Source organism: Gopherus flavomarginatus, chromosome 7, assembly GCF_025201925.1.
Source record: "Gopherus flavomarginatus isolate rGopFla2 chromosome 7, rGopFla2.mat.asm, whole genome shotgun sequence".
NCBI classification, from domain to species: Eukaryota; Metazoa; Chordata; order Testudines; family Testudinidae; genus Gopherus; species Gopherus flavomarginatus.
In genome coordinates this window covers 72,512,907-72,657,085 of record NC_066623.1, presented here as the reverse complement: position 1 = coordinate 72,657,085, position 144,179 = coordinate 72,512,907, and the positions used below count along the sequence as shown (strand labels likewise).

The 144,179-nt window shown below is 39.9% G+C and overlaps 1 protein-coding gene across 6 annotated transcripts; it reads right to left on the bottom strand.

Annotated features, from left to right (window-relative positions):
- Positions 1-28,714: 28,714 nt before the first annotated feature.
- Positions 28,715-139,204, bottom strand: PTPRC (protein tyrosine phosphatase receptor type C). 6 transcript variants are annotated; one of them, XM_050961366.1, is made up of 32 exons: positions 139,098-139,204; positions 138,896-139,013; positions 96,091-96,180; positions 93,780-93,806; positions 89,797-89,934; positions 88,904-89,029; positions 85,607-85,645; positions 84,245-84,472; positions 81,569-81,679; positions 79,334-79,477; positions 65,321-65,449; positions 60,376-60,534; positions 55,791-55,984; positions 50,624-50,684; positions 47,286-47,394; positions 46,075-46,109; positions 44,019-44,128; positions 43,120-43,210; positions 42,924-43,000; positions 42,615-42,651; positions 42,038-42,135; positions 40,514-40,639; positions 37,765-37,922; positions 37,195-37,330; positions 36,337-36,486; positions 35,057-35,147; positions 34,580-34,713; positions 33,270-33,404; positions 32,815-32,937; positions 32,074-32,252; positions 30,874-31,009; positions 28,715-30,033 (listed from the first exon to the last, which is right to left on the bottom strand). In XM_050961366.1, the coding sequence occupies exons 2-32, from the start codon at positions 138,966-138,968 to the stop codon at positions 29,752-29,754; spliced, it is 3,726 nt and encodes a 1,241-aa protein (XP_050817323.1). In that variant the 5' UTR covers positions 138,969-139,013; positions 139,098-139,204; the 3' UTR covers positions 28,715-29,751. The 6 variants fall into 6 exon arrangements, with proteins under 6 accessions (XP_050817323.1, XP_050817325.1, XP_050817324.1 ...); XM_050961368.1 differs by lacking the exon at positions 89,797-89,934 and having other exon boundaries at positions 139,098-139,203; XM_050961367.1 differs by lacking the exon at positions 96,091-96,180 and having other exon boundaries at positions 139,098-139,203.
- Positions 139,205-144,179: the final 4,975 nt, after the last annotated feature.

The following is a 144,179-nucleotide window of genomic DNA, read 5'->3' as shown; positions in this document are numbered from 1 at the left end:
AGCATAAACCATCCTATATGTATGGAATATATGAACACAGCACACATATACTCACAAAAGTATTCAGAGTGATATGTTTAATGTGATATAGTAAAATGCTGCATATAGGCATTGTTTTGTGTCAAATATATAGGATACATATCACTAACTACAACAAATTACAAAGAACAAAGCTGTTGGCTAATAGAGATATATTATCTCCTCAGTATTCATAAACTCTTGCTTATGGATGAACTTATCCCTTAATCTAAAAAAAATTGCTGATGCTCGACAAGGGCCAAATTCAGCTCTCAGCTTCATTGGTATAAATCTGGAGTAGCCCCAATGAAGTCAGAGTCATTCCAGATTTACACTTGCGAGAGTGAAAACAGAATTTGGACCTATGTGATTGCTCCTTATTCTTAAGAAAATGTCATTTTCTTTGAGATAGCAGCATTGCAACTCTGTCACTTGCCTTTCATAAGAACATAAGATGGAAGGAAAAGGATATTTGTAATGGAGCTACTGCCATAATCTGTTAGACAAGGGGTTAAGAGCCGATCAGTGGACCTCTGATTGCATCCTAGTTTGAGTTGGAGCTAGTTAAGAGTCATTAGGCACTTGGGCCTTAGAAGGAACCTGAGGGAAGAGGATGCTTCTGTGGAGGGAATCCTAAAGAGACCAGATCAGCTTAAGAGGGATGGAAAAATGGTTGTCTCAGCAGAGAAAGGAGAGTATAGGAGGAACCAGATGCTTGAGAGCTGGAGGGAGGCTAAGCTAAGCACAAGCTGTAGGGAAGGAACTCAGAGAAATAGCAGCACGCCTGATGAAGCTGACCCAACTGCTTAATACAGGGTCCCTGGGCTGGTACCCAGTTAGAAGTTGGGCCTGGGTTTCCCCAACCAGTCCTGAGGAAGAAGCATGCCAGCCTACTGGAAGGAATATGACCCCATGGTGGGGCTGAAGAATGACCCTAAAAGATGGTCTAAGGAATAGTTCAAGAAGAGGTGTGAAAGACAGAAGCAGCTTCAGCCTCTTCCCAGTGTGGAGGCTGAGCTATGAATCTTGTGGGCACATATACTTACTTTGACAATACCCTCTTAAGTGTGTTTTATCTATGTTACCTTCAGAGGGAGAATAGAGAGAGAGAGAGATCAGGTTTAAACGTCATCTATGGCAGCTCACTGGAGGCACATTTATTCACAGAAAATCCATAGAAAACAAGCTAAGCCAATAAATGAACAAGCTAATCATAACAAACAAATGCAAACTTCTGGGGGGAAATTACTTTATGTACTGAATTGTATTTTAAAATATGCCATCTGCATACAGCAAAGTAGGATATTTGGAGACTTGGAGCCATACTACAACTACTCACACTGTGGTTAATCCAGAGCAGGGATCATCGATGCTAGAGAGGGTTGACTGAGAACAGGGGCTGGAGGAGGCCTTTCCCAGAAACCTTCTGCTCTGTCCTCCATCTTTAGCAGCAGCTGGAGGAGGCAGCAGGTGAGAAGGGTGATGGATGCTGGGTCTATGCAGCTCCTGAGCCCTAGCCAGATTGCAAACCTAAGCATCCTCAGCCTGGCCCGGAGCATGTGCAGCAGCTCACTGGGAATGCAAACCAGGTGGGAAGGAAGCAGGAGTGTTATTTCAGGTTGGGTTGTTTTTTTGGGGGGGTGAGGGTGGGGAGCAGTACAGAAGAAGACTTTAACCATGATAACAGGGGCTACTTAAGCACCTGAAAACTCTAGAGTTTTTTGCAGATAATAACTTAGATACAATGTTCCTGTCAGCTAATTTATAATTCCTATAAAGAAAAAATATACAGACACCAACTAAAGCAATATTTTATATGCAATTTTTAAAATATTTTATATGTACTTTTTAATATATTTTACATGTAAATTTAGAACAAGCAACAAACCTAGTGGTATCAGTTTTGGAGCCTTAACACAGATATCAGAAACACCAGTCTGATACTTTATATGCTATCTTCAGAAGAGTTAAATACATAAATAAAATAAAATAAATAAAAATCTGCCTGCTTTCTCTAACAGACACACTCTGTGTTACTGCCGTTACTACTCTATTTTAGTCAATTGTTCTTCAAGCATATTTACTTAATTTTAAATTCATATGTTAACTATTTTCCTCTTTTATTAAGAATAGCAATTTAATTTTCTAATTATTTTGGCATTTACGTTTACCAATCACAATCATGTATGTGACTCGCTAACATTTGACTACATCATTACTATTAGTTTCAGACTTGGAACCACATTTATTTTCATACACATTTTAAGTTATTTTACAGATATAATTAAAAATACAATTTGAGAATAAGTGACCCTCATTTACACACTGTCTAAAGTTATGCGTTTAGCTAATGTTTTTGTTTTTTAAACTGGCACTGCTAAGGTGAGTACAAGCTAAATTTGCATTCTAGAAGGATACTATTATTTGATTGTACCACTTTAAGTAATGAATGACAAAGCACAATATGATGATAAAAGTAATAATGATAATTACTCCAGCCAGGACAGATTAGGCATTTTAGAACTCATTACTCAAAAAATTAAACTTAAGCATAAGAGAAATAAAATTATGAAATACACAGACCAGTGAAAAAGTAATAACAGTACTGTAATCCTCAATGAACTTTGAAAGAATAAAATTACAGAGAATATATGTGTATTGCGCATTTTGACAGGAAGTACCAAGTAGCAGTAACAATACAAGTGTGTGAGAGTGTGTGTGTGTGTATTGGGGGGCGTGTGAAACAGACTGTGTGCATGCCGGAGTGTGTCTGTGTGCTGTCTCTTTAAGCTGAGCACTCAGGAGACTAAATGCTTGTTTAGTACAGCAGCAGCCGCAGTTCCCACTTCTGAGCCAGGCGCACTGGTACAGACAGGCTCCCTGTCCCCCCACATCAGCTCAGCAGAGACTCACTTGGGCACAGCCACTTCTAACATCAGGCAAGCTCCCTCAGCCCCCTACCAGCCATGGATCAGTTCTCAAAGAAGGAGAGACTGTGGTAGTGGGAGCTGGATGGCCAGAGAGCAGTGGCTGCTAGCTGGGTACACAGCTCTGGGAGGAGTGGCTACAGCAAATTTGCTGGGACTATAGGCCCCACAAGCCCCGTTCCCAGTGCCATTCCTGCTGAAAGCTCTCCTGTATTAATATGTTTTGTGAACTTTAAAATTGTACCACCTTTGTTACCCTGGAAGGGATCTGTACTTTCCGATATGGCTGGAGGCCTGAGTCACAGACCTAGTGAGAGTCAGATGGCCTGCAGGAGGTATTGGAAATGAGGACCCCTTACAGCATTGCACCCTGCCAGAACAGGTTGCTGTGGTTGTGACTACAAAACTGACCCTACTATACAATCCTTTTAACTGAAAAATGGATATCCTACTGGCATACAGTATCGGCAATATAGTTTCACAAAATATTGTAAAGCTCCTTGGCTTAGTCCCTTGGATGACAGTGGATGGATCACTTGATAATTCCCCTGTTCTGTTGATTCGCTCTGAAGCATCTGGCATCAGCCACTGTCAGAAGTCAGGATTATGGGTTAGATGAACCATTGATCTGACCCAGTATGACCATTCTTATTAATTAAATAGAGATTCATCTCTGTCCAGAGATTTTGGCTTAAAATCTCCACATGCTCCCACCCAATCTGGAAGTTAAAGGTCCCACACATCTCCCAACTGAGGAAATGAGAAATAATCCAATATAAATAAATATATTTCAAGAATTTTGCTACAACAGACCTCTAGTATTCATGCTCTCCTGTGTCTATGCTTTCTACTCTGGCAGACCTTTGGTCATTGTCCCAAGAGGAGCAGAGTAGTGGAGATGAAATTAAGAAAATTCTTTTACATGTTACTATGTACCTTCAAAATAGCTTAAGGACAAATTAGTACTAGTGGAAGAGCAAGCAATTTTTCTGCAGGGTGAGCTATACAATATCTGGGAAGGCAAAAAGCACGTCAATTCTATTGTTTTCATTCACTGAAAGACTGAACATTGATGCAAATAGAAATAATATCTCCCAGAGAGACAAATAACAAGGAGTAAGAGGACCGTGCACTCATATATTCCTTGCGTTTTTGCCCCTTAACTTCTATATGTTTTTATAATAAACATATTATAAAGGAAGCCAAGTTAAGACTCTTCCACCTAACGTAAGTAAACCAAAGAAATAATTATTAGAAACTAAATGTCATTCAGATGCCATTTTAAAGCAAGTTATTTTCCATATTTGGACATGCCCCATTATCATACCAGGACAAATTTGGATGCTCATGATACATTGTTTTGTGTGTGGGTCTAATGTAACATTAGTTCAGGTTGCTGTTATCAACAAACAATAAAAAATTAGGAAATGTAAAGTTGAGTAAAAAGTAGTAAAGTCCAGCACTCAAGTTAGGAAATGCCAGAATGAATGTTTCCAGCGCAACTTTAATTGTGGGCCCTTGTCATATGTATTATGATGCGGCCTTTAATTACATGCAGACGTAACCACCTGTGAATTGTTCGATGTAAGGGACTTGTCCAGCATCACATAAGAGCTGGGTAGCACAGGCAGAGATAGAATCCAAGTTTCCACAGTGGTATTCTACTGACCTAACCATGAGTCCATCCTTTCTCTTCCTGAAGTCCCCTGCCTCAGTCACTATAGATCTTGCAACTTCTGCAACAAATGAGGCAAGGGTCTAACAGATAGATTCCACTACACAACTTCAATTAATCTCTGAGCAGATCTGTGCTGTGCACGGAAAGAGGCAAGAGTCTTGTGGAAGAAGTAGTATTTAATTATGTAATTACAGATGGTATCATAATGCATACATAGAAGAGGCCAGAATTAAGGTTGCATGGGCAAAGTTCATTCTGGCATTTCTCAGCTTGAAAGTATTGGACTTTGCACCCTTTTAATCCTTAATTTTTTATGGATTAGTTTTTTGATGATAGCAATGTTAGACAAAAGTTTTTGTTGTTGACAATTTCCTTACGATCTCTTGTGTTCCATTTAAATAATAAAGCACTTACCCATTTGTTAGCTTCAATGTGTATTATTGCCATTACTATCTTTGTGAAGCTCCATATTTCACCACTGAGTGCCATGTTGATCAACATAATGAAAGTAATTAAATTCTTTAAAAAAAAGTTGTTTGAGTAAATGCAGCTTCTAAATGACACTTTTCTAGCTGTGTAACAGAAATCTGAGTCAAGATTCAGAGCTATAATTTCCCACCTACCCCCCATTTTTTTTTTTTTTTAACAAATGAAATATTCTGACAAGCTTTGCAAAGCCTATAAACAATATACAGGAAGATGAGCTTGAATTGTGTCTTATTTTCATGTGACCCTTTCTGAGGAAAGCAATAATTACACTCTTTTTTTTGAAAGGAAGTTACCTACATACAAACCCAAAGGAAGCAAGCAGCTTATCCGAACAGAGTCTGCTTTCATTACAACAACTCCTGTGCCCCTTCTTTTAATATCATCAGCTGAGGTAAACCAGTCATCAAAGGCAGCCATTGCCATGACAACCAGGGCACAGTATGCAAATGAAATGGTGGAAGGGAGTGCCTGATTATGTCACAATGGTGCTGATGAAACACTGAAGTACAGACCCTGTAAAACAAAAAATTCGGACACAACCTGAATGACACTCTTACTACTGCAAAGCCAATATACATGCCATCAAACACATGACAAATCTCATCCTCTTGCAAATTTTAGTTGTCATAGTGCTTTTGATGTCTATTTATCTCAGAAAGTTAATTTTTGGGTCTTGTCTGTCTGTAAACATGGGTTCACCCAGTTCCCAGCGTAACACGTCAATCTGTCAGCATAGATTGAGGTGCTGGTTTTTTTTAATATAATTACGGCACTTATTTAAAGAAGATACAAATAGAGTTTAAACTATAAGGTAGTTGGATTTACTGGCACACTGGGTCACTATGCTGCTACCTAGGGAGAGATTAAACTATCAAGTCACCATTTTATGTGGAAGTTCTAGAACAAAACCACAACCCTTCCTATATTCCCTTTGCACCGCTTAAAAGCTGCCTTAAAAAGGTATTACCTGAGCTTTTTGCTGTTGTAGCAGAATCTTCAGCTGGTGAAGTAGTGGCATAGCCAGCCCTTATAACAACTGCTCCTGACCTACCCTTCTCCCACACCCTCAGAGTAATGTGCCTCACACCCCACCAGTGCACTGGAAGGGGCTATAGTACAATGCATTGTAGTGATCCTGATCATAGGATTGCTTCCTTGTGATCTCTTATCCAGTAGCATAACTTAGAGAAAACCCCAACCCCTTCCCCTAGTGGGGTCTAGCATTGCTGTGTATTGTATTGGTTGAAAAGCACTATATACATCACACTAAATCTATACTGGCCAAAAAACTGCCCCCACACATTTCATAAAATCATGACATACATTAGCAGGACTATTCTGAATTTATATTACAACAGTGCCCAACACATGCTAGGCACTGAACAGAAGAAGACAGTCCCTGTAATGAAGAGTTTACAGTCTAAGGCCCTGATCCTGCATCAATCACCACACAGGTGCAGAGGTTTACTTGTGCAGATCTCACTGCAGGATCAGGGCTTAAACAAACTACAGAAGATATGGGAAGAGGATGGATGCCCCAAACAAAATGTTAAGTGATATTAGATACACTACTTCCTAGTTCCATGGTTTTTAATTATATACCCTGTATACACACATGGATTAAGTAATCCTTTTTTCTTGCTCATGTGTCCTGCTGCTACCATGTTCAATACAATGGCCTTCTTCCCTTCTTGCACATTCCACACCAGAGATTTAAGGCCTGCTCTACACTATGATTTTAGGTTGAATTTAGCAGCATTACCTCGATTTAAGCCTGGTCCTGTCCATACGACGAAACCCTTTTTTTTCGACTTAAAGGGCTCTTTAAATCTATTTCTTTACTCCACCTCCAATGAGGGGAGTGATGCTGAAATTGGCCTTGCCGGGTTGAATTTGGGGTAGTGTGGATGCAATTCTATGGTATTGGCCTCCGGGAGCTATCCCAGAGTGCTATATTGTGACCGCTCTGGACAGTGCTCTCAACTCAGATGCACTGGCCAGGTAGACAGGAAAAGGCCAGCTAACTTTTGAATCTCATTTCCTGTTTTGCCAGAGTGGCAAGGTGCAGGTGAGTGCAGATCTCATCAGCAGAGGTGACCATGATGAAGTCCCAGGACCGCAAAAGAGCTCCAGCATGGACAGAATGGGAGGTACGGGATCTGCTTGCTCTATGGGGAGACAAATCCGTGCTAGCTGAACTCTGTTCCAGGAAACGAAATGCCAAAACATTAGAAAAAGTCTCAAAGGGCATGAAAGAGAGGCCTGTCATGGTATATTTCCCCAATCTGAACCTTAGAGTCCAAAAGTTGGGGTACCAGCATGAATTCCCCTAAGCTTAATTACCAGCTTAGATCTGATAAGCTGCCACCAACTAGGACTTGGAGTGCCTGGTAAACTCTGGGCCCCCCTCAAAACCTTGCCCGGGGACCCCCAAGACCCAGACCCTCTGGATCTTAACACAAGGAAAGTAAACCCCTTCCCCCACCGTTGCCCCTCCCAGATTTCCCCTTCCTGGGTTACCCTGGAAGATTACTGTGATTCAAACTCCTTGAATCACAACACAGAGAAATCAGGTTTGTTCCCCCCCGTTCTCTTCCCCTCCAGGTGTTCCCTCCCTGGGCTCCTGGAGAGATAGACAGATTCAAGCTCCGTGAATCTAAAACAAAGGGATTCCACCCTTCTCCCCTCCCTTCTCCTTCCCTGTTAAGTACAGACTCAATTCCCTTGAGCCTCAACAAGGGGGAAAAAATCAAACAGGTCTTAAAGAGCAAAACTTTTAATAAAAAGAAAGAAAGAAAGTAAAAGTTATCTCTGTAATTTAGATGGTAAAAGTTACAGGGTCTTACAGCTTATAGACACAAGAAAGATGCCTCCCCCCCAGCAAAAATACTATTTAAAATACTTCCAGCAAACTACACATTTGCAAATACAGAAAACAATCAAAAGACTATAACCGCCTTCTCTACTAAATACTCACTATTCTGTATATGTAAGAGACTGTAGCAGGGAGATTGGCAAGAAACCTGGTTGCACGTCTAGTCCCTTCCAGGACCCAGAGAGAACAAAGCAAAACACAAAAACACAAACAAAGGCTTCCCTCCACCGAGATTTGAAAGTATCTTGTTTCCTGATTGGTCCTCTGGTCAGGTGTCTGGTTCACTGTTTGTTAATCCTTTACAGGTAAAAGAGACATTAACCCTTAACTATCTGTTTATGACAAGGCCATAACAGGGACGCACAGCAATGCCATGTGAAAATTAAGGAGCTAAGGCAAGCCTACTAAAAAACCAGAGAGGCAAATGGCCGTTCCGGATCAGAGCCCCGAACATGTCGCTTCTGTGATGAACTGCATGCCATGCTAGGGGGCACAGCCACAACTACCCCAACCCTGCGCTTTGACTCCATCAATGGAGGATCACGCAACACAGAAGCGGGTTTTGGGGATGAGGAAGATGATGATGAAGAGACTGAAGATAGCTCACAGCAAGGAAATGGAGAAACCGGTTTCCCCAACAGCCAAGATATGTTTTTCACCCTGGACCTGGAGCCAGTAACCCCCGAACCCATCCAAGGCATGCTCCCAGACCCTGAACCTCTGGTAAGTGTACCTTTGTAAATATTACACATGGTTTTAAAAGCAAGCGTGTTTAATGATTAATTTGCCCTGGCATTCGCGGCCAATACAGCTACTGGAAAAGTCTGTTAACATGTATGGGGATGGAGTGGAAATCCTCCAGGGACATCTCCATAAAGCTCTCCTGGATGTACTCCCAAAGTCTTTGGAAAAGGTTTCTGGGGAGGGCTGCTTTATTCCATCCGCCATGGTAGGACACTTTACCATGCCAGGCCAGTAGCAGGTAATCTAGAATCATTGCATAACAAAGCATGGCAGCGTATGGTCCCGGTGTTTGCTGGCATTCAAACAACATCCATTCTTTATCTCGCTGTGTTATCCTCAGGAGAGTGATGTCATTCATGGTCACCTGGTTAAAATAGGGTGCTTTTATTAAGGGGACATTCAGAGGTGTCCATTCCTGCTCGGCTGTTTGGCTGTGGCTGAATAGAAATGTTCCCCGCTGTTACCCATGCAGTGGTGGGAGGGGTGAAGCATGAGTGATCTTTCACACCAAACCAGCAGGCCCTCAATACAAGAGGCAAAATGTGACCTTGTAACAAAAGCACATGTGCTGTGTAATGTGAACAGCAAGGTTTAACGTGAAAGAGTGCACCCATTGTTCTCTAAAATGTGTCTTTTTGACTACTACTTTTCCTTTTCCTCCACCAGCTGCAAATGTTTCTCCTTCGCAGAGGCTAGCAAAGATTTGAAGAAGAAAAAAATGCACTCAGGATGAAATGTTCTCTGAGCTCCTGCTGTCCTCCCACACTGACAGAGCACAGCTGAATGTATGGAGGCAGACAATGTCAGAGTGCAGGAGAGCACAATATGAACATGAGGAGAGGAAGCGGGCTGAAGAGAGTAAGTTGTGGGCTGAAGATGAAAGGTGGTGTCAGCTTGCTGACAGAAGGCAAGAGTCAATGCTCAGGCTGCTGGAAGATCAAACTCATATGCTCTAGCATATGGTTGAGCTGCAGGAAAGGCAGCAGGAGCACAGACCACCAATATAGCCCCTGTGTAACCAACAGCCCTCCTCCCCAAGTTCCATAGCATCCTCACCCAGACGCCCAAGAATGCGGTGGGATGGCCTCTGGTCACCCCAACCACTCCACCCCAGAGGATTGCCCAAGCAACAGAAGGCTGGCCTTCAATAAGTTTTTAAGTTTTAAAGTTTTAAAGTGCAGTGTGGCCTTGTCCTTCCCTATTCCTCCACCCCACCCGGTGCTTCCCTCCTCCCCCATCCCTCCTGGGCTACCTTGGCAGTTATCCCCCTATTTGTGTGATGAATTAATAAAGAATGCATAAATGTGAAGCAACAATGACTTTATTGCTTCTGCAAGCAGTGATCAAAGGGGGGAAGGGAGGCTGGCTAGCTTACAGGGAAGTAGAGTGAACCAAGAAGGGTGGGTTTCATCAAGGAGAAACAAACAGAACTTTCACACCAAAGCCTGGGCAGTCATGAAACTGGTTTTCAAAGCTTCTCTAATGCGCACCGTGCCCTCCTGGACTCTGCAAACTGCCCTGGTGTCTGGCTGTGTGTAATCAACAGCCAGGCAATTTGCCTCAACCTCCCAACCCACCATAAATGTCTCCCACTTACTCTCATAGATATTTTGGAGCGTGCAGCAAGCAGTAATAACAATGGGAATATTGGTTTAGTTGAGGTCTATCTTAGTGAACTGTGCCAGCGAGCTTTTAAATGTCCAGATGCACATTCTACCACCATTCTGCACTTGCTCAGTTGAACAGCTCCTGACTACTGTCCAGGCTGTCTGTGTATGGCTTCATGAGCCATGGCATTACAGGGTACGCTGGATCCCCAAGGATAACTATAGGCATTTCAACATCCCCAGTGGTTATTTTCTGGTCTGGGAAGAAAGTCCCTTCCTGCAGCTTTTGAAACAGACCAGAGTTCCTGAAGAAGTGAGCGTCATGTACCTTTCCCGGCCATCCCACGTTGATGTTGGTGAAACGTCCCTTGTGATCCACCAGTGCTTGCAGCAGCATTGAAAAGTACCCCTTTCGGTTTATGTACTCGCTGGCTTGGTGCTCCGGTGCCAAGATAGGGATATGGGTTCTGTCTATCGCCTCACCACAGTTAGGGAATCCCATTTCAGCAAAGCCATCCACTATGACCTGCACATTTCCCAGAGTCACTACCCTTTATATCAGTAGCTCTTTGATTGTGTTGGCTACTTGGATCACAGCAGCCCCCACAGTAGATTTGCCCACTCCAAATTGATGCCCGACTGACTGGTAGCTGTCTGGCATTGCAAGCTTCCACAGGGCTATCACCACTCCATTCTCAACTGTGAGGGCTGCTCTCAACTTGGTATTCTGACACTTCAGGGCAGGAGAAAGCAAGTCACAAACTTCCATGAAAGTGCTCTTAAGCATGCAAAAGTTTCGCAGCCACTGGGAATCATCCCAGACCTGCAACACTCTGCGGTCCCACCAGTCTGTGCTTGTTTCCCGGGCTTGTTTCCCAGTGTTCCGCAGCATGAACCTGCCCTATTAACACCATGATGTGCACATTTCTGGGGCCCGTACTTTGAAAGAAGTCTATGTCCATGTCTATGTCCTCATCACTCTTGTCACCACGCTGCCGTCGCCTCCTCACCTGGTTTTGCTTTGGCAGGTTCTGGTTCTCCAGGATAATGTGTGTGCTGTTTACAGTGCTCATAATTGCTGCAGTGATCTGAGCGGGCTCCATTACCCCAGTGCTATGGCGTCTGGGCTGAAAAAAGGCGAGAAACGATTGTCTGCTCTGATGGAGGGAGAGACAACTGACGACATGGTTTATAGGGAATTAAAATCCACAAAGGGGGTGGCTTTGCATCAAGGAGAAACACAAACAACTGTCACACAGAATGGCCCCGTCAAGGATTGAACTCAAAACCCTGGGTTTAGCAGGCCGTTGATTTCACGGAGGGAGGAAGCAAACGAATACAAAACAGATCGGGTCTATTTCTTGTTTTGATCCACTCCATCTATCTTTTACATCTTTAGGCTGGCAGAAGACAGTGCAGTTTGACTGCTAGCCATCATCATCTCCTGGCTGCTCGCCAGAAGACGGTGCAGTAGGACTCTTAGCCATCATCATCTCCTGGCTGCTCGCCAGAAGATGGGAATGACCTGACTGAGTCACTCTCATGTCTGTCCAGGTGCCCCTGACCGACCTCACTGAGGTCGGCTAAAAGAGCACCCAGGAATATGACGACGATGGCTACCAATCGTAATGTACTATCTGCTGCCAAAAGGCAATGAGCTGCGGCTGTATAGCAATGCAGTCCCACGACTGCCAGCACCCAGGAGACATACTGTGATGGTGAGGTGAGCGGGCTCCATGCTTGCTGTGGTATGACGTCTGCACAGGTAACCCAGAAAAAAAGGCATGAAATGATTGTCTGCCGTTGCTTTCACTGAGGGAGGGAGCGGGGCCCTGACGACATGTACCCAAAATTACCTGCAACACTGTTTTTGCCCCACCAGGCATTAGGATCTGAACCCAGAATTCCAATGGGCGGTGGAGACTGCAGGAACTGTGGGATAGCTACCCACAGTGCAACACTCCAGAAGTCAACACTAACCTCGGTACTGTAGACGCAGTCCGCTGACTTAATGCACTTAGAGCATTTTGTGTGAGGACACACACAATCAACTGTATAAAAACGATTTCTAAAAAAAAATGACTTCTATAAATTCGACCTAATTTCGTAGTGCAGACATAGCCTAAGGCTGTGTGAAACAGAAAGAAACAAAGTGGCAAGTCCAAAAAGTTGCTTATGTTCAAAGGTGGGAGCGAGTCACCTGGGCAGTGCAGCAACCTCAAAGCTAGTTAACCCTCAAGTGTAGAGAAGCTTCCACCACTAAACCTCCATGAGGCTTGAAAGGAGAGAATGGCAGTAGTTAGCCACAGTCTCTAGCTGCAGAGCTAGCTAGTCATGATAGCACCCAGACCCACGGCAGGAGATCTTGTAGGTGTACACATGCACTCTTGTGGGCAATGGGGAGAGAACAGCAGGAGCCCAAAAGACTCCACAGAGAGGTTCACAATCATAATAGCATTTGGGATTCTGCATGTTTATTATGGACAGAACTTGAATGGCACAGATCAACCAAATGTGAATATATTACATTCAGTGTATTCAAGCTTCACATGAACTGTGTCTCAAAGAATAAATACAAATAGTATTATGGTTTTCTCTCTCTCTAACACACTTAGGGCCCCCATTACTTTAGTTTCTGAGCCCCTCACAATCATTAATGTTTTTATCTTCAAAACAATGTCCCAGTGAGGAAGGGAAGTCCTATTATCCCCATTTGACAGAGAGTCTTTCTGTGCTTCAGTTCCCTGCATTACTTGCCCAAGGTCACTCAAGGATTCTGCGGCAGAGCATGGAATTGAAGACAGATTTTTGGGGTCCCAGATGAACACTCTGACCACCAGACCATGCTTCCTCTCCTCTTACCTGGGTCACTGTGGACTGAGCTGAAAGAAATGAAAAGGCTCCTGTTGACTAGAGCAGACGTCAGATCAGCCCCTATATCCCCAAACTCCCTAAGAGATAAGCCATAGAGATTGGTGAATGGGAGTTCATACACTGGAGTATTACTTTGATACTCAAGAGTTAGAATCAAAATATGGGTATACAATTTGCTATGCAAAAACAAAATCAATTAATATAGAGGGGAGCATACAGCTCACCCCAAGAAATTTCTTCCTCGTGCTTCTTGATCAACGTTGAAAATGAATAGGAACTCATTCTTAATATTTGTGATTAAAGATGAGGTGGGAAAAATATTTAGCTACAACTTATCCTCTTCTTTATTTTCTTTCCTTTTATTTTTTAAATCGTTACCAACTTGGAGTCCACCTGCTGACTTCACAGGGAAAGGCCTTTCAAACAGACACTGGCTCTGGCTTGCTCTCAGAACAATACTGAATAGGCTGGGGGAGCATAATTTTTAAATAGTCATATATGTAAGGCTGTGGATTAATGAAACTAACTCTCTAGGTTTTGACCATACACTAATAGCTTGATCTTGTACCACTGAACTTAATGGTGCAGCTCCTGTTAAATTTAAATACTTGGAATCTGTCTAATATAAAAAAAATGGTTTTTGGCATTGTGACTTAGGCTTCTAACTCAGGTTGGTGCTTTTGAAAACTTGACTCCACTTCTCAAGATTTGAAAATACAAAACAAAACAAAACAAATTTAGGACTCCTAATCCTAGACTTTTCTCATAGACTCAAGGACTGGAAGGGACCTTGAGAGGTCATCGAGTCCAGTCCCCTGCCCTCATGGCAGGACCAAATATTGTCTAGACCATCCCTAATAGACATTTATCTAACCTACTCTTAAATAACTCCAGAGATGGAGATTCCACAACTTCCCTAGGCAATCTATTCCAGTGTTTAACTACCCTGACAGTTAGGAACTTTTTCCTAATGTCCAACCTAAATCTCCCTTCTCACCAAGAGTTAATTTCAGCTAAGCCCAGGAGCCATTGAATGTACTAGCAGTTAGTACCAAGCTCTCCAGATTCAAGGCAACAAAGGTTAAATGTGACTTGGTTTTATTTACACAAAAGAAACAGCTTTAGTAATATAATTTTATTAATTTTTTAAGTTGGGAGCAAACGTTGGTGAATTTCAGTGCTCACAAAGCTGAGAGATTAATCCTGGCTGGAGCAAGGCACGGTGCAGGCAGGCCATGTGTAAACTCCCACACACATCTCCGTCAACGCACGTCAGTCATGAGTAGCAGCAATCCATGGCTGCTGTCCCAGTACTGGACTGCTCCCGAGCAGAGAGTGCCAAGTGTGCTGAAATGCGCAATGGTGTTCTGAGTGTAACTAAGACCACCAAAATGGCACATTTAATTACTTTACCCTGTGCTTAAACTGAGGCTGCCACAGGCATTGAGTATAGAACGAGAGGACACACACCACAGGCCAAGTGGAAAGCCAACAAAGAGACAGCAGACATTAAACATCATACAATGAAAATCATGCAATCCATCATATGGTCATTTCTAGTCAACTGGATTCAATTTCAATACACTGGAAACTACTTCAAGGGGCAATTCCTGCACCCTCCTTCTTTGGTCCCTCTTACAGAGGAACGGCTGTAATTCTGCTTTGTGAAAAGAGGCAGGATTTGAGGGGGACAACTGGATGCAAGATTCCTGATCAACACAACTCCCAGCTTGGTGGGAGTGTCCTATGTGCTATGTTAACCCTTTCCCTGCTAGCTGAGGTATGCAAAGATAACTGCTTATAGTTTTCCCATACTAGTCATGATGTCAGGAATCCTGTCACTAAACTGTGCATTAGCAGAATAGCTTGCTATCAGGCAACCTCTAAAATGCAGACTAATATAATAAAGATGTACACACTGAAGTAAGATTTAACAAGCACTATTTGTTTTGTTTTTAGACAAACTGAACAGTTAAGCATTAAATTACACACAAACCTATCGCAGTGTGCAATATTGATAGTGAGATAGAAATAGGGTTGTGCGGCAGGTGAGCCAAGTGCAAATCTTGTACTGGTAAGTTCTCTTTACAAAGTTATTTTCTTGGGGCAAGGGGGGAAACAACCAAGAGTTTCTCTCTGACTGGAAATGTCATTTGCCAGCATAAATGTTTGTAGTATTCTAAGTCCAAAAAGTGATTGAAGGTGCTTCACAGATAATTGCTGGACACTGATAGGGCTCAATCTACTGCATCATCCAGTCAATGAAAGGCTCCTATTGACATCAATGGCACAGGACAGGTCCTGAGTCCTTAGAGAGGATTCATAGGACTGGCATCACAAGAAAGTTTTAAGAAACCCCAAACAAGCAGTTTGGTTAGGGAACCTAATCCCTCAGGTTTTTAACATGCCCCATGTATGAAAATCCTATACAAGGAAAACTGAGAGTAAGGCCACAAATGCTACCAGGGTCAAATCTGGGGGTTGCATGCACATTATCCCCCTGGAGGAGGCAGTTCCCCACCTTACTGGAATGTGAATGTGTTTAGTTTCGAGACACCATTGAAGGTATAGCAGGAGCCAAAGGGAAATCTATATAGGTGTTTATTATAAATATAGAAGGGCAGCTCTTCAGCCTTCCATCCCTCAGACAGCATGGCTCTTTCAGATACTGTACTGTCAGGAGACCCCCACCCTTGAGCAGTTAGCTACATGTAAATGGAGAGAAATCATCAAAAGTTCATGATTACAGCAGTATGATCTTCTTCACTGAAATCCCCATGGGGTTACCTTCCACCACCCGTTGAAAATGGGGGAAGAGGAGATGATGCAGCATCTACCCAGCTCTTCCTTCAAATTACACACTCTGGCCCTTTTGGAGAATACTTGGATGAGACCTTCTCCTCAATGGCCTCATCCCAACGGAAATGTTTGTCAGCCCTCCATTGCTGACAAACTATCCTCAGTTCTTCGTTGTCTGAGTCTTCTGATCCTGCACAACCATAGCAACAATAGTCATAATACTTGCACCCACCGCTGGCACTTAAGATGCCTGCTTGGCCCACTGTGGATGCATGCACCATCATACTGCAAAAAAGCACGTTTGAAATGAATATTAAAGGGCTAAAGTAGTGGGCAGATGCCTCCCCACCATACCCTCCTACTGGTTTTGCACTCTAGATGAAGCATGCACTTTGCCTTCATGTAAAGTTTTGCTAAAATGCTGTTATACAAACAAATGGCTGGAACACCTTTTTGTTGTTTAATCTGGCCCACCCATTTCCCATATACATGTCCAGCAGCAGAACACCTGCACATTTCTTGTGTTAACCCATTTCACTAAACTGAAGACACATCCTGTTCTTGCATCTGTGCTGTATTACTCACGCTGCCTTATGATGGCCCTACATATGTGGTCTTTGCCCCCAAACCACTTGACAGGAGCCTCATCTGCACAAACTAAGACTGTTTGGAGCAGTTGCCATCACATGATTGCTCAGTCTGTTTGTAATGTCTCTGAGCCAAGAGGTGTCAGACTGCAGGGTAAAGGTATCAGCCGGAATGCCTATTAAAGTTCAAACTCTTGCCAAAGAAACCTGAATAAACTTTATAAAAATATTTTTCCCTTCCTTCCTGTTTATCTTAGATTTTGAAGTTATGACTATTTAATTTATCATACTTGATTTACTGCAGTTATTTACTTTGGACCCTTCTGTATTTGATGATTTTTGAGCAAAGCAGCAGCTAATTCAACATGCCAGTTGAAAGGAGGAAAAATTCAGAATCAGGAATTAAACTAAATAACTACTTGTTTATATATATTTTTAGCTACAAGTTAAATCTTGAGGTTGAGCAATTGAAATTTGAGGTACAATTTAAATAACTGGCACCATAGATCTAAAGCAAGAGAAAAAAATCTATCGCTATAGGGGAATATGCACACTGGACATTTTATTTCATAAAAAATATTAGTGAAATGGCTCATGAGGGGTGCCACACTGGAAATCCTGGGAAGCTCTGTGTATATATATATACACACACAGAGAACAGGGGCAGTACCAGTATAAGTTTTCTCCCCACCCTCATACGTCACCCACAACAACCATCTTGTCCTTGAGAGACCATCTTGAGAGTCAGTTCTGTCTACATGCTCATCCAATCCTCCATCAAGAAGGATGGCAATTGTGCTGTGGGCATCGTTGAGAGCTCAAAGTATATAAACAACTGCACAGAGGGATTCATTTGTGTTGTAAAACAAGTATTATTGGTCTTATAAATCCCAGGAACTATGCTGTGGACACTTGAGTGCCATCTACTGGCATTTTGTCTTAACTATACATATATACCACAGGCTCATGATCACTGCTGCCGCAGACTTCTCCATTACAAACTGGACTGATGCCACCAAATTCATTTCACATAGATCATCAAAGAGCAATCAGATACTCGTGCCTTTCCACTGTTCTCATGTTTGTACTGTAACTAATGCTATAGTACTGAGGGCTCCAAATCCCAGATGCTTAAATATATAACCAGAATGTAAATATCACTTGCACACATACCTAGGAGGAGTAGCTGTGTTGCCTGAACAAGTGGGGTAGGGGAATCTCTGGTTCCTTGTCTAGATGGAAATGGGGAATAAAGGAGTAGTATGGGGAATCTCTCAGCTCCCACTCTTCTAAAAAAAACAACACAAAACCCATACCACCACATACGTGTGTATACACACATGATCCCTCTCCTTCTACTTCTTCACTGGCTGGTGCAATACAGACTCATTAGGTGGGCAATTTTGGATTTCCAGTGACAGGACTGGTTCCTGTCTGAGGAGTTTGTGGGTTCCCAAGTTTTTTGTGCCAGTGGGTGTAGCTGCAGCAGCATCACCACCACTTGATGAGAGAATTGCCCAAGCTGATAAGCTGCTTATTGACTGTCTTCTACAGAAAGATGTGTATTCCCTCCTTGGTTGTAGGAGGCAGAGAGGGAAAGAGGAAGAATATGGTGTCTCCAGTTCTCCTCTTTCCATGGAAAAAGGGAGGCTTTGCCACTGGCTTTCTGAACCCTAACTATAATGCAGGGAAATTGTTTCTCAATTTCTGGTTATCTATAGATGGGAATGGGGAGTGTTGAGAGAATAGAGAAGATGGTTGCAGGGCACAAAGGTATGCAGTTCCACATTCTGCACCTGTACAAAAACATACCATTTTTTGATTGGCTATATGCCTGTTTGGGGACAAGGACACCTTGTAAATACATTTATTTCCATGTCCCATCAAATAAGATAATGCAATGCCACATTATAACATGACTTCAGTATAACATATCGTAATAAAACAAATATAACCACCGGAATTGTTGATCTCCCCTCTATTTTGATGTACTTTAACCATTGGTGCTGAATTGGTAACCTCACTGTCACAGATTCACAGGAGTAGTGCTACATCCCCAGGTTGGGACAGTGTCTTGGAGGAATCCTGTTTGATGTTCCAGACCCGCAAGGGGTCTCTCTGTTCCTTCAGGGTAAGCCATGCGGCCTTGCCACCTTCTGAGACTGAACCTCTGAGGCTTCTGAACTCCTTCTTTACATCATGATCTGTATTCAGTGAGTCCACCTGTGATAGAGACGTATGCACCTCACCAAGTATTTACAGTGACACTCAAGCAGTACTTTGAAGAGAGCAGGGTTTAGTCAACTGGAATACAGCACTAGCAGTCCATTTCCCTATGCTAATATAAGAATGCTAAGCATAATCCATTCTGATCAGCCCAGGGCACCAGTCAAGCTATACTCAACCCCACTTTCAGACTCTCTGTGGTTTCCTTTCTTAGTCAGTTCCCAGGAGAGAAAGCACAGGCTCCTTCCAGAAGCCAACCCTTTATTCCCTCACCTTACACCTTGCAGGCCTTTGTTCTGAAGTTGGGGTTTCTGCTTAGCTTCCATTATCAGAGGCAGGGAAATCCACAAATCATTGGACCTTGCATGGTCTCTCTGGACCCCTTGTTGACCTGGGCTGGTTCCAAATAGTTCCTTAACAACTCTTTGTTCCACCTAGACAGGATGTTCACACACCCACACACACCCTGTGTCTCAGTCTGCCCTGAAAACCATCAATTCTTTCCCCCATCTCGCTCACTGGGTAGTGGTGCAACATATAGGAGAAACTGAGGCACACATGGGACTCAAATACTACAGAAAATTCCCCATTTCATCACACTCACAGAGGCCTATGCTTTTGCTTCAAGCTAGTAAACTAGTACACAGTCAGTGAACTCAGAATGAAGTTCCGATGAAGTGGGTTAAAGCCAACAAAAGCTTATGCCCAAATAAATTTGTTAGTCTCTAAGGTGCCACAAAGACGCCTTGTTGTTTGAACTCAGAAAGGTCTTTGCCTAACAAACCAGAAAGGAAAAGATGAGTCAGTGATATGACTACCTTGTTTTCTATGAGACCAGGAAAATAGAGGTGCTAAGACATTAACCTCACAAAGATTTGTGCATTGACCTCAGTCCAGCCACGTAAAGCTGATAAATAGTGAGACAGAAAGGGACCTAATCCAGGACATCAGACCAGCATGCTTGAGATGCTAAACCAGAAAACTCCCAAATCAGCCCTACAAGCTAGAAGTGCCGAGCTATTGATCTCACAAAGGCCATTGCTTTCTTATCAGCCAAACATCCTAATGTCTCAAGAACTTTGATTTGGGGTCATCCCAGCAAGCTTAAGGTGCTGAGACAGGGACCTCAGAATTATGTACTTGGACATCAACTCAGCAAGCTACAGCTGCTGAAGCAGTAATCACAGAGACCTGTGATCCTAGTCATCAGGCCCATAAACTAGAGATTCTGAAGCAGAGACCTGATAGGATTTTTGCTTTAGAATAAGTGGTGTAAATTGGAGATTCTGAGCCAAACATCTCACAAAGGCCTGGGCCCTCACATCAACCCAGAAATCTAGAGACTAGCCAAGTGTGACTCCACAAAGTTTTGTTCTTTGTCAGGAGGTTAGATGTGCTGATGGAAAGGCCTGAGCCTTGGCACTCATCCAACAAGTGAGAGCTTGATATCCACAAACCAAGCTAAAAGTGATAGTTAGGACCTTACAGAGATGTAAGTGCCTTCACATTAGACCACCAAGTTAGAGATGCAGAACCACTAATAATCACAGAGCCAAATACTCTAGATAGCAGCCTATTGTGCTCAGGATACTTAGCTGGAGCCCTCACATGGTCTTGAGACCCATAAACTAGAGGTGTTGATCCAAAGACCTGACAGACAGCTATATCCTGACAACAGACCAGAAAACTGGTGTTAAAACAGTAATCTTGCAAAGATTTTTGTCTTACCTTCAGCCCAGCAATTTAAAAATCCTAAGTAAGAGACTTCACAGAAGCCTTTGCTTAGACATTGTCCCGGCATACTAGAGCTGCTGAGTCAGTCGCCACCCAAAAAGAGTTTTGATGTAGGCACCTCATAAAGGCCTGAGCCATGGCCTCAGCTCCACAAACTTAAACTGTTGAGGCAGTAGGCCTTATAGGAGACCTCCATCCAGCAGATAATTAACTACTGACCTCAGAGATGTCTTTCTTGTCATTAGAACAGCCAGCTAGCAGTGATGAGCCAGAGAGCACACAGAAGTCTTTGCTTTCACATTAAGCCAACATGATAGAGCTGTGGAGCAAATAATTTCAGAGTCCATTGGGTTACCATCAGGCCAATAAGCTAGAGATGTTTGATAGGAGTTAAAGTGCAGCTTTGTCTATGTGAATGCAGAACCTCCTCCTCTGCTTTCAGCAAGGGAAAGTTCTGTCTCCTCTCCACCTCCTGGGCTTTTAGGAGCTCAGCTCACTCAAACATCCCCTTCCTCTTCTCTCACTGGCTGGCCAAAGGAGAACTGATTACCCTTGAGACCTGCAGTGAAAGCAGCACGTGCCTGGCTGGATAGTTTATTGCTAGTAGCTGGAGAAGCCTGGTCACTTAAGAACAGAGGAAACATTGTCCAAGAGAGTGGAGAGTAGACCCACTTCCAACATGGAGAATGGAACCTGGAAAGCTGAGGGCATCCTGTGTGTCCAGGAAAATGGCAACCTCCAAGAAGTCCTATATAGAGGTATGTAGCTCAGAATTCATTAATTTATGGGAAAGAGAGAAACAAATAATATGGGGTAGAGTCCATTAATTTATTGGGATAGAGACAAGGAAAGAAGCCAGTATTTATTAATTGTGGGATGGGAGAGAGATGGGGGAAAGCTGAGAATTCACTAATTGGGGTGTGGAGGTGAGACCAGAATTGATTATTTCAGAGAAAGGTAAGAGCCCTGACTCCGTGAATATAGGGCGGTAAAAAAAAAGAATTCATATACTGGGGCATGGGGAAGGGGAAAGCTGAGATCATTCAGTGATGATGGGAATAATTCATAATTCATTTAAGAAAAAAGCACATTTCTTATTAATTAGGTTGTGTTGAAGATGGTCAGAAAACAGAATTTCCATTTCATGGGAAATTCCAACATTTCAAAATGTTTCATTCCAAATCAACTGAAAAAAATTGAAATTACAAAATGTTTGATGTTTAATTGTTTCAGTAAAGATGAAAATTTTGATGAGATAAAATGTTATAATATAGAATACTAAATATAAATATATTAAAACTAAAGTCCACATGAAATGCAATAAAATTGTACTGAAATTAAACTTGTCTTTTTTAAATAAAACATTGACATTATCAAAATGAAATGAGAAATTATTCATATCTTCTTTCTCCCATCAAAAATGTCATCAAAATTGAAATGTTCCCTTGACACATTTTATTTTCAAATAAATTCTATTTTTCCAACAGAAAATTTTGTTAACATTTTTCAACCAGCTGTATGTATATGTGATAGGAGACCTTAATAATTGATTTTACTTGGGCTGGGGGAGCATTGATTAACAGTTGTATATTGGGGAGTGGTGACTGTTGATTTATTGCGGGGGGAGGGGTTAAGAGCTAAGCAATGTGTGTGTTCTTTTATGTACAGCACTTCACTTGTAGCTTTGCCTCTGATAAATTCACTTTTGAAAAAAAAATGCCAGAAAAGATTATTCACCATGTAAGGCAACATTGTGTTAGCTCTCTAGTACCCATGGACTAAATGTATGTTAATGCACAGTGCTGCTTTCCTGAGCAGCTACCCAATGATCCCATTGCTAGCCATTACTGAGTGGTGGGGTTGTGACCTCATAGTAGGGATGCTGAGAGATTCTGTAAGGGCACAAGATCAATCAAGGCTATTATATACAGATTAAAACTAGATCAGATATGTATATCAGTGCTTCTATATACACTGAAGCAAAGCATATTCTTACAGGTACACACATACAGTGCTGTACAAACAAATGTCACATGCATATTACCATTGAAGAGTACTACATTAAGTAAATACAATAAACCAATAAATGCACAGATGTCAATATTGTTTTAAAACCAATGTATTTGAAATGTTTCAGCACAGCCTAGTGGACAAACAATATCAATGCAATAAAAGCTATTCAAATAAATGTATGCAGCTTGCAATGTTAATCAATATGCAAATTGGGTGCGGCCCTCATGGTCCCAGGAAATTGACAATAAGGTCTTTGCTAGAGGTGGTCAAAAATATTGTGACTAAACACTTTCTCAGGAAAGCTCATGCTCCAATACATCTGTTAGTCTATAAGGTGCCACAGGACTCTTTGTCGCTTTTTACAGATCCAAACTAACACAGCTACCCCTCTGATAGTTTCCCAGGAAGTTAGGCAGCTGGATGCAAGCCAAAGCAATTCATTTCTAGTCTCTCAAAACAGAATTTTCCTTCCTCAATTTTAAAAGGTTCCCCCCCGCCCCGATTTGTGTCCTGAATTGGGAATTTTTTCCCCTGAAAAAATCTAAATGTCTATGCAAGGGAAATTTTATTTTCCATTCAGCTCTGGCACTTTGTATCTCAAAGTTTCGGCCCAGGAAAACAATGACTGTTGAGCTAGACCTGGGCCATAAAATTCCCACATGGGTTTGAGTTCATCTTTCCAAATCTTCCTGTCCCTCCCACTTGCATCTCTGAGATCAAAGTATTCGGATTTGGAGTCCCAGGTTAAACCCAGTTGGTTTTTACCTCTTAAATGTCCCTCATTTTAAGACCAACACACATTTTACTCCCCAAGTTACTACATTCAACACAAATGTGGCATCCTCTCACTTTTATTGTTGAAATAAAGAACAATGCTACATCAGGTCAGTGGGACAAATGAATACTTAAAAATTATGGCTGGATAATTTTAATGGCCGTTTTGTCATTTTGTGAAAATACATAAAAAGTCATTCAAATCTCATGTTTTTGGGGTCCTCTGAGACTCAAAAGAGCATCTCACCTCACCACACCTCCCCTCACAGCTTTGCAGATATGGTGGGATTTATTATGGGCATGACACCGACAGACTGGCCAACTTGGGAATGACTATAACAAGTTAACAAAAGGTATTAAAATGTAATCAAGACAATCTACTAGTATGTAAATTTCAAAGAGTTGCATTAGACCAGCAATCATTAACCCATTAATTTGTAGTAGAAATCAAGGATAGATGCTAGGTCTATTTGTATGTTTACCTATCTCTTGTTTAACAATATAACCAGACTAATTTGTAGATGCTAATTCCCTTTCCTGTCTTAATTGCCTTATATTATGCATGCAGATGGTTCAATTAACCTTAAGATCAAAGATGAAAGATACTGCAGGAAATTAAAAATATTATCTATATATCTATAAGTCTTCAACTTAACTATCTATGCTATAATGAAATGCCGGCTAATTGCCTTATGTGAATGAATGCCACTAGCTTACCTGTGTATGCATAGTAAATAGAAGATTAGCTTCAAAACAACAACCTGCACTGCCTATTCTTTCTTGGGGGAGGTCCTGCTGTGACAAGAGGCTTGTCAGATTGCTAGAGAATTATAAAGGAAGCTTTGAGCCTGATTCTTTTTATCTCTAGTCTGCTTAAACTTTGAACAGGGAAAGTATAAGTCGTAAAATGGAGATCTCCCAAATAATGGTTTGGAATAATCTGGGAAATGCATAGAAAGACTTGAACAGACTGTACACCTGGATAGCTTTTTGGACTATAACCCTTTAAATAGATTCCAGAAAGAATTTTACAAATCAGCAGTCTCACCATCTCTGCTATGAAACTAACTTAAGGATTTTACATATATTTGTATGTATATAGAATTTTTAACCATTTTCAACTCTCCTCTTTTTTTTTCCTTTTATAATTAAACTTTTAGTTTTTAGTTACTAAAGGATTGGAATCAGCATGAATATTGGGTAAGATCTGAAACTCATATTGACCTGGGGATAAGTGTCCAGTGCCTGGGGATTGGAGAACCTCACAATGGTTTTCAGTAACCTCTCACTATATTACACTTGGCTGTCTAGATGGGAGTCAAGGACAGGAATGTTTAAATGGAACTATATTGACTTGGTAACAGCTGTGATATTACAGAAACTGCTTTGTTACTGGCTTGGTGAATTTATCATAGACTAAACCACAGTTTTGGAGATTGTCTGCCCTATTCCTTGCAGTCTGCCCTGACTATAGCATTCTCAGTGTGGCCCATGCAGGAACCCATTCACATGGGGGTTCACTTTCCTTCCAAGCAACAGACCTTGACCACTATAGCGGATTATCCTTCTATACAGACCAATGATCTGACTCGCTCAAGCAACTGCTCTCTAATTCCAAGATTTTTCTGAGCCTTAGCTTGGCTGTGCAGCCTAAATTCAGCAATCCTCTGCCTTTTACTGGTTCATGTTTCAACCTTAATACTGTTTTGATATTGTTTCCTATTAATACTTAGTTTTAGTAATATTGGCTTTAATGTTACTGATTATTTAGTTTGATATTTATTAAAACTAAGGTTGTTGCCCCATTAAAAAATTAATCGTGCGGTTAAAAAATCATGCACTATTAATAATAGAATACTACTTATTTATATATTTTTGGGTGTTTTCTACATTTGCAAATATAATTGATTTCAATTACAACACAGAACACAAAGTGTACAGTTCTCACTTTGTATTTATTTTGTATTATAAATCTGTGCTATAAAAACCAAAAGAAATAGTATTTTTCAATTCACCTAATACAAGTACTGTAATATAATCTCTTTATCATGAATGTTGAACTTACAAATGTAGAATTATGTACAAAAAATAACTGCATTCAAAAATAAAACAATGTAAAATTTTAGAGCCTACAAGTCCACTCAGTCCTACCTCTTGTTCAGTCAGTCACTCAGACAAACAAGTTTGTTTACATTTGCAGGAGATAACGCTGCCCACTTCTTGTTTAAAATGTCACCTGAAAGTGTGAACAGGTGTTCACATGGCACTGTTGTAGCTGGCATCGCAAGATATTTACGTGCCAGATGCATTGAAGATTCATATGTCTGTCCCTTCATGCTTCAACCACCATTCCAAAGGACATGCGTCCATGCTAATGAGGGGTTCTTCTCGATAATGATTCAAAGCAATGCAGACTGATGTATGCTCATTTTTATCATCATGAATCAGATGCCACCAGCAGGAGGTAGATTTTCTTTTTTGGTGGTTCAGGTTCTGTAGTTTCCACATTGGAGTGTTGCTCTTTTAAGACTTCTGAAAGCATTCTCCACACCTCATCCTGCTCAGATTTTGGAAGGCACTTCAGAATCTTAAACCTTGGGTGGAGTGCTGTAGCTATCTTTAGAACTCTCACATTGGTACCTTCTTTAAATTTTGTCAAATCTGCAGTGAAAGTGTTCTTAAAATGAACCTGTGCTGGGCCATCATCTGAGACTGCCATAACATGAAATATGTGGCAGAATGTGGGTAAAACACAGAGCAGGAGACATACAATTCTCCCCACAAGGAGTTCAATCACAAGTTTAATTAATGCATTATTTTTTTAATGAGCGTCATCAGCATAGAAGCATGTCCTCTGGAATGGTGGCCGAAGCATGAAAGGGCATATGAATGTTTAGCACATATGACATGTAAATACCTTGCAATGCCGGCTACAAAAATGCCAAGTGAACACCTGTTCTCACTTTCAGGTGACATTGTAAATAAGAAGCCAGCAGTATTATCTCCCGTAAATGTAAACAAACTTGTTTGTCTTAGTGACTGGCTGAACAAGTAGTAGGACTGAAGGGAATTAGAGGCTCAAAAGTTTTACATTGTTTTGCTTATGAGTGAAGTTACATAACAAAAATAATCTACATTTGTAAGTTGCATTTTCATAATAAATTTGCACGATAGCACTTTTATGAAGTGAACTAAATACTATTCCTTTTGTTTATCATTTTTACAGTGCAAATATTTGTAATAAAAATAAAGTGAGCACTGTACACTTTGTATTCTGTGTTGTAATTGAAATCAATAGATTTGAAAATGTAGAAAAAATATCCAAAAATATTATATAAATTTCTATTGGTATTCTATTGTTTATCAGTGTGATTAAAACTGATTAATCATGATTAATTTTTAATCATGATTAATTTTGAGTTAATTGCATGAGTTAACAGTGATTAATCAACAGCCCTAATTAAAACCCAAGGGCTCAGTTATCCTTCCGTTAATAGAAAGAACATTACTCCAGAAGTGGTTTACACTAGGCACCTGAGATATTTAAATGTAATTCAATTACCCGTTCATTAGGATAGTAATGTGGGTATGAATTAGACAAGATTTAGCAGAGCTATGAATCTCTCTTTGCTAGTGTCTATACAAATCAGGTCACAGCCTGCCATGCACTTTTGCAATAAATACGTAAAAGTCAGGAGAGCACTAAGTCACCTGCAGAAACCAACTCAAAAAATAAGTATCCTCCAGAATTTCCACAGCCCCAGCAGCTTTGCAGGAATTTAAAGGAACTTAGGGTCCAGATTTTCAGATGTTGCAAATTAGTAGAGCTACATTGATTTACACCAGAAGAACATATAGCTCTAGGGCCCAGATTCTCAAAAGGTATTTAAGTTCCTAACTTCCACTGATTTCAAGAGTTTAAATACCTTTTGAGGATCTGGGCCTAGCTGTCTTCTGCCTTGGGAGATATTTACAGTTCTTCCTATAGTTCTGACATTCTCTGTTTTGTGCATACATACTACATAACCACATATTACTCTTGGTGTTTTTAGGTGGATGACACCTTGGGAAACAACTAGAGATTTGCTGAAAACCAAATCTTAGCAGGGGCATGGGGTGGGCAGAGGAAACAAACTAAGAGGATTGCATGTTTCAGAGGCAGGCCAAGCACCCTGATTGTGCCACAGGGAGGGGTCAGTTAACACAGGATCAGCCTGATCGGTACCCCATTCACTTATGGGGCATTCCCATTTTCCAGAAAACTCCTCAAATTGTTGGTGGCCTTTGCCTCTGAAAATACAGGAGTAGGTTGGAGCTCTTCATCCTCAAAGCTGCCCCTGACATTTGCAACTCTGCTACATTGATCTTCTCAAAATATGCAAACAGGTTTGGTGTCCTAATTGTGTTTTATTGAGCGGGGCCAGGTATGCCTGAGTCTCTTTGGCTATAGGTGATCTTGTCTCCTGAAAGAATTCATAAGCCAGTGAGGCTTTGGCTGGAAAGGAAGGAAAGTTCAACTTGCAGGCAAGGAAGGTCCCACTGTTTGTGCATTCTTGCTGCTGTTTCTTTAAGTGAACTGCTGAGTAGATGTTTACTTGTGTAAGCAGAGAATGAATGAAGCATCTGACCTAGGAAAACTGGAAAATTAAGTTAACCCCTTTACACTTTCATTCTTTGGCTCTCAGGGGATCAATCACTTTTTGGGGCAGCTTTCAGATTCAGTGTTTTTTAATCAAGTATACATAGCCTATGGTATGGCTCTCTACCTAGGAGCTGGTGTGAATGTGTAGTCCAAATAATAGCATATTGGAATGGAAAGTTAGGAATTCTAGCTCTGCCACCTGTTGTATGACCTTGAATAAGCCACATTGTAACCCACACACCTTCTGAGTGTGGTGTTCTGTCCCATCTAGTGGCACTGAGACCACTTAGAAAGAGAGATAAAATGAGTCTGCTCTACAGTCTTAGCTAACAGCCAGCTGGCTTTTAGCCCATGCGGTAGAGGCTCATGCACTAAGCTCCTGAGGTCCCAAGTTCAGTCCTGCTGACTGGGGTCTACCCTTCGGCATAACAATATCACTTCTGTATTCCTTATCCTCATGTTACAGATGAGGAAGCTAATACTTACCGACCTTTGCAAAGTGTCTGATCTTTTCAGATGAAGCGAATGATACAAGAATTAAACACTCCCATTGGTTCTGCTGAAATCAGCAGATAAGAGGAACTACAAAACTATGTGCTGAGTGTAAATAAAAACCAACCTATTTGCATAGTCTACAAAGAGCACGTGCATTTCAAGACCCTTCATTCTTTTACATTCAAGTAACTTTACACAGAGTTTTACATATTTCAGAATAATTCCCACTGTGCAATTTATTAATTGTCTTTTTTATTTGGCTTTAAAAGATTAGGCTGAAATCCACTAAGGCAATAGTAAAATAATCCAAACTGTAACATACAAATCATCACATAATATGAAACTACTAAATAAAATCAGCAATGTGCTAGTAGCATGTACTATTACTAGCATAGTATTTTGGAAATAGGTATGACACTTTTGCAGAAGCTCTCTCTTTAAATTAGAAAAAAATAGCACAAGAAGAAGTTGTGGTAACACATGGGATCTCAAGTGGCCAAATGTCAATTCAATTAACTATCAAAGTTTCTCCAATCAGTCAATACTCCAAGTTCTGAACTTTCTTCTTTCAAATATTGAAACCTTAGATGAATTTGTGTGGAGCAATGAGGACATCTTGAGGCCAGTTAGAAAAATGCAAAGCTTACAGTCCTAGATTGGTAAGGATGTGGGGGACCAGTTAGTTACTCAGCTTGTATAAATCCCCATAGACTTCAATGGATCTGTAAGATATGGCCCAGATATGGCTTTGCTGTTCTGCAAAGCACCTGCAAAGCAAGCACAACCCTAACTAAAGTCAATAGGAATTGCATTTCTGAAATTCAGGCCATACTCCTTAGCCACTAAGTCAATTTAAAGATAGTAAGACAATAATTACTTACAAGAAAACTCATATTTGCCATACTTCTAACTTTATATTTATGACTGTACATTATTAGAGATTCCGGTCCTGGCTACTTACTTTCTTATAACAAAAAATAAGATTGAAAAAAGGTAGCATGACTTTTCTTTCCACTCCTGAATACCAGACCATAATGAAAATCAGCATTACAATATACAGATTTGTAAAAAGATCAAAAATAATTCAAATAATTTGAAAGGAATAAAATGCAAATCTACACAGAAATTAAATTTTCACAGTGCATTACATTATCCACAAATTTCAAGTATTCTTTCCATATCGTACCTCTGAAAAATTAACTCAAGATCAAATCTCTACTACCTATTCTATTTAAGATGCCTTTGTATATCCAAATTTCATATATTTTACTATGCACTCTCAGTTAAAACTGGAGTCTTGGGTCCATTTGAAGAGCTTTCTGTTCCCTGAGTGCCATCTGCAGATTTGGAATCTTCACGCACTTCCATATTCATATTGGCCTCTGACTCCAGTGAGGTGATATCGATAGTAATCAAATTAGCCTCCTGATTTGTTTTATCTGCTTCAATGTCAATTTCAACTGTATCTTCCTGCTTGCTGTTTTTCTTTACTTGTCCGTTCTGTGCAGGGTAGATGCTGCTAATAGTATCATATAGGAACTGGTATTGTTCCTAAAACAAAAAAGAAAGGATTAGTGTGGATGAAATGCCATGTGATTGAGCCAGGATGGCTGATTTTTTTTTTGTCTTAAGTGTTGACAATGTGAATCTTTCCATCTTATTGAAACATTCAGCATAAGGTGGTCTCTAAGGCTACTGGCCCACAGGAAGTTGAAGCACCTCCCTGCTATGCTCAATTCGGAGTTTTTGGTGACACAGCACTGAGGGCATCCCTAATTCCAGGTAGATCAGGTACTAGGTCACTATCTATAATCACCTCAGTCCCAAGGCAGTTTCACAGAATCTATCCCTCTTGATTCACATGTCAAAAGTGTGTTTTAAAGAGAATGAAGCAGGTGGATTAAATGTATGGTAGTGTCTACTGTTCAGTTCTCAATAAACCACAGCAGAGTTAGCAAATCTAGATGATTTAGATGGATTGTCAGAGAGAAGAATGCATATTGCATGCAGCAGGAAAGCAGCTTCTTCTGTGCACTCTTCAGAAAATAAGGAGGGCATTTTCTAACCTGCCTAAGGCAGTTAGGCATCCAACTCCCGTGGAATTCAGTGGAAGATGTGCTCCTAAATCCCGTAAATATTAATGGTTTACAAACAACATGTACTGTTGACCTTTTCAGTTTCAAGAAACTGATTATGATAGCTGTGGATAGGCTGCAGACTAGTTCCTTCTTATCACCAATAGCTAATTCACAACTGCTGATGAATAATTACGGATGAGATAATTACAATACGTTCCCTATGCAGAAACAATGCCAGTGGTTATTAGAACGTTCATGACTAAAGATAAGCAAATCTATTGCCTTGTTTGGTTAACTCACAGGATTTACTTACAAAAGTGGAGACCATTCCTGGCCTGGCACGTCGAAGAGATTTCACAACTTGGAAGACATCTATCACATCTTCTGTTTCTGCACTTTCCAAGAGAGTCAACAAGGCACAAAATACACCAGTTTGTTCGGATCCATCACTAGAAGATACACATTATTGGAATTCAAAAATCAGTACAATTTATCACAACCAGTTAGGTTTATTTTAAAGATTATTGTACTGACAACAGTCACAAAGATTCCTATCTCTGAAATATTTCTAACTGGAATGAGATTATAGTAACCAAGAGTACCGTTAAGATACAAAGAGGACATCCAATTTTTACTGTGCTACATTATAGCTAGCCCTTATGTAGCCATTCAATTGTGAGGGCGGCTGAGGGGAAGGCAGCCTCTTCTCCCTTTTTTGTAGCTCGGTAAGGATCAACCAAATTTAGCTCCTGCCCTTGGGGACTACAGGGCTACTATCATAATGGTCTCTCAGTGGTGCATGACGCTTACTAGTGGGTAGGGAGTAAGTGTAACCATAACTCTTCCTTTCCCATCCCACTCCCAATATGCTCTCAGTGGCCAGAATTGCTGATTTGTCTTACAAGATGAGTAAACTGCCCCCCAATGCAACACAGAGCCCTGAAGAGGCATTATGCCACTGCACTGGTGCTTCACGTCACTCCCAACTCAGGACACATAAGACTTGGACCATACTGATGTTAACAGCTAGCCATGTGCAAGGTTTAATGGCCAGCAAAGGAACCAGGTCCATATATACTAGGTTTGGTGAAATTTACACCTCCCTGAACAAGGCTGGCCTTTCCAGCTGGTGGGTGCAGCCCTACAATCCACTATGAGCTTCACTAGGACCCCTGCCAACAAAATGTTGGAAGAATGTGCTGAGCAGACCTTTCTCTGGTCATGGCTTTGTACCAGCCAGCACATCTACTTTTTAGATAGTTCTTGCCTTCTGCCCTAACCCATGTCTCAATGGAGGGGAGGTTGTGGCCACTTTGTAATGTTGCATGATACACAGGTGAAAGGTCTGCAATGGGAGCCCTCTGCTGGGAGAAGCTGTCATACACTGTAGGGTGAATTTAGTCTCCGGGCTTTACGTAAGCTTAGGAGCAACAGTAAGAATTATGAAACTGCTATTGCCAAATATAACCAAACTGTAGAAATGCACTAAAATATCTATAGCACCCAGACCTACCGGCAGTGAATGACAATTGGAACACTACGGCTGCATCTGATGTCCTCAGTGACACATTTAGCTGCAAGTTTTTGTTTGAGGTTCAGAATCATGGTGACTAAGTCTTTGGGGTTTTCAGGAAGGTCCAAGCTATTCCACTTGTGGTACTGGTACATATACACATTTCGAGTTTCTTTCCTCTGCAAAACAGAGATTAACATATAGTAAATTCAAGGGATAACATAATGATCCACATTATATTTATTCCACGTTAATTTAAAAAAAAATCCTGATAATCACTTAGGACTAGACTGACTTGAACTATGCCTGCGAAGGGTGACAACATTGTGGGTACTCAGACCTTGTGCACCCACTACTATCCATTTAGGAGGTAGATTGGGCCTGGGTGGAGACTTGACTGAATTACCTCACAGTGTGTCATAACTTGCTGTGGGACCAGCCCAGCAATAAATTACTGTCCACTGGAGACAGAGAAGAGCAAGGTGGGAGCTGTGCCTCAGGGAGGTCTCTATTCCTCATTTTACTTATGTCTGACTTTGTAATTCAATGGTGACTGTAAGTCACATTTTAATGACTATTAAAATGTTTAAAGGAAGGAACTAATAAAACATCAGCTAGCAAAACACAAACGTTTGTTCTTGTCTTTTGGTTGTTCCTTATTTTGTTTGCCCATTACAAAAGACTAAGTTTAAAATAGAAGAACAAGTGTAAAATTCCCGTCTGTCATTTTTTATCTTTTACCTTCACATGTGTTACGTCAAATGAGCGTATGGTGTAGCTAGAAGACAGGTTGACATCTTTCATTTCAACTTCTATACCTTCATATGTTTGCTTTCCTTCTCCCCAGTATTGTGCACAGAGTTGCTAGAAATGAAGTATAAATCAGTCCTTATCTTTATCATTGTGTCTGCTTTTCTTTCCAAATCAATTTAAAGGATGCATATATTCTATAACTATTCAGTTTCATTTTATCATAAAATACATCACTGATGAACTTTCAGCACAATTTAAAATATAAGGATGGAATAAATCCTATGAGAAAACAAAATAGTTGATAGGTTGAGTCATTTTCTGACAGAGTCACATTTTTGGTTTGGAAATTAGAATTTCATTGCAATTTAGAGATTGGAATTCTGTTCTTTTCTCTTCTGAAGAGTATTGTATCATATACTTTACTTTGAAGATGACAAACTAACCTGATCTCCTTCTTTCAGCTCCGTCAACATAACAATTACTTTGACTTTTCTTTGAAAGATCATTTGCCAGAAATCATTGATCGTTTCTGGTAGTGGCCCTTGAGTTGCAATCATTTCTTTTGGACCCCAGTAGCCCTAAAAACAGACCATTTGAACATGTGATTTATTTTTACTAATTCATTTGAAAGGCAGTTGTCATATGTAAAGAAATATTTACCATCTAAAGGGAGTTTGGTAGCCTACATGAAATGAGTTAATGTCTCAGCATAGTTTCTAGAGACAAGTATCCATTTTAAAAAACCATCATCACAATTGGCAATAGTTCACAGTGTCACCAGAAAGGACAAAAATTTGTGGGCACATGACTGACTCTGCATAACTAGCAGTCCTTTATCCAGGACAAAGTTGAGACACATTTGTACAGCTCTGTGAGAAAGCTTAGACTGCCAATATCTGAGGCAGAATGTATTTTGGGGTTAAAAAGAAGGTTTACCACAGTTGGTATTAGAAACTGGATATTGAGTGACAACTCTAGCAACATCATAGAGTAGCTAAGCAAGTCAATGCAGACTGACATTGTATCTATTAGTAAACAGATACAGTATTTATAATCAGTAGATATGCTAGATGTATTTTTGTCTACAGAGTTCAGACAAATCCCATTCATTGCATAATCTTATAATCAGTTAGATCTGTTAGTGTCCAACAAAGGCCCTCCAAAGATGGTATCTTTTAGATGTGACTGGGACACTAAAAGCTTGCTTTTCAATGCTGGCCTCTGTTTTAACTAGGACAACTTTGTACCCACAAAAAACTATATAAAATTGACTGTAAGGGAAATTAATATATATAACTACTTGTGTGTACCTGGAATTCACATAGGTGGAAGTCTACCCATATATGTGCTGGCAAAAATATAGGTGGCACTGAAAAGCCTAGCTGAAAGTCAGGTTTTAAAAGAAACTACAAAAGATAATTATTTTACCATCACTCTGTTTATTGCAACATTCACTAGACTTACGGCTATTATGATTGAAGTATTTAACTCTTTGAGGCTGTATAGATTAGGACAGTGTAAGGTAAGAACTCTGTCTTTCTCCCATGGGACAGCCAATATTACAAGATCTTTGTGATTCAGTCTATAAATGAACATCCAAATAAAGTGCCAGATCTTGATTGTCTTACTCACATAACTAGTATCATGCTAACGAAGCCAATAGGACTACTGGAGAAAGTAAGATGAGCAGAAATTAGGGACTATCAGTGGAAAGCATATTAGATACAAGTAGTTTTATCCTCTAAATACATACAGTTATGAATGATGCATTTATGTATCTGCTTGCTTCCTCACAATCACTGTCCTCATCAGATGATTCCTCTGAATCATGTTCACTCTCTTTGCTTTTCTCCTCTTCATGTTTAATTGGTACTCTGTTAAAGTCATCTGAAAAAAAAAGGGTCACAACAATAGCTTCTATTGGTAGGAGGAAAGCAACCATCTCCCTTCTTAGTTTTGTTACAATGGAAAGGGAATGTAGAAAAAGTGCAGTTATTCTGCAGTTATGCAATGGCATAGAGGCAGCAGACATGCCACAATGGTCGTTTGGAAAAATAAATCAAGGACTCCTCACAGCTTATATTGTAATAAATCATTCACTTCCTAAATTTTCTGCGGTGGAGTACATAGCAATACGGCAATTTACTGTCCTGTTTTAGCCGTAATCTTTTGTAAGAAGCCTTCATACAATTAGAACAAACTGACAGCAGACATCATCGCAAACACTTACATGGAATCATTTTGGAATTACGGTTTTTACTTTTATTTTCCTGTCGATTGCCAGTGTTCTGTGTTCGCCATCCCCTGTAGGATGGTAGCCTCTAAGGAAAGAAAGCATACAAGGTCACGCTATGTGCTAAACAATGGTTTGCCAGCTTCATAAAACTGTGATACTCTCAGAGACCCATCTCCTCTCTTAATATCTCAGTCCCCTACTGCTTCATTTCATTCCATGGAAGTGCCTGGACCACAATTTACGAACCCTTGAACCTACCATGTGCAGTACCATAAGAAATCCTGCAGATAGGAAACAATTTAAAAAGATTGAGCTGCTGTATTTTATGAACAATGTTAACAAAAAGGGAACAAAATTGCTATTTCTTAAAGACATTTCACCACTTTAAAAGTTTTTCCAGGAACACAAAGTTAATGTATTAAGTTTATTATTGTACTGCCAGAGTATATATGCCACACAAAATACATCTGTATAGTGATCTACCAACTATGGTACCCACTTTTCGTGGGCATCATAAGCAAACTGATTTTTTGTCAAATACATGGATCGCTAGTGGTAATTTGCACCCTTACATCCACATTGGCACAAAGACATTATTGTTACAAATAAATTGATAACCCTAGATTCAATTTTTTAAAACATTTTTCATCTCTCTAAGATCCTGATCCTACAAGCTATTCTACTCAGGCAGTTGCTTGTTCTGCATCCATGTGGAAAAGCTTGCCGGATTGGAGCCTAAATCTTTAATTTTATACACACTCCTGATTCAGCCACAGGAAATTATATACTTGTCCATTATATTTTGTCTCTCATTTCTCAGAAGGAAAAAGAAATAAAGCTATCGAACCCTAAGGGGAAAAACTGGAGGAAAAAAAAAGAATTACTGTATGTTTTCAATAAGATAAAAATAATTAAAAATACAAAATATCGATTTACTATCAGAAAAACTGGAACTGGTAATACTCAGTATGAATATTCCAGGGGCCAGATTTTTGTAAAATGGCCTACCTCAGCTGAAGACAATGTCATTATGCCCATTTAGACCAGATGAATATCTGGCCCCATCCCCATTCCCCAGCAACCAAATATTGGATCTAATTCTGCCACCCTCGCTTTGAGCAGTTCCTTAATCTGTTGATTTCATTTAAAATGACCAATTTAGTTGGCAGAATTTGACTCCGAATTATTGGCTTATTTAAAACTACCACATGTCACTTTTTTGTTTAAAATCAGAACAGAGAGTCGAATAAAACAGAATGCATTATTGTATTTACCTGGAATTCTGCTTCCAGCAGAGATGGGTCACTGGGAGGATCTCTTTTCTTCAGATTATTAAGGTAGGTGTGCAGTTCAGAGAGAGTGACCTCTGTTTCACCAAACTGATTGTATTCCACCAGTGCTTGATGGATCAGGATGTACTGTGACTAGTGTTCCCCAATTTAAGGACGAGGGGATTTCAAAAATTGGAAATAATAATTAGAAAGATTTTTCAAATTGCTCTTGCTATCTAAAACATATAATAACATTCATGTATTCTTATTACTGTTGCTATATTAAATTGGCAGTAGATCCAGCTATTGCTATGTCAATTAAATGCAGTTGGCAGTGTTAGTGCAACATTTAGTGCTTTTGATCAAAGGTGCAATATAAATAAAATGTAACGTAACTCAGGCTGTACAACTGAAAATCTGGGGTGTGGTTTTCCAAAACACCCACCTAAGTTAGGAGCTCAGGTCCCATCAGTCATTTTCAATGGAACCTGTGCTTCTAAGTACTTCTGAAAATCTCACACTAAAGAAAAAAATAGTGAATATGCATAGTTAACCTTGCCCAAAAATGTCCATATTTAGGTGCCAAAAGAGAACAGGCGTCTATATATTTTTGTCCCTTTTTTTTGGTTGCAATTCTAAATTTTTAAAAAATGGTTGAAATGTCAAAGTTTGGAAAATGCTGACCAGCCCTGCTTCATAGATGGCTTTCCTCCCCCTGGTCTTTCATAGTTTTATATTTCCCTAGACAACAGCAATGGAAGATCATGGCCAGATTAGTTTCACCCAGGCTGAGCTAGCTGGGCACGGCTTTCCCTGAGGGAGATTAATAAATGGAACAAAGCAGCGAGCTTTAGAACATACCTCCACTTGAACCATTAGGCATCGCTGTCGACGGAGCTTTACAACATAGCCATAAACATCCACTCTGCCTTCCACCTCCAGCCCCTCCAGCATAGCGTCGATCGCAATATAAGTTCCAGTACGTCCAACACCAGCACTGACAAGGATAAGGTGATAGTTATTGAGAGAGGAGGATGAATGCCAGTCATGTTCTGCAAGTTGATGCAAAGCAGTGCAAAGAGTGTGGCTTATAATAAATTAATCCACAATTCAGAAGTCTGTTAAAGTTACATTTTAAATATGTTTTAAATAAATAAGGACAATATTTTCAAACTAAATAAGTGTCTGCTTTTTTAAAGTTGCAAGCATCCTCAGGTCCCATTGACCTGAATAGAAGTTGTAGGCTTTTTATTACCTTTGAAAATCAGGCCTCTTATTTAGGTCTGTAAATATGGATTAGGTGCCCTACTTTAAAGCAACCAACTTTGAAAATTTTGGTCTAAGCAACTATTGCTAACCTTCCCTGACTTGTTTTTCTCGGTAGCTCTGGCTAGAATTTGTTTACTATTAGAGAGTTTCTGTAATATTTACCTGCAATGAATCACTACTGGGCCACTAAAAAAGTTGCTTAAAGCATTAACTCTGCGGCGTAATTTGAGGAGAAGATGAGGATCTTCAGGCACTCCATGGTCTGGCCAGCTAGTGAACTGAATGTGAGTCACATCTCTCCCAGGTGTCTTCTCCTTTCTCTAGACAATGTGGAATTGTTTCATTAGTACCACACCAAAATGAAATGTAAATATACAAAGTATAGAATAAAGCAGAAAAATAGGTAAGTAGGAATCTAGTATTGCAACAGCGATTCCAGACACTGTACAGTCACATGTTCTTTCCAAGGTTTCAGAAGTTGGAACATTTTCCAATTTTAATAACAAAAAAGTGGTTAAAAATAAGAGCCATACATGCGGAACATGCGATAACTTGAAGAAAGAATATAATGACAATCCACTAAGGTGAAGTCCAGTATTATCATCATAAAGATACTTTATTTTGTGATTATGTAGAATGTACCATGTGGTCTCCACTGTACTTGTACATCATTTAGGAAGTTACCATAAAGGTCTATGTGCTGCCAAGTGTATTTGTTGGTTATTTTGCCATCTGTATTTTTAACTACCTGCTAAGGTCACACAGACCCACAGAGGAATGAAGGAAGTCTAAAAACAGCAACTCAGAATAGAAGTGGGGCTGTCAAACCTGTGACAATCACTGAGGCTGCTCATGATTTCTAAGTCACTGTATTCAAGGTTTAAGGCATACCAGGTCCAATAGGGTCACAGACCCTGCTTTAATGTGCTGTTGCCAGGACCAGGGAGAAGGGAAAACACATTTTGGTAGCTGGGGAACTATGACTGTGAATCCAAATAAGAAAAAAAATTACAATGGGGCGCACTTCGCCATTGACTACATGATGGAGATGAATCACAATGACTAAACAACAACATACATCTTGACTGTTTCCATTCTCTTGTTGTGAATGGAGAGTGGGGACAGAGATCTAACAGCAGAAGAACAATAAAACCTGTATTATTGTGTCTCAGGAAGCATTCTGCAGTCAGCAGACTATACCATCATTGTGGCAGTCTGAATATACCGTGTGACATGTTCTCACCTTGTGCTTGGTTAGATATTAACCTGAAGCCAGGCCTGTTTAGGATGTAGCATACTGAAATTGAATTCTCTCACCCAGGCAAAGTGCTGGGAAGCTACCACTGATTCATAACTGTATGCTTATCTTACACACAAGCAATACTCTGCACTCTGACTAGCTGATGTTTAAATAATACAATGACCATATGCTTATTCCCCGATACCTATTCAGTAGGTGAATCTCCAAATAGGGTTGCCAATTTTGGTTGGCTGTATTCCTGGACATGACATAATCTTTAATTTAAAGATTAATTTTTAATTCCTGGAGATTCCAGAATAATCCTGGAGTGCTGGCAACCCTAAGGCAACTGACTGAGAGTCCCAGGTAGCCAATCAGAGCACAGAATTTGCATAATTATTGTGATTGGAAGTTTCATAAGGGTTCCTGAGTTGTTGCTTTTTTCTCCATTCTTAGCCTACATAAAAATCAACTGATATTTTACAGTACTTTGAATGATAATCAGCTATGACAGCAGTCACAAGGTATTTAATTTTAATTTTTTTGTTAATATGATCTTACAGCCAAGCAAGCAAGCACCAAACAAATTGATACATGACAAAAATTAATTCATATTACTTCTGATCTGCAACACTGTAGCTATTGTAATTTGGAGTCTCTCCTATGCATGATGCCACAGAGTTTTATTAACACTTAAGGGGCTTGGTATGGCCACCTTACTCACAGTAAGTGGTAACTATCTTAGGCTTAGTGGGACTAGTCCCAGAGTAAGCTTCTACTCCATGTGAGGAAAGGTAGCAGAACTGGAGCCTAAAGATGAAAACATGGGAGCAAGATGGGTCTGGGAGGGTGCTATACTATTTATGTTTCAAGATGACCTGAACCTCCAGCACATTCAGTCCTTAAATCTAACACAACAAACAATAAATGGTGCCCTGACTAACATGCTATGTATCCCCACTGAAATAAAGTTGCAAGGAATAAAAGGGGAAAATGTATCCCTAAAGAGTAAATTCTACACTCAGTTACACTCTAGGAACTAGTGGTGCTTCACTTGTATAACTGAGATTGGGAATTGGCCTAAAAATCTTGAAAACCCCATATTGACCCCTCATAGCTCTAAATCATGGAAGTTCATAAATACAATAGAGGTTATCGTAAACTGTAATTGTCCCCGTACAGTTCAGACAAGGACAGGCAATACGGTTCTAAGAGCCACATTTCTGAGTGAATTTACTAGGGGGAAATAATATTCAATGTGGTGGTCTCAGTGTTAATTTAAACATATTTTATTCTATGTTCATAAACCAATAACAAGTTTTCCTAATTTAAAAGGGGGTAAATCTCTGACAAAACCACAGTATATTGCATACAATTTATCCAGCCTTGTCAGCTGGCTTATAGAACAGAAAGTTACTGGTGTTTCTGTTGAGTGCACCGGGCCCACGGTAAAGAGGGAAATCCTAGCGATGAGATAAGTTTCCAATTCATATTTGCCCTATAACATTATACACCATCTACTAGGTATTCTCTCAAGCTCTATGTTGCTTGGTAGAAACAGGGGAAAAGACTAACTGTCACTGTTGTTCTGGAAGAATCTCTGATAATAGTCTCTTTATACCAACTATACAGACCAATTCAAATTATTCTCACATTAATAAGCCAACTCACATTTGTAATATGCAGTTTCTGAATAATGTAGTCAGGACATGTTTTACTTTCATTGCTCTTCACAACAATGTCCCCAAAAGTTTCAGTGCTGTTCTCCGTTGTCGGCCAGTATTGAGCACATTTGTTCTATGAAAATACAAAGTTAATGGATTAGAAGCAGGATATCAAAGTGACAGTGAAATTAGGTTCTGAAGAAAGCTTGAAATAAAATAAAATCAATACCAGATAAAATACATAACCAATACTTCAGTACCATTTCAGTTTCTGATAAATACTGTAGTTTGTCCCTTAAAGAGATTACCACTGCTTTAGTTAAACATTTAAAAACCCAAAGATCCAGATTCTGGCCTTATGCACAAAGCCTGAAGGGATTTACATAGAGAACAAGATGGGAAGGAATCCTATCCTCCAACCTAACTGTACGGGCAAAACAGCTGCACAGTCCATGCACAATCATTGACTGCCTGTAGGCTACAGTAGAGATTGCAGCTCAGTCTGTGACTCTTACTTATATTTCTAGTCAGTGAATATACATAGTCAATAGTCATGCACCATCGACTCTCACAATTCATGCCCAAATGCCCTTCCACTCCTGTTAGCAGTGTGGCTATACTGCAAACATGTATGCTGCCAGCCAACTTTTTTCCTTAAAACAATCAGAATATCAATACTCCCATCTGCATCTGAAACATGTGGTCCTATCAGGATGGTGAGCACTCTCCTAATCACTGCTTCCACTCTAGGAACTAGTGGTGCTTCACTAGTATAACTGAGATTGGGAATTGGCCTAAAAATCTGGGAAACTCCAAGTCTGGTTTCAGAAGTAGGAAAAGGAGGGCTAGGGTGACCAGACAGTAAGTGTGAAAAATCAGGGTGGGGGGTAATTGGAGCCTATATAAGAAAAAGACCTAAAAATCGGGACTGTCTCTATGAAATAGGGACATCTGGTCACCCAAAGGAGTGCAGAAAACAAAATGGCGGAGAACTGTGGAGGCACTGTCAAGACATTAGGACAGGATGCTGGTGGAAGAGGAGGAAAGTCCCAAATACAAAATATCCCACTTTTCTCTAAGAGTTGTGACAGGTCTGCAAGGGTGTGGGAGAGGGAGAGAGATTTTAGTGCAGCTCAGCAAATTCTAATTCAGGGAGTTTGAGGCAAGTTATACTCTCTAGAAGAAGGGTATCTGCAAGAAGATGGAATGTAGCTCCCTATTCCTTAGGGCAGTGCGTCAGATGATATTATTGAGAATGCTGCTGATCAAATACTCTAAAAGGTAGAACCATGCAGGCTTGTTAATGTTATTCAGTTTCGGAGATTCTATCACAAATAGAGAGTAAAAACAAGAATGAACAAGGATTCAAAAGAAATACTTGAATGCAGAGAAAACATTTAAAGGAAAAAAGAACAGCATAATTCACCACAGCAGAGCAACCTCCTGGATATTGCAGTGTGTGTGTGTGTGTGTGTGTGTGTGTGTGTGTGTGTGTGTGTGTGTGTGTGTGTGTGTGTGAGATCACACTCACCCTATTATTTTCTTCACAGCGAGTCACCATAACAATAATTGTTGCCTTGTGTTCCCAGATCATTCTCCAGAAATCATCAGTGGTCTCATCCTTGGGGCCTAGCAGATAATGTATTTGATAAGAGATCCCTTCCCAAAAATTAGGAAACACAGAAAGACTAGAATATAGTTACTATACCTATTATGGCTCAGAAGCCATCCAAAGGTCATGCAATACTAGCCATAGACTGAATGACTTAATTATGATTCCACCATCTTAGTCTACATACTTTTAAAACTTTATTGGTGTGTGGCTGAGAAGGACAAAAATTCTCCAGTGTAAAAATAAAGCAAATACTTTTAGCCAATATGTATGAAGCATAATTTGAAAAAAGTCTATTCTGCAAGTCCTCAAATTCCCTTCTTTGGTTGGTCATAAATCCCCAAACCCAAACAGTCTAGCACTGCTTTATTTATTAAATTCCACATATGCTGGCCATCCAATTTTTGTTTAAATATATTAATACTGTTTGACTCCACCACTTTGATTACAGAATAATTGGGTGAAGAATTAAATAAAAAATAAAGTAAAAATTTACCTTGTGCAGCAATGTATTTCCTTGGTTCTTTGAAACCCTATTTTAAAAATATATATCATTACTAATCACTTAAAGATAGCAGATGAAGATTGTAAAAAGATTTGTCACTTCAGAAATCTACATATTTAACATGCACAATAATGTGGACACCAATCCAACAGTACCAAACACAGCATAAAGACAGAACTAAAGAAGTGGGAACAATCAGTTCAAGAAGAGTCAATCAAATGCATTTGTTGCCTGAAATGGGACACATATAAACCATTTTTCATTTGTGTATCAAAAATTTTACTGAGAGAAGTCACTCACATCGATATGGCTTGCATTTATATAGTCTGATCCTGGGTCTCCATCCATCTCTGAGAGTTCAACTCGGTTATAATCATCTGTTTAGATAATTTAAAACAAAGTAATAGAATCATTAACCAAGTTGCCTCAATATATTGATGTAAGTGAATACCATGAAGTATTTACAGAATGTATGGAATTCACATTCAGTACTTACAAGGGAGAATATCAATGTAACGGTTTTTGTTTTGGTTGTAGTTTTTGCGTGCTTCCTTTATTGAGAACTTAGAGAAAACTCTGGGAATGCTCTGTAAAATATAATGCTTCTTTTATTCATGAAACACATTTTAGATAACTTCAACTGGCAACAAAATTCACATACTTGTTAATTAGTTCTTAATGACAGTTGGAAGATAACATTCTGTTATTCACAATATTATGATTCATGCTGATTAGCTTTTGAACAAATATTAAGGCATATAAAGATTAATATATTTTTTCATATAATCAAAAGATGCTTCTCTCTCCCTCAAAAGACTAATAAAAAAGCTCCATGTTGGATTCTAGTCTGAACAGAAATGAATAAAACTGCTCTGAAATGCAGCATGAAGGGGCCCTGGTTCTTGACTGGGGCTTCTATAAACTACCACAAAACAAACAAATAAACAAATAATAAAAATACACTTCTAACTTCAACTCATAAAAGTAAAATCTTTAGAAACTGAGGGGTTCTAAAGCCCACAGCAGTTATGACCACCTTGGCTCAGCTTAAGGTTGTGTCTACACTTTGAGCTGGGGGTGTAATTCCGAGCTTGAAAAGACATACCAGTGCTAGCTCTGATCAGCTAGCGCACTAAAAATAGAATGTAGCACTACAAGTGGCTAGATGTCCTGAGTACATACTCATCTGAGATGGTAGGCATATATTGGCTCTGCCTGATTCAGAGCAGGTCTCTCAGATAAGTGCCTTATTCAACCAGCCTGCTGGTACATCTGAGATGTAGGCGAACATAAAACAAAAGGGGTTGGTTATTGAACGTGACAGATTCTTTTTAATGGCATGTTCCATAATATCTGGGTCTGGGATTTGTGTTATATTTCTGACTAGGCACAAACCTGAAATTCATCAAGGAAAAGTCTTCCTTCATCAGCAATCTTTCTCTTGTAGGTTTCCAACAACATTTCTGCAGGAATTGGCTCTACATTCATCAGTTGTTTTTCATCATCTTTAAATATACAGACATATATTTGATATTTATTTGTATTGGTTTTAAAAATGTACATAAAATCTCAGTAAATACATTTATTAAACAGTAAGATTAGCTAACAAGAACAGGAACATTCAATCAAAATAAGCCATATATGTTTATAGCACCAAGTCCCACCCCTTCATATGTGAGTAAACAGAGCCCCCAAAGCAATTGAACTTCTCCAGAGTGGGACATATCAAAGAAACACTGCACGCAGGGACTATGTCCATTTCTGGGCACTGCACTTTAGGAAAGATATGGAAAACTGGAGAGAGTCCAGAGGAGAACAACAAAAATAATAATAGATCTAGACAATCTGATCTATAAGGAAAGGCTAAAAAACTGGGTAGATTTAGTTCTGAGATAAGAAGATGGAGGGGAGACTTGATAATAGTCTTCAAATATATTAAGGGAATTTTTAAAAGCCAGTTGGACAAATATCTGTCAGGTATGGTCTAGCTTTACTTGGTCCTGCCACAGTGCAGGTGGCTGAACTTGATGATTTTCTGAGGTTACTCTCAGCCCTACATTTCAATTATTCTAAGACTTCTGCACCTCCTGTGTGTAGAGAAGTAGTATGCTGAAAGCACAGAGGTGACTTGGCAAAGTGGTGAATGTGTGGCCAGTAAGGCCATAGCAACATCTGAAGCTGGCACAAGACACTTCAGCCCAAACAGGGACAATAGTTAGATTGTGCTGCCACTTACATTTGAGTAATAATTAACCAATTATTAGCTGTAATAAATTATATTACTGTGTTATGCACAGTAACAGTAAGCATTACACTAATGTCAGAAACTAATGTGAAAATCATTCAGTCTTCCCTGAGTTATTATCGTTAATTACAATGTTAAGTCCTTATGCATTTTGATTCCAATTTAAATTAAATGTTTTTGGTATTCCATACAGAAACAGGACAAATGGATACAATTGTGAAAGTGCCATCTTCCAATTAATATGATTAATTTTATAACCCGAAATAAGTTTATATTCTTTCAATATGTCCACAGAAAAGTGGATTCTGTTTTTTTAATCAATACTAAAATAATATCAGTTGCACAGAAAACAGCAAAATGTGTTCAATGGGAATTCCAGTGTAATGTCTCCATATTATTGCTTCTCTACGAGAAATTACTCAGGGTGCTAAACCTGAAGGAAACAGGAAGAGCAAGGAGGGTACAAAAATGGGCAAAGTTATCCTTTGTAAATTAAAAAATGGAACCGAAACCATTAGTTCATGCAAGAAATTTTCCCAAATTTATTACAGATAATCCCAGTCAACACAGTCAAACTACTTTTCATCATCTAAAGAGAACAGCTTCCCATAGTAAATGGAGCAATCTCCTGACATATCTGTTTTTAAACTCTGACTCTGGTATAAAAACTGTTTGTTCCCAGTGAATTAATTTGGGATTAGTTGGTACTGTCTGTCAAACCAATCACTGATTCTTTCTTTCCCATTTTTCAGGCAAGGTACTAGGCATAGTGCATCCAGAAAGGCCTTTATAATTAAGTACAGATTTAAGGCACCTCTTGTTTATATTCAATTTTTGGATCATGTAAAGGTCTACTTGGGGTGAGTTCACTTCAGAGATGAATCTCATGAGGTATTCTGAAGCCCCTTTCTATATTCTGTTATGGCCATTGTTTAAGATACAGAAATAGTTTTACTGTCAAGATAATAAATATAAATATTAGATTTTCCAAGTTTTGTCAACATTTAATAAAGTTGCAATCATTCACTTAAATAACATGCATAGAATATTCACTGACCTCTACCTTTGGCCTGAGCAAGGTTTGATTGTGTTAATATCTAATAGCTAATTCGTGTAAATTAATTAGACTTTGGCCATCTAATATATAGATGGCTATGAGCTGGAATAAGACATTTGGCTAATATCTTATACGGAAAATGTACTTACCCCTCTTAACAAGCACCACATCTTCACCTGAATTGCTGTAAAAAGCAAAGTGTTTGTTAAGGCTTTGACTAATGTGATATATGTATGACAATGAGTTAAAGGATACAATTAATTAAATAAAGGTAGAGTCTTATAGGACTATGGGGAGTGGGGAAGAATGCAGAGAGATCTTCAAACCAGGTTAAATTCCCTTTATGGCACTTTGTTGCCTGATAGAGGCAGTCAGGGATTCCTATATTATATGGGAGTCCTCTAGTGGTCCCAGAATCAGAGGAGGTGGAAGAGCAAATTATAACTACACTTGGCTCCCCATCTTTAGCCAAGCTGAACATGAGCTTGGCACAGCTGAGGACTGAGACCTCAGTTTTAGAAGACTACTGCCATTTCATAAGTGGTGCTCTGGCCAGTGCCCTCTGATTTGCCATTATGTATCTGAGGTCAAACTTCTGCATGAAACCCCAGATCCCTTAACACAGTGCTGATATCTTCTGTTTTAGCACAGATCTGGAAGAAAAGTCTGTAGAGCACCTTGATCACTGTGCACACTAAAGAAAGCCAGATACAATCTAATGTTCATATAAAAACAAAAAAGAAACATTGGATATTTATTTCTTGTGGTTTGGCAAGAATTCTGCTTATAGAAAACCTTTATAGATTCATAGATTTAGAGGCCAGAAGGACTCATTAGATCATTTAGTCTGACCATCTGTATAACAGGGGTCACAGAATTGAATCCAGTTACTCCTATAGTGAGCCCAGTAACTTGTGTTTGATGAATCAAGAGTTATTCATTTTTATTCAAGGGTATTCTAACAGAGTTAATGTGCTGGCTCGATGAGTTGCCTTCCTGACACAGGGAGAGAATGAAGATGTTTGTACCAGCTGAACCAACAGCAGAACGGGGGCTGCCTTTGAGCACATTTATTTGTGAATTATCTGACCAGCTCTTCGGTAACTTGAACAACATTAAATCATAGATATTCTGTTCTCTTATTTCAGATTCTTATATTGTGCCTGCCACCATGCAAGCCACTAAAAATATCCGTTATTTAGTTTTTCTTGGTTTTTTTTAAAGGCAGAGGTATTTCTTTTTCAAATATCAAATGAAATAACTAAGCCATATATTTAAAACATCATCACTTTCTTTTATAAAACCTTCAAAATGTTTTTTCTACTTCTAAAAGAAGGAGATGGAGGAGGGAGAAACTTACCTTAATTTCTCTCTATGGAGATCATAGATTTTATACAGAACAATAAGTAAGGCAATTGATGTCACAATAATCAAGAATGCCAGGAATATAATCAGGGCTTGAGAATTGTCTATTAACAAAAACCAGAGTGTGAGTATATTAATAAGTTATTTTGAACAAACAATTAGAATTAGCATAACAATTTTACTCATATTATACTTGTGTGTATTCACATGCATTTAGAAGGTCTGGTTGGAATTTGAAATGTATTTGTGTGAAATATAATTTTGTTTTGTATTGTTTTATGAAAAAAATTCTATATTAAAAAATCCTGCTGGGTAGAGGGGCGGGAAAAGGGAAAAAATCTGAAGAACAAAATACTTTTTAATAAAAATATTCATTTTGTTTTGTAATTTTTCATCTAGAAACAAAACAAGTTGACCAAAAAGAAAAATGTCCATTAAAAACTACATTTTTGTCCAATAGTTATTTTATATTGAGAAAAAATGCTGCACATTTTTTTAAATTGACTAGCTCTAGTGTTTATGTCTTTCATAAACATATTTCCCTGGACATATTCCCTGTGACAGCTTGATGCTTTGCATTCCCAGAATAGCACAAAAGAGCCTTAGCAGAACTAAGAATCTGGCCATCTATCCTTTTCTTCTGATAATGATTTCCTCTCAACTGTTCCTGTCCTGGCATGAATCCCACCCTCTTTAAATACACACTTTTTATCTCTGAAACACATCTAATCTTCCACCTCCTCCACTCTAATTCCCCACTGCATTTCATCTTTGGGATGTCCCATTGCTAATGCCAGTCTTCGACATTTTATTTCCACAAACTGTCATATAGATACTTAGAGGACATTACAAGTGAAATGGTGCTTTTTTGGACATAGGAAAAACCTGTAAGAGTTCTTAACATGATCCATCTTGGCTAACATGAATACATTGAATAATTAGTGCTTTAATTAGTCTAACAGAATTGGGTTCAATTACAAAAGGTTCAGTTCTTTAGCGTAGACAAGACCATAGTGTCTTGGCCATATTCCAACTTGAGTAATTGCATTCTACCTACCTAAATTCCCACCAAAATTTCATTTGTATAAACTATTCTTCAGTTACTTACCTAATAAAAATGGTGATGGATCTGAGACAAAGCCCCAGATTCAAATACACCTGAATTTTGCGGAATTTTGGATCCAGAGCTGAATTTTGTATCTTGAATCTAACTCTAAATAAAATGGTAGTGTAATACTGGTGGTATAGGATAGCTTCTGCATTCCATCAAATAGGTGGACACCGTGATCCCACACTGTATAAGCCAATAAATCATTTTACATTAACTCAATTGGTTTTCTCTGCAAAGAATAAATAAAACTCTACCTCGATATAATGCTGTCCTCAGGAACCAAAAAATCTTACTACTTTATAGATGAAACTGCATTATATCGAACTTGCTTTGATCTCCCGGAGTGTGCAGCCCTGCCCCCTCCGGAGAGCTGCTTTACTGCGTTATATTGGAATTTGTGTTACATCGGGTTGCATTATACAGGTATAGAGGTGTAATGCTGTGATGAAGTGGGGGATTTTCTTATCTTTTTGTGGTTTTCCAATGGTTTGCATGCAGAGGGAGTGGGACTCAGTCTCTGGTTATTACTGGTTTAACGAGGTGAGGAGAGACGGAGTTCGCTGTTATAGAGGACCGGAAAGAGAACTTGGGACCCCAGCTAATGGCCTGGAGGATGGATACCCCAGCGACTGGTGACCTGATGACCCAGAGACCCAGCTTGGGAGTCGCAGCCAGTTCTGGCCAGTGGGAGGACAATGGGCTAAAACGAGAGGACCCCAGTGACTTAACCAGCCGGTTCCAGCCAGCAGAGGGTGGAGAGGAGAGGAGGCCCAGATGACCCTGTTTACCTGGAAAGAAGACAATGGACAGAGGTGGGGCCTGGGGCTGGTGATCTCAGATGCCCAGCTGGGAAGCAGGGGGGTTAGGGGCTGGAGAGAGGAAGCAGGTCGGGGGCCGATCGGGATGCACGAAAGAAGACGGGGAATGTGCTATGCTGAGGGAGGTCAGGCCTAAGGGTCAGGGAGTTTCCTGTGCTGTGTTCAATGCTCAATAAACCCTTCTGTTTTATGCTGGCTGAGAGTCACTCCAGTCTAGAGAACAGGTTTGTATCATCCCCTTCAGGGGGTGGAGGCCCCGGGGGTCCAGAATGAGTGGACTCACTGAGGGGCCCACGGCAGAGACAGACGTGCTAAGGCTCAGAGAAGTGTGGCTCCAGGAGGTGGAAGGGCCAACCCTGAGAGATAGTGGATCCCCAAGAAAGGCTGTCTCACTGAAAGGGGCACCGCCCACAGACCACACAGGGCCATGAGTGGGCACAATCTGTGAGTTCGTGACAAATTTATATATAAAAATAATTTGCATTGTGCTGTAAGACCTGTGGCAAAATGGCCGATGTTGGTATGGTGGGTCCCAAGCTTTTCTTGGCAGGGAAGCTAGGATGCCACGCCTTGCCCCTGCTCTTGCAGCTCCAAGGGCCCTGCTAGTGGCCCAGGAAGGTGGTAGAAGAGGGAAGCAGGGAAGGGATCTGGGTTTGCTTCTCTCTCTGAGCCCCAGTGTGCTCTCAGCTCCTGCAGGTTTCTTACCCTCTTCCTCTTTGGGTAGAGTTACCCTCGGTCCTTAAATTTAGTGGGGGGAGGGAGTCTCCCTGTCCTGCTGGGGCAGCATTCCCCATCCTCTGGTTCTGTGGTCTTTCAATTGTCAGCAACACACCTCCAAACTCCAGTCCTCTTTCCTTCCTCGCACCCCAATCTGCTGGGGTGGGGGGTAATTAGGCTCCTGGCAGAGCATTAATTGACTACAGGTGCTTCAATTAACCTGTAGCAACCCTCCCTAGTCTACAGGGAACCACGCTTTAATTAGCCTAGGGCTTATATATCTCCCCTCTCCCACTGCTCTTAGCCCTGCTGTATCACAGACCATAGTATCTGATCCTGTTATGTGATGAGTACCTCTTTTATGGTGCTGAGGGCCCTTGACTCATTAAACTCAAAAGGAGTTAGGGAAATGGTTCTACTGTACTGGTGTTTTTCATCATGATGTTTTAAAAATAAGCTGAGTCTTGCATGCATTCATTAATAAGTTAGACTAAGTCTTTTGCAAATATTTATTCACGTGATTAGTCAATGCAACTTTTTATGTGACGAAGGAGTAGTCATGTAAATATTGGAATTATGACAATAGCAGAATTTAAAAAGCACACTAACATTGTATGCCATCTCAATGACACTTAAACAAGTCTGTACATAAAAATGTTAACTAGTCCAATGAAAATATTTACTTACATTTTGTCGTTATTTGCTCTTTGACAGATTCCCCTCTATATTGTCCATTGTGCAGATAAATCTGAATTGCAGTAAATGAAGATATTCATCATGTTAATTTGTACTAAACAAAAGTGCATCCAGAAAATTAAAATATTGATTTTCAAATAGCTATGCACTAGCTGAGGATCTGTTCCATGTCTTTTTTCAGCTCTTAAATATGGCTGCTACTGAATTGAAGAAGTGCATTGCAAGACAAACTATTAAAAATAACCTTTTTGGTGATATATCAATAGCATTTAGGCTACAAAGTCTCTGGAAAAAATCAGTTAGAAATAACTAATATAATGAGGGTGCATCTTGCATGGATATATTTTTTATTTTGAAAGATGATGTGCAGTATGGAATAGAACATTATAGTTTATATGGTTATTCGGTAAATATGACAAGTACATTTTATAAAATGGATCATTATCCAATAAATAGTGTAATATTTTAATGCAGTTTTATATATACAAAGTACGCAATGTCAAAAGCAATCTGGAATCTCTTCATGTGTTCTTAAAGAAAATTCCAGAAGTGTAATTTCCATATAGGATTCATAGTGTAAAATTTTCTGCATACACACAATTTCTCTCATATTTATACACCAAGTTAAAATGCAATATGTGCATCTAATTTCCAAATACTATATCTTTCTACATTTCCTTTTGTTTATGCATTTTCTGATTTTAAGGCATTCTTATGCAATATAATATTTGTTAAATGTAGCCTTTAGTTTTGCAAAATATAATTGGTTTTAACTAAAACTATAGCGTCTCCAAACAAATAATCTCAAAGCACTTTATAAACATTATTGATTAACTTAGGCTCATGCCATCCCTAGGAATTAGGCACTCAATCTTATACAGGTCTTTCGCATCTTACGCTGGGGTTACGTTCCACAGTCAGCACGTAAAGCAAGAACTGCGTATAGTCAAAATGACCCTTGAAAATCCCTTAAATTACCCATAAAGTATGCAAAATATTATTTACAGTATTTTTAATAACATAATAGAGAGACAGAAGAAAGAATAAAAAATGAAAACAGTACAGTGCAGTACTGAAACCTGAACAGTCACAAGTCTTGTACTGTACACATTCCAATGATTAGTCTTCCTGTTCCCCTAACAACACTATTATTGGGTCATCAGGGCTTGGTGTCAATCCAGAAGACAATAGGCCAGGCTTGGGTGGCGGAAAGCGAGTCGTAGACAAAGTGGTTGGCTCTGGTTCAGCTTGAGAAGTTGATTGTGTAGGCTTTGCTGCTGCTGGTTGTTTTTTCTTTAAAAACATAGTGATTGGCAACTGTTGCTGTTGTCTCTTGAGCTTCTCAAACATTTCTTGGTACAGTCTCAAATCAGCCGTAATACTGTGTGTGATTTTGAGGCTTCATTCCATAGAGTGATCGTATTCAGAAATTAAATCATTCAAGTGTTTTGCTGCTTGGAACACTTCAGAAAATTTATGAAGATTCCAAGTTGCTGGCTCTTCCTGTTCATCATCATCTTTGTCTTCTCTAGATGATTTTATCAGTTCCTCTAACTCTTCATTAGTCAATGTTTCTCTATGGCCCTCAATGAATTCCTTAATTTCTTCCTAGAGGATGTCAATGAAGCCATCACCATCCATTTGCCTGGCCACCTGAACAATGAGTTGCACTTTATCAATGGCCGGGAAACCCTTAAAATCACTCACACAGTCTTCCCATAGTTTTCGCCAACATGCATTGACTGTTTCAGACCTGATTGCATCCATTGCCTGTTTCATATAAGTGATGCAATCAGCAATGTTGAAGGACTTCCAACACTCCATCATATTAACATTGGGATCAGCATCCATAGCGGTAAGTATCCATGAGAATGTAAGCCTAGTGTACGTGGCCTTGAAATAGCTAATGACGCCTTGGTCGAGAGGTTGGAGGATGGAGGTAGTATTGGAGGGGAAAATGATGATTTCAACGTCTTTATGCACAAACCGGAGTACCGCAGGGTGGCCAGGAGCATTGTCTATGATCAGCAACATTTCAAAGTCAAGTTCTTTTTCTTCAAGGTACTGCCTGACCTCCAGAATGAAACACTTGTGGAACCAATCCGGAAATAATGCTGCCGTCACCTAAGCCTTTTTATTTGATTGCCAGAACACAGGCAGGAGATTTTTGCTCTTGCCTTTTAGGACACAGGGATTTGCCACTCTGTAGAGCAAGCCTGGCTTTATTAAATGCCCAGCCACATTGCCACAAAGCAACACAGTCACATGGTCTTTAGCTGCTTTAAAGCCAGGGTCTTGTCTTTCTGATTTTGAAATGTAAGTGCGGGTGGGCATTTTTTTCCAGAAGAGTCCAGTCTCATCAGCATTAAAAACTTGTTCTGGAAGTTAGCCCCTTTCCTCTATGATTTTTTAAAATTGTTCAGGGTAGGCTTTTGCTGCGTCCTTATTGGCAGATGCAGCTTCACCAGTAATCTGCACGTTTTTGAGGTTGAAGCGGTTCCTAAAACTTTTAAGCCAACCTTGGCTGGCTTTGAATTCCTTCTTATCAGAAGGCTGTCTCTCTTCAGTGGGAGGTTTGAACAGCGCATAGATGCTAAGAGCCTTTTCTCGCAACATGTTGCCATTGATTCGCACACGTTTACGGTTCATGTCTTCCAATCATAAGTTTAATGCCTTTTCAGTTTTCACTAAAGTCTTATCACGGACTTGACTCATCACCTTAGCAGTTACTGGAGCACTTGATGCCACGGCTTGACGAATTTCTGTCTCTTGAATCTTGGCGGCATGGATGCTAGATTCATTGTGGCCCTATTTACGGGCGCTACGTTGGCGATGGACATACCGTCTCTCAATAAGTCCAACACGGCCAGTTTTTCCTCCAGTGTTGGAACACATTGATGCTTCTTCAGTTGAGCACCAGATGAAGTAGGTGCCTTGCATTTAGGGGCCATGTTATACAGTACGAAAAATACATACTGTCTTTTTAAACAGTACAAACACAGCTGAGTCTCACTCAGCATGGTGAGATGTGCATAATATGAGAGGCACAGGGGGACTGAGTACTGTAGTGGGAACAGCAGATTCGCTTCTCCCATCTCACACTCACTCCAGGGCAGACACACTATTAAATTTTTTTTTTGCCAACTCTCCAGGGTTATTATAGGGGAGATCTTTATCACAGGCCTAAAGACACGCTGTTGCTGTCAAGTCCCCCCCAAAAATATTATAGTGGGAACAGCAGATTTGCGTTTCATGCTTGTGGAATCGCCCATTTTTTGTTGTTGTTGTTTTTTCTTTCTCCCGACCGCGCAAAGCTGAAATTGTGCATGTTAAATGTGCGTAAGTTGCGACAGACCTGTAATGTGCTTAGCTTCCTCAGAAACTATTGATCTCAATGGGCATTGAGTGCTCAGCAAGGTACAGGATGTGACCTTAAGTAATCATTTTTCCCATTTCTCAGCTCTTCTCTGGAGTGTGGGGTGAAAGGGCTTGAGGGTACCCCACAGGAAGGAATTCCCAAGTGCACCTTCCTGGGCTCTCAAAGGGGTTTTGCACTTGGGTGATGGCAGTATCTACCAATCCAAGGTCAGAAAAAAGCTGTAACCTTGGGAGTTTAATACAAGCCCGGAGTGGCCAGTATTAATTTTTAGAATTCTTTGGACCCCCACCTTCTGCACTCAAAGTGCCAGACTGGAGAATTAGCATTGACAACAAGTATAGGCATTCTTATGTTCTTCTTTCTCTTGAGTAGAGCCAGAGTCAGAATCCTGTTGTTGCTACCTAGGAGACCCTTCTGACTTCACCAGTGAGGATCAGGCTGAATGGGCTAAATCATGGTCCCGTCTTCAGAAATCTCTCCAGAAGCAAAGCGGAGTCCTTGTGTAAACGAAGGTGGTGCAGGAGGAGTTGGCAAAAGGCCTGCACTCTGCTCTCATCATTAGGGCAATTTCAGGCCCTCTTGTTATTTTTTAGAGAATGTCTCTGAGTTCAAAGTATAAAATGAGTGAACAATCTCCAAACAGGAGATTAGCATCCACTGTCTAAAGCTGCCTTTCGTTAGCAAGACAAAAGGAAGGCAGGAGAGGAATGAAGAAAAATGGGAAGATCCTGGTTCCAGAAAGAAACCAAATTCTGAGCCTCTTCCTAGGTACCTTCTTAGCTCAATTAGCCTATAGGAGCAGCTACCAGGGCCTGAAAATGCTCCGAGAAGTTGCAGATATAGTATACAGGCTTTATAAGAAGAGTGATAAATGCTGCAGAGATAAAATGCCAGGAGGGGATATCCATCCATGCCTGTAGTGGAAGGGAGGAATATGGTGGAGGGAACTAGTGGGAGGTAGTCAGGAGAAAGAAAACTTTATCTGAGAGAGGATATGGAGGAAGATGGAGGAAGGAAGATGGAGGAAGATGAATGTTTCTCTGGAAGGTGAGGGCTCAATGGAGAAGTGTGAAAAGCCTGTCTCAGGGTCTGCTAGGGCTCGGGTCTGATGTTTTGACTGGGATCTGATCACTGAGACATCTTAATCAGCCCCAGAAAACAACAAATTTATGGAATAGACCTTGAGTATTCTCAAGAATCCACAGTGAAAAATTAGTAAAGAATCTAAAAGTATATGTTTGCTAAAGATTACCCACATAACCTAAATTCAGAGTTTAATTTGTGCTCGGGCTTGCTGAGGCTCCACTCTTGTACTTCTTTTCATGCTATGACACAGTCTCAGCACCTCTTTTGTCAGTGGCTTGCAAGATGTAACCTTGCATGTGAGGAGTGTGCAAAGTCATGCTGTGTGGAGGATGCCCTCGTTATTTCTTGAGCCCTGATGCCTCTTTCTTTACAAATCAAGCACTGCCTATGTTCTGACTCACCCACGTACCTTTCAGTCTCCTACCATTTTGATAATCATGAAAATTATATAAGTTGGATATTACAGTCTGAAATGTAAAATAACCAATGATGTGCAGTTGTGAATTGTCATCAGTAATTGTTACATTTAAAAATATTTAAAACTGTAAAATATTAATTCTACTAAGAAAAGAATGTACCACAAAGACTTTTTTGATAAAAACATGAAAAATGCAATAAAACAAAAAAAATTGCAGCTACCAATAATTTTGTGATGCAATGAACTCTTTCTCTTCCTTTAAATATATATCTTACCTCAAAGTTGTATTGCTTCAGATAATAAAGATCTTCTTTTCGAAACTCACATGTGTCTTCTTTAGTTTCAGGCTTCCCCTCCCATACCAGTGTGAATGTTTTTTTTTCCCCATTTATAAAATCCTCTTTACATGTAATGAGGACAGCATTATTGTATATCCATTTTTTTTCTATATTTTTCACTTTAGTTGGTGCTGTTTATAGAAGAAATGATACCATGTTATATTTTAATATTTTGGAAACAAACATTTTAACCACTATAGTTTCACCCATATTTTTCACTAATCACTACCTCTCTGTACCACTGATACATTTGTTATATTTCACCACTTAGAAGAACTCCACTCCTGATTCAGCAGAGTCAATAATGCTTTAAGTTAAGCATGTTCTTAAGTCCTTTGCTGAACTGGTACCTCCATATATTGTAGTGACACTGTGATTGAAGACTGTGTGAGAAGAGGGTGGCCTGTGGTCCTTCATAAAGGATAAATGGCACAGTAATGCATAACTTCGTCCTCCTGTGATTCTCCATTTGGGATACTGTTATAGCTAAGAACTTGTTTCACAAACAAAGACATTCTCCATGTGTGTGCAAGTGAGTTTGATAGCTCCCGTTTATAAAAAATACTTAAAACTCCCAGTAAATATTCTGTGATAAAGTGATTTAGAACTGTGGTTCTCAACCTTTCCAGACTACTGTACTTCTTTCAGGAGACTGATTGGTCTTGTGTACCTCCACATTTCACCTCACTTAAAAACCGCTTACTTACAAATTCAGACATAAAAGCACAGAAGTGTCACAGCACACTTTTACTGAAAAATTGCTTACTTTCTCATCTTTACTATATAATTATAAAATAAATTAGATTGGACTCTAAATATTGTATTTACATTTCAGTGTATAAGATATAGGGCAGCATAAACAAGTCATTGTCTATATGAAATTTTAGTTTGCACTGGTTTCAGTAGTCTTTTTTTCTGTAGCCTATTGTAAAACTAGGCAAACATCTAGGTGAGATGACATACTGGCAGACCTCTGCGCACCCCTGGTTGAGAACCACTGATTTAGAAAAACATGGCAGGAAGTTGTATCTGGTTTTTTTATGCTACTTTTTATTTTTTTTCATAAAAGTACATTTAAGGTTTTCATTTATTTATTTATTTATTTAATTTTGCTAATGAAAGGTTACAGAAAACTTCATCCACTATCGATAAAATTCTGGACTGTGACTGGTCTGTGGGGAAGGGCTGCCTAACTGACAGAACAGACAAGCCAGAAGACTGAAAGTGCTGGGGGACCTCCCAGCACTGCACACACTTTACCGCTGTATGGGGCTCAGCATCCAAAGCCTAGCAGAGGAAGGGACTGAAACCAAGACCAAGTGCCTAGGACCAGGTCCTGCTGCCCTCGCAGGGCAGGGAACCAACTCTGATTGACCCCCAGAGCAGTAGCCAGATGCTTGAGCTATGTGTGTGAGGAGAGTCTCCAGCAATTTTGAATTTGACACCAGAGAGGAAGAATGGGAGAGCCAGCCCAGGAGACACCTCCAGCCCACCACCAATGCCATGCCAGAATCTGAATTGAATTATCTATAGTTTAGGTTGTTCCTTCTCCAGATCAGACTCGGATGGTGGATGCATCTAGCTTGCCAGTTAGACCAATCTTCCCATAATCCACCCCCAAAAATTTAAAATTCAAAGGGAGAGTTCTTACTATGCACTAGCTCCTCCATAAGAGAGTTCAACAAAGATAAAACCAATGAGAATTGAGAATCATTAAAAGGAGGGTCCTAATCCACCAAGTCTGATTATATAGGTTTGTACTTATTGCTCCTGCTGTTCATAAATTCTAAATCTGTAAGATCTTTATCCATAAAGTGCTTAGTCAGTCCCTCAGACTTGAAAAGTGTCAGGAGAATCAGAACTGGTGTGTTCCATACCCTGGTGGTGAGTAAAGGAGTTTACTTCTTGTAGAAGAAATCAGTTAATTTAGACTGCAGTGGAGGAGGATGCATCTGGAGAGCTAAAGGGTGCAAATAATCTTCAAGGCAAAGACCGTCCACTTTCTTTCCTTCCCAATTTCCACTAGGGAGAGACTTTACCACAACAATTTACATATTTTTGTCCTGGAATATGTCCAGGTTTAAAAAATAAGATTAATTATTTTTTGGAGATTTTTAGAAACTTTTTATTTGATTTATTCTTTTTACATGAAACATGGTTAGCTAAGTCTGACATCAGTCTTTCTTGGTTTTGAACCCTATCTCTATGGAGGAAGTCAATTATCAAAAAGGAGTTACATATCAGGAGGAGTTCTCACCTTGATTTCCTTACATCTGAAAGCACAGATTTTAACTTTAGAATCAAAGGTTATGTCTACACTGCAATTAAAAACCCTCTGCTGGCCTGTGCCAGCTGACTTCAGCTCATGCGGTTCAGGCTGCAGGGCTGTTTAACTGCGGTGTAGACATTTGGGCTCAGGTTGCAGCTGAGATCTTAGGACCTACCCACCTCACAGAGTTCTAGAGTCCCACAGGCTTCAACCCAAACCTAAATGTCAATTAAACAGCCCCTTAGCCCAAGCCCCATGAGCTTGAGTCAGCTGGCATGAGGGGTTTTAATTGCAGAGTAGACACATTCCAAGTATCAGAGCATTCAGGCTATATTTTTAAAATTTTCTCCCGATCTCCAAATTTTAATAGTCAATATTTTTCTTGCCCAATATCCTCCCCACTTTATTCGGAGTCCTTGTGGGAATGCCTAGATGAGCAAATTGATATGGAAGGTCTTCAGTTTCAAATGGCACATCTAATTATTTTAGGAGATTTTAATCTTCAAATAGGTCCTCCAACAAACTCAGTATCGGGAAGAAAACATTGAGGATATTTTTTAACTTCCCTTCAAAACTCTAGAGATCAGGTGGTTAGATCTGGACAAAAATTAAAGGCTTTATTAGATATATCAAATCCAAAACCTATACAAGGATGAAGTGTAGGGGCTAGAGAAGAACATTTTACCTATATTTCTTTGCCTGGTGGTGGTAATATTGATTATATTATTATCCCTATAATTAATTGGTCTTTCCACAGGGATTTCTTTATATTTTCTTGGCCAGACAGCAACCACCAACCTCTCTGTCTATAATTATGAATGATGTGCACTCTGAGAGAGAGTTATAATTCTGATGGGTCAAAATACCTTAATTACCCCTTCAGAACAACATGGTTGTAAAAGACTAAAATGGACCCCAGCCATTTATGATCAATTATCAAGAAGATGGACGTCTCTGATGTTAGAAACATAATTATTAAGTAATAGGAGGAATCATCTCAAATTTGTGAATCATATGAGTTGCTGATAAAGTCCTTGCAACCATTTTCTCTAAATAAATTTGATTTTGGTTTTAATTATTCCAAAAATGCTTTAAAAGGTAAGCTTACTTGGTTTTATGCGATCTGTGTGAACAAAACGTCTGCTTTAGCACCTATAACAAATAGGACAAGATGCAATCCCTCTCCTAACTTACTTCAAAATCTAGTAGCTGCCAGAAGAGGATACAAAGTTTACTATATCATAAAAACAATAATATTTAAGATCCTTGTGGAAAGATTTTGAAGTAGCGGCTAAAGCTAAAAATTCTACCATTTTTTGGAAGAAGTCTCGGGCTTTGGAAGATATACTCCAGTTGAGGAACCACATATTAATGATGAAGACTGGATAGCACATTTTGGCCAGGTCTTTAATGATTCCCCGCAACCAGTTTTTTTTAAAACTAATTCTGCCATAGCCGATGCAATAAGGAATGATCTTTTTGATATACCACTCTGGCCTTCAGTAACAGGCAGTGAAGTCTAGTCATTTATTTTAGCCCAATCTCATAAAAAAGCTCCAGGGGAAAATTTTCTCCCTGGTTAAGTTTTGTAGGAGAATCATGATCGCTGGTCCCCAGTCTTTGCTAAATTATTTACTGAATGGCTGAAAGTCCAGTATCATAGTTCCTGTTTTAAAAAAAAGGGATGGAAAAAATCCTGCTTCATATAGACCTATTATTCTGGTAGATGTGGCAGAGAAAATTTATTCCAGATTTCTACTAGCTAAACTTGAAATATGGGCTTTAAAGGCTAATTTATAACACAAAGAGCAGTACAGCTTTAGGGTAGGTAGAGCCACAACTAGTAATTTTTTTTATTGTATATAGTTTATAAATATATTTTTGTTAAGGGTACAAGATTGTATGTAGCCTTCATAGATCTAAAGATGGCATTTGATTCTGTTAACCAAGACAAACTTTGAGCAAAATTTAGAAGGATGGGTATTGATCTAAGACTTTTTTATATTTTGGAAACTCTACACTGGGGGAATATGGCTAGGGTAGGAACGAAAGGCAATGGAGAATGTACTAACATTTTCCCTGTTCCTAGGGGAGTACACCAAGGATATCTTCTAGCACCTCTTCTTTTTAATTTGTATGTAAGATGTATAAAGTAACAAATTAGAAATAGTGAAACAAAAATGAAATATATTTTTCTTCTCATATATTAGTTCTTTGAATTTTCAGTGAAAGTAAGTAAATACATAAACTTACCTGATGCTTTTGTGCGCCATTGTTCAATTACAGCGTTCCCATAAACTTTGTTGTTGTTTGGTGGATATTTGCTGTTTGTGTATGCCTCTACTGACACATTATATAATGTGTAAGGCATTAAGTTAGAGCAGTTAAAAGTGGTCCTAGAGACATAGTCGACTGTAAAATAAATAAATAAATAAATTGAAAGCTTAAGTTAAGACTTCATAACAGTAATATAGGAATTGCTATACTGGATCAGGCCACAGATCCATCTTCATCCGTTTTCCTATGTCTAGCAAAGGTCAATACTAGATTGACTGTCATCTTTTTCTCTGAAAAATTGGTCTACATGCCTTATATATGTTTTTAATTCTATGCAATATAACTATGAATGTTATTCAAAGTTTGCACCCAAATTTGGCCAAATCATAAACTTCTGAAAAATCTCAGTTTGCATATGCTCAGGACAGCTTTGTTAGAGTGTGGCAGCTAAATTTTCTTATGATTTCATCTGCACTGAGCATGTTCCAGCCTCTCACAGCTCCTACATGTGCTGGGATTGGCAACCTTTCAGAAGTGGTGTGCTGAGTCTTCATTTTTCACTCTAATTTAAGGCTTTGTATGCCAGTAATACATTTTAATGTTTTTAGAAAATCTCTTTCTGTAAGTCTATAATATAACTAAACTATTGTTGTATGTAAAGTAAATAAGGTTTGTAAAATGTTTAAGAAGCTTCATTTAAAATTTAAATTAAAATGCAGATCCCCCGGATTGGTGGCCAGGACCAGGGCAGTGTCAGTGCCGCTGAAAATCAGCTCGTATGCTGTCTTTGGCACATGTGCCATAGGTTGCCTACCCCTGATGTAGACCATACTCTGCACGTGCCATCCCCAGAGAGTGATTGATCATGCGCCAGCCCAGGGCTTCAATGGTTAAGCAATTGATACACCTGACTGCTGGGCACAATAACTGAGGGCAGGGAGACTGTCTGTCCTGTTGTCCTAATGTTCCCCTTGCTGGGTCCAGGCACAGTGGAGGAAATGAGGAAGCTACCTGTACAAAAGGATGAGGAGAAGGATGAGAGAGGGAATATATGCATGGCACCAGGGACAGAGACTGGAGCTCCAGATAGAGGTGGGATAGGAGCCTGGGGGGATGGGTTAAGGAGCAGGAGCCAGAAAGAGGCAGGGTGAACAAATGTCTCGATTTTATAGGGACAGCCCCGATATTATATAGGCACCATTTACCCCTCCTCTCCCCACACCTTCTGTCAAGATTTTTCACACTTGCTATCTGGTAACCCTAGAAAGGAGAAAGAGGAGGACAAAAGTGAGGGGAGAAGGAATAAAAGGTGGGGAGAGGGGCAGGAGCTGTGGAGTAGGGAAGAGGAGCAGGAAAAGTGGGAAAAGATGGGCAGGAGCAGAAAGGGAGGGGAGCAGCAGCTGGGGAGGGCAGAGGCAAGAGGTCAGTACTTGTGGGGAGAATGGGGAAAGAGTTGGGCAAGGAAGGACAAGCAGAAGCTGTGGGGATATCAGTAAGGAGGACTCATGGGCAGGAGCTGGGGTGGAGGGATAAGAGCAGATGGGGATGGGGCAGAAGATTCTGTAACCACTTGAGCACTTTTTCCTCCAGAACCTGGAATTGAACCTATTATTACCGAGTCTTAGCATTTCTCTGCTGTCTAGCAAATAGCTGTAAAACCCACTGTCTCCGTCTCTCTCTAGGGGTTGGTCCATATTTAAGATAGCAGCCTTCTAGTGCTACTATACCGCGATCTCGGTATAACGCCACCCGATATAACAGAAATTTGGATATAATGTGGAAAAGCAGAGCTCCGGGGGAAGGGGGAAGGGAGCAGGGCTGTGCACTCCGGTGGATCAAAGCAAGTTCAATATAACACGGTTTCAGCTATAATGCTGTGAGATTTTTTGGCTCCCAAGGAAGTGTTATATTGAGGTAGAGGTGTAGTTACTCAGTCAGCTCAAGGGGTAGACAATTGTACTGTAGATTTAAAGAACCAAACCTATTTATGACTAGGGCTGTTTGAAAATTTTCCTTCAATATTTTTTTGAAGGATAATTGGGTTTTTGACTAAACATTTTTTGCAAAAAGTGTCTGGTTTTCCATGGAAAATTTCAATATTTTATCAAAATGTCAAAAATTGAAATATTTCAGACAAAAAAAGTTGTGATTAAAAATGGCACCACAGCGTTTTATGGGGTCTGTAGTTCATGTTCCATTCTGCTCTATAGACTGGGTTCCCTCTTTGGACCTCATCTTCCATGATACACTACTTTCTACCTTCTTAGTGAGGGAAGCAGGTGCATCATAGGAGCATAAGACTTCCAAACTACATCTCGTGTGAAGCAAGCAGCATATTTTGAATAGAAATTAAAGTTTTTGGCCAAAATGGTTGTGATTTCAGCCAAAATATTTTGCCAAAAATTCAGACTTCAGAAAAAAATTCCAGACAGCTCTGCTGATAACCAATTTGGCAACTTCAATGAATGAAAATTTTATTGTTTTAATTTTTATGTTTTTAGAAAACCTAAGAAATTACATCTAACAAAATTACATTAAAAGAAGTTTAATGTTGTAAAATCAAGTGCTCAAAGTTAGTAAATGCTAGAATTAAGGTGGCCTGTTTAATCTTAATTTGGCCCCATTATTATATAGTCTTTAATTACATGATCACATTTTTCCCACAGGACCCTGCCTTATTCAGTGTATAGGCTGGACATCAGGGCTGTGTAGTGAAGAAGACTATTGCCTGTAGAATCCCTGCCCTCATTTGTTGCAGAAGGTAGAAGGCCTATGATGCAGGTTGCAAGAAGAGAAAGGATGGTCTCATAGGGTTGGAAGGGACCTCAGGAGGCCATCTAGTCCAACTCCTGCTCAAAGCAGAACCAATCCCCACTTCCCTAAATGGCTCCCTCAAGGAGTGAACTCACAACTCTGGGTTTAGAAGGCCAATGCTCAAACCACTGAGATATCCCTCCTCCCTCATGGTTAAAGCAGCTGAATGTTGTCCTACAGGACTGGATTCTATACCTGCCTCTGACATAGAGTTTCTATGTCATTCTGGGTGAGTCAATTACACTAAAGTTTCTACGGGTATCCATTTTGTGTTCCCCATTTTCTGGATGGTCAACCCAAAACACCTGGGATTGGATTTGTAAAAGTTCTGAGCCCTCACAACTGCAACTGAAGTTGATTGGAGCTGTGGTCTAAACAAATTAAGTACTATAAAATGACAAATTCCCTGATAAAATTAATCCCTATGCTTCTCAAATTGGGCACCCAACAACTCATTGACACAATTAACTATTTTAGCTTTAATCTCTGTGTCTCACTTTCCCATCTGTAACATGGGACTAGAATCATAAAATATCAGGGTTGGAAGAGACCTCAGGACTGGAAGCACACCAGATTTCCAGCTAGTCAGAGAAACTAGCTCACTGGGCTAGTGCCTAGTTGCATGATGGCCAATAGAGGTCTGAGGAGAAAGAGGATTGTCAAAGGAGTGGAGGAACACTGCAGCATTTGGCCACTTTTGTATCCAAAACCTGTAACATTAGACCAGAAGAAGAGAAAAGGTTGTCAACTCAGGGCTGGATTAAAGCATAGGGACTTTAGGCCTATGCTTAGCGCTGTGGCTGCTAAAATAATGTGATTATATCAGAATCTCAGTTTTCACTTAAAAAAATAAAAGTTTCTAGCTCTTGTGGTTGTGAAGAACTTGAAAACATGACCCAAGTGTAACTGACACAGAAATATCTACCTGAGTGTGCAGGCAGCCTGAACTAATACATCAGAGGAGTGAGCCGCCTATCTGAGTTGTGTGTGTGTGGCAGGAAGAGAAGAGAATAGTGGTCCTGGTTCCTATACCCAAACACCTACTTCCTGGCTACTGAAGTAAATACTGAGGGGCCTTCTGCTGTCAATCCTGACTGAGAGAAGGAAGCCCCATTCTGCTACTCCTACCCATGCTGCTACCACTCCTGTTTCTCTAGAAAGTGGGCTTCTGCTGTCACTCTTGGAGGGGAGAAAGGGGCCTCCTGCTACCCTGGGGTGGGGAGCAGGGCCATAACTGGAGAAGAGGGGCCCAGTGCTGCCTTAATCCAACCCTCCATAAACCTTATATTATGGGTGTGGGATTAAAAGAATAACAAAGAAAGAGTTGCTAACAGTTTCCTTACTATTCTCCCTTAGCCTTCTACTGAAATTTATTTTTTCATATGCGAAGGATAACTCTTCCCCAAAAACTTTTTTAAAAATTATATTTAAAATTCCAACAAACACCAATAAGAATAAGTCACTCAAGAGACTGCATTAGTTGGCTATTTAATGCATTTTCTGATGGTGGAAGACACTCTGCTCACAACTGACCACCAAGGATGTGCACCTATTAATGGATGTGTTGTAACTTACTGCTAAATTACTTGTCTAAAATATGAGATGACTGATAATTTAACCGAGGGAGTTAACGTATGAAAAGCCCTGTAATATTAAACCAAATAAACGACATGACTAAACTGAAATATGTTTTGAGGAAAAAAATCTTAATAGGGAAATGACTGTGCTGCTAACCTATTACGTTACTAGATGAAAGTCTATGAACTGCACCCATACAACAGCATAAAGTGTAAAGCAAAAAATGGCTGAGAACTTGAAAACTGGACAGTAACAGACTGTGAATCCCGATAACGACTGAACAGGGTGATATGATAAACAAAAAAATAGCTTTCAACCATACTTGTAGATGTTTCTTCATACTGTTTCAATAGACATGTAGTCTTCAGAGTGACACACAGACAGAGAGACAATCTTGGAATTATATAGATTATTTGTATTATAGTAATACCAGAGGCTCAATGACATAAAGGCTCCATTGTGCTAATGAGGTTACATACATATGTACCAATCCATATCAATGGTTAATATTAAAGATAAATATGCTTACCCTTATTTAGACACTTAACACGATAGCCATTGATAGGAATTTTAAATTTGTTTTGGGGTGCTTCCCAGCTAAATGATATAGCATCAGAAGTAATCGTTTGATTTTGAAGTCCCTTTGGTTTCTCTGGTTCTGTTTAGAAAATTGGGAAAGAGAGAGAGAGAAGTAACACTTTTAATGAAGAAAACATTATTTTTCAAATGATAATTAGTTCAGTAATTAAGGAGAAAATTTGCAGTAAAAAGCCTGGTATACTCTTGCTTTTCAAAAAGTAGCTGATGGAATTAAGATTCACTGGACATTAACATAAGAGTCTGGTGGTAGCTACTTGTGAACACTACTACATACTGTCAATTAAACTCTAACTCACTTTATACAAGTGCTAATATAGTGCAACCAAAAAGTGAAGAAATTGAATAGTTTAACACACAACCACTGAAGGCTAATCATAGTGGGGGACTGGTAGCACTGTCTATTATGGAGGGTACCTGACACTTCTCATTATAAGACCCATTATACAACTTTGTCAAACTTTGACCCTTTAGGATGAAATTTTCTATGATGGGTTTCTGCCTCATGCTGATTTTGTTTGTTTTTTGTTTTTGTTTAATTTTGCTCAAAACAGTTCAGCCATTTCTGAGAATGAGGCTACAGGAAAACATGTCACTTTGTCCATGTTAAAAAATTCTGGTGATCTTTTCTTTGACCAGCTCCACTGCCTCTTGCTTTGGAGAAAATACTTGCTGGTTAATCTTGCAGTACGTACCCCAGAGGAAATCAATGGTGGCACAGGGATAATTTTGCCATATTGTACCAGCAAAAAACAAAGAGTGGGATTGCTGCCACCAAGCAACCTGCCTTGATGAGGCAACATATTTTGCAAGTAGAGTTGGACTGTGAGGTTGCTGCTAGACTTCTGATCCAGGTTCTCTCTTCAGGAGGAAGGCCATTATCAGCCATGACCATGAGGGAACAGCAGAGGATCCCAAGAACACTAAAGAGAAAGGACCCTCTAGGTGGAAGGGTTCAGCTGCGGTGCCCTAGAAAGCTGGAGGTAGAAGAATTGAATCCAGAGGTAGGTCCTCATGTTGGGTCTGGTGCTAAAGAGGATAGGCCTAGAGCGAAGGGTTTCCTAACTATAGGGAAGGAGGGCTCGGCTATGAGAACTTTTGATCCTTTAGTATTTTTCTTCTGTAGACAGGAAGGCCATGTGTACCATTTTTGCCTCACCATGGTACAGTAAAGGCTGTGTTATCTGGCACTTTATCAACTGGAAAGCTCTGTTAACTGGCATTTCTGATATCTCCCAATGCAAATTTTCAATCTAGTCACTGGGATTAGGTTTCAGAGTGGTAGCCATGTTAGTCTGTACCAGCAAAAAAAAAAAAAAATGAGGAGTACTTGTGGCATCTTAGAGACTAACAAATTTATTTGAACATAAGCTTCCATGGGCTAAAACCCACTTCATCTGATGCATGTAGTGGAAAATACAGTAGGAAGATATATATACACAGAGAACGTAAAAAATAGGTGTTGCCATACCAACTGTAATGAGTGTAATCAATTGAGATGGGCTATTATCAACAGAAGAAAAAAAACTTTTGTATGATAATCAGGATGGCCCATTTCCAACAGTTGACAAGAAGGTGTGAGTAACAATAGGGAAAAAATTAGCACGGGGAAATAGTTTTTACTTTGTGTAATGACCCATCCACTTCCAGTCTTTATTCAAGCCTAATGTAATGGTGTCCAGTTTGCAAATTAATTTCAATTCTGCAGTTTCTCGTTGGAGTCTGTTTTTGAAGTTTTTTTGTTGGAGTATTGAAACTTTGAGGTCTGTAATTGAGTGACCAGGGAGGTTGAAGTGTTCTCCTACTTGTTTTTGAATGTTATAATTCTTGATATCTGATTTGTGTCCATTTATTTTTTTGCATAGAGACTATCCGGTTTGGCCAATGTACATAGCAGAGGGGCATTGCTGGCACATGATGGCAAATACCACATTGGTAGACGTGCAGGTACATGAGCCTCTGATAGTGTGGCTGATGTGATTAGGTCCTATGATAGTGTCCCCTGAATAGATATGTGGACAGAGTTAGCAACGGGCTTTGTTGCAAGGATAGGTTCCTGGTTTAGTGTTTTTGTTGTGTGGTATGTGGTTGCTGATGACTATTTGCTTCAGGTTGGGGGGCTGTCTGTAAGCGAGGACTGGCCTGTCTGCCAGGATCTGTGAGAGTGAGGGATCATCCTTCAGGATAGGTTGTAGATCCTTGATGATGCGCTGGAGAGGTTTTAGTTGGGAGCTGAAGGTGATGGCTAGTGGCGTTCTGTTACTTTCTTTGTTGGGCCTGTCCTGTAGTAGGTGGCTTCTGGGTACTCTTCTGGCTCTATCAGTCTGTTTCTTCACTTTAGCAGGTGGGTATTGCAGTTGTAAGAATGCTTGACAGAGATCTTGTAGGTGTTTGTCTCTGTCTGAGGGGTTGGAGCAAATACGGTTGTATCTTAGAGCTTTGCCGTAGACAATACTCCAACAAAAAAAACTTCAAACACAGACTTCAATGAGAAACTTCAGAACTGGAATTAATTTGGAAACTGGACACCATTAAATTAGGCTTGAATAAAGACTGGGAGTGGATGGGTCATTACACAGAGTAAAAACTATTTTATTTAATTTTCCCCCTACTGTTACTCACACCTTCTTGTCAACTGTTGGATATGGGCCATTCTGATTATCGTTACAAAAGTTTTTTTTCTCCTGCTGATAGTAGCCCATCTCAATTGATTACGCTCATTACAGTTGGTATGGCAACAACCATTTTTTCATGTTCTCTGTGTATATATATCTTCCTACTGTATTTTCCACTGCATGCATCTGATGAAGTGGGTTTAGCCCACGAAAGCTTATGTTCAAATAAATTTGTTAGTCTCTAAGGTGCCACAAGTACTCCTGGTTCTTTTCACTGGAACTAGTATACTGCCCAGGAGGTTATGCAATTGCACATTCTGCACTCTACTTTTATGCAAAAGAGGCAGAAGACAAGTAAGCAAGCTGATATCAGGGATTTATTCAAAAAAGCAGCTTCCAAGGTGTGTCATAGGGTCATTACAGATTCAGCCCAATCTCCTACACCTCTACATCTACAATTATTATTGATGTTGATAATGATGACCCTAAGGCACTACAAGATCTGAAGTGCCTTCTGAATCATCAAAGAAAGATTAAATTATGTTTAGTATAGTTTTAGTGTTAAGTGTATTTTTAGTGATCCGAGTGTACACCATGCACTGCCCATAGTGATATGTAGTGTCATAAGATAACCTACTGTATAGAAAACTTTACCATATACACCTAAGTGCTTCAAGAAACTAATCATGTATTCAAATTCTTTGAAAATTGGTATTACATTGGTAAGTATAACTCTTAATTAACAGGAATTTTTGATTAACCAGCACCCCAGTCTCCCAACATGCCAGATAACAAAGCATTTACTGTATATGATTATGCCTAAAGCTGCACATCAAAGGCCAAGTGTCCCATGGGTCCAGAAGGTTACATGATGACACAGTGAATGGAATACAGTTCCTAGGTCTGATGCACTTGACTCTAGCCAGGTGTTTGTGTAGAAACAGCTGATGTATCCTGAGCCTTGGCGGGTAGGGAAGTGTCTACATATAGGCTGTATCCATGGGGACGTCCAGCCCTATCCCACAATCAGAATAAGGTTATCTACAGGAGACCAGGACATAGCAATTACTAGATATTTATTCTGGCGGTGCTGGGTTAGGATGGGGGTCCCATAGCCACTCTTTGGTGGAGGCAGTTTGGATAGGCTCAGAACCAAGTGCCAATATCTGGGCTAATATTCTGGAGTGTAATAACAGGAGTTTATCACGTAAGACACAGGAGGTAATTGTCCCGCTCTTCGTGGCACTGGTGAGACCTCAGCTGAAATACCATGTCCACTTTTGGATGCCACACTTTGATAAAGATGTGGACAAACTGGGGAGAGTCCAGAGGAAAGCTACAAAAATGATAAAAGGTTTAGAAAACATAATTTATGAGGAAAGTTTATAAAAACTTAGCGTGTTTAGTGATTAGAAAAGAAAACTGAGAGGGAAACTGATAAGTCTTCAAATATATTAGTGCTGTTACAAGATGATGGTGGTCAATTGTATTTCATGCTTATCAAGAGTAGGGCACAAGTAATTGGCTTATCTGTAGCAAGGGAAATTTAGGTTAGATATTCGGAAAAGCATTCTAGCTGTAAGTATTGCAATAGGTCAGTAGTTCTCAAACTTTTGTACTGGTGACCCCTTTCACATAGCAAACCTCTGAGTGCGACCCTCCCTTATAAATTAAAAACACTAATATATTTAACACTATTATAAATGCTGGATGAAAAGCGGGGTATAGGGTGGAGGCTGACAGCTCGCCACCCCCCATGTAATAACCTCGTGACTCCTTGAGGGGTCCCAACCCCCAGTTTGAGGATTCCTGGAATAGATTATTAAGGGAGGTTATGGTGTCCTCAGCATGAAAGATTTTTAAGAGTAAGTTGGACAAACACCTGTCAGGTCCTTGTTCCTGTCTCAGTGCAGGGTGATGGACTAAATGACTTCTCAAGGACTCTTTCAGCACTACATTTCTATGATTCTAGAAATTAAAGATTCATAAACTTTAAGGTCAGAAGGGACTATAGTGAACATCTAGTCTGACCTCCTGCACATTGCAGGTCACAGAACCTCAACCACTCCTGAAATAGACCCCTCACCTCTGGCAGAGTTACTGAAGTCTTCAAATCACAGTTTAAAGACTTCAAGTTACAGCGAATCCACCATTTACACTAGTTTAAACCTGAAAATGACCCATTCCTCATGCTACAGAGGAAGGTAACCTCCCCCACTCTAGGGTCTCTGCCAGTCTGACCTGGGGGACGATTCCTTCCTGACCCCAAATACGGCAGTCAGTAAGACCCTGAGTATGTGGGCAAGACTCACCAGGCACATACCTGGGAAATAATTCTCTGTAGTAACTCAGAGCCCTTCCTATCTACTATCCCATCTCCAGCATGTGTTTTTTTCTGCTACTGACAGTCACTAGTGGCCATATGCCATTGTAGGCATTCCCATCAAACCATCCCTTCCATAAACTTATCAAGATCAGTCTTTAAACCAGTTAGGTTTTATGTCCCCACTGCTCCTCCTGGAAGACAGTTCCCTAACTTCACCCCTCTGATAGTTAGAAACCTTCACCTAATTTTGAACCTAAACTTGTTGATGGCCAGTTTATATTCATTTGTTCTTGTGTCCACACTGGTGTTTAACTTAAATAACTCCTCCCCCTCCCTGGTATTCATTCCTCTAATGTATTTAGAGAGAGCAGTCATATCTCCCCTCAGCCTTCTTTTGGTTAGGCTAAACATGCCAAGCTCTTTGTGTCTCCTCTTATAAGCTAGGTTTTCCATTCCTCAGATCATCTTTGTAGCCCTTCTCTGCACTTGTTCCCATTTGAATTCATCTTTCTTAAATATTGGAGACCAAAATTGCACACACTATTCCATATGAGGTCTTACCAGTGCCTTATATAATGGTACTAACACTTCCTTCTCTCTACTGGGAATACTTTGCCTGTTGCATCCTAGGACTGCATTAGCCTCTCTCATGGCCATGCCACATTGACAGCTCATAGTCATCCTTTAAAAAACCAGTATGCCCAGGTCTTTCTCCTACTCTGTCTTTCTCCTCCAACTGATAAATCTCCAGCTGATATTGAAAATTCTTGTTGTTTGTCCCAAACTGCATGACCTTGCACTTTGCACTATTAAATTTCATCCCATTTCTATTACTCCAGTTTACAAGGTCATCCAGATCTTCTTGTATTATATCCCAGTCCTCCTTTGTATTGCAATACCTCCCAACTTTGTGTCATCTGCACATTTTATTAGTGTGACACACTTTTTGTTCCAAGATCAGTAATAAAAATGTTAAATGAGATTGATCCTTGATATACTCCACTAACAACCTCCCTACAGCCCGACAGTTCACCTTTCAATATGACCTGTTATAGTCTCCCCTTTAACCAGTTCCTTATCCACCTTTCAAATCTCATATTAATCCCCATCTTCTCCAATTTAATAATTTCCCATGTGGAATTGTATTAAATGCCTTACTGAAATCCAAGTAGATTAGATCTACTGCATTTCTTTTGTCTAAAAAATCAGTTATCTTCTCAAAGAAGGTCAAGTTGGTCTGCCACAATCTACCTTTTGTAAAATCATGTTGTATTTTATCCCAATACCATTTACCTCTATGACCTTAACTACTCCCTCTTTCAAAATTTGTTCCAAGACTTTGCATACAATAGAGGTCAAAGAAACAGGCCTGTAGTTTCCTTGACCACTTTTTTCACCTTTCTTAAATATAGGCCTAATCACAAAGTCCCTTGGTTCCTCTCCTACTCTTTAATACCCATTTTGATCATATTGAGGTGGACCTGGTAGGACACCTACAGTCCTATGCTAGCAGCTGCCACTATATCTTAGTAATCACTGATTATGCCACTCAATACCCTGAAGCTGTGGGCTTATGGTCTGTGTTGGCACGTGCAATAGCCAGCAAATTGCTCCTCTAAGTTTGCTGCCTATTTCAGGCCTGAGGTGGTTGAAATGCTGGACAAACTAGCAAAGGGCAAATTTATAACTACCCTCATCCTCACCAAGAGATGCTGGCAAATACCATAGGCCCACAAACTGAGGAGGAGACAGTATGTGTCATGCCTTTCAGACTGTATCAAATGCAGGCCCTTCCATTTTTATTCCAGCTACATTTCAGCATTTAATAGAGAAGGTGTTCCATGTTCATCAGCCTTAAACTGCAGCCTACTTGGACAATGTGGTAGTTTATTCAACCCCTTGGTCGGAACATCACAAGAGAGCTGCTGCAATCTCTTGGGATCACAGGGAGGACTAACAGATAACTCAGCTGTATTAGCTGCATGGAGACTAAATATGAGGATTACACCAGAAGAACTGGACAAGTCAAAACCATTAGGTAGTACAGGGAAGGTCCTACTAGACTCTCCATTTCCTGCCACAAAATGGCAGATAATGGGGTTGGCTGGATACTAACAATACTTTGTGCCCCAGTTTTCCACAACAATAGCTCCCCAAGCCAATGTTTTTCTTGGCTCCATAAAGTCCACTGGTTTCCCAACATGTGTGGATGCTTTTGTGGAAATCACACATATCTGCTGCAGTGAACCTGTGCTATATGGTCAGGATTTCACAAAAAGAGTTAATCCTGCAAAAGGATACCTCTGAACTGTGACTTGAGACTGTTCTGTCCCAGGAGCTGGAACAGGGAGAGCATTTATGTTATACCATCTGCAGGAAACTGTTGCCCACAGAGAGAAACTATTTGGTGATTAAGAAGGAATGTGAGCTATAAAATGAGTGGTAAAGTGCCTTTTACTTTGGTCATCAACCATACTTCACTGAAATGGCTGCAGACAATGAAGGAGACCAAACTTGGCTGACATGATAATCATCTGACTGTACAGCTCCATGCCTCGACAATGTTCCATTGGACCAGATGCAACCCATGAGAACATGGCATTCTTTTTTCTGGAGCAGGGATCGGCAGCCTTTGGCACATGGCCCATCAGGGAAAGCTGCTGGCAGGCTGGGACGGTTTGTTTACCTGCAGCGTCCGCAGGTTTGGACGATTGCAGTTCCCACTGGCCGTGGTTCGCCGTCCCCGGCCAATGGGGGCTGCGGGAAGCAGTGGCCAGGGACAGGGCAGCCATACTATAAGCAGCTAAGCCAGGTATGATTATAAGTCATCAGATCATGCCGAAAACTACTTATCTGAACTCCAGTGTGTAAATAAATGTGATTAGGGTTATTTCTTTTATTTCTTATTGGCTTGTGGACTCCTCTGTGCTAACCCCAGATGCTTTTGTTTGTTTGTATCCTTGTAACCTGAACCCCCAAGAAAGCTATTTTGGGTATTCGATTCTTGGAATTGCTCTTTTAAAATCTTGCAAGAGCCTAAGTTCCAGGTATATTTTCTTTCTTTTTGTTCTTAATAAAATTTATCTTTTTTAAGAATAGGATTGGACTTTTTGTGTCCTAATTGGTTTGTGCATGTTGTTTGATTAGCTGGTAGCCACAGCTAATTTCCTCCATCATGACAGGAGTACTGCAAGGCCAAATCTGAGTGAGTGGTGCTGCAATCCTGTGCATTATCAGACATTCTCCCAGGTATCTCCTGTCCCAGGCAACTGCCTTGTTTGCTTTTAGTTAGAGTAACCCATGGAAAGGAAAGGAAAATTGAGTCAAAGGGCAAGGGTATATGCTCTTTCCTCCTGGTTGGTTGAAATAGGGAAAGCCTCTGGGGATTCCTCCCCACTGTTTTCTATTTGTTTGTTTTGTGAGCATTTTGTGGATAATAAACAAGCCCTGAAGAAAGGATATAAAACATGCTCAGAGATTTAGTTCCCTTACCGGGCTGGTGAAACTACCTAGCACATGTTTAACATTAATTAAATATAAATAAAGCATTTTCCTACCCAGTTGTCAATTACTTCTAATATATAATTTTACATCCAAATCTCTCAAATAGGCTAGGACTTTTCAGCTTGGAAAAGGGGTGACTAAGGGGGGGATATGACAGAGGTATATAAAATCATGAGGGGCTGGAGAAAGTCAATAAGGAAAAATTATTTACTTGCTCCCATAGTATAAGAATGAGGGGCCACCAAATGAAATGAATGGCAGAAGGTTTAAAACAAATAAAAGGAAAATCTTCTTCAAACAACGCAAACCTGTGGAACTCCTTGCCTGAGGAGGTTGTGAAGGTTAGGACTATAACAGGGTTTAAAAGCGAACTAGATAAATTCATGGAGGTTAAGTCCATTAATGGCTGTTAGGCCATGTCTACACAATCCGGCAGGTAGTAATCAATTTATCAGGGATTGATTTATCACACGATAAATTGATCCCTGAATCAATGCCTATACGCCACCTTGGCAGGAGGAGTAAGCGGAGTCGATGAGGAGCCGCAGCGGTCGACTTGCCATTGTGAGGACGGCCAGGAAAGTTGAACTGAGGCCTGGTCTACACTACACGTTTAAACTGATTTTAGCAGCGTTAAACCGATTTAATGCTGTACCCGTTCACACAACAAGGCTCTTTAAATCGGTTTCTGTACTCCTCCCCAAGAGAGGAGTAGCGCTAAAATTGGTATTACCATATCGGATTAGGGTTAGTGTGGCCGCAAATCGACGGTATTGGCCTCTGGGCTGTATCCCACAGTGCACCACTGTGACCGCTCTGGACAGCAATATGAACTCAGATGCACTGGCCAGGTAGACAGGAAAAGCCCCATGAACTTTTGATTTTCATTTCCTGTTTGACCAGCGTGGAGCTCTGATCAGCACAGGTGACCATGCAGAGCTCACCAGCACAGGTAACAATGCAGTCTCCTGAGAATCAAAAAAGAGCTCCAGCATGGACCGCACGGGAGGTACTGGATCTGATCACTATATGGGGAGAGGATTCTGTGCAAACAGAACTCCGTTCCAAAAGATGAAATGAAAAAATATTTGAAAAAATTTCCAAGGCTATGATGGAGAAAGTCCACACCAGGGACTCAGTGCAGTGCAGAGTGAAAGTTAAGCAGCTCAGACAAGCCTACCAGAAAACCAAAGAAGCAAATGGAAGGTCCGGAGCAGGGCCAATAACATGCCGCTTCTACGCTGAACTGCATGCAATTTTAGGGGGGTGTGCCACCAGTACCCCACCCGTCCCTGGATTCGAGGTGGGGGTAGTAATCTCAGCCATAGCTGAGGATTCTGTGGACGGGGAAGACGACAAGGTGGAAGAGGAGGACAAGCTTGCAGAGAGCACACAGCACTACGTTAGTCCCAACAGCCGGGAACTTTTTCTCACCCAGATGGAATTACCCTCCCAGCCCTCCCAAGCCATTAGCCCAGACAGTGAAGCCATGCAAGCGACCTCTGGTGAGTGTACCTTTGTAAATATAAAACATGGTTTAAAAGCAAGCTTTTTTAATTATTGATTTGCCATGAGGACTTGGGATGCATTCGTGGCCAGTACAGTTATTGGAAAAGTTTGTTAGCATGTCTGGGGATGGAGCGGAAATCCTTCAGGGACATCTCCATGAAGCGCTCCTGGAGGTACTCCAAAAGCCTTTGCAGAAAGTTTCTGGGCAAGGCAGCCTTATTCCGTCCACCATGGTAAGACACTTGACCACGCCATGCATGTAGCAAGTAATCGGGTATCATTGCATGACAAAGCCTAGCTGCGTATGGTCCCGGTGTTTGCTGGCATTCAAGAAACATCCGTTCTTTATCTCGCTGTGTTATCCTCAGCAGAGTGATATCATTCATGGTAACCTGGTTGAAATTCAGGAATTTAATTAAGGGGACAGAAATGGCCATTCCTACTGGGCTGTTTGCCTGTTGCTTAAAAGAAATCCTTCCTTGCAGGTAGCCAAGCGGGGGGAGGGGAAGAGGGGAATAGCACTGAGCTTTTTCGCATTTGGCTATTAGGGATCTTCTCTGCTACCAGCACGTAGTGTGGGGGAGGGGTAAAGGGATCATCCCACAGAATTGGAGGGGGGGATGGCTTCTGCTGTTGCATGTTAACAGGAAAGAAGCATCACTGAATGGGATTTGCTTGGTATTTGGGAAAGGAGGGCACTGTGTATATGAAGGCTGAAGAAGTCGAAAGACAATGGCTTACCATGGCCTCATGCAAGCTGAATTCTGATTCCCGGGCCTGCGTCTCTGAGATCTGTAACACCAGAGCCGCAGGCACTCAATATTAAGATGCAAAATGCGACCTTGTAGCGAAATCACATGTGCTCTATAAGGTGAATAGTGTTGTTCACTGTGAAAGAGTATAACCGTTGTTCTGTAAAATGTGTCTTTTTAAATGCTTCTCTCCCTCTTTTTCCCCCTCCCTCATGCAGCTGCACATTTTTCAAGCCTCCCTACTCCATCCTGAGGGCTATCTCAGATAAGGCGGAGGAAAAAGAAGACGCGAGACAAAATGTTCTCAGAAATCATGGAAGTAACCCGCAATGAAAGAGCTCATCTGAAGGAGTGGAAGGACGTGGTATCAAATTACAGGAAAGATGCCAGTGAACATGAGGACAAGAGGGACCAACGTGAGGATAGGAGGGACGAATGTGAGGATAGGAGGGACGCTTGAGATGAGCGGTGGCGGCAGGAAGATCAGCGGTGGTGGGATGCAACGCTGGGGCTGCTGTGTGATCAAACTGACATCCTCCAATGTCTAGTGGAGCTTCAGGAAGAGCAGCGGGGTCACAGAGTGCTGCTGCAGCCCCTGTGTAACCACCCTCACCACTCATCATGTTCCATGTCTTCCTCACCCAGACGTGTAAGAACGCATGGGGGAAGGCTTCGTGCACCCGCTCACTCCACCCCCGTGGATAGCCCAACCAAAAGGCTGTCATTACATTGAAATGTTTTTAGAAGCCTTTTCCTTCCCTACTATCCTCCTCCCAAACCACACCCGGGATACCTCATCAGTTCTCTGCTTCTTTTTATAATGATTTTTTATAATGACTCCCTCTTTTTATAATGACTTTTTAATAAAGAATACATGATTTTTAAAAGATAGTAACTTTATTTCCTTAAGCAAGCTGTAATCGAAGGGGGCGGGAGGGTGGGTTGCTTACAGGGAATGAGTCAATCAAGGGGGGAGGGTTCATCAAGGGGAAACAAACACAACAGTTACACCGTACCCTGGCCCGTGATGAAACTCGTTTTCAAAGTTTCTCTGATGCGCACTGCTTCCTGGTGTGCTCTTCTAATTGCCCTGGTGTCTGGCTGCGTGTAATCAGCGGCCAGGTGATTTGCCTCAGCCTCCCACCCCACCATAAAGGTATCCCCCTTAGTCTCACAGAGATTGTGGAGAACACAGCAAGCAGCAATAACAAAGGGGACATTGGTTTGACTGAGGTCTGAGCGAGTCAGTAATGTGCGCCAGCGCTCCTTTAAACGGCCAAATGCACATTCTATCACCATTCTGCACTTGCTCAGCCTGTAGCTGAACAGCTTCTGACTACTGACCAGGCTGCCTGTGTATGGCTTCATGAGCCATGGCATCAAGGGGTAGGCTGGGTCACCCAGGATAACTAGGCATTTCAACATCTCCAACTGTTATTTTCTGGTCTGGGAAGTAATTCCCTTGCTGCAGCCGTTTAAATAGAGTAGTGTTCCTGAAGACGTGAGCGTCATGAACCCTTCCTGGCCATGCCACGTGGATGTTGGTGAAACGTCCCTTGTGATCCACCAGTGCTTGCAGCACCATGGAAAAGTACCCCTTGCGGTTTACGTACTGGGTGCCCTGGTGCTCCGGTGCCAAGATGGGGATATGGGTTCCATCTATCACCCCCACATAGTTAGGGAGTTCCATTGCAGAAAAACAAACCAATATGACCTGCACATTTTCCAGAGTCACAACCTTTCGTAGCAGCAGCTTACTGATTGCTTTGGCTACTTGCATCACAGCAGCCCCCACAGTAGATTTGCCCACTCCAAATTGATTCCCGACTGACCGGTAGCTGTCTGGCGTTGCAAGCTTCCAGAGGGCTATTGCCACTCGCTTCTCCACTGTGAGGGCTGCTCTCATCTTGGTATTCTGGCATTTCAGGGCAGGGGAAAGCAAATCACAAAGTTCCATGAAAGTGCCCTTACGCACGCGAAAGTTTCACAGCCACTGTGGATTGTCCCACACCTGCAAAACTATGCGGTCCCACCAGTCTGTGCTTGTTTCCCAGGCCCAAAGTCGGCGTTCAATGGCTAGAACCTGCCTTATTACCAGCAGGATCTCCAAAGCGCAGGGGCCCGCGGTTTGAGAGAATTCTGTGTCCATGTCCTCATCACTCTCGTCGTCACGCTGTCGTAGCCGCCTCCTCCTCCTCGCCTGGCTTTGCAGGTCCCGGTTCAGCATAGACTGCACGAGAATGCACGAGGTGTTTACAGCGTCCATGATTGCGGTATTGATCTGAGCAGGGTCCATGCTTGCCGTGCTATGGCGTCTGCACAGTTCACCCAGGAAAAAAGGCACGAAACAGTTGTCTGCTGCTTTCACGGAGGGAGTGGTGAGGCTTTACCCAGAACCACCCGCGACAATGATTTTTGCCCCAACAGCCACTGGGATCTCAACCCAGAATTCCAAGGGGCGGGGGAGACTGTGGGAACTATGCGATAGCTACAGGATAGCTACCCACAGTGCAACGCTCCAGAAATCAACGCTAGCCTCGGACCATGGACGCACACCGCCAAATTAATGTGCCTAGTGTGGCTGCGTGCACTCGACTTTATACAATCTGTTTTACAAAACCGGTTTATGTAAAATCAGAATAATCCCGTAGTGTAGACATACTCTAAGATACTTCGGCTTCAGCTATGCAAATAGCATAGCTGAAGTTGCGTATAGTAGATCGATCCCCCCAACCCCAGTGTAGACCAGCCTTTAGCCAGGAAGGAATGGTGGAATGGTGTCCCCAGCCTCTCTTTGTCAGAGGGTGGAGATGGATGTCAGGAGAGAGATCAGTTGATCATCACCTGTTACCTCTGGGGTCCTGGCATTGGCCATTGTCAGCAGTCAGGATACTGGGCTGGTTGGACCTTTGATCTGATCCAGTATGGCCATTCTTATGTTCTTATGCCCCTTCAAGATCAATATCTTTGTGTTCTCCAATCCCTGCCTGTAAACACACTATCCTCTTTCACTACCGTGTGCTCCTTCTTCCAACCTCTTTGAACACCATGCTCTCTGCTCCCTCCCAGAATCTATGGGATTTATACTACGCCAATATCATGAAATCTGGGATCAGAATTGTAATATCCATTATCCCTTCTCCAAACATTCTTTTCCTCCCCCAGAAAATATAGCTGCTATGAATAAAAAATGGATCTGTATCAGAAACATTAAAAAATAAACAAAAAATTATACTCACTTCCATAATCTGTTGATATAGTAATGGTTTTCTGCACAACTGTATTCTCAAAATAGTATATAGTTCCACTGCATGTGTAATTCGTGTTGGGTGATAAATGTCTCAGTGTTTTCTGATGTTCTGTAATGGTTTGGTTATCATTCCCTATGTAAAAATGCAAAGTTTCATTAACACTTTTTCATAAACCCAGAAATTCTAGTTATAATTTTAGGCGGAATTTTCAAAAGAGCTCAACATTGGCCTAATCCGACAAAGTGGGTATTCACCCACAAAAGCTCATGTTCCAATACGTCTGTTAGTCTGTAAGGTGCCACAGGACCCTTTGCTGCTTTTATTGGCCTAATTTGACATTGAAGGTTGACTTCAGCAGGGGCAGTGCTACAGTAATGCTAAGTGCTTTTGAAAATCCCACCTTTCAATATTTTAATGTTTTACATTCATAATCTATTCCTTTTATTTTGATAGATATTAGATGAAAACCCTGTGATCAGTTTTCAAAAAGGGAGCTAAATACATGACTTGCATCATCTATTGTACTATACCTCCTTCATTTAAGATTAAAGGCTCTATTTTGGCAGTGGGGAGTTAAACACCTACCATTTTCCCCCCACCCCATACATCTTCCCTAAGGTTAGAGGGGCATGTTCTATTCAATGTATCCTGCTCAAAGATTATCAAGATAAACAACCATTTGTACACATCTTCCTTGGTGAAGAAAGTCTAGACATTATGAATGTGAATCTGGATTTCAAGTACAACCAATTACACCTCTATAACGCTGTCCTTGGGAGCCAAAAAATTTTGCCACATTAAAGGTGAAACCATGTTACATTGAACTTGCTTTGATCCGCCAGAGTGCACAGCCCTGCTTCTCACCCTCCCCCACCCCCCCCAACACGGTAAAGCCGGAGCACTGCTTTACTGTGTTATATCCAAATTTGTGTTATATCAGGTGGCGTTATATTGAGGTATATTGACTTTCAAGGTGGTTTCTTGTTTCTTTGATTCACTCAACACTATGAATTAATTGACTAAACTGATAAAAATGTAACATAGCAAAATTTATGTTTTTGTCAAAGTTGTCCAAAAAATTTGGCCAAAGCCAGAACAACAAATATAACTAAAGAGTTAAATTCTGGTCTTATTGAAGACAATGGGAGTTTTGCCATTTCCTTCAAATGGGACTAGGATTACACCCATAGTGTTACATTAAAATCAAAGAAAAGAATACAACAAAGATTTCCTTTAAAAATTGTTTAGTTAATATCAACTAAAATAAAAAATCAAAGCCCGGTACACTACTCAAAATCTGGAAGTGTAGCGCCTACTAGATTTTTCTCTAGTTTGTTTTTCATTTCAAGTATTATAATTTAGTGTGCATAACAGCTTTATCTTATCTTTGTTTAGAAGTTCCCCAATCCCTCAACTAGTTTACCATGCAAGTCACAGGAGAAATTAATAGAGCTGGTTGGGAAAATTCTGATTAAATATTTTTTCATCAGAATTTGTTGAAGTCAAACATTTTGCTGAAATGGTTGGATTTCAAGGAACTTCTGATGGAACTCAGGCAGGTTTTGAAACTGGCCCTTTGGACACCTGCCTGGTTTCCTGTCAGCCTGACAGGCTGCTGTGGAGCTTGAGTTTGTCAGGACCTCTCCACTGCTGCAGCCCATCTAACAAGTAGCTAGGCATCTTGGGGAGCATGTTTCATTTCAGAATTGCCACCATATTCATTGTTTCCAAAGTGAAAAATTGTGGGATTTCAGTTCTACCAAAATTTTCAAGGTTCTGGTTTTTGTCCCAACTGAGGGTGATTTTTTTTCTAAAACTGAACTGAAAATTGGTTTCTCAGAAGCTCTAGAAATTAATTATATCTGATGTGATAATTTAGAAGACAGGTTTTCTATGTGGCATTCAAAGTTCATAACAACCATCTGGTCATCAGTTAATATTCTCAGGTAAGGTCCAATAGTATATAGAATAGTATATATATTTTTTAGTTCCCATACAGCATCTACTGTCCATTCTCTGTCCCTCTTCTCATACTTGGTTTATGACAGAATGTCTTCACACCTCTGTATTTTTATAAATAGGCATTTTAAGTCTGCTCTAGTATCTCAGTTTATGCTGACACTTAGGATAAAAATGATATTTCTTGCTTTAAATTTGTCCATTCAAATCAAAACAAAAATAATTTAAAACTGTAACTTTTAAAAGGTACAAAAAGTTTCCTACCATTTTCACAGGAAAAAGTGTAGTTCAAAGAGCAAGAAGATCTGTTATTCCAACTCAATTTTACAGATGTATCGGTTATTTCATGGCTTTCCAAACTGTACCTAGCTCTATCTGTGAAAAAGGATTCATGTATTATATTATTGAGACATTTTTTGCAATATTAATTCTTTCCACACCAATTAATCATGTTCTTATTTGGTGACTCTACTGTTATATAAAATAAATACAAACAAATGACACCAAGTAATACATTAAAAAATTTAACCAAGAATTAAAGGATTAACCAAAAAAAATAAAGAGATTAAAAAATAATATAAATCTAACTGAGTGAAGTTAATGTTGGCCTTTGAAATTCTAAACCAGTAGTCCTCATGGAACACAAGGGATGTGACAAATTCTAATTTTCCAAATTCAAAGTTTCTGTTATACCACATTCAAAGATAACATAGTTAGATTTTTTTTTTACACAATGGCAAAAATTTATTTTTTACATTCTATCTTAATTTAAAAATGCCTGAAAATATTTTGCAAAAATTTTAAAACACAAAATCTTTTCTATAGAAAGACCAGATATGGAAAATTTCAGCCCATTTTTTCAGAAAATTATAGACAGGGAAAGACAAGGAGGCCCAGGAAAGCTGAACAACTTTATAGCTGCTCACACTCTGTTGAGTGCCAACTTTATGTGGGTGCAAAGGCGAGAGAAGAAGTTGCAAGAAACTTTTCCTGTCCCCCGTAAGGGCCAGACACATTCTTCTTGAAGAAGCTCCACTTCAACATATGGGAGTGTGACCTGCACAAAAGGAACAATCAGCTGCACAGCTTGAGGGGCGTAACAGCAGGTGCACTTCCTTGAAGTGCCATGGAGTTGAGAACAAATTCCTCCTCTCACTGCTTCAGGACAGAGCACCACTCATATTGCCTCTTATTATGGACTGTATTTAATGAGAAGAATTAGTCCTGAGTACATTTGGAGATGTGATAAATCCTTTGTAGAGAGTTCCAATGTTTCAGGGATTTGTTTTTCTAATATGTAGAATGTTGTGCACTGTAATGCATTCCAAAGGCAGAAATAAATTATTATTATTAGCCAGTGATGAAAGGGATGTATCCTATCATCGCAGGATGATGTAGCACTATCAACAAACAGGCTGAATTTCACCAAAAACAAAAAAATCTTTCCATACCTCCTCCATTATTATTAAAAAAAAAAACACACACACTTTAATTGTAACATTACTATTCACTTTTCTATTAAATAGTGTCTAGTACTATTGCTTATATCCATGATGGTTTTGTTCCTCCTTTCTTTTTCCCTTTTGAAACATGAAACCAGCTCCCTTTCTGCCTAACAAAAATAAAAATTTCAGGATTGAAGGCCCAGATCCTCAAAGGATCAAGTGATTTCAATGGAAGTTGGAGTCTAAATACCATTAACGATCTGACCTAAGTGATTTGGGAGACTAAATCTCATTTTCCAAAGTGGCTTAGGCACTTAGAAACCTAAATCTCATTGAAAATCAATGAGACAGAGATTCCTAAATCACTTATACTCTTTGGAAAATTTTACCCCAGATTAAATCTCCTCATTCTGCATCAGTCCTGAGACATACAGAGGACTGACCCACTAGGCCAGTATCCTGGCTATACAATAACTATCCCCATCCTGGTTATAAGCATGTGAAAAACAGAGTTGGCTATAAAGGAAACTGTTTTGGGAAACTGAGCTGTAGTGGTCATTCTCTATCTCTGACTAATACAGAGATCTGAGGGAAGAAGCGGGAGGATGTAACATATGGTTATGGGGATGAGAAGGCCAGCAGCAGATGAGGAAAGCTTCCATTGCTTGCTTTCACTGCAGATAACTCTGTACAATTGGACCTGATATAAAGGAGTCTTTTAGCTTGAAAGTGCAAGTATGGAGGCCATCTTTTCAAAAACTCATGCCTATTCTGTACTGTACATCTGAAGAGTTTATCAGATAGAATTTCCCCCACCATATCATGTCATTAAAGAATGTTTTGGTCTTCCTGCACTATGAGTCTAGAGATAAATGGGCATCATTTGGCAAGCTATATAGTGGAATGTAGAACACTAAATAAAAATATATTACATGCTACTCATACCACGCAATCTGCAAAACACCAGCCTGGACTACAGATAATATAATTAGGGTGCAAAGAATTAAAGAAAAAGCTCAATACACGTATGTCACTGAAAACATAATTACAAAGTCCAGTTTCTTGATCAACTGTCTCTTAAGCCATACACCTTGTGCCAAGAAATATTTAAAACACCACCCAGAGTTTGAAAACGCACAAGCCTAATCAAGAAACGTGCATTTCAAATGAAGATAATATTTAAGATATTTGAGGGGGCAATTTTTCAGGACTCCATGTATAATACACTATTTGTTCTTTGAGCATGTATACTGCATCACTATTATATCATTTTCATTGAATGGACATGGGAAGAGGTGTAAATCTGTGCTTTAATCAAAGATTAATAATACCAAATCTCAGAGTCTGAAGTCTAAGGGTACAAGAGAGGAATTTCCACCCCAAACAACACTTGGAGTCCACCCAGTCAAGCAGCAGATTTCTGAAACTCTGCATCAAGAACATAACACGATCTTTGCTAAATAAAACCTCATACTGAACAAAAAGCTATACTTACCAGGTGGGACATGAATTACACGTGATATGCTGTCGCATTCATTATATCTAACGGTAATGTTATATGCCTGACATTCCATAAGTCCTTCAATACTTTGGTCTTCTTTTTTCACGTTACAAGTGGAGTTGCAGGAAATATTGTATTCTCTCTTTTCTCCAGAAATGTACAACTTTGCAGTGACTGGGACTACATCACTGTAGTTATACATCACATTAAAATCAATTTTTTCTAACAGAAGGGGAGAAAATGTGAAAAATGGATCAACAACAATTTTTCTTACTTTTTTTTTTAATACTTCATTTAGAGAGTTACTGGTTCAACACTATATCCTGCTCTCCAACACAGTCTGTGCTTTAAAGGCCTCAAAGAAAATATTAGAGCTGGTTGAATTTTTTTTAACCAAAACGTTTTTCCTGTCAGAAAATGTAGTTTTGTCATAATAGAAAATTTCCACGGGAAAATGTCAATTTCAATTAATTTGTTTTCAATATTCCAATTGGATGAATCAAAACAAAAAAAATTTTGATTTGACATTTTGAAACATCAGTTTAAAAATTTTTTTTTATTTTGACATGTTGAATAATTTTGTGTGAATCAAAACTATTGAAATTTTCATTTCACTATTTCTGATTCAAAACTTTTCATAGTTATTCTTTCTGAGAAAATTTTTAATATTTTGACTTTTCATTCATAATCTGAAAGGAAGGTAGTTTTAAAATGTTAACATTTCCTGCAAAAGAAAATTTTCATTTTTTTAATTACTCCTGAAAACATCTGTTTTGGTGTATGAAACATGGAAATGTATTTTTCTACTCCCCTGATATAAGGAAACAAAACAAACCTGGTCTTTTGAAAATATATTGTTGCAGTACCAGTTAACTGCAAAAACATTGTATAGTCCAAACTGTCTACCAAATAATTAGATCTGGACTCCACCTATGAATTGGGGAAACTTGTCTAGTTTGAATTAGTGATCAGCCACTAAAATTTGCATTCATTTCCTCTCTCACATGATGTAAAATAAGATTATTGCAAAAAAAAAGCTTAGAAGGCCCATTGGTGTTGAATAAAACTAGACCTTTTTCTCCTTTAGGCAGACTCTGCTCCAGCACTGATGAGTACTTAATAGCAGCAGCCTAGTGCCCAGTAGGATGCCTCAACAGAATGGGAAATGGAGAGCAGAAAGTCAGAAACTTTGAGGAAGTTTAAAACAATTATTCTAAAATAGTAAGAAAGTTTAAAAAACAACCTGAGATAGGAGCTGATTTGGTTTATCTGAGCATTTAGCTGATATGAGTGAAGTGGAGAGAGTTTCTTTTTGGTTTGAAAAGTTTCATTTCACTTTTATTAAACATAACTTACCACAAGGTATTTGAGTAGTAGTTGGCACTATAGTAGTTTCTGGAAAAGAAAAGAAAAGAAAACAGAAAAACAAATGAATATCATAAGGCAGCTTTCTACATTCAGTTGTAGAGGACAGTGCAAAGCTCTGGTACATTCAGTGCAGATATTTGTATTTAGATCTTCAAAAGTATTTGAAAAAAGGAAGAAAATTCAATGAAATGTATGCAATAATTCCCACCATTTAACTAACTCTATTAGATACTATGCATTTCATTATTCCCCAGTGATATTGTTAATTGCAGATCATACTGCTCATTATAAATGGTTCTTAACTTTATTTTTACAGCAGGCGTCTGCAGACCACTGGTTGAAAACCACTGTTCTATGATAATGACAACCTTTCACGGACCCCTTAGACACAGTCTGAGGACACCCAAGCGTCTGCGGACCACAAGTTGAAAACCACTGAACCAGACTATATCTTTTAGAAAAAGATCCAATTTTGATTTAAAAATAGATCTGTCCAAAAAATAAGAATTCTATGTCACAAAAATTTTTTAGAAGTTTCAAAATCTGTTTTCATTCTGATGCAAAACAAAATGATACCTTCAACTTCCAGCCACTGATTATTGTTATGCCTTTGTCTCTTATATTAAAGAGCACTCTATTATGAGATATCTCTTCTCTCTGTACATGATTATAGACTGTGATCAGGTCACCTCTAAACCTTGTTTTTGATTAACTAAATAGCTTGAGATCCTATAGTCTCTTGTTGTAAGGCATTCAACTCTTCTCTGTATCTTATGCAATTTTTCAACGTCTTTTTTAAATTTTGGACCCCAGAACTGGACACAATATAGTGGTTTCATCAATGCCCTATACACAGGCAGTTTCACCTCTCTACTCCTGCTTGATATTTTCTTTATACATACAAATATTGTCTTAGTCCTTTTTTGCCATAATATTGTTCTGGAAGCTCATGTTAGAACGTGAATATGGCCAGACTGGGTCAGACGAATTGTCCATCTAGTCCAGTATCCTGTTTTCTGACAGTGGCCAGTGCCAGATGGTTCAGAGGGAATGAACAGAACAGGGCGATTTATAAAGTGATCCATCCCATGTTGTCCAGTCAGTCAGAGGTATAGGAACACCCAGAGAATGGGATTGCACCCCTGAACATCTTGGCTAATTGCTATTGATGGACCTGTCCTCCATGAACTTATCCATTCTTTTTTAACTCAGTTATACTGTTGGCCTTCACAACATCTCTGGCAGTGAATTCCACAGGTTGATTGTGTTGTGTGATGAAGTAGTTCCTTATGTTTCTTTTAAACTTGCTGTCTATTAATTTCATTGGGTTGCCCTAGGTTCTTGTGTTATATGAAGGGCTAAATAACACTTCCTTATTCACTTTCTCCACACCATTCATGATTTTACATACCTCTGTTATATCCCCCCTTAGTCATCTCTTTTCTAAACTGAACAGTCTCAGTCTTTTAAATCTCTCCTCATACGGAAGCTGTACTATACCCCTAATCAACATGCTCAGTTGTTTATGACGACTCCTAAGTCTTTTTCTGAGTCACTGATTTCCAGGATACAGTCACCCATTCTTATAACTAGAGCATATATTTTTTTTATTCCTAGCTGTTTAGAACCTTGTATTTGGCTGCATTAGAATGTGTATTATTTGATTGGGCCGAGTCTACCAAGCAATCTAAATTGCTTACACTGGTGACCTGTCTTGTCCTTATTTATCACTCCACAAAACTTTGTGTTAACTTCAAACTTTATCAGCAATGATTATATATTTTCTTCCAGATTATTGATAAAAATATTAAATTTTATTGGAGAGATAATTGATCCTTGCAAGACCCAGGTACAAAAACCCTCCTTAGCTGAAAATTCCCCATTAAACATGTTTGCAGATTTATCAGTTAGCCATCTTTTAACCCATTTAACATGTGTTTTATTAATTTTATACAGTGATAAGTTTTTTTTTTAATCAGAATGTTGTATAGTACTAAGTCAAACACTTTACTGAAATCCAAGTATACTTTATCAGCACAGTTATGTTATCAGCCTAACTTGCAATCTTGGCAAAAAACAATATTAACTTGACAGGACTTATTTTACAATACCAATCAAGATGATTTAATTATATTTCTATACTTGAATTCTTTATTGATGGAGTCCCATATCAGCCATTCCATTAGCTTGCCTGGGATTAATGTCAAGTCATCTAGCCTATTTTAACCTGGCTTTGGCACAATATTGGCTTTGGCACAATATTTGTCTTTGGCACAATATTGGCTTTCTTCTAGTCTATTGGAACTTCCCCAGATTTCCAAGTCTCCTTAAAAATTAACATAGGAGGTGAGAACTCCTGAGCCAACTCTTTTAAAACTCTTCGGATGCAATTCATCCAAGTGCATGAATAACTTACGTGATTAGTGTCATTGACTGTAAATGTATGTGAATGAAGTTACTTACATGCATAAGGCCTACTTACATGCATAAGTCCCAGCAGACTAGTTATTTAGTGAAACAACCTGTAAGCAGGATCGGTGTTAGGGTTTCTCGCACCCTAAGCACACAGCCATTTTGCTGCCCCCCATGCTGATCCCGCAGCTCCGGTGGAGCTGCCGCAGTCATTCCTGTGGAGGGTCTGCTGGCCCGCGGCTCTGGTAGAGCTGCCGCAGGCATGCCTGCGGGCGGTCCACCGGAGCCGCGCGAGCAGCCTACCGTCCGCAGGCCTGATTGCGGCAGCTCCACCGGAGTCATGGACCAACGGACCCTCTGCGGCAGGTGAACTGGAGCTGCCTGCTGCCCCCCCAGCAAAATGCCGCCCCCCGAATAATCCTGGCGCCCTAGGCGATTGCCTAGGCTGCCTAAATGATAGCGCCAGCCTTGTCTGTAAGTCTTCTAAAACCATGAAACAAATCTATGGGATCTGATCCTGCACTCCTCCTTCACTTGGGCAAAACTTCTATGGATACCCATAGGAGATTTGTCTGAATAAGGAGTTCAGGGTTTAGCCTTGATTTATATTACTCCTTAGAAAATAAGGTTAACTTTCCACTTGGCTGACAAGAAGTGAATCTGGCCTCTTTTACATCAGTTAACTCTTATGTTAGGAGTAGTAAGCATCCTAAGAGATTTTAGTTTAATGCAATTTTCTGCAGTTGAATCTGTAGAATAAATCACTTGTTAGGTTTAAAAAAAAATACTCAAAGTCACTTCAGTGCCCTCATTCTAACACATTTCCCATGCATGCAGTGTTAGGATTGCCAGAACTGTGTGCAGGTTTGTCACCTGGTATGAGAGTGAGAGTAGTCAAAGTGGTTTTTGAGGAAGGCTGAGAAATGTTTGCTTGAGTGCTGGTTGGAGTATGGTTCACGGATGGTGAAGTGGCATGCAAGCGTGGCGGATTGGAAGTATCTGCAAGGACAGAACAAATTAGTATTAGAAAGCGCGTTCACTGTTTCATATAATCATATCATAAACGTCTTGGATTATGTACTTTCTTCTTGTAATTATCTTACCAAAAGGTTGAGCAGAGCTGCAAGAAAGGTTGTTTTAGTATTTCCATTAAAGAACATAACAAGAATCTTTAACTAGAATTCACAATATCAGGACTCTTTTGTATGTCAATCAGTTCTCAAATATATGGGGCATAATGAAGTCAACAGAAGCTTTGCCCGAATAAGGGTTGCAGGTTTTATCCCATTGTGTAAACATAGCTTTGCCCATAGTTCTTATCATAAGGCACAATTCCACAAGCACTGCTAAGCATAGTGCTTACACCCATGATACTCCTTATGGCAAAGCACTACCTTCAGCAGTATGTGTTTGCCAGGTCAGGTATGCCACTTACAGTGCCTTGGTATTTATTTCATTGCTTAGAAACCATCACTGTCTGTTTTATCAGTTCTGTATTGGGCCAGTTCCTGCAGCTTTTGCTTTGGCAAAACTCTCATTGACTGCAGGAAGAGTTTTGCCTGAATAATGACTGTAAGATCAGGTCACATTCTGGAAATAAAACACAGAAACACCTTGTGGTCCTGGGTCAGTTGTGAAGTTTAGGAACATTTTCAGTTTGTTGAGCAGTAAGTGTGATAAACTGCCAAATTACACAATTTTCTCCATGTGCAGCTCAAGCAATTGTATTAAAGCCAACCTGGGGAATCTAAAGGAATACAGCAAACCTGATGGTTTATATGTGGTGGTAGCAGGAGTGAGTGAAGTAAGGGCAGCAGTGCTGCTGTGTGGCTGATTGCTGGATCCAAAGGAAGAGTTTGAGTCTTCATGAGTGCTGACGTTTGTGCTGCTTGTTGGAATGATGCCTGTTGTAAGGAAGTACAATAGTTCTGTTAGTGCTTCCTAACATATCAGGTGCAGACAATGACAACAAAGTCACATGGAAACAAGGTATCTATTCCTGAATAGATAATGTTAAAAGAAGGAAAACTAAGACCATATATTTTAGGCAGTTATACAATTTCACTTTGTTTCTTATATGTAAAGCCAAAAGTAAATATATAAACATGCATTCTATATGAAATGAAACCAGAGTTGCAAGCATCTGAATTCAGAACCTAAAGCGTTCAATGCCCTCAGTTCTCACTGGGCTTGACACTGCTGTAGCTGAGCTTTGTGTTTTACGAAATGGTCATTGTCGGAGAGAGAGAGAGAGACAGAGAGAGAGAGAGAGAGAGAGACAGAGAGGTTTACCCTTGTAATTTTAATAACTGTTCCAAAACAATAATATAAATGTCACTATTAGTTTCTAATACTCTCTTATGTATAAAACCAATGTATAAACTAATCTATTGTCCCAACTCACTTGAATAACCCAGTAAGGATCAGATTCTGTTGGTAAATGCTTTTATAGACATTGTACAAGTGTGCACAAGGTCATACATCCCAGTCAGTGGAGAAGCCAAGGAACAGAAGTTGGGAATCCTTACTCTCAGTCCCCTGATCTAACCACTGCACAGCACTCTCAGAGGACATAAAATCTTCTCCAGGATTCTCAGTTGATTCATATTCTTTAGACTGGTTTGAAAGAAGTTATGAATAAATGTATGTCCAAAAATGGCATGTAATCTGTATTCATTACTTTGACTCTTTGAATAGGGAAATGGAAGCTAAAATTCATCTCTTGAAATACCTGTATGTAATATATACCTATAAATAACCTAAAGGACCACTGGATGTCATCATTGCTTCACAAAAGGAAAAATAAATAAACCAGGTTTTGTCTAATAAGAAATCATAACTTCTAACCTGTTTTTTTTTCATTTCAAGAGATTTGGCATCTTGGTTCCACTTTTGTCCAACTCTATTGTCTGTTTTTCATCTTCTGCATCACAGTTGCCAACTTTCATGTGGAAAATAAGCACCCTGACTTTCACAATAAGCCAAAAATCAAGCTAATTCCATTTCAAAACAAGGCCAAAACAAGCCAATCCCTAAGAACCCCAACAGTCTATATGACTAGATTCCCCTGGTGTGCAGTCTGGGACTGTGGTGAGCCGGTTGTGCACCACTGACTCTCCCCCGCTCCTTTGCTTACCTTGCCCCTTGCCCCTGCTTGCAGGGAGCGAATCAAAAAAATGAAGCAACAAGCTACAACAAGCTAGAAGCCAAATAAGCAACAAGCTACAAGCCAAAAACTAGCCAACAAGCAACTCAAAAGCCAATTAAGCTAAAAGCAAACCCAATTTCCATGTTTTTTACGCGGGTTTGGCATGTCTGTTCTGCATGTCTAAAAAGCATACTGATACCTCTCATTGTACTGTTCTACTGCTATTTCAGTCCCCCTATAGTGTTTCTGGGTCTTCAGCCCCAGTTTCACTGTTGTTTCTCTCATTCTGAGCTGTGACCTCTTAACTCTTTGTTTGCAGATAATGATAATATGATTTTGTAAGTGTGTGGTAAAGTTCTATTATAGGATGAAGAACTTAAATTCTCTTATTTGTGCTATATTTATATTACTGGTTTTTTACTGTATAGATCTGGTCCCAAGCCAGTGAATTCAGTGGAAAGACTTCAGTGGGCTTTGGATTCTTTTTTAAATTCTATTGGGGTTTTCTGTAATTTTTGTAAAAGTTTAACTCTGCTAGGTCAGATAAATGTGGAAACACTATCTGGAAGTAAAAAAAGACCAAATAATTATGAACACATTTTCTGTTTAAACTAGGGATAGTTCAGTGGTTTGAGCACTAGCCTGCTAAACCCACGGTTGTGAGTTCAATCCTTGAGGAGACCACTTAGAGATCTAGGGCAAAAATTGGTCCTGCTAGTGAAGGCAGGGGGCTGGACATGCTGACCTTTTGAGGTCCCTTCCAGTTCTAGGAGATTGGTATATCTCCAATTATTACCTATTATTATTTTTATTAATAATTTGTATTACAATCATGCCTGGAGGCCAAGGCTCCATTGTGTTAGGCACTGTAGCAACATATAACAAAGACTCAGTCCCTGCCCTGAAGAACTTACAATCTAAATGAATATGTTAAGTGAATGAGATATGTTCAGTGAAATACATTGTGACAAAGTTCCTCCTCTACCTTGGTGGGTCCTGCGCTTATTGGCAGATTTGCTCACCTCAGTGATCTCCCCCACAGTCTGGATCAACTCCTCCTGTATCTGATCAGGAGTTGGGAGAAACCCGGGCCCGCCCTCTACTCTGGGTTCCAGCCCAGGGCCCTATATTTGCTGCTGTCTATAGTACCTCTTGTAACAGCTCTGTGACAGCTACACCTCCCTGGGCTACTTCCCCATGGCCTCCTCCAAACACCTTCTTTATCCTCACCACAGGACCTTCCTCCTGGTATCTGATAACGCTTGTACTCTTTAGTCCTCCAGCAGCACACCCTCTCACTCTCAGCTCCTTGTGCCTCTTGCTCCCAGCTCCTCACATGCACTTCCTCTCCTCTGGCTCCACCCCATCTGACTGGAGTGAGCTCCTTTTTAAATCAGGCACCCTGATTAGCCTGCCTTGATTGGCTGCAGGTGTTCTAATCAGCCTGTCTGCCTTAACTGGTTCTAGCAGGTTCCTGATTACTCTAGTGCAGACTCTGCTCTGGTCACTCAGGGAACAGAAAACTACTCACCCAGTGACCAGTATATTTGCTACCTCACCCTCGCGTCCCGCCCCGATACCAAATGGCGGGACCTCCTGCCGCCTCTCGAGGGTGAGGAGCCCCGGTGGGCCAGCTTGTACTCTGCCCTGGTCCCGAGGCCCATCGGGGATATCAGTTGGCGGCTCCTTCACGGAGCCGTGAGCACGGGCGTGTACTTGGCGCGGTTCACATCTGTCCCTAGCACCTGCCCTTTCTGTGGTGAGAAGGAGACCTTGGCGCACATTTATTTGGAGTGTGCCAGGTTGCAGCCCCTGTTCCGGCTCCTCCTGAATATTTTCCTGCGTTTTTGGTTGCACTTTTCCCCTCACCTTTTTATCTACACGCTCCCCATCCGTGGCCCCACGAAGTCGCGGGATCTCCTTCTCAACCTCCTCTTGGCCCTGGCCAAACTGACCATCTACAACTCCAGGGAGAGGAGGTTGGCCGACGGGATTTCCTGCGACTGTGGGGCCTATTTCCGTTCCTCTGTCTGCTCACGCATCCGGGCAGAGTTCCTCTGGGCGGCGTCCACTGGCTCCCTTGACGCCTTCGAGGAGCAGTGGGCGTTGTCCGGGGTTCTCTGCTCGGTGTCCCCATCGGGTTCCCTTCGTTTAGCCCTATGACCTCACTCCCGATCCTGTTTTTTTCATTAGTTGTCCCCCGTAATTATTTGGTGTCCCAGACCTGTGGGTCCTCCCCTTAGGCTGGGGGGAGGCCCTTTAGAAGTGGGCAGGCTTCGCCCGCCCACCCCCGCTGGATGCCAATAGGACCAGTATATTTGCCCTCTACCAGACTCCTGCACCCTACTGGCCTGGGTCTGTCACAACATGTAAATCCCAAATTCAGACAAAAGCAAATTGGTTCATTTGGTTCCTCCTTTTTAAACCAGTCTATATTATTTCACCTGTGATCTCACTATTCTAAATGTAAAGGCATTAAACAATCTAGAAGATAATACTTGTACACACAAAGCATATTGGAAGTGAACACAACCACAATACAAGCAAATTTCATAGATAAGTGTTGCAGTTCTGTAAGGAAAGTAAAAATAGTTCTCTTACCAGTTTCAGTAGAGGTCTGCATTAGCCCTAAAAGGAATAAAAACAGGAGTAAATACGGTATGTCAAGAGAACGTTATACACTTTTGTGTCCATACATTAAGGCCTCAATCCTGCAATCAGATTCATGCAAACAGATCCTTGCCCCATGCAGGAGAAGAGCTTAGGGCCCTGACTCAATAAGGTATGTGAGCACATGCCTGACTTTAAGCACATGAGCAGTCCTGGAGAAGGCAATGAATAAGTTGCAGCATACAAAAAGCACATGCATTCTAGGCTCTTTAGTTCCTGTGATTTATTTGGAAGGCAGCTGATTAACCTGTATCACTGACCTCTCTCTATGTGCCTCACATGCTCAGCACATGTCAAAAGTGTGCAACTCTTAAACAGCTCTGAAAACTGAGAACTGGAAGCACGTAGATCAGGAAAGGGGTTGGTGAAGCATGGTGATAAAAACCTATAATTATATTGGTTTTATGATGTTACCTGTCACTTTGCAACTTAATTTCTATATATATTTGTTTATACTAAAATTTGGAAACATTAATCATATTTGATTTAAGCAATAAAAACAAAACAATGTTTCTGGAACATTCACAAATTAAGATGTACTATAATGGGCCAGAGCCTCAGCTGGTGTAAATCAATGTATCTCCACCTAAGTCATTGGAGCTGGCTAGATTTACACCACCTGAGGATCTGGCCCAATACTCCTGAGTAACACTAACTGGTGCTATACCAAAGAGCGCTTTTCAGTTGTCCATGGGGAGAGGAGAACCATTCTTTTCTTCCCAACTTCACATTGACTGCTTCTGGACTTCCCCTGTAATCTAAAAAGATTTTTACCTTGGAGGTCACTCAACCCATTGTAATAAGATTTTTGGGGGGAATTATCTTGTAGTTTGATATTGGTAGTCTGGGATTCTGATGGAATGGGCGTGGGATGGAGATTTCCCAAAGATGTTTGTAACTAGAGGTGAAATGGTTTTCTCAGGTGTAGAGGATGTAAAAATGGAAGTTCAATACCAGTCTATATAACCCTATAACACCTGGTGATACATAACTGACAGGAACTTAACTGTGAAATGTACAGTATAAATAATAATTGTCTTTATTCTGTCATGCTTTCTTTAATCCAGAATGTGAATTCAAGGCATGAGACACTGAGCTCCATTATTTCATCCAGGTGCTTAGTTATCTGTCATGCAGTACATTGACTACCGTAGAACAACATGTACTATACAAGAGACAGGTTAAAACTAGAATTAGTTTAATTTGTTAATTCTCTGTGACAGGCTGTGACACCTGAGCCAAGGAAACCTCCACATCTGAGTTGGAGTTCAAGCACTTGGGAGGCAAAGGTAGAATGAGAACTCAAACAATGCCTGATGCCTTTAAGGCCATATTTGTCTAAATGTGTATATATAAAGAAGACTTCCCTCAGCTGTGGGCCTCAGCTATAGTACAAATATATGATGCTGAGCCCAATCCTTTCCAGGGCCTCCGTGGGTTTGTTCACCATACCACACCGCCATATTGGTATTTTTGGTAAACAGCCTACAATGAAATATTCCAGGTTCACTGTTAGGAAATGTAGCTTTAAAAGCATCAGGACTATGGGTCAAATTTTACAATATGGCTGCCTAAATTGCACCTGCACCTGCACATGCTCATGTTTTTATGCATGCAAAGTGGATAATTATGCATGCACTTACCTGTCGTGCACGCACAAACCCTATGGATACAATTAGCAATAGGTGTGTGCATTTGAGAATGTGGCCCTGTGTTTCTAAGAAAGAAATTACATTAAATTGGCTATTAGCCAGGATGGGCAGGGACGCAAAACCATCCTCTAACGTGTTCCTAGCCTCTGTTTGCCAGAATCTGGGAATGGGCAACAGGGAATGGATCACTTGATGATTACCATGCCTTCTGGGGCACCTGGCATTCGCTACTGTCAGAAGACAGGATACTGGGCTAGATGAACCGTTGGTCTGACCCAGTATGGCCATTCTTATGTTCTTATGTTTTAAGCTTTAAGAGTCTGATTCTCATTTACGTAAAGCCTCTTTGCATTTTGTTCTGGCAGCATCAAGATGTCTTAATGTAAATGAGAATCAGATACTAAATATACCAAGGGTATACAAATATTTTGAAATATTTTCCTAATTTAATTATTTAATGTACTATTCATGTGAGGTAAGCCAGTGTGAACAACTGTAAATGACTGTTGTAACATCTGTGTGGTGAAGCTGGATGTCAGTTCAGGGAAAACAAGCTGAGAACAAAACTGTGCCCCATGTTTCACTTTTACCTTCATTGTCGCCTGCAGATGAGTGTGCAGTGAAGCGTGCAGGTAGAGGTGATGTGCTTGTGGGCATGGGAGAATTTATAGTTGTTTCTCCTGTCACGTGAGGGGAAAAATATTATTAATTGAATAGTGTACATAGCAAAAAAGTACAATTTAAATAGGAAAAAAATGTCAGCTGCCATTAGTTTTCCAGCTAGGACCATATTTCTTATTACAGCATTGATTACAGTGGGATAACTTCACGATGCTCTCTTATATTATATGTACACAACAAGAAGGCAGAGGTGTATAATGCCTATTTTGCTTCAGCCTTCACTAAAAAAGGCAAATTGTGACCAAATATTTAACACAATTAATATTTACAACAAGGGACATGACAAGCAAGTCAAAATAGGGAAAGAACAGCATAAAGAATATTTAGGTAAGTTAGATGTATTCAAGTCATCAAGGGTCTGATGAAATTCGCCTTCGGGTACATCAGGAACCAGCAGAAGCAATCTTGAAATCAGTAGTGATTATCTTTGAGAATTCATAAGGATGGGTTACATCCCGGAGGACTGGAGAAGGGCAAACATAGTACCTCTGTTTAAAAACTGGAGACAGGGGGAGAAGACCTGGGGAATTATAGACTAGTCAGCCTAATTTTGATACCTGGAAAGATACCGGAACAATCAATTTGTGAGCACCTAAAGGATAATAGGATTGTAGGTAATAGACAACATGGGTTTGTCAAGAACAAATTATGCCAAACCAACCTATTTTCCTGCTTTTACAAGGTTACTGGACTAGCGCATGGGTAGAAGCCACACAGGAGATATATCTTGTTTTTAGTAAGGCTTTTGACCCTGTCCCGTAACATTCTCATAAGCAAACTAGGAAAATGAGATCTAGATGAAATTACTCTAAGATAGGGGCACAACTTGTTGAAAGACTGTACTCAACGAGTAATTATTAATGGTTCACTGTCAAACTGAGGGACATATCTAGTGGGGTTCCCTAGGGGTCTCTCCTGTGTCTGGTACTATTTGACATTTTCATTAATGACTTGGATAGCGGAATGGAAAGCATGCTTATAAAATGTGTGGATGACACTAAAATGGAGGAAATTGCAAGTACTTTGAAGGACAGAATTAGAATTCAAGATGACCTTGAAAAATTAGAGAATTGGTCTGAACTCAAGATGAGATTTAATAAAGACAAGTGTAAAGTATTACACTTAGGAAAAATCAAATACACAACTAGACAATGGGGAATAACCGGCCAGGCAGTAGTACCACTCAGAAGGTGCTAGGGATTATACTGGATTACAAAATGAACATGAATCAACAATGTGATGCAAGAAAAAAACTAATATTCTAGGGAGTATTAATAAGAGTGTCACATGTAAGACACAGGAGGTAATTGTCCACTCTACTCAGCACCGATGAGTCCTCCGCTGGAGCACTATGTCCAGTTTGGGGCGCTACACTCTAGGAAAGGTGTGGACAAACTGGAGAGAAACCACAAGAGAGCTACAAAAAGTGTTAAAAGTTTAGAAAACCTGATCTATAAATAAAGGTTAAAAAACGTGGGCATGTTTTATCTTGAGGAAAGACTACTGAGGGGGGAACCTGCCTCAGTGCAGGGGCCTAGACTAAATGACCTCTTGAGCACCCATAATGTTTTCTGACTTCATTGGAGCTGTGGTCCTTCATCAGCTCTAAAAGTCAAGTTCCATATTTACATGCCTAAATTCACATATATATCTTCCAAGAAGGCATTTGGTCTTGCTTTGAAGATATCAAGAGATGGAGACTCCACCACTTCCCTTTGTTTGTTCCAATGTTTGTTCCAATGGCTAGTCACCATTACTCTTAAGAAATTGTGCTTGCTTTCTAATTTGAGTTTGTCTGGCTTCAGCTTCCAGCCATTGAGTCTTATGCCTTTCTCTGTCAGATTAAAGAGCCACTATCCACAAAAAGAACAGGAGTACTTATGACACTTAGAGACTAACATATTTATTTGAGCATAAGCTTTCATGGGCTAAAACCCACTCCTGTTCTTTTTGTGGATACAGACTAATAAGCTGCTACTCTGAAACCTGTTGTTTAGTACCCAGTAATTTCTCCCTGTGAAGATACCGCTACACAATACTCAAATCTCTCAATCTTTTTTTTGACAAGTGAAACTGATTGAGTTCTTTAAGTCTCTCACTGTAAGGCATTTTTTCCAGTCCTCAAATCTTTTCATGTGTCTCTTTTCCACACCCTTCCAAATTTTTCAACAGCCTTTTTAAAATGTGGAGCCAGTATTGTAGGACAGGTTTCATCAATGGATACAGTGCTTTATACAGATGACTACAGGTGCCTTTAGGCCTTTAGATGTCCTAAGAGCCTTGAATTCAGTAAAATTAGTATTATGAGGGAGGGAGGGAGACAGAAATAAATGACCCTGGTGGTCTGAGTGTAAAGCCGACAGACCCCAGTCATCAGCGGGTGGGTTTGAACCAGGGATCTCAGGAGTTTAGTGCATGGGTCTCTACCACAGGAGCTAAAAGCCAACTCGCTGTTACTTAAGGCTGTAAAGCAGACTCAGTAATTTCTCTCTAAGTGGTCTTGATGCCACTCGATGGGACAGAGCACCACATTCAGAAGGTGTGGGGGTTACATGAGCAAGTCAAGTAACAGCAGGATGAGCACACTTTGGAGAAGAACAGGAACAACCAAAATACCACTTAAGTCTCAGTCCTTCACATCTGAAGGCTTTATTGTCTTCCCCCTTACACACAAGGGTCCAAATTGGATTCTAGTCTCCAGCACAGAGGCTCACCATAGGCAGACCTTCAGAGACTCAAAGGGATTTCTCCTCATTGACCTGACAAGCAACATCATAATAGTTCAGCTGCTCAAAAGACGCTACAAGTTCCACAATCCATCTGGGCAGTTTAAAAAAAAACCCCAAAATGTAGCCACCAAATTGAAAGAAGGCACCCCAGGAAAATGCTCAGTTGCTAAGTGGAACTTTGAAAAAGTTCACGTACAGTAAAAAAAATGAGACAGAGAAAGAAACCAGAGGTGAAATCCTGACTCCAGCGAAGTCAATGATAAAAGCTCCCATCAACTTCACTGGGGCCAGGATTTCACCCTAGGTCTTTTTTTATTAACATTTGTAAAAAGCCAATAACTTAGTGTATTAGAGCAGATGTATTAGCTAGAACTAAAATAAAACTGGTAGAAAAATAATGCTGAAACAGCCATCCTAGTACTAATGTGTATGAGTAGGATTTTTCTAGTGGGTTCATTCCTGTTATCCACCATACAGCACCACCATAGATACTCCAAAACCACTTGCACTTCTCACTGCTATTAAGGCAGTAATGTTTGAATCTCAGCAAGCTCAGAGACTGGGTACAGACACATATCCAAAAGTATAGATGCTCATCTGAACTATCCAAATCTCTTGAACATGCATATCTACTGCGTATGGATAGGCAGCTACTTTATTAACATTTGTATACATGCAATACATGAACAAAATTGGAAATCTTATGAGATAAGACAGCAAATCTCGACCTGTAGATTAGAATATGCCTTTAAATGTTTTAAATTACATATTTGAGCTCTACGGTTTGGTCACTTTCAAGCAGATTACTTATTCTTCATAAACTATTCCAAAATCTAATTTTGTTTCAAAGTATTAATTTGGTTTTAGCCTTGAACCCAAATTTCACATTCTTTGAACTTTCATAGTAAAGGTAGAACTCCAATTGAACGCATGTTTGCAGAAACTGAATAAGGAGTTGCAAACCAAGTCAAAGCGAAATTCTATTTAGAAGGTATTGAAATGCCCACAATGAGTTCTTCTCTCTATTCATCCATCTCCAGTGTAAATATGATGAAGATATGCTCAGACACTCTTAAGCTGTAGTGCTTCAAGAGAGATATAATCTGTTGATCTGAGCACAAGATGGAACCAGAAATCACTGAGTTCTAATCCTCTCTGTGACACTAGCTCCTTTTGTGACTTCGGCAGATCTCTTAACCTCTCTATGCCTCTAAAAATGTGGAATAAATGGTACTAATTTAACTACCATTCAGGGATGTTTGAAGGATTCATTAATTGTTTGTAAATCTCTTTGATGATGACTACTGCTAAGTATTATTATTAAACAGCTTTACTACAGATGATGGTAATAGTGCTATCTTTCCTTTTCTTGTATTGTTCTCTGAACAGATTATTGTGGCAATTTTATGACAAACATTCTGTATGCCGCATATTTTCTTTTTAATTTAATTTATTATAGTAGCAGAATAAGATTCAGCTAGTATTAACTCAGTAGGTGGCACCATAACACCAAAAAACTCTCAAACATTGTGCAGTTGTATCTCCTGTTATAATCCTGTTGTGAGATACCAGACAAATTGAATATCTCCTTTTAAAAAGATGAAAATGGAGATCACAGGGTACTTGATCTTAAAATAACATTACTCCAGTCCAATACATGTATTTTTACCATGAATTTACTTTTCCTAACGTGATACACTACAATTCAAAATATTTCAGTGACTGTACTGGCAAAATCATGCTTGAAGTCACAACTTTCTGCCCCTGGTCATATCAATCAGCAAGCATGTTTCTAAAATTCATAGCTGGAATGAAACTCAAGGATATCTCCAAAGCTTTAAGTTGTTCTGAATACAAAAAGTACAATATGTTGTAAGAAAGTCTGACAATCACTGAGACATTAAGGGATTGGCAACCCAGTCTGGATGAAATAGGGAACATCCCAAACCTTTAATGAAATCTCAGACTTAATCAAACCTTAAATAATTTTTGAGATGATGTGGAAGTTATTGACTCATACATATAAGCACCTGGAAGGGGAGGAAAATGTAAGGGATGCAAACAGTTTCCTCTAACTAAGACATGTGTAGCCCTCCCCCTCTTGGCTCACCTAATAGATTTTCAGCCTATTAACCATGAAGGTCCAGATTATATCCTTATTCAGATAATTTGCAGAAAGCACATTCACAGCAAGTCCAGCCAACAGATGGAAGACTTGGCTAATTGTTTTAGTTCACTCCAACATCTGGCCACTAGCTGGTGGACACAATTGCAGCTGCTTCTTGGAAAAGGCTTCAGATGGGGAAGGAAGACTCCCAAGGTTATAAACCCAGAACACCTGAGCTGACAGTTCTTTCCTTTGGAAGCAGTTGGACGCCCAGGCCCAAAGAGGGAAAAGCAGAACTACTATATTTTAAAGAGACCTTTTAAATATTAAACAAGATGAGCAAATTCAAGGATTGCTGTGAAGAAACTAGGCTAAAAAAGAGTTGAGTGTTTGAAATCCCCAGAACTTTAAGATGTACTAACTACATTCAGAAACAGCAGCAACAGCTTTTTGCTTGGAACTATGACTATGGACCTGATATACTGTGCAATGGTCACTCAAATAACCTACTTATAATTCTGTCCATTCAGAAAAGACAACATACAAATTCTTTGTATCAGACTAATTTGACAGATGTAACACATCATCCAAGGATAATTCCAACCAAAAAAGCTTGAAAAGATTCAGACTAACTTGTTTAGGGATTAACCTTACCCAATACAAGTGTGGGGTATTATGTGTATGTGCAAGAGAAATCTAACAAGCAGGACAGAGATGCAATTCTGCATTAAAAACTGAAAACAATGCTGCTTAGCTATCAGATTATTCTGAGCACTTAAATCCATGTCTCAAAAGACGTGCATTCTCCACCCCCTTTCTTACGTTACAGGCGCACAAGTGGCACACAAGTGGACAGGGCCGCCCGGGGGGGAGCAAGTGAGGCAATTTGCCCCAGGCCCCGGACCCCTGCGGGGCATTTCAGCTGTGGTTCCCACTTTGGCAGCGGGGGGCCTCTGCCGCAGGCCTTTGGGGCACTTTGGCAGCGGGTCCTCGAGCAGAAGGACCCCCCACCGCTGAATTATCGCCGAAGCAGGGGCCCCCAGCCGCTGAAGACCCCAGGTCCCCTGAATCCTCTGGGCGGCCCTGCAAGTGGATTGAGATTTACTATGGCTCTATGCAAAGGACTGTGCCTAGTCCTCAAGGTTACTGCCACCCAGAATTATCCCCTCATTACATACCGGTGCTGAATTGCAACAATTTTGCATTCCCTGCTGCACACAAGCACAAGCAGCCAATGAAGTTGGGCCCCCCTAACACCAATGGCATATTTGGCTTTTAACTACTTTAATTCAGTTCCTTGAGTCGTGAAGTCAAAGTGACTGTGATTTGTGGGTGTGGGGAGAGGGAAGGGGAAGTTATCCTTCCCGACAGGCTTTGAAGCCCCTCAGACTAAAGGCTGCAGTATCACTGGCAGATGATGTGACTTCCCCCTCCACAGGGGAAAATGGTCAGTGATTTTGCATATTTGCAAATCCCCACCTCCGCCCTTTCCTACCACCCCTCATATGTCCAGCACATTGTAACACAGGAGCCCCCACTGAGGAGAGCTCTGGAGTGAGTTGAGGTGCAGAAGGTAGGCTGCATTAGTTCTTCAGAGTCAGAGCCTTCCACATCTGCAGAGGATGCAGCAGGATGTGACCTACTTGAAGGAGAGAGGAAAGCTGTTTGTGTGGGTCTTCTAGAAAACAGAATAGATTTAGAATTAGTCAGCTCCACTGCACGCTAACAGTGAATTGCAACTGGTGGGAGGGAGAGGGTGAGTAAGGCAAGAAGCCTTAGAAGCTGCTTCTAGCAGGCCTCTTTTGAATTATTTTTAAACTTCAAGTGGGATGAGATGTAATTTACGCCCATTTTAAGGCCCCTTTACACTGCCAGCCTGGTGTAAAGAGCCTCAGTGTAAGTGAGAATGGGGCCCTAAGACTTTACTGTTTCTTTGTGAAGGAAGTTAAGAGATTGGTGCTACTTTACAAATAGCCTGTATAAACCCAGGCCTTGATCCTGTAAACACTTACGTATGAGTAACTTTATATGGTGAGGAACCCCATCAAAATCAATAAAACTAATCACGTGTGTAAAGTTACTTGCATGCAAAAGTGTTTGGGGTTCAGGGCTATAGAGTCAGATTTTATTCTTTATCATGAATTGTTTTGAAAAATATTTTCCATTTTGTTCCAAGCCATTCTGTGCCCAGACCTGTTGATTCCCAAATTGGGACCAAAAACTGAAATTTTGAAAATCATGTAAAGGAAATTCTGGAAAATGTTTCATTTTGACATATTTGATTGAATCAAAACATTTTGACATTCCAAAATAGAAATGTTTCGTGTTGGTTTATTAACTGTCCAAAACCACTTTCTTTCAAATCAGTTCAATATTAAACTGCATTTATTCACAGTGGTGCATTATCTTATTGGAGTTGTAGATCAGGAACCGATGCTGGCATTCACCTCTAGGAACCAGAGGTATGATCTGCTGGTCTGAGCATAACTTAGCCAGACTACATCTCCCATAATGCACCCAGAGTCATGTGACTCACATGAGGCACTGCACAGCATGGACCCACACTGCATTATGGAAGATGTAGTCCTCCAGGGAGCCTGGGCAAGCGTGGCAGATAATGAGAAATTACATGTTTCATCTGGCAATATTACACAAAGGAAATGCTAAACTAAAGTTCTGTTAAACTGATCTAAAATGAAGCCTTTCCGGTCAGTTCAAAATATGAATGTTCTGATTCGGCTGATTTGTTTGAGCCAACCAAAAATGAAATATTTCACTTAGATTTGCCAGATAGAAAATCAACATTTTCTGGCAAGAATCAAAATTTTCCCAGAGAAAACTTCAGTTTTGAAGAAACTACATTTTCTGACAGAAAATCATTCAACTGGAAAACTCCCAATCAGCTCTCCTGAGAATCTTCCCCCAAACCCTTAAAGAAATACAAAAAAGAAATGCAGCAATACAGATTTAAGTTTTGCCATGCACATAATTAATCTAAACTAAAAACAAAGCTTTGCTAGAATCATAATTACTTAAGAATCCAACCTATTATCAGATATACAGGAAAAGCAAGTCTGTCAGTTGTATTACACATTAAACTTAATGTCATCCATCATCTCCACAGGCTTAGAGCAAGTATCATAGACTGCTTGTATAACTACAGCTAACAACGCCTTTGCTGCTCTGTGGTTTCTCTCATTCTGTTTACTTCTGTTTTTCTTCTTCAGAACCCTACTAAAAAGGAAGAGGGTGCAGTGTACTGTGGTTTAGAGCTTAAGCGCTTCCAAATGGTGAAACTGGGTTACTATAGCACCCGTATGCTCAAGTAATCAGCCCTATCTTGGTGCTAAACCACAACTTCTCTAGAGCAGTCATGTAGTTTCCTGATTAACTTTTTTTCACCAAATTTGCATTTCTAATTATTTTTAGTTGTACAGGACCACTTATATGATAGAAAGCAAGGTTTCCAACATGAAGACACCGGTAATCTTTGGAAATACAATGAAGTGTGCTGTTTAGGGAGTATTTGTGAACACATGAAATATGCCTGCAAGAGGGGAGCAGCTCTAATTCTGGCGTAATATTTATTACACTTGCAAAATGCTGTTTTTTGTGCACAGTCATAAACATCCTCTGTATGTGAGGAATGCAATAGAAAAGATTAAACTATTTAGCTAGCAAGACTGTATATGTATAGGCTGCCGTATGAAACAATTTCAGTGGTATTTATTGACACTGTGATGTTTACTTGGCAATTCCATGTTGAATCAAAGAAAGCCTACATCTTTGTTTGCTTTTTCCTTTTGAATATTTGCAGTATTCATGAAAGGGAGAAGCTGAGAGCTATACTTAAGTAGATACAACGTTAAATATTTGTTTTGCAAGTCTCACCGCCCAGCGTTAGCAATGAATCTTCCGGCACTGCTATATTATTGATCTTCCTTTCCAGAATTGACTATGAGCAGACTAGCATTTGTACCAAGATGATGGTTTTGTGGACAGAACCACCAGGGACACTGGATTGAAACTGCTAAATGCCTATTGCTTGTGACCAATAAAGAAAATGGGGGGAAATAATTACTAGGCTACCGACCCCCCCAGTATTCTCACTGCTGCTTCTCCTAGCACCATTGGGGTGGGGATTGAACAGGTGAAGGAGAGAGCACAGCCCTGAAGAGGGTTGAAAGGGGTAGGAGGCTGAAACCAGCAGTGCCTTGTAATGGATCAGAATAGAGTCAGAAGTGGTGCTCATCACGTCAGACCATCTCATTGGAATTGTGGGGTGTTTGGCTCTCAGATTGTTTTCTAACTATATTCCGCTGAGTTCCATTACAATTCTAGTGCTACCTGTGATCTGGAAAATATTGGGAGAAACTATTTTTGCCTGGAAACTACATTCCAATAATGCTGGGTACAACTGGTGTATATTTTTTGCACAAAAAGGCCATTTTCCAGTTATTTTATTTTAATCTTTTTTGGAAAAGTTATAAACATAAACATGTAACACTTTTAAGAAGATGGTGTTCTTTTCAAAGTTTATTTAGTTTATTACAGTAGTACTTAGATGCCCCAACTGAAATCAAAGACCCTTTGTGCTAGGTGCTGTACAAAAATGAAGAGCTTACAGTCTCAATAGACAAGATGGACAAAGGGTCGGAGAAAGGAAGTACTGTCACAATTTTATAGCTGTGAAATTAAGTCTCAGAGAGAGAAGCTTGAGAGTGACTTGCCCAAGGGTACACAAGAAGTCCATGGTAGAAACAGAATGTAGCTCTACCGAGTCCCAGTCCAATACCTTAACACAAGTTCTTCCTTTCCCCACCAGTAGGATATAGCCTAAAGGATATATCACTTTCCTCCTCTATCTGTTTGGGGATTTTTTTGTTTTGTTTTGTTTTGTATGAAGATATAAACTTCCTTGCAGTTATTCTTAAAAGTGCTCACACTAAAATTTCTGGCTACTGGATTTTTGTTGTTGTTGCCTGTATATTTTTTGTGTGCTTTTTAAATGAAGCCATAATATAGAGAGTGTAAATAAACCTTGTATTTGTCTAAAATATTAAAGTTTCCACATTGCAGCACTTCCTCTGGACATCTGTACAAACTGTTAAATACATTTAAGAAGCAAATTGGTAGGCAATGGTACAAAGAAGTAGATGCTGTAAGTCTTCCAATATATAATGGGTAAAGTTACAGCAGTACAGTACAATTTAATTTGAGTCTTTCCTAAAACCACAATGCAACACAACGTGCTTTTTATTTAATTGTGCAATTAAATGTCTGTGTGTATGTGCTGTGTACAGTACTTCCATAGAGTCAGGTAAGTCAGCAAATCAATGTACACATTCTGACAGACTAGTAATTCAACAAGACTATGAAAAGTGCACATTTCCTGGGGGCACTGAGTATGCAGTTACCTATGTGTGCAAGTTATTATTGCATTTCCCACTGTAATTGCAAAATCAAAGTGTTGTCATTTGTGCTATGGAAGTACTGTAAGTGGAGGTTTAAAACTGCTTTTAATCAATAGAGATTATTACTATGGACTAAATCCTGATCTGGAGTATTTCTGCATAGCTCCATTGACTTCAAAGGACTACAGTGCACTGATTTACACCAACTAAGGATCTGGCCCTTAATGTATCTACTGTAAAAGTGCAGATTCTAACTTATACCTTATTGACTTCAATAAATCGGACAGCATTTCAGTGCAAAATTTGACTCCATGGGGTCTTTTGAAGTGAAGGGTGGGATGGTGTAAATCAGCACAAAATATCGCCACATATTTAGACAAAAGACTCACTTAATAGAGATGGAGTAATAATTTGAGAGTTGCAATGATACTTTACTTAGGATGACCAGACAAGTGTGAAAAATTGGGTCCCTTTTGGGGGTTGAATTGCCTATATAAGACAAAGTCCCTAATAACAGGACACCTGACCACTCTAACTTTACTACTGATGGAGCAATCGTCAAATTAGGACCTGATTCTGCCCCACTGAAGTCAATGACAGTTTTGCCATTGACTTTAATGGGAACAATATCAGGGCCTTAGAGAAGACAACTTGAATTTTATCTGAATCAGGCAAGAATCAAATTGTACCTGACTGCTTAGATGATAAGATGGATCTGTATAATTCCTCTAGGGCTGTGCATTTCAAGCTTGGAGTGGGGGGCGGGATGGGGCCAAATATAGCAGTCTTATTTCAGAATGGAGGAATCTGTATGCCATTTCACTACACCTGTAACGTGCAGTATTGTTTTTATTATACCACTACTCTGCCTGCTGTAGCCCTAGGAGGGCTTTGAAGAATCCTTAACAACAGAGATATCTGAAACAGAATAAAGATAAAATTACATCAAACCTTCCAAAAGAACTTTATTTTCCAGTGAACTGTCACTTGTGATTCTACAACTTCTTGCTCTGAGTCTGACTGATCGTTCAGCAGTTGTTGTGCTTTCTGAATCTGAATCCCGGCCCTCATATCACTAAAAAACTGTGCTGTGCTCTAAACTGCATTGCTAGTCTCATTCATCTTCCATGATCCAAATTCCTTCCAACATTAAGAAAAGTATCAAACCAGCACTGGCTGATAGAGATCCTATACTTGTTTCCTAAAAGGTAGAGAGCTTTAAAAAAAATCCATCCAGCTGGGCAGAAAAAGCTTAACGTCACTTCAACTTCATTCCTGATGCTTGTATATGCCATTTGGCAGGTTCGTCCATTTTAAAGTTGGCTGAATGCAATTAATCAAGTACATTGAATCATTTTTAACCAGCTGTAGCTCACTAGATAAACTAGATAAATGCAGACATGTAAAACTATTCTTGCAAAACAAAGGCTTGTCAACTATAAAAAAAATCTTCTTATATAGTCTCTGTTCCTACGTTCATTTGGAATTCTCCTCTCACTGATGTACAAAGAGGAAGGAAAATCCAGAGGCAGGGTGCTGCACTCGGACTCATGAGACCTGGTTTCAATTCTCTGCTTCACCTTTGACTTTGTGGGAACTTGGGCAAGTCACTTAGTTGCTCTGTGCCTCCATTTCCCCATCTTCTAAATGGTTATAATGGTACTACCCTGCCTCAGAGGGGTGCTATGAGGATAAGTACGAGGATACATTAAAGATAAGTATATGAGGATACATTAAAGATTGTGAGGTGCTCAGATAATAGGGACCATATAAGTACCATAGAGAGCAATACACAAAAGACTGTAGCTGCTTATGCCTCTAGTTCTGCCGCTCTTATAGTGGGTAGTACCCTCTTGCCCAGAATTTGCTCTCTCATCATGCTGAGCCATCTTAGTAGTATCTGGCAGTACCTTACTCCACTAGTAGTGCTGTTGAAGAAAATGGGACAAGTCACAGAGTATACTCTTTAATGTGAGCAAAGGTGGAAGTATCTTAAGTTTGGGACTACTCACCATGAGTAAGGATGGCAAACAGTGGCATTGAACCAATTTTGGGGTGGGGTGCTGAAAGCCATTGACCAAAACTGTAAACTCTGTATATAATGGAAACCAGAGGGTGCCATCTCACTCTCAGCACCCTTACTTTCGGCACGCAATGGCATGGCAGAACCTGGTCTTTATGCAGATTAAGCTCAGCTCCATACCTATGACTTATGGTGCAGCGAAATGCCGCATCACAAGTTGCCTAGAGTCAGACAAAAGGGGATTAATTTTTATAATTGAAAAATAATTGAAAAAGGTTAAGTAAATGAAACACGAAAGAAGTGTTCAGGGAGTTCCATCAGCTTTTAATTTACTCACTATTCCTAAATGAATGTTACCACAAAATGAATCAGACTTGAAAACTGGTTGTTTTCTTTCTGCTGGTTTATAGAGACAGAGCTATGAAGGTATTTGGCTAATGGCAGAACTATCCTCAAAATCAAAATTCACTTTTCAATCTTTTGTTGTGCAAGATAAGATTTATACATGACAAGATGTAAGGGCCTGATTCAGAGCCCGCAGATATCAGTGGAGTCTTTGCATTGACTTCAGTGGACTTTGGTTCAGGCCTGATATGAAGTATTTGACAGAAACAGCCCGAATGGATTTTTGATTCTGTTAATTCATCTTGTTAGGGATTCTTAACTATCTTATTTTACACAGAATCAGATTTAACCTTCCTTTCTAATCCCCCACTTGCTATATTTTTCTAGAGTCTACTCAGTTCCCATTTTTCCATACACACACAGTGATACTCAATACCTAGAGTGAACTAACTGCATTCCTAGCACAAGACCCCAGCAAGTTCAGCAGTGTCATTTCTAGCCTCAGCACTATACTTCATTCAGAGAACTTGAACCCTCCCTCTGAGTCCTCACTTCACTGTAAAGACATTCTAGGATGTTACTGCAAGAGTAGCCACTGCACGTGCTTTATAACCTAAGGGCTTTATTACTGAACAACCATATCCACATTGTCGAGCACTTACATCCATCATCCCACTCCCTTTGAAGAGATAACTCCCGTGAGGAAGCACTTGCCTGTAGAAATGTAACATCCATAGTTGGGGTCTAAAGTTTTGTTAAAATGTAGGTGAAAAATAAGAATCTGCCTGAATCTGATGAGTGTAGTAAAGAAATTCTGAGGGAAAGGTTGTATGGAGAAAAATAAGAGGAAACAAAGGACCAAGAATGGTGGTGCACAGAAAGATACAATACAAATAATAAAAACAAAAAACACCACCAACCAACAAACCAACTTTCACAGTGTACTAACGTGCATGATCCTATACCCAAGAGGGATTTTAACTATTCACATATCTGTTAGATAAAAAAACTTGCCAAACAGGCATCATCAAAGAGTTTTACAAGATAATATTATGATTCAAAAAGCAACAAATCCAACTAATAGAGAAGCCACTCTGTATCCGCCTCTGATCTTCAGTTGATGAGCTTGGAATGGGTAGCAATTGAGAGAATTGCAAGTGAGCTTAGATGACGTGAACAAAGAATCATAGACGAATCACAGAAGATTAAGGTTGGAAGAGGCCTCAGGAGGTCATCTAGTCCAACCCCCTACTCAAACCAGGACCAACACCAACTAAATGATCCCAGCCAGGGCTTTGTCAAGCTGGGCCTTAAAAACCTCTAGGAGATTCCATCATCTCCCTAGGTAACCCATTCCCATGCTTCACTACCCTCCTAGTGAAATAGTGTTTCCTAATATCCAACCTAGACCTCCCCCACTGCAACTTGAGACCATTGCTCCTTGCTCTGTCATCTGCCATCACTGAGAACAGCAGAGCTCCATCATCTTTGGAACTCCCCTTCAGGCAGTTGAAGTTGCTATCAAATCCCCCATCATTCTTCTCTTCTGCAGACTAAATAAGCCCATTTCCCGCAGCCTCTCCTCGTAAGTCATGTGCCCCAGCCCCCTAATAATTTTTGTTGCCCTCCACTGGACTCTCTCCAATTTGTCCACATCCTTTCTGTAGTTGTGTGTGTAGGGGGGGAAAGAAACTGGACTCAATACTCCAGATGTGGCCTCACCAGTGCTGAATAGAGGGGAATAATCACTTCCCTCGATCAGCTGGCAATGCTCCTACTAATGCAGCCCAATATGTCGTTAGCCTTCTTGGCAACAAGGGCACATTGCTGACTCATATCCAACTTCTTATCCACTGTAATCCCCATGTCCTTTTCTGCAGAACTTCTACTTAGCCAGTCGGTCCCCAGCCTGTAGTGGTGCATGGGATTCTTCTGTCCTAAGTGCAGGACTCTGCACTTGTCCTTGATGAATCTCATCAGATTTCTTTTGGCCCAATCTTTCAATTTGTCTAGGTTACTCTGGACCCTATCCCCACCCTCCAGCATATCTACCTCTCCCCCCAGCTTAGTGTCATGAATTACCTGATTTCAGTAGTGTGCTGAGTGCCCATAATTACCACTGAAGTTAGAGAGAATTGTGGGTATTCTTCCTCTCTGAAAATCAAGCCAGCTATTTAAGTGCCTAAGTCAGATATAGATACCTAACTTTAGACACTTAAGTGTGTCCAAAATGCTTTCCCTTCTCTTCCCCACAGGCTATTATCAAATGTTATACGAAATATGAACCTTGATTTCAATATGAATAATGTATCTAGATGTGGTAGATAAAATAGAAAAAATGCTCATCTGATTTTATTTTAACATCTAGCAGGAACATTTCTGTACAAAAGGAAGTTTTTGGAGAAATCTATGAAAATGAAAATTGAGATTCAAAATGGAAGAACTCTAGCAATCTGTTTATAGGATTGTGATGTTCACTCACCTTACCAAAGAAATTGGGTGGCACAAAACTCAGATTTCTCAGGATCTTAGTGAGAACACTTAAATTAATATTATTTAAATACTTTCTTTACATAGACAGACTATTTTTTCTTCTTTTGAATGTAACACGCAATATTTGAAGCTTTTTGTAAAATCTTTGCACTTCACTTTTAATGCTTTGAAACATGCAGCATGGGTACTTTAAGCAAAAAAGCTGGCAAAGAAAAGTGAAAGCAAAAATATCAGGTATACAATGTAACACAGCGATTTATTTTATAAAAGTATGTTGTAGACTTTTAAAAATATAGGGACCCAGATAAAGCCCTTAGGCCATAGCTGGGAAAACATCTGATTTCATGCTCCAGTTACCCTCAAACTCCTTCTCTTTCACAGACACAGCAGTGAGGTACGTAAACCAGGGAATTTAGCAGACCTGTAAACGTTTTCCTGACCTGGACAATAAGACATTTTCTGAAGCATGCAGTGGCATTTCAGATAGTACCAGCAAGAATTCACAACCTTGAGAAGAAACTCTTACAAACAGAAGAACATCAAAGCTGTTTATTTTATCAACAAAACAAACCTTGATTTGTAGCCACAAAAAATAAAGATGTTTGGTAGCAGAATGTGTAATACCACCTGTAGGACTGTGAGGACAGATGGAAAAGCTGGTTTAAGAGGCTTGATGCATCCAAAGGTGGTAAGACTTCATCATTTCAAAGCCTAAACGCCACAGAAATCTAGTAGAAATTAATGCAGATGAATATATGAAAGAGAATAATTTACTACTCTTTAAAATCCATTCATTGTAGCTTTCTATAAATAAATGGATTGGGAGCCCATTAAAATAAGGTATTCATGCACACTGCTGTATATATACTGTATACCACATATGTAACGGAAGACATGCAGAGGTAGGGAGTTCTGATGAATGTTGAGGAAAGCACTTCAGCATTCATTTTAACCACTGACTTCAATGGTACATGCTTAAGCACTTTTGTGAACAGTGATGGTTTTCTGAATCAGGACCCTGTGAGGACTGCTGCAGCAGAAAGCTGCAGACCTGACTCTAATCCTAGGATCACCCTAGCAAGAAATAACTGTACTTGTTATTCAGGGAATTGATAAAGTATTTAATCAACTTTCATCCGTACTGGCTAATGTGTACATGTGAACCACTACTCTGCCTACTACTAAATGCAAACAGACTGGCTCCTGTGTTTGTAACAGTTTGACATTTTAAGGGCTGGCCTGCACCAAGGGTGTCCGCCATTATGGCTGTTAAATCAAGTTTACTCTGATCAACATCCGATGTAATCTGCAGCAAGCTAGACCTGAACTCTGTGTCACGGTCCCTGGAGTCTGTAGCCCCTCAGTATGGCAGACTAGAAATTCTGAAGCAACTTCATTGAAATTAAAAACTGAGGAAGCCTTTAGAGGCAGCACACAGACGGCAGAGCCCTGGAGGCAGTATGGGATTATGAGACAAACACATTAGCAACTGAACATTTCTCGCTAAAATGTTGAAATCTGTAGTTTTCAAAGTTAACAACATTTTATACTGGATCAGAAAGTTCCTGCATCTGAGAGCTATTGTTTCAGGATGTCCGCAGCCTCAGATTGACCACATTTACACTCAGTTCAAGTTTTCAAAGTCTTCTACACAACCAGAAGAGCTAGAAACACTTTTTAAAAAGTGAAACCCAAGATTCTAGAACATGGTTCTGCTTCAAAGAGTAGATTCTGAGGGAAATTCCATAGTCACAGTATACACGAGGCCGTCCTTGTGCCTGTTCAGAATCAATGCACTGTAACAGTGACTACAGACTCCATTACAAATGCAGTACAATATTTAAGCAGAGTATAAGGGAATTGACTTAGTGCTCTGGAATGCTGCAACAAAAGGAGGGCAGGGAGCCCCCAGGCCTTCACAGGCTGACAAGGCCAGAAGACATATGAATCACCAGGAATGGGGAAGATCAGTAATAGACCACCAAAAATATCATATCTGGTACCTGAGTTATTCAGGGATAACAAGCCAGGGAGTGGATATATTTGTGACTGATGTTAGGGAGGGGACTGTTAACTATCTGGGAACCTGCCTGGGAATAAGGCTAATTGCTGGTGCCTACCTGTGGCAGGTGCAAGTACTTGTTCCATAGGGTCCAGTTTTCTGATAAACCAGAATGGGAAGTGGCCCCTAGGGAAGGCATCTCCTAATGAATCTGGGGAAGGTTTTGGGGCTCCTAACCTCTAGTAATAGTGAGGAGACAACCCCTTGCCTCATCCTCTTAATGCTCAGACAAGGGGAGAGTTCTTGGGTACTAATAATGGATTGGATACTAGCTGTGGAGGCGTGGGAGACTGAAAGCAGCCCTCCATGAAGTGAAAACAATTGAGGAGGGAATCATGAGCTACGTTGTACCAGTTATTTCTGGGTGGTTCCAGGTGAATTAAGTTAATAGAGTTGAAGCCTAATTAAATCACATCCCTTGCATATTGTCTTTCTTCCCACATGTCTGGGAAAATACATGAGGCCCTGCCTATGCTGTAGTGTCTGCTGCAGAATTAATGCATTGCAACAGAGATTATAGACTTTATTACTGATGCAACCACTGATGCAATCATTAAGCAGCCTAAGCTGGCTAATTTTTCTGTTAGTGATAGCTCATGGAGGCTGTCCTATAACAGAAGTAGTGGAGATGTGTGTTGTTGTAAAGATTAGCCATAATTGGATCTATTTTATATGCTGCAGGTACATTATATTTAGTTGCTATACTTGGTCTCTGTATGTTGACTATGTGGCTATCATTACAGTTAGCCTGTTACATAAATAAAGTTCAACTTCCGTCTAAGTCAACCTTAGTACATATCCTATAGGCCTAACAATCGGAGCACTTCCCTTTAGCTGGTGCAGTTTCTGCTTGTGGGCCATATGTGTTGCAGCGGTGTATGGCTATTGGCTGGCTGTGAAGTCACACTCCATCTTTGTGGTTTGATGGTTTGGTGACAGTAACCTGGGCTGTGATGTCATATATAAAACCTGTGTGACCTGGGACCTGTTTAAGAGGACGTTGAGTACTGGAAAAAAAATTAAAATTGTCTGTTAAATGTATTTCGTATTTAACGACAAAATCTGTCAGTTTATTCACTGCATAATATTCAGTCTGTACTTTTCTTTCACAGTTTCTACTTTTACTACCTAAATTGACAGCATTTCTATATTTATGACTTATAAAAAAGAAGACTGAGAAAATTATGTCTGCGTAGCTTTCAGTCCTAGAATGTTTCATACTAGAGTTCTGTACAGCATTAGGATGATATTGTGAAGGGTGTATTAAGAGGTTACTTTCTGTATTTTTTCTCAACTAATTGCAGCTCCCAGATTCTCTGCCGGGCCCCTTACCTTGGAGCAGTTTTGAGCAGGGTAATGGGTTGATCTAATTTTCACCATCTGTAATGGTCCTCACAGGACTATCTGCCAGCTGAGAATAGCATGTTCTGATCATGCCTCTTTTCCATCTCCTTCTACTCCCATCACTTTCTACTCTAAAGCAACCAGCCAGAAGGATGGTCTAGGAGCTCACCGATGACTCCCCCCAGGAAAATCCCCTGCTATATGGATATGACCAGTGTCCACTCTCTTTGTGCCACTTAAAGTATAATAAGGCAGAGACTCTGCCCTGTAGAGTCAAACACTGACCCTTTTCTATGCAGGAGTAGTAAGGAGCATGATAGATGTTTAGAACTATTAGCTCAGTTTGCTCAGTCTAGGATGCTTGGACTATTTGGTTTCTCCCAGCTAGGTTGTTTCTGCCCCACCTAATTAAAAATGCTAATGCTACAGAAATTGGATTGAAATCCTATTTTCAGGAACCTCTCTATTCAGAGGTGATCAGATCAAGGATTTTGGTTCAGCTTGTTATAAAGGCAGTAGTTTAGATTTCCAATGTGAAGAAGTGTATGACACAAGTGACGTGGTCCCAGCCCATTTTAACCCCCAGCTCTGATCAGCTATCAGTTCAGTTAGGACATTTTTATTGTTTGAGTACAAATGGAAAAAAGATGTCAAAATTATTTGTTTCCCTTACAGACAATGCCTAAACAGAAGCAGCCTGAAGAAGAAAATCGCCCCTGAGCTTTAGAAGAATTTCAGAAATAGCCTCTTGATCCAGATTAAGTTCAATTGAAGTTTACTGAGAAGAATTACAGACCTTCAGTTCTGCCAGACTCCTACCCATCACAAACATAAATGCTCAATTAGAATTCCTAAGAAAAAATGGATTCCTAAAGTACTGCCCACACTCTACATTCTATCTCTTCAGAGCATACCACATTTGCAAACTTGTTCTTGTCAACCACGGCGAAAAGGAAGTGCTGATCCACTGCCCACAATGTAACTAAAACTGCAATTTTTGTATATTTCAAAGAGAGAATATTTATCTCTCACTGTTCTTTAATAGTTTAGGTGTTGTACATTTTGCTTCTTTATAAGCATTCATAAGAATAGACACAGTAACTAATAACAAATAATGTTTTTAGGACGATCAAGATAGATACTTTAAAAAAAGAACATAAGAGGAATGTCCATGTTCACAAACAAAACTAATAAGGGCAGATGACAACCTGACACAATTTTCAGAGCTCCACTGACATAATGAATATATTTTGATTTTCACCAAATGAGGATCTGGGGCAAGGTACAGGTTCAACTGTACATCGTATGTAAGAAATAAATAATTACATTTTAATATTTGAGTACTTCAGCGGTAGCTGGAGCTAATGGATTTCATTTTTATTTTCGGATAAGGGACAGCGTGCTAGAACAATTTAGAGTCAACCGGATGTGGGTGCCTTAATTTAATCTCCTTTTTGCAGATCACTCAGTTGTATTTCAGCAAGCAGCTAGCACTTGGCTTGCACTCTATAGCAAGCACCCTATCGGTTCCCATGGCCAGGGCTGCTTGTAAACCCACAAGTGAGTTAACTTCCTCACTGAGGCAAAGTGAATTGCAGCAATGTTAAAAAATATTAACACTTCAGCCTACACGGTTTGAAATGTAGAATTTTGCAAAAGTAAAACCCCAGAGAGCGTGATTAGCCAATGACTCATCTTCCCTTTTTAACATGTTTTCACGGCTATAGAACTATATTTAATTGGCTTTTGAATTGATAGAAGCCTCATAGAAGATTCCAATCTAGTATGTAAGGCATTTTATTGCACAATTATATATATTTTTGTGGTTTAATCTCTCAAGCACATTAAATTAACTTTAAATAAAGAGAGAGAAAGTTTAGTGAATGAAGAATATTTGCAAAAAATTATCATAAATTTAGTGGTATAGGACAAGCAGTGGAAGTTCCAGTTTCCCCACATAGTCCTGCCATTGTTCTTCAATCTTGGCTTGTAGAAGCCACCTCCAGGTTCGGGCTTTATGCCCATTCAGTTCTTGGCTTCTCAGATAACACTGCCAAATATTGCAAAAATGTGGAGGAGGTGTGTGATATGGACACCTGTCCAATAGGAACTGGATGGAGAACTCCAGATCAGTACAAAAAGGCCATTGAACTGTTGTTCAAGAATAGAAGTGAAGACACAGGATAGCATGTTGTAGCTTTTTTTCCAATGCAACACATCTAGAGTGAAATTTTCAAAGTTACCTAAGAGTAATGAGAACTGAGCATCCAAATCCCTTACATGACTGAAAATCTCGGCCACAAAGTATAGTAATCAGGAAATTAGGGCATTTGCACATAGGCATTTTGTTTTAGTTTCATTTCCAAATACTATACAGTTCTAGAATATTATGGGGAAAAACAAACATTTTGGTACTTTTACAAGCAACTCTAATTATGAATAATGATAGATATCACTTGAGATTGCTTCTAAGTACACTACATATATTTAGGTGGACAGAATGTCATGATTTAACAAGAAACTTTCTCACTTCTTTTAATAATTTGCATTATTACCCTACAGAGTTTCTTTTTAAGAACATAAGAATGGCCATATTGGTTCAGACCAAAGATTCATCTAGCCCAGTATCATGTCTTCCGACAGTGGCCGATGACAGGAGCTTCAGAGGGAATGAACAGAACACATTATCACCAAGTGATCCATACCCCGTTTGCCATTCCCAGCTTCTGGAAAACAGAGGCTAGGGACACCATCCCTGCCCAAAATGGCTAATAGCCATTGATGGACCTATCTTCCATTAACTTATCTAGTTCTTTTTTTGAACCCTGTTATAGTCTTGGCCTTCACAACATCCTCTGCCAAAGAGTTCCACGGATTGACTGTGTGTTGTGTGAAGAAATACTTCCTTTTGTTTGTTTTAAACATACTGCCTATTAATTTCATTTAAGGACCCTAGTGGTTTGAGCATTGGCCTGCTAAACCCAGGGTTGTGAGTTCAATCCTTGAGGGGGGCACCTAGGGATCTAGGGCAAAAATCAGTACTTGGTCCTGCTAGTGAAGGCAGGGGGCTGGACTCAATGACCTTTCGAGGTCCCTTCCAGTTTTAGGAGATAGGTATATCTCCAATTATTATTATGTTTTGAGAAGGAGTAAATAACAATTCCTTATTTACTTTCTTAAAAGGTTCTCCCTTGTGAAAATGATAATTTTAATTTAAAATAAACTACAGAAGTGGACACTTTACGCAGTCTATTTTGAAAAGTTAAGAACATCACAAAATATTACTTAAGATAAGTATAAGATGCTTGTGGTGTATATTGTTTTCATAAGAAAGACTATGACAATTTAATTCTGAAATTGCTGGTTTCAATAAGGTTGCATTGTTGAACTGACTTTAAATAAAATAACCATTAAGAGCCACAGTCTTCTCTGGGATTAAAATCAGTGGGATGAAATTTAATCATCATGATCTTAAAATACCTCAGCCCAATTTCACTCATACTCGTCTGCTGATACTATGCGCTCAGGACATGATCCCTGTGGTAGGAGTTGGATTTGACCATGGTAAATTTGTGGCATGGCTGGTCAATACAATAGGAAGAAGAGCTATGTACTCCCAGGACAAAAGTGCCTCTAAAACATCCCCAAGATACACAGGATTTGGGGGATCATTAGAGTTTTGGAACTGAACTCTCTGCTTCTTCTGTGGAGAGTGAGAAACTCCTATCCCAATGGGGAAAAAATCAGAGGAAACTTTACAAGGAAAACTTTGGTGAGTTTTCCTCTCCCCAGAGCTTCATCTGCAAGAAAGTATCAACTAAGATGGTAGTTCCCAGCTGTTCTGGACAATATAATGCACCAGAAACAGTATCAAAAAGTATGAGTAAGATTGTAAATAAAGGGCATTAGAATAACTGAGGTGAATACAGAATCCAATCATCTTTGACAAAGAAACTTTTAAAGAGGTCAAACGACTTTTTTTTTCAGATTTTACATCAACAATTATCAGAAGTGTGTGCAGCATAGGGAACATCAGTGTTCAGCAAAACCAAGCTCTAACCTGTTTCCAGTCATATTTGGCATCTAACTTAACAACTGCTCTATGAAACTTCTGGACAGAATTTATGTACAAGGAAATCAAGATGCAGTACTTCAAATGATCATCCTACTTCATTCAGTCCCAACAGTCTTCATCACAAAAGTAAAATCTCCTGTATCAATGTGGGGAAAAGTCTTTAGGAGGAGGTGGGGGCCAGGGCTGTTTTTAAGCTGAAAGCGTTGGAGCATTTTTTTGTTCTGAAATATGACACTACAGCAAATTGCATGACAGGTCATTTCCTTAATGATAATATTGCTTGTAGCAAGACAGCATGAATACTGGGTCCGTAGGCACACTAGCTAAACTTCAGTATCCAATGGAAATACTATTTTACACACTTAGGTTTGATAGAAATCGAATATGTGGTCTGTCATTTTATGGGTGTCGGTTAAGATACAGGACTATATTTCAGCAGCAACACTCAACAGAAGTTTGACAACTAAACAATCTAGACAATCGCATTTAATGCAGTTTCATAAAACATTGTAGACTATCCAGATCTTCCGGTACTCGTATTTTGCACATGCAAAACTTCTATTGCCTTTAATAGGAATTTGGCCTCAGTGGATACGTTTACATTGCCGATAAGTACCACAACTGCTCGTCAGCTGCAGGTGTATAATTGCAGTGTAGACATACTCAGTAAGGGCCAAATGCCCAGGGCCTATCTTTATATCCCAGTTCATGCTAGTTTTCATTTGCTCTTCATGTGCTTTATTAGGTGCTTCGTTTCCAAAACACAAAATGAAGTAAAGCTGGTGCATCTGTCACAATATAGAAGTGGCTATAAGATAAAAGATACTATTTGTGTTGTTCCTATTTCCCAGCTTTGCATTTGCTGGTGCTCCTGGACATTTGAAGCAGGTTTGACCTTTGATCTTATTCACTATTCCAAAACAGCCAGTTGGCATCCCACCTTTACTTGGAAAAAAGCAGAGAACTTCATTTGAAGCCAATAGCAGTCTTCTCTCAGCAAGAAATGTACTTAATGAACCAGCAAGAAATATTAATACCTTTTCATCTTTCCCCAGTAAAACAGGCCTTGTCTTTGCTGATCCTCAAGATAAGCTTTCTCTCCCATCCATCTTTTAGGATAAAATTTATACCTATACAGAGAGCTAGCATGGGTCTTCTGCAAAGCCACTTAAGTCATGTTTGAATGGTCCATAGGCCTTGTGTTGGCCCCCTGCAAAGGGATCAGCTCCACTGTGACCAACAAGCACAAAATGAACAGACTGTTCTGTTTAAAAGCTGATGGTACAATATGCCCCTATCTTTTTACACTGTTACTTTTTTCTTTTTTTGGCTTGAACTTCTGGGCTTGCTGACAAATGTCTCCATTTCATTTATGAAATAATCATAAATTGTCCCAAACAACTATAAAGCCCAAGAATAAAATAATATTTCCTACCTGTAGATCTCCCACCTTCTACTTTAAGAAAGGCAATGTAGCCAAATCAAAAGGGTCCTTGACTCAGCTGCAAGGGACCTGGGCTCTATTCCTCTACTGGTGACTGCCAGTGAGTCACTTTGATTCCCTGTACCTGTTTCTATCTTTAAAAATGGGGATAATAATACCTTGGTAAAGCACTTTGAGATCCATGGATGAAAAGGGCTCTGTAACAGCTAAATATAACTATTATGGGGCCATGACAGCAATATTTTTACACCTACTATGCATGAAGTAACAAAAGTAATTGATAATGATGAATAGGTGCCCCAAAGTTATTTCTTTTGTATTTTATTGGAAAACTGATCTTTAACATGATTTTTACAACAAATATGGCACCCTAAATTCAGTAAATAAATGCTGTCCCCTCCAACCACATGAATATGCTTCAAGTTAATATAATAATATAATGCGTTCCGTGTTTCTCTTGCGAGGAAACTATTTCAATTTCTTATGCTAGTTCTCTAGAAGATTAAAATGGTGTTACCATTGAGATTATATCCACTGCAATGTATGTACTGAGCACTACTAGAGATCAAGTTATTTCCTGAATGCAGAAATCTATCTAGGATAAAACCCACTAACTTGTAAGAAGGTTTTCTATAGTTTGTGCTTATGCACGTAAGACTTGGATCTGGAGAGAATGCTAATAATTCTATTAACTTTATGGTAAGCCTGAAATGTACTACTACATGTAGTTATGTAATGGAGTAAATATTTGAGTTGTAATTTTAATATATTTTATATTTTTTTATGCTGTTACCAAATATTTAGATTCTGAACCTACAAATGCCATGCACATGCTTAGCTTTACTCCTTTAAGTTCTCCCACTGAAGTCAGTGTTTAAAGTTAAACATATGCACAAATGTTTGCAGGGCCAGGAACATAGATTGTAAATCACTATAAACTCTAATATTTTCGAAAAAGATTAGAAGACCAGCCTTGTCATCCTCTCTTAGGGTATGTTTATGCTACGGACTGTATACCAGCATAGCTATCTCGCCATAGCTATGCCAGCCTAACCCTGAAGTGTAGCTGCAGCCTATACCAATGGCAAGGATTTTCCAGCTGTGTAAAAACACCACCTCCCACAATGATGGCAAATATGTTGACAGAATCATTTATCCATTGACATAGCTGCATCTACACAGAGGGTTAGATCAACATAGCTCCATCAGTCAGAGGTGTACATTTTTCATACCCCAGATTGATGTGGCTACATAGACCTAACTGCTAAGTATAGACCAGGTATTAGGCAAACCTCCAACTCACATGAAAGGGAGGTTTGTCAGCATAAGGCCTGCAGGATTGAGGGCTTTTTTTTCTGAATAAATGCCTTATAGTGAGAACCACTATTAACCATTATAGTGGTAACCACTATTAAGATATGAATAAAATGTATCAGTGAGAAATAACATGATTTTCTTTGTTACGTCACTGCTTCTAACTAAAAAAAAAAATGATTACTTAGCATTAACACAGCTATTCATGAATGCAGAACAGAACTGTATTCTCTGTAGCTGGAAAAAAGAGATATGGTGCCTCTGAATTGCTCTATTGAGAGATTCCATGATGTGTCTAAAAGAATTACCTGTTCATTCTTATTACTATTACTACTATTAATAATGCAGGAATGGTACCATTCTGCCTACACTTCTTGAAAACAGATAATAGGTCTGTATGTCTGCCATTATCAAAACATCCATCAAAGGTCAGGTAATTTTCCATACTCATTTAGAAACAAAGAAGCTACCTATTCGGGTAAAACTGTTCCAGGTTTTCAATGTTTGTTCCTCAGACATGAAGCAGATGTAATCAGTGAGAAAATGAAGGCCGTTATTTCCATGACAACATCAACACAGAGGTGTTTGTGTTTACTCAGCCCTGTGCTCAGAATTGGAACTTTATCCTGTCAGGAGCTGAGTGCTGAGAGCTATCAAAACCCTTTGAGCCAAATGTCCCACATCTTTACAAGACCATCCCATTTCCATGAAGGGTTCTCCACAGGACCCAGGATGAATGTGTAGAAAGGTGGAAGGGGCAGGAAGGTCAGGGCATGGAATCAGGATATACAACATCCTGTCTGGCCACCAGTGATACATCTAACAAAAGAGTCAATGTTGCCTGGACTAGATTAACTCTTCCCTAGCATCCCCTACCCCTAAGATGTGGGAAATCCACTGGGAAAGGATTCCAGGGGTATTTGTTGATAAGGACAAACCCTTGTGTTGGTACCACATTCCATGCCATTATGGAGGCACAAAATGTCAGTATAGACTCATCCTCTTGATCTAGTGTAAGATCTTCACAGATCTGAAAGGGTCTATGGAATCTAGGGACAGAACACCTTATTTGTTCTTTAGTGGAATGATTCTGGAGAAACTCCACAAGGGAGTTGCATCTGAGGAAGTGGGTATTCACCCACGAAAGCTCATGCTCCAAAACGTCTGTTAGTCTATAAGGTGCCACAGGATTCTTTGCTGCTTTTACAGATCCAGACTAACACGGCTACCCCTCTGATACTTGACACAAGGGGAACATCTCTCAGAGATTTATTCACAGGAAAGGGTGATCAAGTCCTCAATGTTTACTCAGACCTGAAGTAGGCAAAAATTCCAATGACTTATAGTAACAAGCCCTAATTATTTATTTCTACATAAAGACTGCAGTTATCTTAATGAAATCCATGATAATCAGAGTTCATTCCAAAAGCACCTAATGTAACTTTGGAACCTAAGTCCCATTTTCAAAACAGACATTTAGGATCCTTAGTGCCTCTCCACGGCGAGCTTTCAGCAGTGGTGTGCCGAGTCTTCATTTATTCACTCCAATGTAAGGTTTCGCAGGCCAGTAATACATTGTAACATTTTTAGAAGGGCTCTTTCTATAAGTCTATAATATATAACTAAACTATTGTTGTACGTAAAGTAAATAAGGTTTTTAAAATGTTTAAGAAGATTCATTTAAAATTAAATTAAAATGCAGAGCCCTCCGGAGCGGTGGCCAGGACCCAGGCAGTGTGAGTGCCACTGACAATCAGCTCGCGTGCTGCCTTTGGCTCCCTTGCCATAGGTTGCCTACCCCTGGCCTAAAAGTACATCTACATGCACATGCAGCCTGTAGAGTACATATACTACATAACTGCTAACATGAGTATAAAAAGCAGTGTAGTCAGTGCGCCACTGCTTAGGAGAGTAAAGAGACTCCTGATCCCTTTGGTTATGTACCCGGTTATATACCCTACAGGGCTTTCTACATACCCAAGCAGTGCCTCCCAGTCTATACTGCTATTTTGATCAGCATAGTGGCCCACTGCTGGAGCCTTCCCCTGTGGCAGGGATTGGTCCCGGCAGCAGGGAAAGACTCCAGCAGCATGGAAAGCTACCTCAGGAAGCTGCTGGTACTTTTCCCTGCTACAGGGAAAGGCAGCTTTCTGCTACAGGGAAAGATTCCAGCAGTGGGGAAAGACTCTGGCAGTGGGAGGCAGAAGGGAAAGGCTCCGGCAGCTTCCTGTTGCTGAGGCTTTTGCCTGATGCCTCCCCGCTGCCAGAGCCTTTCACTGGCAAGTGTAGTTACAAACCACAGTGTGGACATAGCTCACTTTTCACTGCATTTTGTAGCTATATATGACGTGCAGTGTAGCCTATGTCAGTTTTGAAAATGGGATTTACATTCACAAGTCACTGTAAACACACTCTGTGCCTAGTAAACCTGCTGAGGGAGTGCATCATATCTACCCAAAGTGCTAACCAATCCAAAGAATAGAAGGCCTAATTCTGCCTCCTGCTGCCAGAGTGATGCCATAGAAGGTAATCTTACATCAGTGCAGCTGAGATCAGAACTTGATCCAGAGTAACTGAAACATATTCTAACTATTTTATACTCATTTATGCCATTAAAAGCGGTAACATGAAGTATGCTAGACATTTTCTGAACAGCTTTTATACATTCTGAATAGTTGACATAAGACTTCATTTTCCTTTTTTCTAGTAGCTGTTACCCCAGAACAGATTAAATAGTTTCCAATCTAATGTTTTACATTTGATTGTCCAACCAGTGTATACTTTTCAAGTGAGGGTGGTGTACTGGGGCCAAAAGCTTTTATTAAAAAAAAAAGAGAGAGAGCTTTGTATAAAATATGTATCAGGTGAGGAGAATTATTTGATCATAAAATTCTACTTTTTAAACTTAGTGGCCTTCTGTTTGATTTTAATTCTCTGTCAAATTGGTGTTATATTGTCCTTAGCCAATTCAAAACTCAAACACCAAAATTCTAATTCTATGTTCTTTGGCAATGTCTAAACCTAGCAAAATAATTTATTTATAATAAAAAGAACAGTACTGCATTAGATCTATTTTTAAAATATGAAAAATATTTCTGTTTTCTGGGAGCAAAATATCTCACAAAACACCTTAAAAGACAGAAAGAGAAAGAAATTCATAAGAACACTAATACTAATTTTATTCTGGCTGGTTTATAGTTAGCACAGTTATTACTAAATCTTTATATCACAACCACTAACAGCAAGACTCCACAAACTATACTAAACATCTGTCCTCTGTCAGAGTTAGTTACTCCCACCAGGCTATCACACAGACATTTCAGATTAGGATAATTTAGCAAAGTCCCTTCAGGCTAGGATAAGGTACTGAAGGAAGTATAGCTCTTCAATAGAAGAGAAGCAGGGGCCAAAAGATGACTTCGAATCAGGGAGCATCATCTCAAAAGAAACAGGAAAATAGGTCTGGAATCAGATCAACGTGCTAAACTATATTGTTTCATATTTTAATAGAAAACAGGCAAATTTTGAAGCATGGGGTTATAGTTCAGTCTCAAATTCTAGTAAGTCACAATATAAACTGCTGAGATTTGCTCTTTGGTATATATCATTATCAGAACCTGTGACACAATTATACCTAGTAAATCACAGTTACCTGCTCTTTTTTCAATATATGATCATTATTTTATAATGTTACAAACAGGTAGCATTACTAGCATCTCATATGGAAAGGAAAACATCAGAAGGGCTGTTCTTTGTTCTTCTTTTGATGACTTTAGTCTCTAGGTCCTGATTCAGCAAACCACTTAAGCACATGTATAATTTTAAGCTTTTACATAGTCCTTCTACATTTAAACCCTTTTCTGAACAAATATTTATCAAAATATAATGATATATTTTTTGGAACATTTTGAAAATATCATTGAGCAAAGAGTGAAAGCGTGGCAGATGTAAATTAGATGATGTATCACCCTTTCAATCACTGTTGTGGCTCCCAAAGTCTATAATAAAGATTTTAAATGACTTTAAAATAGACTTTGTGGTGCTGCCCATTTTCTAATATGCCAATTATCATGAAGACAAGCTGTAGGTCAACTGTAAGACAAGCTAATGTGACAGATTATTTTCAGAGAGAGCAAATGGTTATTGTCGTTAAAGAATTTCTATATAAATCTGAGCAAATATTTTTTATTCTGGGGCCAAAGCAAAAAATTCTCCCAAATTTGCTTTGAATCGAATTGAAATTGATATTTTTTAAAAAATTTCATCAAAGCAAGGACACACAAATTTTTTGTTTGGAACTGACCAAAACATTTTGGGTCAACCTAAAATGAATTTTTTGACCTCTTTTATTTTAATACAGTCATTTGGGGGGCATTTTTCACCTTTTTTTGTGGCTTTTTAAAAAAAATGGCCAAAATTCAAAATGGGACAATATTTTGGAACAAAAATAACTAAAAGAAACATTTTCAAATGTTCAAAATGAAACATTTTGAAACCAAAAAGTTGAACCAAAACATTTAGAAATGGTCAAATTTATTTTTTTTTACTTTTTCAAAATAAATCAGCCAAAACTATTCATCAAATTTGACCAAAATTTGAAAATGTAGTTTCAGACCCCCATCCCCAAAATGCATTTTTTCAGTGACAATACTATTTACTGAAAAAATTTCACCCAGCTTTTTTAGTGTACCACGTATCTGCTTCAGTATTTCAAGACTTTGTCACAATCCCTTTTCAGTGAACATTTTTTATCTTACTAATAAACTCAGCCACTCAAATCCCTTTGCAATTTGAAAGTAAAACATTTCCAAAGTGCACATACAGCTGCATACGACCTGATTTTCAAAAGTGCTAAGCACCACACTTCCAATTATTTAGTTCAATAAATATCTCCTTCCAATATTGAATGATGCAGTGTGGATCTGGACCATACTTTCATTCACTGAAGACAATTTCCAATGCTATCTTTGGCTTCACTTTATCTGCAACATGCACTTCATGAAATGTGATTTCAAACCCTTGGACTCTAGCTGTTAAATCCTGTATTTCCCTTCATACATATATTTTGTGTATTTTTCTTTTTGATGAAGGGTGGAGAGTTATAGTACAATACTTTTCTGTGTAGGCAAATCTTTTAGGGCAATGACATGTTTGGAGTGAGAATTAATTCCTTATTATTATGATTATATTTGGTTATATCGGTGCTCAGAGATCAGTGATGAATCTGGGACAAGATTCTGAATAGGAAAGAATAGAATAGAATATTGTCCTTTCCCTTTGGTATGCAGGTAGGGCAACCAGACAGCAAATGTGAAAAATTGGGACAGGGGGTGGGGGTAATAGGAGCATATATTAAAAAAAGACCCAAAAATCAGGACTGTCCCTATAAAATCGGGACATCTGGTCACCCTGTATGTAGGTACGACTACACACTTGCATTCCATACAGATGGAATATCTACAATATAATGAGCATAAAAAAATTAAATTTTCATACTCTCTGGAATCATACACACATGGGCATATGTTATTATATACAAAGTACATATACAACACACAGCAACCTGCACAGCTATATTAAAATTCATTTATTTACATGACTGCTAACTAGTTACTATACTGTTACAAGTGTGAAATCACAGTGGGTTTAGGGATGGGTTAAACACTGGGGCCAAATAAATAATGTAAATAAGTGCAATGCTTTTGTATATGTCCTTATATAGTTCCTTCACATAAGAGAGAATAAAAATAATTACATGGGTGTCTAAAGGTTTTTTTAGCAGGGTTTTATATTAAAATGTACACTACCAAGTTCTGTACTGTATCATCTGCTGCAATATAAAAATTACAAGGGCACAGTAACCAATGCGAATAATAGTTTGTGGACCTATGTATGAGACGTTATTTTGGGTGCAGAGAATGATTCATTATTCAAAGATGGTGCTACTTTGAATAAGATAACAGCAGGTCCTTTCCTCAGCAGAAGACATTAATTGCATAGGGGATTATAAAAACAATACGGCTTGCTCATCTTCATCCTCGCTCCCTTGTTCCTTCCTTTTGTAAAAACCCACTGTTGTATTTTGCCTTAAATTAGATTGTGAGCTCTTTGGGGCAAGTATTGTCTTTCATTCTGTGTTAGTCCAGTGCCAAGGAGAATGGAGTCACCCTGATCTTGATTGCAATCATTAGGTTCAATTGTAGTAGTAAAAAACAATAATATACAGAATATACAAGACAACAGCAGCCGCAATGTCAAAAATGCTAACGACCTTATGTTCCATGTGCTCGTTTTCCTCTCTCACTTCAGCACCTAAACAAAGGCTAGACTTTCAAAAAAGCTAAAAACCTACCCATCAAAATCTGGAGACTTATTCTGATGTCTGAATGATCGCCAAGCTCTTTTGAACATACTGCCCCATTTGTAGGTGCTGGTCCTGAATACCTTGTATGGGAAATTAAATGCTGAAGTGAAGCTGTAGCATTTGAGGACCCAAAAACTATCCTATTGTGAATATAATCCAACAGCATGGGTATTAGCATTATCTTACCATAGGAAACTAAAGAAAATTCAACAAACTACTAAAAAAGAAAAAAAATACAGAGATAAAATAATACTTGTAAGTTTGAATGTGTCATGCTTCTGCCTTTGTGGACTTTCCATTGATGCCACTGTGGAGGTGAGGCTTAGGTGACTAACATTTTGAGTGGGGAGAGAAAACAAGAGACTTAATGAGAGGAATGACTGCCAATGGTGTGAGGTAATGTGATGGGTAAAATGTCATTTCAGTGCAGTAGAAAGTCATTTTTAGAGGCTTTGGTTTGCTGACCATCCTTCCCTTGACATAATCCTGCTGCCATTGAAATCAGTGACAAAACTCCTATTGACCTGTATGGCACAGGATCATGTCCATATATGCCCACTCCCCAACACTGCCACATGTACTAAAATCCCAAATAGTAGCATATACAGGATAGTCTTCAACTACAACTAAACCTGGTAGATCAAACGTTAATCATGACAGGGAGACAAATGCAGCTAGAGCATCTTGATCTTTGTTTATCTAACAAAGCACTCCTGAGCTCTTGTGGGTTTTGCTATAAAGATATGAAGTTATTTCCTGAACTGCACTGAAACATTGCAATGGTTTTAATATGTCCTATGTTCCACTCAAAAAGGAGTCTACAGGCATGGTTTTCATATCATACTGTGACTCCCTAAAAATCCATCTTTCTTCATCTAGAACACTTTTCTTTTTCATTGATTCTATTCTAGTGGTCAAACAGTCCAATATTCCTAACAATATAACTTGCCAAACTCAGGAGATCAACAGCTGTATTTCACTGAAATTCATGAAAGTTTTACCTCTGTCTCCCTCAAAACATTGAGTTCACTGTTATCCAAGAAAAATTTGTCTTTCCACACGCCAGTCTTCCCTTTTTGTCACCGTCATATTTAGACCTTATATCCCTGCCAGGGCTTCTTAAATCAGAGCTCTCTCTCTTTTGCCAGCCTTTGTGTCCTCTCCAGCACCTGAGTTCACCTTGGCTTAAATTATCATAGACCCTAATATTCTGAAGGGGAAAGAGCATCTATTGGGGAGGCTCTTAGTAGGTTTTATTTCTAAGTCCTTTAATTCACTACTCAGGCAATCAAAATGCCCTAACAAACACTACTAGATGAGGAGTAGCACTGACCCAGAACCCCCTAGCATCTATATAACTTTATTGCCATTTCACATCTTTCACTGAAACCTAAACCATATGCCATGCTTCTTATGTGAAACGTGAAGCAGGTGCGGAGGATATAGAAATGCCTTTTGATTCTGATGAGCCAACACAATTGAACACAGAAGCATTAAACAAAAACCCAGCAAACAAGACTGAGCCTAACAATAGCCTACCCATTTTAAGGCCTCTCCCATATAAAGAACTGCTACAACTATTGCAATTTTTATACTGTATATATTCTCCAGTTCTTTCCATTGATTACAAAAAATTAAGATGATATTTTATCATTGCAACAAGGTACCAAACATAAAATTATTAAAATTATATATAATTTTTAAAAGAAAACGTTAATGGGATGTAAATTTTACAAGGAGGACTGATTCTGAGAATAAAATCTCTTTGGTGTATCTGCTCCAAAACACTATAAAACAAAATGATTTCTCTAGTATTTGTGCATGTTACCTTACATTCATTTTTAAATTATCTAGAAGTATATAGAAAAGACACTGATACAGAATGGAACTGCAATAGCCAAATCAGCTATTGACCAATGGAGAAAAGTCCAGAAGTAAGAATGGGAAAACTTTCTTTTACCTTGTTTTGAGGTCTGGTTTCTAAGAGATCCTTGACCTAGTTTCCATTTTTGTGCAACCAGTTGATTCCTGAAATAATTTGTACCCACAAATGCCACCATTTAAACATCTAAATTGCATTTCTCAGTTTGACATTCTTATGGTAGCATTTACATCAACAAAATGGAAAACGCTTTTCAAAATCAGGCCTTTTATATCTATGGTTTCTTGAGGGACATGGTTTTCTGATTTATGAAGTAGATTGGAAGCCAGGACACCACCATACCAGTCTGTCCTCAGACAGCGACTCACTGTGCAACTTCAGTCATTCCACTTAACCTCTCTGTATCCCAATTTCCACATTTGTTAAAATGGAGACTATATGTAATTTACAGGAGACAAGAGAGGGTTAATCATATGGGGCCTGGTTCTGCTACTTTTACTCAAGTTGAGTAGCTCTTTACTCTCAGAACAGTCCCACTGATTTGACTGTGGCTGCGCAGAATAATTTTTTTTACATGAGTAGTTGTTACACTGCAAAAACATCACCTTCCCATTGTCGGCTCCTATGCTCCAGGTGTGAGGGCAGAGATCAATCCTTTGCCATATATTCAGACAGTCACTTGCTTTATACTTTCTGCACTTCTTGTGGATAGCTCTATGTCCTAAGACAATGTTTCCTGAGATCAGACAGCTTCTTCAGAGTAACTCTTTTGTGATAATTTAAGGGTAGTCAATAATTTTTATCTTGTTAAATGTTAATGAATTGTGGCTCAAAATATCACCATGGGGTAGGTATTATCTACAATTTAGAAAGGGAGAAACTGAGATTTAGAGAGTTTACATGACTTAAGCTAGTTCATACAACATGTCTCTGGGACAAGATGGGTGAGGTAATGTCTTTTATTGTACCAGCTTCTAGTGGTGAGAGAGAAGTTTTTGAGCCACACCAGTCTTCTTCAGGTCAGGGAGAGGTACTCTGAGAGTCAAAAGCTTGTCTCTCTCACCAATAAAAGTTAGTCCAATAAGAGATATTACCTCACCCACCTTGTCTCTCTAATATTCCGGAACCAAAACGGCTACAGCTACACAGCATACAACATGTCTGTGACAGAGCCTGGAATAGAATCCACAGAACCTGACACCCACTTCTGTGCTCTAGCCACTTGGCCATACTCTATCATTTATCTTTTTTCTTATCCACTTCATTCCTTCTTATCTCCCACCATCTAGAAGCAGTTCAGGAACTCACTACTGCTTAAGGTAACCTGTTCACAGTTTCAAGGGGGCGAGTGCCTTTGCAGTAACTAGTTAATTATCTGAAAGTGTCTTAATACCATATGCCTATACACCAATCCTTCTGAGACAGAAATTACTGCTATCCTTGTGTATTGCCTTACATTTTCCTGGTGCTAGGAGATAGCTAATATACTTAATGATCTGCTACTTGTTATACATAGTACAGAAATATTCTTTGATTTGACCTCTCCCTCCCCACCCCCAGTGTTATAATGCTATTAGTCTGATTTGTGCATGTGTCCTGTTTCATCACGTGTCAGGAAAAGACTATTTCAAAGGCTATTTCAAAAATTGTTCCACAGAGTCCACATTTTTGTGACAAAAAAAGTCCTCCATGCACAATGAAATATATTGTTAGAGTTGACAACTGTCTATAGAGTGGTGAGATTGTGAATGAGGAGCACGGTTGTAAGAGAAGTCTTTGAATTTGCAAAAAAGAAATCCAAGAAAGCATACCAGCTGAGTGTACGTTGACACAGAAGGAATAACTAGGAGCACAGTACTGAGAAAGAAATAGAAAAGAAAAGAAAGGAAATAGGTTCTGTAGCTATACAACATTATGGACAATGACACTGAAATGCTCACAAAGTCAGTTTTTAAAACCCTGATACTGAAGCACCCAATCTGTTTTTATTAGAAATATAAAAAAACCTGGAAATAGATAAAATGGTTTAACATTTTATTGAAACACCAGTGAACATGACCTGTCTGAAAGTGCACAAATAACATGGAAATATATCTAGATACACAACGCAGCAGTCTGAGTCTCCATTTCAACTGAGAAAATCAAAGCACTGTAGGTTGTTTTTGTTGTTTAATCTTGATATTTACAGGAAGAAATCAATGTTTTACCATTTCAGGGCTTTACATCATTATGTTGCATCAATTTGATTCCAGACTGATTCAGTGCCTGACTTCAGCTTCAAAGATAGTAAACATTCCATGCAAAAACTGCCTACTAGCTCAGAGTGGTTTTCCTGACTGAAATTACATGAACTAGCTGAAATCAAACATCCTCTTGACTGTTAATCAGACATAAGTATAACAGCAATGTGTGACAGTGGGCACCCTGAAGTAATGGAAAAGGCAATAGTCTACCCGAGGTGACATATTTCTAGACTGTACTGCCATTTCCTGGATGGGCCTGGCAATCCAATCCCCATTAAACAGCTTAACTGAGAAAATAACTAAGGCCCTGGTCATGGTTGAGTGGAGACTTAAGAGGCAACAGCCATTTAGGCAAAAAGAGGTAGCCATGGCAGAACTCAGGAAAATTGACAATTAGATATAATATCTAACTAGACCACAAATACGAAGAGAGGACACCGTGGCGTTAAACTCTTTATGGTCTTCTCCTGCATCTCACTCTCAGCATGGTACAGAATGTACCTCCGTGCAGCTTCTCAAGAGAAGAAACACCTATTAAATACTCCTTCAGAGACTTAACGTGTTAGTGATTGAGTATGAAGACCTCTAGGTTATTCAATACATGTAAGTAATTTCAGGGATGCAGCAGGGTCTAGTAGATAGGTCAAGGGACAAGGAGTCAGGAAACAAGCGTTCTGTTCCTAATTCTAACCTTGACCTCTTATGATACCTTTGGAAAGTCACTTCACCTCCATTTCCCCTTTCTCCCCTTTCCTTTGTCTGTCTTGCCAAGGCAGGGACTGTGTTTCTCTATGTACTTGTGTAGTTCTTAATACATTGGGTCCCTAGTCTATGCTGGGGCCTTTGGAATACAAATATATAAACATAATAGCATCAGAGTAAAATTCAGAGGTAAAGGGAATGAGTGCAGTGTGACATGTTCCAAAAAGAACTTTCCTTCTAATCAAACTCTGCATGGCAGTTCTGTGATTGTAGGAGTATATTGGTAGTACATTCTAAACGTGAGGAGTCTGGTGGCACCTTAAAGGCTTTAAGATTTATTTGGGCATAAGCTTTTGTGGGAAAAAAAAACCCACTTCTACAGATGCATGGAGTGAAATTACAGATACAGGCATAAATATATTGGCATATGAAGAGAAAGGAGTTACCTTACAAGTGGAGAACCAGTGTTGACAAGGCCAATTCAGTCAGGTTGGATGTGGTCCACTCCCAATAATTGATGAGGAGGTGTCAATACCAAGAGAGGGAAAATTGCTTTTGTAGTGAGCCAGCCACACTCAGTCCCTATTCAAGCCCAAATTAATGCTTTTAAGTTTGCAAATTAATTGTAGCTCTGCAGTTTCTCTTTGAAGTCTGTTTTTGAAGTTTTTTTTATGAAGGATGGCTACTTTTAAATCTGTTATGGAATGTCTAGGGAGATTGAAGTGTTCTTCTACTGGCTTTTGTATGTTACCATTCCTGATGTCTGATTTGTGTCCATTTATTATTTTACATAGAGACTGTCCGGTTTGGCCAGTGGTGTTCTGTTATTTTCCTTGTTGGGCTGGTCTTGTAGTAGGTGACTTCTGGGTACCTGTCTCACTCTGTCAATCTGTTTCCTCACTTTTCCAGGTGGGTACTGTAGTTTTAAGAATGCTTGATAAGGAAAATAACAGAACACCACTGGCCATCACGTACAGCCCTCAGTGGAAACCTCTCCAGCACATTATCAACAATCTACAACCTATCCTGGAAAACGATCCCTCCCTCTCTCAGACATTGGGAGGCAAACCAGTACTCCCTTACAGACACCCCCCCAACCTGAAGCAAATACTCACCAGCAACTACACACTACAGCACAGAAACACTAACCCAGGAACCAATCCCTGTAATAAACGCCATTGCCTACGCTGTCCCCATATCTACTCTAGCAACACCATCAGATGACCCAACCACATCAACCACACCATTAGGGGCTCATTCACCTACACATCTACTAATCTGATATATGCCATTGTGTGCCAGCAATGCCCCCTACCATGTACATTGGCCAAACTGGGCAATCTCTATGTAAAAGAATAAATGGACACAAATCAGACATCAGGAAAGATAACGTACAAAAGCCAGTAGGAGAACACTTCAGTCTTCCTAGACATTCCATAATAGATTTAAAAGTAGCCATCCTTCATCAAAAAAACTTCAAAAACAGACTTCAAAGAGAAACTGCAGAGCTACAATTAATTTGCAAACTTACCACCATTACTTTGGGCTTAAATAGAGACTGGGAGTGGCTGGCTCACCACAAAAGCATTTTTTCCTCTCTTGGTATTGATACTTCCTTTTCAATTATTGGGAGTGGACCACACCCAACCTGACTGAGTTGGCCTTGTCAACATTGATTCTCCACTTGTAAGGTAACTCCCTTCTCTTCATGTGCCAATATATTTATGCCTGTATCTGTAATTTTAACTTCATGCATCTGAAGAAGTTGGGTTTTTTACCCATGAAAGCTTATGCCCAAATAAATCCATTAGTCTTCAAGGTGCCACCGGACTCCTCGTTGTTTTTGTGGATACAGACTGACACACTACCCCTCTGATTCTAAATGTGGTTTGCTGCATTTCAGTTTGTAAATATAAATGCTTTAATGATGAAATCTAAATGAATTATATGGTTGGAATCAGAGGTCTGCTATGCAGGGTGTAAAGAAAACTTGTTGGCCTTGAACCAACATTCCTTTCCCTATATTCCTTAGATAACAGCCAATACACCTCAACAATAATCCTATCATATTATATGCTCTTCACTCTTCCCTCCCTTTCTCTGTCTCTCTTACCCTCCGCTCCTTCCTCTGTTGTTTTTCGTGCTTCTGGTTCCCATCTATTATCAGATTTTGAAATACCAGAAGTGAGCAGAGCACTGAAAAGTCATTGACTTGTCACAAACAAGGTCCCTGCCTCAGAGAACTTGCTGTCTACAGGTACTATTGAAAACAACACAGTGAAATACCCTACACATCTTCAAGAGACAGGTGGCTGTTGTAAGTGAAAAGCGTCACAGAAGAGAGTGTATTTCAGAACACTCTCTCTTCCCCTATTCTTCTTCTAATATCTTGCTCTTGTTTTTGCAATTCTGTTTTTTCTAACAACTGCACCGTCCCAGCATTACCATGGGCGTTCAACAGTTATAATTTATAACTACAACATGGCTCCACTAGATCTTTCCAGAAGGGGAGCCTGAGTTGCACTCCAGCACAATCCTTCAGACTATCTGCCATTCAGGAGGCCAAAGACATAGGGAAGCTCTGCCAAAGTTTCTGGCCAAAGCAAAGAAGAAAAGGCATTGAGACCGAGCTCATTAGCTGTTAAGGTTGGAAGTTGTTCAGGCAGTGATTTTCCTGAGCCTGCAGAAGACTTTTAATTAATAAATAATAAAATAATAACAATAAATAATAATAATAATAAAATCAAACCCAAATTATTAAGTGGAACTTGGAGTTTCTTGTGAAAAGGAAGTGTTTCAGTGGTGGGTAAAAGGCTTGTGAAAACTGTTGCCAAACCCATTCTTTAGTGGGGAGAAAGGATGGCCTGAAGCCATGGGATGAGAGAATGTTCAGCCAGCATGAGTTTAAAAAGATCTGAGAACAATTGTAGCATTTCATAAAGATATGCTTCAATATGCACTGTGGATAGACGCCGGAAATACAAGACTTACATTTTGATTGTTTGTCAGAAAACCAAGTTAGACAAAAGAGCATATTATGACACTGATCGTTATAAAGCCCCATAGCATATGCCAGACAGCATTAGGCCCTGATATTACAAGCTGTTCTGCGCAAGTGGACTTGAGAGCGACGGACACCACATTGAAAAAGTGACCTGAATGGGATGTTTCATGGATACAAATGTCTCCCTGTACAGACCAAGTTTCAGGAATGGAGCCTAAGTGCACTTGGTAACTTGGAGATGTTTTCCTTCAGTGTTAGTATGGAAGTTTTCAATGTTCATTGGAAAATGGGTACTGAACAGCTACAAATAATATTACTCCTATATTTATTATTGACACACTGCAGATGGCCACTTATATTTCATTTCTTGAAATTTCTAACAATATATATATATAAAGGCACCTTTCCCAGGTTCTAGCTTTCTTTGACATTCTTTAAAAACATAGGTCAAGATTCTTAAATGTGACTAGTGTTTCTAAACGCCTCAATGTAGGGGTGCCCAACCTTACAGGGGTCTGACTGGCAGAGGGTGGGTGCTTGGCACTTTGAGAGAATCAAGCTGTTTTAAAACATCTCAGATTGGGCCCCACAAATTGAGCCCCTTCCCCTCCTCCCCCAAAAAATCACTAAGCATATTTGAATCTTGGCCACAAATCATAATGTAAAGACAAATCCAGCAACAAACTCACCATTGACTAACAATAACCAGCAAACTATTCCTGCAGCAAGATTAAAAACCCTCTCCTTCCCTCCCAGTATAACCCCTTGGATAACAAACCACTCCAGATAGGACCTAGCACCTACTCCATCTGTACCAGCCAATGGTAACCAATACAAAAAATATCAAGTCCACCAATACACCTGTCCTAACAGAAAGATCCACCCCCATCAAACTCTTCCCTACCCAATAACAGGAAAAATAGATAGGCATTAAATATGTCTTGAAAGTCAAATGTAAACTATTTCGCACAAGGGGGGGAAGGAAGGTTACAATGACTGACCATAATTTGTGTCAGTAAGACATGGGGACAGGAGTCTCTCAAATAAGCACGTGCCAAATTATATAGGTAAAAGCAACACCTTAAATTCCACCTGGTAACCAACTGGCAGACAGTGCAGATCCCAGAGCTCTGGTGTTCTGTGCTCCCTCCCTGCTACATCTTTGATTTTCGTCCCAATGGGACCTACAGTGTCTATACTGTTGGATATTTGACACAGTGTATTCAGTAAATTAATATGGTACGGCTAATCACAAGCAATAACAACTAGCTCTTGTACAGCACTTTTCATCTGCAGATTTTAACATGGTTTACAAAGATGGTAAATAGCTTTATCTCCATTTAACAAAAGGGGAGACAGAGATACAAAGGGGTGAAGTGACTTGCCCAAAATCACAGAGGAAGATGTGAGAGGAAAGAATTCCTTCCTTCCAAGAAATGGAGACTGAGCAAAGTTTTAAGCCAAATATTTTCTCCCTCATAATTCTCCAATACTTTAATGCCATTTCAGTATTTGAACTTTTACTGACTTTATTCTGTTTTTCTGCCTTCTGTGGCTCCTATAACAATTGTATTAGCAACTTGATAGGGAGGAACTGGCAGAAGCCAGACCAGTCTATGCAGAAAAGAAGATAAAATCTGTCTTTTGAGGAAAAGTAGTGCTATCCTCTCCTCCTCATCCCCTCTTACAGGCCCCTCTATTAGCCATTGCACCGACCCACAAGAGGGGTTGCAATGGAGGCAGGCATTGACCTGCCCTTGCTGAAGAAAAGAGAGCAGCAGGCATCTGTAGACATGAGTTATAACAATGAGAAATGGGAGAGCAGATAAAAAAAGAGAATTCGGCTCTTTTCTTTATAGTGCAGGATTCACTTGTTTCCATATAATATCCAACAGCGACTAACCAGATCTAATTAGTACTCACCTTCTATAGGCTCTCAAAGATTACAGAACTAATACCCAGACTCCAAACCAGCTAAAAACATGTTAGCAACTAAGGGTCTGATTCTTCTCTCACTTACAAGAATGTAAATCAGGAATAACTCCACTGAAATCAATTAATAATAAATTATTAATAATATACCTGCGTAAAACGGCTGTAGATGAGGGGAGAATCAGACCATGCCATTTGCTACTATCTGGAATTAAGTGAATTAAGGACCACTTTTAGGATGAACATTGCTTATCAAACAGCTGCCGTAGCTAACATGAATGCGTGGACATCCTCAGTTATATAAACTAGCTAACTGGAAGGGTGGGAGAGGGTGGGGGGCAATCATGCTGCAATACTGTGCCTTCTTTAATTCAAAACTGTATCGTCATAGGATCCAGATTCTACAGACACTGATGGCCATTTGTAATACTTACTACTTTGACTTAATTGACTACTCACATTAGCAAGCACTAAACCTAGCTGTCAATGTTGCAGGATCAGGCCCTTAGACTATACCATTCTTTTTCAAGTCTGACAAGTGAAGATTGAGCTAACTTCACTTATAATGGAAAGTAGTTGCGGACCATTCTAAATTCTAAGTCCCTTCAATTAATTTTCACTAACTGCAAAGCGGATGTCCCAACAAAATTACTTTATTTCTTGAAAACTGTCAATGGTAATTACACAAATTCTACAATTTCCCATCACCCCAGTCAGTTTTTGGATTTTTTTCTAGACTCTTTACAATATGAATCTAAATTTGAGGAACTGTATGCCATCGGCATCAAGGAGTGTCTTAAATACAAAGAGAGTTTTACTTTTTAAAGATTCCTTCAGTGATATTTTTAATGTTTTTAAACAGTGAAGGAATAAAATGTTGACTCTTAAAAAATGAACTAGGATTCCACTGAACCGACATTTATGAGAGCTCCAAATCAATTATTTTTTCAAAATTATTTGAATTAAAGACAATTAAAATATAAAATGCAAAGCTTTCTTTAAAAAAGTTTATAAATATTCACGGATGGCTACACAGGAAACATTTTTTCTCTTGCACATTCTAAGCCACGTCTTCCTGTTCTAGTGTAGCCTTTGCCACATTATGGCTGCAGTACCAATATATTATAGTTTCTGGACAAGTTGTCAGTTCTCCTCTTTGCAAAGCTTCAACATTCTGTTTTGCTAAAAGAACTTTACGGAACCAGATTTAGAAAATGAAATATCAGTTGGTACCTACCTTTGACAAAAACATTGTTGTCCAGAAGGGCAAAGCCAAATGCCAAGAGTTCAAGCCACAAAAACATGGTCATATCTGGAAATCAGGAGTATCCTTATGAAACAGCATGTGTGTCTCTCTGGAAAGCAAAATAATTGTTATCTTTCTGTAAAAGTATTTTTCGGCAAAACTTGAATCAAAAGCAGAATAACTGTGCACGTACATTGCAGTGCTTGCTTATCAGTCAGGGAGCAGTTTCCTCTGTCACCCAAAGACTAACCACTTGCGATCTCACTATATAGCTAAGTGATGTCAGAGACAATCTTACCTACTTCTTTAAAATGCCGTTTTTTTTTTCTTTTCAGTTTCCAGGAAGTCAAGAGGGTTTTTCATAAGTTGCTGCACTAATGTTTAACTTCCTTAATTCAGCCAAATAGATCATTTTAAACCATTTCTGCGGAAGAGCTGAAGGAGAGTTGAAAAGAATTTCATGTTTCAAAAGCTTTTCTGTAACTTAGCTCTGTTCCAGTGCCTGGTCATTCATGAACCATGTATTCTTTCAAGCTATACTGAGGAAGAAAAAATATCCTTCTGAGAACATAATGAATCAACATATTAAGCTGACAATACAGCCATAATAAAAATACCTAGTTCTTATTGAAGTGAATATCGTTTAAATGAATAACATTTGAACATTGGTCTAAAAAGTACTTTTGATAACAGTCTCTCTGCAAAAATGCAATTCCTATCATGACAGTACTCAATACCAAATGGTTATGGATGACCTATATTTTGTTTCTTGTGCTGTTCTGTATCTAGGCAGTCAACATGCTGTAGTTGTCTAAGGCTTTCATACTACCACCTACAATACACTGAATCTGAATTTTGGCAGTCAGTTCCACAAAAAGTTGACACATCCCTATGATAGAATATTTAGTCTCTTTCTAATATTTACCAGGGGGTAGCACAGTCCTGGAGGATTTTAGTCCCTCCTGCTGAGTAGGCAAAGGACTGCAGATGTCTTCCTTCATTGCAGACACTGGAATAGTATCCAACAGCTGATTAGGGTCCAGTTGGATGGTGAAGAGCAGAAGAGAGGTTAAAGGGGGAGAAATGCTGGGATTGCCTCTTTCATTGGGGGTTTGAACCAACTACCACCACTTTAGTGATCAACATTAAGATTACCAACATTTACCAGCAGCACCATGAGTTCAGAGGATTGCTAAAAAAGGGAAGAAAGCCTCATTCATTTATGTTTATTAGTCTTATACAATAAATTATGTAAAGACTGTCCAAATAGCATATTGTGGAAAAGTGCATAAATAATATCTGAGATATTACAGGTTTTCCCTATACTTAAGATAGGAGATAAGGGTGCTACCTCAGACTGGGAGTGGAAGCACTTTACTGTGTCCCAGAAAGCCTCATGTAGGGACCTCCCTGTCTCACTTACCTCTGTCAGTTCAGCCACTTTGGTCTCAAGAGCCTGTTATCGATCTCTGAGGGTCATGAGCTACTTGCACCGAATACACATATATGCCACCTGCCCACAAGGCAGGCAATCATACAAGCTGTATTCAGTGCAATAAATTGAATAGTTCCTGCTCTACTGTCAGACTGCTCCCTGATTATTTTTATTCTTGAGGGGGTTTGTGTGTTTTTGGAGGTGAGGGGGAAAGAGAGACAGCTGGTCAGTGGCCTAGGTTTAAAGAATGTTTATCTGGCTCTCACATGTCCTCTCTAAACTTCCTTACAAAACTCCCGTTTGCTAGTTCCTCTGGTCACTTATGAGCTGGCTGTTCTTCCAAGTTAGCCCTGCCCCCTTGTCAAGAGATCTTCAAGAGATCAAAGAATGGCAGGCTAGAGCCTCTTTAGGAAGCTCTCAGGCTGGCCTAGAAAGCCGCAAGGCTCAGCACACAGCCGCCCTTCCCTCCCTCCCAACCAGACCATACTGTAAATTTCAATCAAGCAGGCGCATGGCAAGCAAGCAAAAACACAACAGATAGACAAAAAAACTTATCCCAAAGGTGGAATGTCTTTGCACCAATTCTTTAAAAAAAAAACAACTGAACATCATATGGGTCAGAGCTTTAGTGGATGTCAAATGGATATAGTTCCATGGGAGTAAATGGAGCTACTTCAATTTACATCAGGTGAAGATGTGACCCTATCACCTCTAAGCTTACAAATATGCACCATATAAAGTTTAATCAGATAGAGGATTCTTTACTCAAAAACAATCAAAAATTCATGATTGTATGTATTTTTGAACTGACATGTATTTCCATGGCATTTAACACTGTCTGTTAAATCACTTAATGAGACACGAGATTAATTCACATTGTGAGCTTTCTGTTAAAAATTTAGTAACAACCGCCTGTATTGTTCCAGGATTGCAAGATTTAAACCCAAGAACTCCAGGGAGTTATTATAAAACTTGACATGATCTGAAACTGTTTGGAGTCTAAATTCCTTTTTATAGATTGTAAACTCCTTGGGGCAGGGACCATGTCTTCCTTTGTTTCTTGTACAAGGCCAAGCACACCATTGGCATAGGTTGCTGTTTCTGAACTTTTAACAATCAAAGTCAAATTGTGTAATGGAAAAATCAGCAAATTCTAATTTTATAAGACATCAGAGTTTTCCTAATACGCCATTGCACTCTGGGATATCAAAGCTAAGAGGCCAACAGCTAGTTACAGCATTAACCTTCTCTCTGAGGCTCGATGTGTGGCCACAGAAAGAGAAAGTAGCACTATGGCTCCCTAGTGAGTTAAACTGTTTAGGCAGTGGGGAGTCAGTGAATATCACAGGGGGTCTGCCTTTCCATATGGTGTAAAGTGAGTACAAAACAGAATGCTACCACCAGCATAGAGGACTGGAGAATTTTTACGTGGAAGCAACTTACACTTTGCACAGGTGAAAATGCAGCACCAGGTTTACAATGGCATCAGCGTTGCCAGGCCCACACTCAGAAGAGGCCCCAGTGCTTGGACTGTGGTCACACCCCTCCCCTCCACCGCCCACCACTCACTCCTCTCTGTCCCCTGCCGCCCTCACTCATCTCCGCCCCATCCCCTCCCGTGCGAATGGCAGACAAGGCCTCGGGCAAAGCGTGGGCAGGCCTCGGGGCCCACAAAAGATTAATCCGGCCCTGTGAAAATGATTACACAAAATGCAGGGCAGTGGAGAACTGGGCTCCATGAGCTTTAATTTGCAGAGATTTCAGAAAATCCATTGACTTCCATTGCTATGTCAATTTACAGCAGCCGTGGAACAGGCCCAGTATTTCTATTTTTTAAAAGAATTACTGACTAGCTAGAAGACAGTAAGGATGAACTTTCCTTCTCTACCTTTTTCACCCCACTCCCCACAAAATTCAACAATTCCACTCACTGAGTTTCAGAGAGAAAAAAAAATTTGCATTGAACTGTCCTCTCCCACTCAGTGGTAAAGGATCAACAGTCCTATTTTTAGCAGGGTAGTCCCAGTGTTTCACACACTCTTTTGAGATGCCTAAAATATTGCAGTTTTCATTTTATCAGAGGAAACATCTGAGATTTTTATAGCTATACAATGTTTGTTCAAAACATAGTTACTGACTCCACTGTGGGGAGCCTGAGAGTGCTATGCTACACCAGCCACTAAATGTGTGACAGGGTATAGAGTGTACAATGTGTTCACAGGCAAGAGCTGTAGGTACTCCAAGCACAAGGCTCTTCAGGTTCTTGTCCTTGGATGTACAACTATGGTGGTTGCACATAAAGCACACACCATTTGAACTGAGTTTTCTGCAAAGCAAATAGTGTGAATCAAGCAAAATGGACATAATTCATTTAGGGTGAATGTACAGGAGTGGATTTCATTTGCACTGAATTAGATTTTCTGTGCATCCTGAGAGCAACCTTCCAAAGGGGGTGGGGGAGAGAAACTCAAATACAATTTGTTGAAATAACTAAGTTAAAAAGAAACTTTAAACTCAAACTCAGTACACATAAAATACCTCATCAGGTTAGGGGCTAGTGGGGAACACTATTTCCTGATTAAAAATCTTGTTAAAATTCTCTTCAATGACTGGTTGAAGCATAACTGAATAGAGCATCTGGAAATCAGATTCAGGGAGGGCCACCTCAGGCCCCGGGCCCCACAGGGCCCTCACGAGAATATAATATTCTATAGTTTTGCAACTTTTTTTAATGGATGGGGCCCCTGAAATTGCTTTGCCCGAGGCTTCCTGAATCCTCTGGGTGGCCTTGAATTCAGGGATGACAACAGGTGAGAATATCTTTCTGATCATTACATGGCTCAATTAATGGACATAAGTAGAATGCTAGAAGTATGAAGCTATATCAAATGAAGACAGTAAGAGTGCAATGTTAGGGTTTGTTTATGACGTTTAGCCACTAGCCTGTTTTGGGGCAATGAACGGAGCAAGCACCAGGAGTAAATGGGCTTTTGGGAAGCACAAGACTTGTTGGAGGTGTTTAGCATGCAGAGTAAGACTGGCTGCCATGCCAAGCCACACCCTCCTCGATGTGCCTTCCATCCTTGTTAACTCCTGCAGGAGCTGGACACAAGCTGACCTTTATTGAGAATGACTTTTAATTTTTCAAAACACTATTTGCTTTTATCTGAAAGCAAATGTTAGTACTTGTGAAAGGCACTAGATGGACAGCTCTGGAGAAAGAAGCCACCCGATTATCCACAGAACAAGTATAAAAAAGTCTGGCAGCTGCAGAGCTATCGCCCCCCTTTCCCACCACTGGCCAGCCAACATGTCTCCTCCCTGACCAGCAGGGACCACTGCTAATATACTTAACCGTGTTTTCAAAATAAAGAGCTTGGAAGTGTTTGTGGCAAGAAAATGCTAAATTGCTCTTCAGTCTGGCTTCTATCTTTAATCTGCTCTGCCTGGGTCAGAAAAACTTCACCAAAGAGAGGTGGAGCCAGAGGTCAAAGTAAGCCGGTGCCATACCAGGGCAGCCCGGCTTCCCCAGGTGGCAATTTAAATGGCCTGGGGCTTCCAGTAGTGGTGAAATTAAATTGTCACCCCTACTGCTGGAGCCCTGGGGTAGCGGCAGTGGGGCTGCAGGGGTTATTTAAAGGGCCGGGCCTTCCACTGCCTCTACTGCCCCGGGCCCTTTAAATAGCTGCCGGAGCCCCACTGCTGCTACCCCAGGGCTCCAGGGGCTATTTAAAGGGCCCGGGGCGGTAGCAGCAGCCGAGCCCTGGGCCCTTTAAACTGCTGCTGGAGCCCCCAGCTGCCACTGCTACTCAAGCGGTAGAGGGCACTTACCAGTACAGG

Bases quoted from the DNA above. Each gene is read 5' to 3' on its own strand.
- PTPRC (XM_050961366.1), bottom strand. From the start codon at position 138,968: ATGACCATGTTTTTGTGGCTTGAACTCTTGGCATTTGGCTTTGCCCTT. The intron at 50,685-55,790 runs GTAAGATATATA...ACTGCAATTCAG, and splicing joins TGAAGCAATACAACTTTGAG to ATTTATCTGCACAATGGACA. The intron at 43,211-44,018 runs GTTTGTGCCTAG...TATATTTTACAG, and splicing joins TTTTCCTTGATGAATTTCAG to AGCATTCCCAGAGTTTTCTC.